The sequence below is a fragment of the Tachysurus fulvidraco genome, chromosome 21 (assembly GCF_022655615.1).
Source record: "Tachysurus fulvidraco isolate hzauxx_2018 chromosome 21, HZAU_PFXX_2.0, whole genome shotgun sequence".
Classification (NCBI taxonomy): domain Eukaryota; kingdom Metazoa; phylum Chordata; class Actinopteri; order Siluriformes; family Bagridae; genus Tachysurus; species Tachysurus fulvidraco.
This window is the reverse complement of record NC_062538.1, coordinates 6,751,074-6,872,969: the sequence shown is the minus strand read 5'-3', so window position 1 is coordinate 6,872,969 and position 121,896 is coordinate 6,751,074. Positions and strand designations below refer to the sequence as shown.

The window sequence follows — 121,896 nt, the reverse complement described above, 5'->3', positions numbered from 1 at the left end:
TGTAGACAATATGTACCAAATAATGAACATCACAATTTTACATTTCTGTAAAACTAAATAAAATATACAAAATGTTTTTTGTAGAATTAACAAAATGTTTGTGATCTCTAATATTTTTACAATCTGTTTTTATTACTGCTCTCTCTCTCTCTCTCTCTCTCTCTCTCTCTCTCTCTCTCTCTCTCTCTCTCTCTCTCTCTCTCTCTCTCTCCTATAATTTGTTATTCTGTGTCCTAATCTGTGTTGTCTTTTGTTAGATGATGCTCCTGACTTGACCCATACTTCCATATCAGTTTTGTCTAATTACAGTGTAAAAAATTATTTAACATAAATTAAGGATTATTAAGGATATAGGTCACGTGATTCACTTGTGGCCTACCTGCAACATACAACATTGCACTATTCAGCTACTGGAGGAGCTGTTGAGTACTGTTCCACCCTCCACCACTTTGGTAGAAAAAGAGGAAAACGAAAAGCCACTGCGGAGAAGTATGTAGGTGCTCACACACGCACACATACACACGCGCGCGCACACTCACACACACACGCGCGCACACACGCACACCTAGCGATATGAGCGTTTTCCTGGCGTTTGGCGTCATTCGCATGATGAACTGGCACCAGCTACCCAGGCTATTGTGAATGTTTATGGGAAGGTGTTGGCAGGAGGACACTACACCTGCTGGAGAGTGCTCTTGGCAAAGGTGGTAAAGAGTGAGCGCTTCTCAACACAGCAGCACCTCTTTATGTCTTGATGCCATGGAGACTGGCGAACCATCATTCCCCATCACTGAACTCCCCGCTGTGGAGTCTGCACACATCAGCCCCAAGAAGGATCTATGAAACCTGCATGGATTTATGAGATGTTTTCTTATTCCCTTCTGACTTTTCTATGATGATATGAGACGACGGCTAGCGGACATTTCCCCTGCATCCTGGGCATCCCGAACGGACTGAGAACTCATCCGCAACAGGACTCAGCCTTCACAGAGGTAAGAGATGTAGTTCATCCTGGCAGCCAGGCTAAAGTGCTCATTGTTACAGTCGTCTCATATTGTCTTTCACCTGTTGTTAATCTTGCTCTGTGTCCATTTAACGCCAGAGGACTTCAAGTCAACTAGACATTTGATCCATTCTGATCAGTTTAATCCGACATTACGCATACTGTGTCTCTGTGCGTCATGGTGACCAGTAACCTATATTAATCCTCAGTCCTCACTGTATAGATTGTAGGACATATTTTGTAGGACGTAATTATTGAGTACAATACACCCCATGCGGTAGATATTAGCAGCTGTAGTTCGTGCACATCCCCGAGAGAGACATTTGACATCCGAAGTTGTTGTTATTTCGTTTTGTCCGCAAGAGAGGGTTTTGTTTGGGGAGATTTGACCCGTACATTTGAAGCTAGTGGGCTCCGTATAAATCAGACTGTATCCTAAGTCACACACCATTCTAATTTCATACACAAAGACGGTGCGCTATTATGTGCGCTCCTTGAGATGGTGTCCAGCTCACATGGGCGCGAAGCAGACGCAGGAATTTAGGAATTTTACAAGTGCCCGAAAGAAAGTAATCCGGTGTCCATGTCTGTTGTCCAAGTTGTCCAGATCGTAGTTGGGGTTGTGGTCACTGGGTCCGGCTCTGTTAAGTGAGAAAATGAGCGCAAGCGGATCTGAAGTCCTGAGCGCGGGGAGATTTGAGCTCTGCAGGTGGCCTGTGAGCGCATGTGCTCTGGAAACCGACCTTCCGTCTGATGTTTCATAAGAAGGTTAAGTACAGCTGTTTTTTCTGCTGTTCTCATATTTTCTGTTTAGATGATTTTAAACGGTTTGAATCCTCTTGATTGCAATTGATTGCAACTGGTGTAAAAAAAAGTCAGGTAATAAGGCCAAGAGGAGAAGAATGGCAGGGGCACCAAATATTTACATAAAATCCAGTAAAATGTAACATTAACATTTAAAAACACAGCAATTTCAAGAATTAGAATTGCTTGAGATCTGTTTTTTGTGTGTGCGTTTGTGTGTTTGTGTGTGTACTTGTCATTTTCATTCTACTAAATAATTTTCAATTACAATCTACAATATAAATGGTTGGAAAGTGTATTGTGATGTGTCACTGGATTTTGTGTTTGTAAAACGTCAAATACATCTACTGCAAAAATATTAAAAATGGTTGACATTGTGGGGTTTTTTCTTGCTTGGTTAGTTGGTCTGTTGTCAGTAATTTAGGATATGTCTGGTAACCAGGTAATAGTTTATTTGCCCAACAATTGTGAATGAACCCTTTAGGTTCATTTTTATAAACATAATGATTTAAATAATCATTTAGTTTATTTGCTAGATAGTGGTGTCTTGACTTGCACACTTTAACCCAAGGTGAAGATGTTGAATATGTATGCTCATTACATTCATGACTTGTTCCACAGAGAGCCCCGATTCATAAACATAGACCCATCACTGGGCCAGAGTTTAATTTGTGAATAAAACATTTGTGACCCTAGTATTATACGATATGGATGAAAAATGGACCTTAAAACATCATACACTGTTATTGGTCAGTTATGATCTGCCCTAATTTGGCTCATTAATGTACATGTTTCTGTCTGATGACTTATGTATGACTGCCCAAAGGTGACTTTTATACTGGTTTACACTCACCGAGCATTTCTACTCATTTGTGCAGTTACCTAAATAGGTAGTGTAATGGTGTGGGTAAAGTTTTCTTGGCACACTTTGGGCCCTTTATTACCAATCAGTCATCGCTTGAATGCCACAGCCTATTTGAATATTGTTTCTGACCATGTGCATTCAGGAACTGGCTACTTATAGCATGATAAAGCACCATGTGAATATAACAATAAGTTCAGTGTTCTTCACTGGCCTTTCTAATCACTAGATCTCAATCCACTAGAGCACATTTGGGATGTGTTAGAAGAAGAGATTCACAAACTGAATGTGCACCTGAAAAGTCTGCAGAAACTGTGTGACACTGTCATGTCAACTTGGACAAGACTCTCAAAGAAAGGTTTCCATCATGTTATGGAAGCACTGCCATGAAGAAGGCTGATTAGTAATGCAATCTGAAATAACTGGATATAGAATAAAAGGTCTGCAACCTTGACTATTTGATTTAGCAGATGATATTACTCTGGCCAATAAGGTATATTGGCACAACAAATCCTTTCTAAAAAAAATTCAGTGTGTACTTTTTAGTGTTATAGTGTAGTGTTACAATCAATACATTACATAATAAACATTGTCCTGTTATTACAATCCACTCTATCCACTCATAAAAACTAGCCCTGCCATTTGAATTGTTTATAGGATGCGAAAAGGTTTAACGTTAATGTATTGACCTCCAGATTTAATGCATATTGTTAAAGTTGTTTATATGAAACAAACATTTGTCATGTACAGGTTGGACTTTTCCAGACGTTCCCATTCCCTCTTATAGGTTTAAAATTATGACGACTCTCTGAACAACAGCCCCGAGCAATAGTTTGCCAGATGTAAGTGCAACCTTTAGTCTTTTGGCAGGACTTCCACTGTCTAAATTTTATTTATATTGCACTTTCCAGACATAAAAGGCAGCTCAAAGTGCTCCACAGAAATAAAACAACATTACAAGGAAGAAAATAAAATGAGGTTTGAAATAAATAGGTTGAGTAAAAGAAATAAGAAGAAGCAGTATTTATCATCATGGGGTAGGTAGAATTGTCACCTCATGGCTTGAAGGTGCCAGGTTCAGTCCCTGTAGCTGGAGAGGGCACTGTCTTGCTGTCTTTGGTAGGGTTTTAAGTGTATTTGCATGGTGTCTTGAAATGTGCGGGGTTCACATCCAGGGTGTAGTCTTTGTCACGTCTAGGGTTCCAAGAACAATCTCCGGATCCGCCAACATCCTAAACAGGATTATCCCTAAACTATATGCCTACATTAAATTATATAATGCCCACAATGCTTTTTGTCATTAGTGCTGGTATTCTCTTGAATCTACTGAATTTTAAAATCCAATGTTTGACATTTCCACTACTTATACTGTATATTGGATTAATTATTAATATGACATTCATTGTCACAGGAAAATGTTCAGTGACAAAAGTAACTCTTTTGTTTTTTGAACTTAACACCCAAAATTATTTTTCCTTATGTTGGTGATCATGAAATTTGTCTTTCCTTTATTAAATGCCTTTGTAACAATACTAGCAATTTCCCCTCTGTGTTGTCAGTGTAGTATGTAACTGCTGATTTCTCATGGGAATAAAGACAATACAGCATCAGTAAACAAGTCGGCACCAGAGTTACTAATCATATCACAAATATTTCAGTATTCAGTAAGCATATGTAAAGCGTCAGGGTGGAGGTTTTCTTTTACATGCAAATTTTCATGTTTCCTTTGGCTGAAACTAATGAGAAGACAACTTACTTGACATTCTAGACTTCAAAAAGTGTTGTATGGGATCCCTTGTGGGGCCACAGAAATGCATGAGTTGAAAAAAATCTGCTAATTGGTACATACTCCAATTTGGTGCTTACTTCATTGCTCCCAAATGCTGCTTTTATGTCACAGGTTGTTGCAACTATGCAAGTTCTGCACAATCTTTTGAGTGAGCAAATGATTTGGCTTTTAAATCCGTATGCCCTGGATGGCTGGCAGAGCATAGATTGCAGAGCTTGAGTCTTTAGATTTCCTATGTAACATTTTACTGCTCTTTTATTTCAGTCCAATGCAAATGGAGATCTATATATAGGTGCATGTACAGTGTAGGTGGGTTTGATATGCATTGCTCTATTATTATATTATAAGTTTGACTGTCTGAAGAATGTTTCAACACACACACACACAAACACACACACACACACACACACACACACACACACACACACACACACACACATATGTAGAAATGCTAAGAGTATTATGGTGAGGGGTGGTCCATGTGTCCCTGAAGCGCCACTGACATTTCTGACAAGCCTACAGCAAAGCTGTGACAAATCACAAAGCATCTTAGAATCTTTCTCTCTCTCTCTCTCTCTCTCTCTCTCTCTCTCTCTCTCTCTCTCTCTCTCTCTCTCTCTCTCTCTCTCTCTCTCTCTCTCTCAGAGCAGTTGCACACATTCTGTATCTTCAATGTTTCCTTCATAGCAGTCATGTCAATGTTTCCATTACATTTTTATTATCATTTCTCTTCATATGTACACTTTTGTCCTCATGACCGTTCTTATTTAATATTCATCTGTGATCTCTTTATAAGCTTGTCAATGTCAGATTTTGCCCTGACTAAATCGGAATCCAATGTACTTGTCAGCATGAGGATTGCAATTAACCTTGTCAAGACGCAAGGCCATTTTTTCAGGATCATTATCAGGGCAAGCACATGTGTGCCTTTTCAGAACCAGTTTAATGACATGCCAGCAGCTGTGGCCAGTAGATGTGGTGACTGTGACCCAAATACCACCTCTGGCTTTGTTACTGATCGTGGAGCAGAGCCAGGAACAGACATGCAGCCCAAAGAGAGTGGGACCTACGACTTTATACTGTATCTACACCAGCTCACTTCTAATATCTCTGCTGACATTTGAAAGTTTCAGTAGCTCTTCCACTTTGAGAGCTGCTTGAAGCTTAAGCCAAATCCATCAGTTTCTGTCTGTGAAAAATGACAGACAATTTGGCACTTTAAACTATCCAGTTTGATGATAGTTCAATGAGATAAGATTAACACACAAATGTTACTTATTTTACAATAAAAACACACCCAAACTGTTTAATTTTTCTTGCACTACAGCAATTTGTGAACCTTTTTTCTGTCATTTATTATTTATTAATTAAGGACATACACACTTTTTCTCCCATTATATTTACAGTATAGTTTCACGTGTATCAACACGTTTCTTCACAAACCTCTCTTTTTTCTCTCCCACACCCTCACACCCTTAATAACACACAACTTAGGTAAGACAATAACACACAACCCTCTGTCCTTAAGCTTTAACACTGATGGTCCTGAAGCTTTACCTCTGATTGTCCTGAAGCTTTCTCTCTGATTGTTAAGTGCTGACACTGTGATCTCCATAAAAAAAACTGACCCTATACTATACTATTATAAGAAAATCTAAAATTGCTATACTATCAAAGTTATGTTTTACTGGTATTTGTAATGATGTCACAATGTGCTTTAAGTTTCTAAAAGACACTACTCTACATTTATAGATCAAATTCTACACTGCATATTGAACTGCAAAGATACAATGTTCTATCCATTTCCTCACTCCTTATTCTCCTTATGGCACCTTGACACCGTCCTCTTTGAAAAGTGTGAAGATGATGTAATAGAAATCATGATGTTGCCTTGTCAAGTTATTACACCATGAAATTATCCAGACTGCCCCATCTTGAGTTCAGATGGCACCTTTGCACCTTAGGCAGGAGGACAGTCATGGTTCTTGAAGCGCAAAAATAGTCATAGATTCAGGCTGAGAAATCAGCAGTGCATTTCTGCTTGTACACTCGGTTAAGAATCCCCACCAGATGCAAAGTGTTTGTGTGGAAAAAGATGATTTTTCCCTAAAGCTTGTATGATATCTTCATGGCAGTTCCAGAATCTGAGATGAACATGTGAGATGCATCCCACACTGGTGGATGTATTTTGATGGTATGTTTACAATAAAGGTTTCAATGTATAGTTTTTAGTTTAATTGTAATATCAATACTAACAGTTGATGGATGAATGGATACAATGAATGGAACATGAAATTGTTTATTAGTGTATGTCATTAAAGAAAAGGAAACATAACATAATAGATGGCTTTTCAGATAAAATCATCATCGAGGCTGTTTGTAAATAGACGTCGAAACAGAAAGAAGAAAGAAAAAATTCTGGAAGTTGCTTGGAAAAAACTTACTAGCTTTTCTTTCATAAAATTGCAAGACAGGGCAGGACTGATACAGTTTTAAAGGCAAAGGATGGTCACTCCATTTATATATCGATTTGACTTAGTTACTGCATACTGTTGTAAATAGTCATTTATTTGATATAAAATATTTTTCTTGTATCACAGATTTATTTACAGGTAAAGACTTTTGCATAGTAGTATACTTATGCATACATATTTATAAAAATTCTTACAAGAAAAAACTTTGCATTAATCCTAACCCCTAACCCTAACCCTAATCCTACAACATACAGATTATTTATCAGAGACGTGTCCATGTAAAACTCTAGAAATTTGCTATACATGAATAACTTGCTATGAATATCTTCTTGCAGGTAACTTAACCCTTCCCTAAAAAACAGCTTAATTGTGGTTTCTGAATTAGACATTACCATGCATGTTACATCATATGATTGATGGAATCAATAAAATGTAAAAATTTGAGTTTGTGTGATTTGAGAACTTATCCGAACTTCTCGGGTCACGGGGAGAAAGTTCATGCAACATTCAAATCAATAGATCAAGTAAAGTACAACAGAAAAACCATCTGGATCTTTATGCATTTCTGTAAAAGTCTCCAGTAAAAATCAAAAATGTGTGAAAGCTGAGTTTTGCTTTTGTTGTCTTGTGCTTTTGGATTGTCTCTATGTGAAGAAAGTCCAAATGTGATCATAACATAAAAGCAATCTTACTGACAACTAGCTGTCTATATTTATATTTCTGGAAGCTCATAGTTAAGACCGCAGCTCAGGTCTGTGTCAGAAACCTGACAGTTGTGTGGTAGCTGACTATTTTCATCATCTGAATTAGGAATGTTATGTCTCACTTTCTTTTCAGGGCATTCTTTGCATCAAAATATTCCAGTGCTTTGTGGTTTGTTTCAGCAGACAATAAGCTAACAATAATGCTTGTTAATTACTCTACAGTATGCCAATTTGGCTGTTATAAATGGTTGACAATGACAGAGGCAAACTATGCATCCGGGTTAATCTTATCAAGCGGATGTTACTGCAATAAGAGATGCTTTTTTGCTCACCCTGGTTGCAAAGAGTGGTTATTTGAGTTAGTGGAGCTTTTCTTTCAGCACAAACCAGTAAACCGTCTTTCATCAACAATGCATTTCCTCTGACAGAGCTAGTACTCAGTGGATACTTTTTGCTTTTCACACTATTCTGTGTAAATCCCAGACTCCAGTCCTGTGAGAACCAAACCAGCCTGTTTTAAATCTGAATACAGACACAGAAATGTAAAGGACTAAATAGATATTGAGTGTAACTGAATAGTAATACAGCATTAGTATTTCTCGCAGGCTCTAACGTGTAAGTGTCTGAGAAGCTCTTTCAAGAAGACAAAAATAATCCAGAGGAGAAATCCCCAAGTTTACCCCTCACACTCTTACAAAGATCTCTAAATCCCCCTGTCAGAAATATTGACATTTGAGGTTGGAGTGTAGAGCAGCTCAATGAAAAGCTTCCCCTCTTTGGCCAATATAAAAGTGCTACGTTAATTATTTATTTCTTTTCTTGTTTTGGCCAGTGTACGAGATACTAAAAGAAGTGTGCGTGTGAGTGTGTGTGTGTGTGTGTGTGTGTGTGTGTGTGTGTGTGTGTGTGTGTGTGTGTGTGTGTGTGTGTGTGTGTGTGTGTGTTATATATCTTTTGTTGCACAGGATTTTAACACTATCTTGGCAGTCTTTTAATCTTCCGTGAGATGCCCAACCACCAGCCAGGCAGATGGCTGTATTAAGCACTGCTGTGGATTTGTGCTGTGGTGTTAGATGGGTTTGAGAGAGACACTGGACCAAAGTCTCTAGAGATTCATGCATGAACGAATTCTGGTTCCAAAACAGTGTATGCACAATGTTACTAAAGGAAGATCAAGATAAAATCCATCCATCCATTTTCTGAACCACTGTGATCCCTGGCCAGGGTCACAGTTCCAAACAGCATTTTATATTTAAAATATTGGAATGCAACTTTTTCATCAAAATGCCAGCAAAAATTCCTATTTCAAAAACCAATATGAGTAGTAACATATAAAACATAAAGATTTTTCAGTAATTTTATTTGAATCAGCAATTTGTCACGGCTCAAGCAGATCTGTAGATTTATTGAGATATTAAGTGGCTTCCATGTTTTGTTCATGGACCCGTGAGAAACTGCTGCACATACACCTGTAGTGGTGTAGATTTAAAACAAAAAAGTATGAGCTAAAATTAATGATTTATAAAATTCTGACATTGAGTATGTTCACACATGCAACTACTTTCTTTCTCAGCAACCAGTAGAGTTGTAATGTTTTGTTTGGAGGTAATGATGGCTGTCTGTGATTTCGGACAGGAACCTAAAACTCCTAATGTCAGTATCTCAACAAAGAAACTATTAGAGTTAAGAATTATACAAAATGATACAAGGCCCAGCTTCACTCCTTTATACCATTCTGTGTGTTTTATTTATAACCATTAGTAATGGTGTTGTGTTAAGTTCCACAAAGCTCCCAAATTTACTTTAGAAGGTTATGTATTATATTATAGTGTGTGATTATGTCACTGCTTTGTGTGTACGTGTGAGGTTTTCATTTGTGTGTACATCATTTGTTTTTTTACTTTGTGTGTTTGTGTGTTTTTCAGGGTGAAGATGCCTTTTCACCATGTGCGAGCAGGGCTGCTGTACACAGACAACTTCCTGACACACTCGCTGTCTGAGATCAGTGAGGAACAGTTAGCTCACATCTCCACCGAAGAGCTCGATGGTAAGTGTGTGTGAGTCTGTCTGTCTGTCTAAAAAGCAAAGCCAGCCATAGCCTTTAATACACTATACATTAATCCATTATATATCAACAGTTTAAATGAAATCACCTGGTTTTAGCTGATCTAGTATTTAATCTTTCTGAATGCTTTGTACTTTAGCTTTTTACTTTGTTGATATTATTATATCAAATACAAGCTCACAGACAGAGAGTTCATTTCTCCAAATACTTCCCTGCTGAATGGAACTTGCTGAGCTAAGCTTTTGGCTTTTGTTGTTTTTTAGTTGCAACTACATACTGGTATGGAAGAATACTTCCTTCAATGCATGTTCTCAATATTTCATTTTATCTTCAAAATATTATTATTATTTATCAAAGTGTGGTGACAAGTCCATCAGTATAATTTTATAAAGACATTCTACAATTTAGCATTTTTGAGATTTAGACTATGCGGAGTATTTGGGTCTTTTTCTGCACTTGATGGATACTGCCACTAGACTGCTATTCATTTGCACCATATGGATAATGACGAAAATTAAATAATAATAACTCTGTGACCAATCTTAATTTTGGTTTATAAAGAGTTATTGACAGTTAGTAAGGTTTTATAGCCCTATAACAAGCGTAGTTAAATAATATTCATAATGTCATTCATAATGTCATTTTGTCTTCTGTAGCCTGTAGGCTCATGTGTATATTGATCTTATCTGCTGTATTCTGACATCATACCATATATTTCACTGGACTGATTCTGATCCATGGATTCATATAGGTGGAAAGAGTAAACAGTAATATTTAAAAGTACATATCTGACATATATGACAACAGAGCACAGAGCAACAACGCTTCACTTCATGCAATATTTTTTGTTTTGAAGAGCACGATTGTTTCACCTGATTAGAGAAGCATGTAGAAAGCTGGAGTAGTAGAAGGAGAGCTGAGATCGCCTCATAGGCCATGTTAATGATGAGATTCTAAGATTCCCTTGGGCTTTGGCAGGAACAGGAAGGGCTCTTATAATCACAGCATACGGCACTGCCACTCCACTCCAATCATGTCACTGGGGTTTTTTAATGGGCTTTAAAAAAAAAAAAAAAAAAGTAATGATGAGAAGTATGAGAGCTGAGTGAAGAGATGGATGGTGTTCTCATTGTTAGTGTGTGTTTGTCAAGCAGAGAACCTGTTCCCAAAAGGGAGCCGTGAAAGAAACAGCACAAAGAGTTAGAACAGTGTTTAAAGTTAGTGTTTATTTGCTGGATGTCAGTGAATTAGTTACAAACATTCTGATTTTGCTGAGTCCCAAAAAGCATGAAATAAGTTAAATTTGTTAATCACTAAAACAGTTTATTAAACAGAATTGCTCACTTCATTGTTCTAATAACAGAGTAAGATATATTAGCTAGCTTGTTAGCAAACTTGACTACTTCATTACACAATACAGTAATTTAAATAACAGTTAATAAGCATAGCTCTGGTTTTAGCTACTCAATGCAATTGTTTAGCTTACATTAGCTAGCTTGCTACTGAACTTAGCTTCGGGGATATTAATCTTAGATAAGTGAAAATAGCTACTGGTTCTAATTACACAAGATGGTTTACTTTACGTTAGCTAGCCTGTTAGCAAACACAGCAATCTTACCTTTACCTAATATTAGCTTGTCAGTTTGCTTCGATACTTGCAGGTGTGGTGTCTTACAGTAGTTTAGGTAAGCTAGCTAGGTTCACACCTTACATAGCTAAAGTCGTCAAATGGTTATACAACAAAAATAAATTATATCTATTTATGCTAATTACAATCTCTTATATGTTAAAGAAATAAGTAATAAGCTTTTTTTAGGCTAACTGTATTAGTTTTGGACAAAAATTTCTTGATGTTTCTTCTTGTGCACAGAGATTCGGGAGGCATTCCAGGTACTGGACAGGGACGGGAACGGCTTCATCTCAAAACAGGAGCTGGGTGTGGCCATGCGCTCCCTGGGCTACATGCCCAGCGAGGTCGAGCTAGCCATCATTATGCAACGTCTGGACATGGATGGTGAGTTTCTGCTCTCCTTAATCTTCTATCAGGCTCTGTCTATTGCTCAGCTTTTGCTTCACCAAAATCTCCCAGTCTGTATTCTTTCCTGTGTATTTCACATTCTATTTTTTCATCACCAATATTGTGATCAGCTTTATTTCTGTGACAAGCAGTCTGCATATAGAAATGCTCCACATGTATGCTATGCAATAAAGTCACAACAGCTTATTCTGGAGAATTCTTTAGATATTTAAGGAATAATTCACAGGAATATTATCAAGGGTGGAATGTTGTGATAGAAAGCAGAGTTAATTCAATTAAATTCAATTCAAGTTTATTTGTATAGCGCTTTTTACAATAGACATTGTCTCAAAGCAGCTTTACAGAACATAAACATAGAGCAGAAGGTAGACATAATTAATGATAAAGGAAATAACGAATAATAAAAGAAATAATAATTTACAGAATAAAAATTCTAGGTTATTATTAGATGTATATAGTTCACAATGTGTATGTATTTATTCCCCTATGAGCAAGTTTGAGGTGACTCAGGCAGCAGTGGCAAGGAAAAACTCCCTTAAATTGGTAAAGGAAGAAACCTTGAGAGGAACCGGACTCAAGGGGGAACATATCCTCATCTGGGTGACACTGGGGGTGTGATTATAATATAGTCATTTAAATGTTGTATTGGTGTAAGGATCATGGACTTTGGATCTCCTGAGTATCACAGAGTCTAACTGGAGATGTCTCAGGATTCTTAGAGTCGGCCTCGGCTCAGTGGACATCCAAAGGCTTCGTCCCACAGAGGACGTTGGGAGCTGGTACAGTGTCTGGATGCCTCGGGATGGGTACAAAGAGAGAAGCAGTGGAAAGGGATTAACATATCTGCTGTTCATAAAAATGTGCCGGTCTGATGTACTAGTGCATGATACTATAGGATGTATTATGTGTACGCCTGACTAAAGAGATGAGTTTTTAATCTAAAACAACAGTTACCGTTACCACATCACCATATTGTTCTCAATATCAGCAGGTGTTTTATTCTTTTTGTATCACCATTCCGAAATGGTTCCTTCCAAAAAAGTTGACATTTTTCACTGCTAAATACCAACATGTTTTTATTTTAATTGACTAATTAATTTGTTTATTGTCAGACATAGTAGATTACAGTATGTAGACAATCTTCTGTACAAGTCCAATACAATAATGTATTAGAATGAGTGCATTATCATAAGATGGGATTTGCTTTGCAGCTGAAACAAATGTCAGAGTTGCTGCTATGGAAAATAAATCAACACCTTATAACCAAAAAAAACAGAATTCGATAGCACTCTGGTATAAATCAATATAGATTCTACCTCTTTGGATCTCACTTCTGCTTTTGGCGAGATCTATCCTGTAATGACAAATAGGATGTGACAGGCAGTGAGTGCATGTCGCTGTAACCTGCTGATTGTACTGCACAGAGATAATGCAGGTTTGTTTAAACATATTGTTTCACATCAGTACCACACACAAAAAACTCTGGACAAGATTTTAACACATTCACACCCAGATAATAGGTAATTTTTTTATTATTCTTATTAATGGTTATTTAATTGAGATAATGTTTGTGTTTCTTTACTGGTCAATGATTCCACAATGATAACAAGTTTGGGTGAAGCCTTTAAGTGCTCATTTATATGCAAAATGACTTTCCTTACCTGTATTAATAACAACATGCCTTTCCTCACCATTGTAAAGCAGGAAATAATGTGACAAGTTCAATGTTCAAGGTTCTTTATCTATTCTATGAGTATTACTTACATGTGATGTAATATATTGAAATGGTTTTCCTTAGTTACTCATACTTTATTATCTCATTACTAAGATAATAATAAAAAAATAAATAAAATAAAAACTTTTTTGTGGTTTGCATATGAAAGACATAATAAAATATCATAGCCATATAGCAAAATATAGTTGTTTATGGATAAATGTAATGAGGATAAATATCCTTGTAAAGAGCCAGTCGTGTTTTTTTAAAGAGCCGGTCGTGTTCATTATGTAGTTTACAGTATATTAATTTCCAGCAAAGCCAAAACAATTATTTTAATGTGGGCTGCAGATCACTTAAGGTTCAGCTTTCACACTCAGCTGAACATAGACAGCTTCAAAACATCTATAAGTCTAAGTGTATAAAACACCTTTATAGCATATGCTGGCTCCATTCAGATCAATGTTGCCATGAATAGGGGACCGGCATAAATTTGTCTCATTGGTCATATAGACAGGTGATCAATCCTGACGGTACAACTGGATAGTCGGGATAAGTGCCCTGTCCAGCTGCTGCACTGGAACACAGCACATGCTAATTTCCTGAAATAATAGCTTAATATCAATGCAATTGGTTTCATGTTAGATATTGCTCCCATATTGCAATTGTGGCAGGGTTTAGTTCCACTCTTCTTGAAGTCTTGAGATCCAAACTCAGTATTTGTACAATTAGCACAATTAGACACAGAAATCAGATGTAGATCTTTTGATCCCTTCCACTACTTTGCATCTTACCTCTGTAATTATTCTTTGTGTGTAAACCGCATCATGGCCGCTAATGAATACGCATTTGGTCAGATTATGCAAACACTATTAGCCTCTAAACTGGAGACAGTATACATATAAACTGGTCTTTATCTGACACCATTATCAGAGTAGTTTTTAACACTATGAAAACTCTGAATGTAACCAATAAGAAAACTCGAATACGCATATTGCAGAGTTCAAGTTGCAGCCATAAAAAATATCCACATAAATATTTAATAGTAAAGCAACACATGGGCCGACTTTTTAGCAGCCAGAAATGTTTTGTCAGTTCTGGATGTAAACCAATCCTAGAGAACTCAGTGTCAGGGCTGAATGTTCTTTATTTCTTTCTTTCTCTCTTTCTCGCTGTCTCTGTCTCTCTATCACATACACAGACACACACACAAGGGAGAGACACAATCAGAGTGTAAAATCTGATTTTTTTTTAGCGGGTATTTTTTTTTTTTTACTTTCCTCTGCCTCATGCCATTCACTTTGCTTCTCTTATGCATTAAAAAAAAATGAAAAGCTGCTCACAACCTTTTGTGCTTTGCATGATTGGCTTACTTCCTGCAATTGTGGGTTGTGTTGTGTTCTTATTCCTACCACTTTTCACCTCGCTTGTTGTGGTTTGCACTTGAGCATGATTGCTGCCACAAGGAGGAAAACACACCAAAGTTCAATTTAAATAGATCAAACGCTACAAATATGAAAGCACCATGAAAGGTAGAAATATCCATTGTTTCTTTAAATATTGCTGATGACTCTACAGTTTTGTTGATGGAGAAACACTGGAGGTTGCAGTGAGATTTTGAGAGGTGTAGACCTTCTAGTGTAACTGTCAGGTTGGGATTTTATAAAGTCATTTGTTCTGGAAGGTGGGGTCATCCTAGATGAGTCTCCCTCCAAAACACAGAGGACTAGAATTTGGCTGAGCTAGAACCTCCAGGTTTAATGAGGTCATGTGGGATATGTATTATTAATAGCAAAATGAAACTTGCCTTTGGGTTACGCTGTGTTTTACGGCAGTTAGAAGTGCACTGTGTAAGCACTTGCAAATGACTGTCGAACATGAGCGATTATTATTATTACACTATAAATGTTGAAGTGTGTGGGTTGCATCATTAGTGGTAAAGAAGTCGGTTTTCAAACATGTTTTTCTTGCTGCAGGTGATGGACAGGTGGATTTTGACGAGTTTGTGACAATACTTGGACCTAAGCTCCTCTCATCTGACACCAGAGAAGGCTTCCTCGGCAGCACTATAGACAGCATCTTCTGGCAGGTATGAAAAATTGACCTTTTCTATTTTTTCTCTTGCATATTTGTTTTATTTTCACTTTTGTGACCTCTGTATCTGTCAGTCTCAATAAAGTAGATGTGATCTCTGAGTTAGTTGTGCAACCTTCACACACGGTCCTACCTTTAGTACGAGGTGATACTGTATGTGTTGCAGTGGTGTCCTATGTGTCTGTAAAAGCTGGTTGAAACAGACATGTCATGTGTGCCTGCCTGTTAATTCCTGTGAAGGAGGCATGGAATTTGTTCCTGTCAGTTCCTGTGAAGGAGGCATGGCCTTTGTACCTGTTAGTCCTAGTAAAAAATGTGTGACCTCTGTGTATGTCAGTCCTAGTAAAAAAACAAAACAAAAAAAAAACCACATAGCTTAAAGTTCGAGAGAATGATTTTGTCCCATTGTAGAGGTGTCATTGTTTGCTCTAAATGTATCCTACATGCTTAGGCTCTTATCTTAGATTCCTTAATCATGTCTTCAGATGCTTCCTGTGGTCCATGGTCAGAGTTGGTGATTTATTCAGTGAAAGTTTTTCATATTCATAGATGGCTTACAGCAGCATTATTTTTCTGGGTGGTTTATCCAGATCATTAAAATTTCCTATCTGCCAGATTATGTTTGAGGAGAAGTGTTGATGATGGGGTTATTCAATAGTGTGTAGAACAAGGCACTTGCTTTCAAGCACATAAACAGGAACATGCATCTGTCTCACTTATGAGTGTAACTCCACCACAGTTATCCAGGTAGCACGTAACTACACACTTCTGAGGTCTGAATACCAATTTGTGCAATTTCAGTCTCAACTCCTCTTTACTCATGCATAACTTAACTGTGAATACAGCCCTGTGTGTAATGTATTTTATTTGAAAATACCTTTACATTCTGGGCACGTGGAATTGTCTACTCCCACATAAAGCCTGTTTTCCATGGATTATAGCTCAGTCACTCCTCTACCTTCATACAGCGTCCCACGATGAGCAGCTTAAATGAATCTTCCCACAAATCCAAGCTCAGAACTAAGGACAGAGTCCAGGACTACAAAGTAAAGCTCATCAATGTAGACATATAGCCGCAATTGTCTTTCCAAGATCTCCTCTGAGGGAATTCCAACAGTGTTACCAACTGCATATTAATTGAATTTTGCACAGTTCATTGATTTAATGTGAATCTTTATTTGGATGTCAGGGCAGCTTGTGAAGTCTTGCTTGGAAACTAATCTAACTACTATTCATGAGCATGCTAAATGCTTTAGTGCAAAATCAATATTGCCTGGATAGAAAATAGTAACATTCCCTGTTTTCACACACAACCAAGTGAGTACATCGATACATATGTGTGTTTGTGAAACAGCAAGGTCACAGACACTGCATGTCTCAGGGGTGATTTAAAGGCTCACCTCAGCACACACCCAGTGGGACACAATGACTCATGAATGGAAGCATAATTCAGGTAATATCTTCACACCTGCTGAGCTGCATACCAATCACCCAGCAGCACCAGCGCACACAAACAATCCCTCTTATTGCAGCTGAAACCCCCATTTGGGTTTAATAATGGCACGGCGACAAGCAATATTGCATTTATGATGGAGGAAATATCATCCCAAACACACTCTAGCATTCATTTATTGCAAGTGAGGTTATCCCTTTTTCTTTGTGGATAAGTAATAAAGATAATAATCATCATTAATGCAAAAAGCTACTGCAAATAATAAACATAATATTTGCTTTCCTGCTATAAACTTTCACTTAGATTATTACCAGGAGTAATTAATGTACCGATAAGTGTGTGTGTGTGTGTGTGTGTGTGTGTGTGTGTGTGTGTGTGTGTGTGTGTGTGTGTGTGTGTGTGTGTGTGTGTGTGTGTGTGTGTGTGTGTGTGTGTGTGTGTGTGTGTGTGTGTGTGTGTGTGTGTGTGTGTGTGTGTGTATCTGTTTTGTTTTGTTTTCTCTGAAGCAGAGCATGCAGACAAAGTCGTACAAGGTGAAGCATGCAATGTATCTGATTCAGACTTTTCTTATACAATTGCTGAATGCTCATGAGCTTTCTACCAAATGAATTACATTACACACTGAGACTCTTTGAGAGATCATCCTGTTATGCCATTGTGGCATAAACAATTTAGTCAGTGTAAAATAGATTCTAGCCAAAATTCTCAAGCTTGCATATTTGAGTCTTTTTGATAAATACAGTATAATCTGTATGTCAATTTCCCTCAGGGATCCAAAAATCGGAGAGAATTTAATGCAACAATTTACATTGCAAATTATATTACTGACAACACCTTGAGTAAAAAGTAGAACCTTTGAATTGTTGAGTTTTAGTATTCAGTCCACTTTTGCTTTAATTACACTGCGCACTCAAGCCGACATGGAATTCACACGTTTATACAAAATCTTATGATGCATTTGAGATTAAATCCATGTCACAATATGATTAATTTGAAATCAAAAGAAGTACATGCTTCAAAAAAAATATTAGGTATGCAGAAAATCTGACCTTTTGTACAAAGCAGTTAAACATCAAAAATTTTCTTACATTTAAATAGGGAACCAGAATATTAAATATTCAATATACTGAACATTTACTTATATATCAGAGACTGAGACTATGTCCTGCTGGAGCAATGGGGGGGCTGACAGGTGTATGGAATGTTGTAGCCTTGTGGTTAAGGTGTTGGGTCACCAAACGGAAGGTTGTGCGTTTGATTCTCACATTAACTCAGTTGTATGAAAATGAGATAAAATGTCTAGATAAAGGGTTTTTGCTAAACGCTGGAAATGTAGAGAGTTGTATGATTTCACCTGTTTCCCATTACTCCTAATGTGTTTTACACTGTTTGTTCAAGTTAAGTCATCTTTTGTTATGTTTTCATCTTATAAACCATGGTTCGTCTTTATCCCTGCATTCGGGTCTGTTAAATCTAGGCCATGTCATTGCCAACACGACATAATATAGATGTTTTTTAAATGTATTAATGTTCTAAGCTCATTTACAGTATATCTTTAAATAGGTGAGCATGTAGATGAATAAGAGTTGCCGGTGTGATTATCACATAGAATAATATCTTTTCTGCTTGAAGTTCCGATAAACCAAGTTGCTCCACCAAATTTCCAAGCGGTTACAAGATGTTTCGATGGCACCAAGCTGGTAGTGAAACTTTTCTTCTGTTTCCGTGCATGCTGTAAATCCACTATCACTATATTGCTTTTATATGTATAAAGAGTGAGAGAATGCATAAGAGAAAAAGAGAGAGAGAGTGAGGAGAGAAAAATAATGTGTAAAAGTGAATGTGTGCTTTATGCATAGAGAAGCCCATGCTCTTATTTATATGCTCAGTCAGGTCTAATGTTTAAATGTTTGTGCTTTAAAGCTATGTTTGATCCTGAGAACATCACAGCACCGGTGGAACATAAAAGACTAAACGCTCATTAGCGGAGCTGTTTCAAAAAGAGAACCTTTACAACTAACAAGCTCATTTAAGAGGAAGCCAGAAAGGAATAAAAAGTGCTAGAGGCAAGAGTTGCATCTTTTTTTTAAGAGCACTTGGACAAACTTTTTTGCACTTCTTACTACTTAGAATTTGCTGTAAAACTGAATTAGTGAGCATATAGAGACATTCATTAAAATAGCAAGCTTTCTAAGATATTCTGAAATAATTTATCTAAGAATGCTTACCTTGTTTAGCTACCATTTCCTTGCAGTTTAGTTAGCTGGCCACAGTGGCCAGTATACAGGTACCTGACATCAGGGACCAGCTCCTGATACCTTAAATGCTTGATAGCAAAACTTACGAACTAGCAGAATCTAGCAAATAAGGCATTTAGGACAGAGTGTTTTTTATTTCTGTACCCGATGAACATGTGCAGTTTAGATGTTTCAGCGGGAGAGATCTTGGTGTTAGATTTGTAAAATTGCAAAGGGGTTTTAATTCAATCAAAACTGACCACAGTCACTACACATGTGTTATTTACAGTTATAGGATCTGCAAGTCGTGTTTGGTCCAACGGCTTTCAAAGCTACTTTGTTAATTGCATTCTCCTCATATATCTTGCACAAGACCAAAACAAAGACAGGTCTGCGTGAGTCAGCTGAGCGTGTTTTCTTTTCATGTCCTTCATTAATATAAAACCCTTCCACTGAAATGTGATGAATCACAGTATGACAGAGCTCACTTGTGTTTATTCATAGTTGATTTTTTTTTTTTTTTTTTTTTTTGAGCTGAATGATGAAGAATAATTTAAAGGAATGGGTTGTTTGAAAGGATGACTGTAAGGTTATAAAAGCTTATTGTGGCATTCACTGCTCCTGAAAACAATTTTAATTTGTTCCCTTCCTAGAAGAGTTTAGGAAATCAGCAAAGTTTGGGACTAAATCTGGAAAAAGGATATTTAACAAGTGTGAGGGTGTACCAGGTTTGGCTATATAATGTATTTCCAAGCAGCAGAATGCAGAAATAATATTCCCTGACCTGGGTAAGAGGTGGGATTCCATGGGATTGTTGATTATTTCCTCATAACAGCATGCCCAGTCATGTTTTATTCTTTAGATGCTGTAATACACCATGAATTCTTAAGACACATGCCTATAATTCTGGCTCTAATAAAAAGACTTGACAGTGGGTGGGTGGAGATTTGAGAATTTTGGTCCTTTAAAATTGAGTCATTGGCCAAAAAAGGGTGAGAATCCCTGGACTAATTCAGAATGCTTCAAGCTATCTGAGTCATAAAACTACCCGCTCTGTTGGTTTAAATACATTTTGTGTGCCAAATTTTGTGCTCAGCTTATTAAACTGTGTTTGGTTGTGCATCCATGCTCTAAATTATCTTCCTTATTTGTGCTTCCAGCCTGATATTACATAGAGCTTAGCACTGATGCTGATCATGAATTATTGTATAGAGATTTGTCATAAACCCACGGATGCTTGTTAAATTATAATGGCCAAAAAAGTCTGCTTTTTTTAGTTACACAGCTTGATAATGGAAACCATTTGCACTGCAGTACATCGGTAAGCATGTACATGTTAATGTCTCAGTGTTAATGGCTGGTTTGATGTCATATTAGCAATGTGTGAGAGTGTCAGATGTCGAGTATTTAGCAGTTAGGAGAAGCCAGAAGTCACATGCAGTAGTAACGATGTGGTTGCCAGTGTGGGTAATGATGATGAGCATATACATGAATGAAAATGGGAATATGCAGTGTTGTTGGTGGGATGATAAACCCCACACTCCATGCTGTAATAGCCCTGCATCCAGCCACACCATGCACTGTGAAACACCATCTGTCCAACTCCCACTTCTCCAAATGACGGTAGAAGCTCAAGGGACTGAATTTCAGGGGTCTACTGCCTTGGAAATTGATTCCTGAAAAATGTGTGTATGTATGTGTGTTTGTGTGTGAGAGATAGCGAGAGAGAGAGAGAGAGAGAGAGAGAGAGAGAGAGAGAGAGAGACAGAGAGAGACAGAGAGAGAGAGAGAGAGAGAGAGAGAGAGAGAGAGAGAGAGAGTCTATTTTATTCAAGGTCAAAGATTAAGTTATTGCCAAAATACAGGTGCAATATCACATGGTGCATAATGAACCGGTGAGTCACTAGGTCTGTACTGATAAGAATTTTTATCTGGTGGCCTCTGATATCTTCATGGAATAATACAGTATTGATTGGATGATGAGATTAAAAGGAGAATTGTGCTGGAACGCAGAGCTTTAAATCATCTCCAGACATTATCTATGAGGTGAGATTAGTTTATCCTAATTCACTTGTATCCATGCACTGAATGGGGGCTGAATGAAAAATATCTTTAAACGGTGTCTACAGTCTTATCACAGAACAGCACCATGACGTTTGGTATTAGTCTATTAGGTGTTATCACACACCCTTGAAATTAAACACTAGATTTTTATACAGTTAACTTCCCTTGGGCAGTCGATCTCAGTTATACGTGTGACCAGATGAGTCACTTATCCCAGGAGAGGAGACATACAGAGGCAATACAAAGGGTGTTTAACAACGTCTTCTAGAAAAATGCTCCCTAGATCATAGTTGCAAGTTGTTTCATTGCGAGGGATAAAACATGATGAGGTGGTAACAGTCAGAATCAACGACAGGGTGGTAACAGTATCTCTGAGCAGCATCACACTACTCTTTGGTTGATTTATTTCCAACAGCAGCACATCAAGAAGTAATTAGTCAATAATATACTTTTTTAATTACTGAAAAAACAAACAAACAGCATATTGATATCTGTTTGTAGTTACATGTAATCTCTGCATAATGTCTGTTAAACATCTTATAACATAAGCAATACACTGTATGCTGGCAAGAGCCTAATTTTAAACAGGGCCCAAAAAAATAGGATCGTATTTCTCCTGTTTGGCATCTCTTGTTTGTCACTGGCTTGATTTTAAGTTCAGAAGACTTATTTATGTACAGTATATAAAACTCTTTTTGGACCCAACTTCTTCTATCGCCTGATTTCATACTAAGACAAAATTTGAGCCGTTTTACATGAGGACTGCACCATATTAACATTTATTAACATTTACATTTATATATTATACATTTACATTAACATTTATAAGCTTGTCTTAAAATCCATTTCTATTCTTTGTCTCGTGATGCTATTTAATGTGATGTTATATGATGTTATGTACAGCATACATAACATCAGGAGAAAGTGCTAGGGTGGGAAGGCTACAAAATACGTGGGTGTTTACGATTCTTAATCAGGATAAAGGTGTTTATTAACCAGTTTCTTACACAGTGTTCGGAGTATCTCTTCATAGCCATGCTTGGTCTTGGCTGCAAGTTATGAGAAGCAGAGACAGGAATGAATGGGATAGACAGTGAGTCGAGTTCCTCTTTCACACATGATAAATGTGTCTGGACACCTTCGACATGCCGCTTTCCGCACTCGTCCCTGCTCTGCAGGTCAGCCAAAGACATCTGCCTCTGACACTTCACTTCACGCTCCATCTCTCTGACGCTCAGATGTGTCATGACTTGTTACATGCTGGGAATACTGTCTTATGGATGGCAGGCTGGTTTAGAGGTCATTGTGCACATTTCCGGCGGAAGAGTTTTGATTCATTCAAAACCGCATGCTACATGATGCCGGACTACAGTTTGTATGACGCTCGTATAAGTGACTAATAAAAATGTACCTAAACGCAAATTAAACTCACTTTCCCTTCCAAACCCTCACCAGGCTCCTAAAAACCACATATAAGCTATAAAGTAATTGATTATACCGTTGGAATGATTTTACGAATAAGAAACAAGAAAAGAGATCTAAATCTTATCAAATTCCCAGAGATTATCTTAAATAACATACCAAATGTAATATACAGTATTGTCAGTTCTGTGAATTATTATTTTACTCATAGTGCTTTTTATCTTTCTCCAAAACCTTCCTCCAAAACATTCAGTTTTTTGTTTTTTTTTAAAGTAAATTTTAGATTTTCAAATATTTGAAAAATATTTTTGATATTTGAACAGCCTGGTGGTAAAAACAATCTGACTATGTCTGAAATCTTCTTATTTAAAGGCTAGGTTGTAGGCTTGAACACTTGATATCAACTACACACAAAGGCTCTTGTCCATATTCACAAGTATAGCATCAGTGACTAAAATAAGTTTGACTTCTGTATTTTCTAGTTCTTAGATAATTGTGTGTAAGGTGAGAACTTTCGATTTGAGACACAGCTCATGACAACAATCATGAAGACAGTGTAACATTTTAAAGAAAATAGAATAGAAGCCTTTATTTTGTCACGTGTACATTACAGCATAGTGAAATTATTTCTTTGAGGTTGAGGTCAGAGTGCAGGGTCAGCCATGATACAGTGCTCCTAGAGCAGTAAGGGTTAAGGGCCTTGCACAAGGGCCCAACAGTGGCAGCTTTGCAGTGCTGGTGTTGAACCCCGATTTTCCAATCAACAACCCAGAGCCCTTATCTGCTTAATAATTGTATTTAAAGGTGCAGCAGGAATAGCTGGTCAGAATAGCATGTAACAGCAGTCTCTTATGACAAATATGCTAAATCCACTGTGCCTGAAATCACTAAATAATTTCTACCATGATTTCTAGTAGATGTCACATTTAACCCTCCATATTTACATTAAATACGCATACCATAATGTGAAACAAACATAAGCGTAAAGAATTTCAATTGTTTCGTTTTTTAATGTGATGACATTCAATTGTGTCCTTTGTATCATATATTAATTGTTCTTTGTGTTACTTTATCTTCATATAGTTTATTGAGTTTTTTTTTTATTTCCACCCTTACCATGCTATCAGGCAGGTTACTGAAGTGTAAATCCACCCATTGCTGAGCATTTACGCCGAATCAATGATCTGCAGTATGCAGTGGCACAACAGGTAAAGAAATATGAATAAAGAGAGGGCTTGTGGCGTGATGTGATGTGATGCATGGACTACAGTCCTGTCTGGTCTCTATGGTATATAGTACAGACACCCTCCTATTATCAAGCTATTGATTTCAATGTGTTATTAAATTTGGTGTGGGAAGCTTGGAGCCTTTAAAATAACTGTGAAAACAAAATGTGTGAAAAGAATACTGAGTCTGAGTTTATGACCGAGTGTTTTGTTTTCTTTCAGCACAGGAGAGCTGTGTCTAATTTAATTTCAACCAGTTCAGCTCTGTTTTGTCTTATGTTTTCAATGCAGTAGGAAATCTATTAAATATCCACACTAATCATAAACAAAAAGCATTGCATGGACTTTTCTTATGCTTATTCTTTATTGCTATTAATAACAATGACATTAAAATCTTGACTCTGATTGTTCAGATTGTTTCATTTTCTATACCAGCACTTGTTCTAATACATTATCGGTTTTATAATAATAACTAATTCACAGGTCATTTATGCCTGTCACTCCACATAATCTAACTCTAATATTAAAAGGCTTAAAATGCCTGCTGTTCTTTGACAAATAAAAATGACTGATCATGTATGCGGAAGTTTTACTTGCGGAGGCGTTTATTTATCCTCAGTGCTTTGTAACAGTTAGAGGTAGAGGTATAACTTTTGTTTTTCCATCACGGGAAAGTCTAAGGACTGTAGATGTTGCAGTCGTGCAGTTTCTTAGTATGAAGCTGCAGTTCTTTCTTTGTTGTTACAGTAACTACAGAGAATATGAAGAACATACTGTTTACAGCTGTTGTTTTGTAAGTGATAACAGGAGCTAACTTGCTTCATGGACATTCCATAAACGGATAAACAGTATGGCAGGGCTATTCAATTAGTTTGTCATGAGGGCAGTTCATGAAAAGCATCTCAAATGATGGGCCAGCGAGATATGGCTTGCAATATGATACAACAACAATATAGGAGACAGTCGAATAAGTTTTTTTCCTACATTTAAACATGCTTGTGTTGTATTTTTAATCTGCATTACAACATCAGTGCACCCAATAATGATACATTCAACTGGGTAAATCAGACAGCCATATCGCACTCATTTAGAATTTAACTCATTTAACTGGCACATAAGTGCACATAATAAAAAAGTTTACAATATGGAAAATAACATTGTTAATTGTTATGTTTAATGGTATTTTTTATAAAAATTTATTATTTTAGTATGACTGTTTAAACTACAAAAGCCATCTAAATAATTGACAAACATTTAGGCTGCCTTCTAATGAGAAAAATTATATTTTTTTAGATTTGGCAACAGCAGTGAAATCAGATGTATATTTTATCAGCGAAAGTGGTGCAGGTGCTGGGATGTGAGGGACGTGTGATTACTCGTTTTAATGGCATTCATGTGTGAGTAGGAATATTCATGTGTAAGCAGAGAAGGGTTAATGTTGTGTGTGTGTGTAAAAAACCGAAGGAAGAAATGAACAGAAGAAATGATACTAACAAAAGTTCTGATCTGATCATCGTTCTGTCAGTCATCAAGTCTCACAGGAGAGGCTCGCACCACTCACCTAATGTCATGTGACTCCTGCTCTGTGCTGCGACTGCGGCTCATGCTGAATGGAACAGACGCGCGTCACTTCATAACTATAGGATCCGTTCTCCCACTGAACTAAATTTATTATAGAGATGTCTTTTTCACACTAGGATACTTGGTGGGCCGGAACAAAGGGCCGCCAACCGAATAGCCTAGCAGTACGGTGTGTTTTTCGTAATAAATCATTTTAATTACTGAAATATTTGCTTTGAAATGAGAGGAATGAAACACAACAGAATGTGCTGTTATGGGAAAGTAATACTACCTATCCTGGATGCATCACACCACCCTGTGACTGATTATTTTATTATAACACCGTGCCGCATTGTGTTTCATTTCTTAAGTGTATATTGTGAAAATTGCACAAGAGCCAGTGTCAGTGCTTTTTGTCTTTTACATTAAAATGAATAAAAAGGACCTTAATTAAGGTATCAGTATGTGGGTTATTATTAATCAAGCTGTGAGCAGTTTGGTGGTGTATGCTGCTTCTTCTGAGATTCAGGGGAAAATATAGGTTACATTTCATTGGGATCACTTATCAGGTAGGGAGTCTTTTTTCCCTTTAATTTTCTTTCAACAGGCAACGCATGTGTCACTTTATTGCTGACTAGCATCTCTAAAAAAACAGCATGAATTGAAACAAATCTACAACTACGCCACATCGTTCCATAATGCAAAGTATCCTAATTCAGCTTTCTGTAAATCTCCATGAAAATGAAGTCAGGCCATGAGGCCAGTCTTGACTTAGAGCACTGAGTCTGTCTGGGAGAGGAAGCGGTGAAGCTGCAGGTGCTTCTAGGTTCATCACTCTACATGTACTTGTTGTATATTCTTCTCTAGATTTCCATAACAATTATCTGAGGCAGATCTTAGTGTTAAGATGAAGGACTTGGTTATGAGTGGGTTACATTTCAATTTTTTTATTTGGCAAGAGAACAGTAATTTATTTGTGGTGGACCCATTACCCAGACGAGGCTTGGAAATATGAGGTGTGTGTTGTAAATACATTTTGGATGGGTTGCCGTTCTGTAGGCTGGTGACACACATCTTATTACAGACTCATTTACACCTAATGGAAGGCCAGTCCATCGACTGGTAGTGTTTTTTTTTTTTTTTTTGGGAAGGTCAGAAGAAACTCTAAAACTTAAAGGAAATCAGCATTGACACAGCAAGAACATGTTAAAATCACAGCACAGGCACACAGAAGACAGACAGACAGACAGACAGACAGACAGACAGGACAGTAGACCGAGATCAGGATCAAAGTTGAATAATATAACAGAAATCATTCTAATATGTTATCTAATATGTGATTGTTTCTATGGTAACAACACCTGCAGGGAATTAATATGTATGCTGCACATAATTTAAGGCAAATAATAAAAGTGTTTTTTAAAAGTGCTTTTTGTAGGGAGGTTTTTTTATTTACCATTTGTAAGAGGCATCTCCATTATCAGCGCTTTAGAACAGTCAGTAGTTTTTCGGCTGTGGGAGAGTCTTATATTTTCCTGTTTCTCTATAACGATATGTTTTCTTTTTTGTTTTTCTTTAATTAAGTTTAAAAGAAGTGAAAAAAGATGAGATTGCTGATGGAATGGAATGCTGCTATAATGGAAGTGATAACAGGAACAAAGTTTTACAACATTAAATATAATCTACATTGTCATTGTTTTTTGTTGTTTGTTTTTTTTAAATAAAACATACAGCATAGCGTTTATTAATTTCTTAGATATTGTGTATTGTGAAGGCCAAAAAAGTCTTATGGGTTTATAATATGATTAAGATAAAATAAAATTTCATTCATTTATGGAATGATATGGGATAAGTGCAGGACTAGGTGTAAGGCTGAAATATGGCAGATTATATAGCAAGGTTCGTCGGTATATTAACTAAATTCTTCCCATAGCTTGTTTTGAGGTAAATGTTCATGGCATGCTAATGGCTTTGATTAATATTTAATACATGTAATCCAGTTTAATTGAAATTTGAAAGCAACATGCGTGCTTAGCAAATTAAAACTGTCTTGATTAACAAATGTATATACAACAGAATAAAAAGCATTGATTTCCCAAGAACAATATAATTCAGCAGATTGTTGCTTTACATTGCTTTGTTTATAATATTTTCTAATTACTGCAGAAATTCTAAGAGCTGCTCTGAGGCCATTCTCTGTGCTTTAGTGTTTGAGGATTCAGAGCATGAGTCTTTTGCATGTTTTATATAAGCTTCAGAAATGTGTGATAAGGGATTAGTCAATGCATTAGTAAAAGCCAGTGGATAATAAAGACCATAGAAAACCCACTCTTTTGACTCTAAACTCAATTGCCTGTGGACAGAACAGCCTAAAATCACTGAAAGGCAGTCTGAAGGATTTTGTGAGATCTTTGGGTAAACCCTAAAATGTTCTGGTCTGTTTTTCTCTGGTAATAAAGTACTGAACCATAGCAACAAAAAAAAACCTTTTCAAATTGTCCCACCATTACGTCTCCTCTCTTCAGAGAGAGAGAAATGCATTTTTTCCATGTTCTAGGTATACACCATGTATGTGTATGTCTTTAATTCATTTTTATGTCTATATTCTGTAATTAAACACCTGCAGTGTTTATTCTTTTGAAAAAGCCAGTTTGTGCCTGATTTTGAAGGAGTGAGGACAGAGCAACGGTTGTGAGGACAGATATCCACAAGAATAGTGTATGTTCCCATAGGTGTAGTGTACTAATGTCTTGTACCTTTCTTGTCAATTTGTTGACTGGCATCATAAATCATTTGGGAAGTAAAGTGAAGAAAATAAAATAGTTGAGGTTCTTCAGTTTGTCCCTTTCTGATAAACCTTTGATTTATATATATAACATCTTTTATTGAGGTATCCCAATGTCTCCACATTGCATTAGGCCATTCTCTGTTTCATCCTTGTCGATTATTTTTGTAATCAGGATACTTCATTTCACGGTATGCACTTTTTTTTTTTTAACTTTTCAGAATGAATTATGGCTAGATAGGATTAAGCCTTTTGGAATACCAAGTACTTCCCTACAGCAAATCAGCGACAATCTGATTCGCATGGTCTGAACCAGCATGATATCGTACATTCTCATAAAACTGTACAATTAATCATATTTAGAACACTATTTCGGTTATTCATGCATTTGTTTATTTTTATTTATATAAATTTGTTTCAAAAAGTGTTTCAACCTAGTCAGGGTTACAGGGGAGCTTTGGGCAACAGCGGGAACACTGGGCAGCAGGTGCCAGTCTATCAAAACTAACATATACACAACCATTTACATCTAGAGGCAAATATAGAGTTGCCTATCGGCATGTTTTTGGGACACATACCATATCACAAGCTCAGGATCAAATCAATGACCTTGAAGGTGTGAAATGACCATGTTGCCCACTGTGCCCACAAGCATAAACAATGACAATATAATTAGGATAAGCTATATATATAGGAATTAGAAGGTACTGTAATGAAGGAGTGATGGAGATTTAAGATCATGGTAATAAAAATGCTATTTTCTTGATTGTAAGAAATCATCACGATTTCAATGGTGATCAAAATAATAATCTTATTTACCTTTTTAGAAATAGTTGTGCAGGCTCCTCACTGAGCGATGCAGTGAAGTTCACCTCTGTGCTCTCTCTCTCTCTCTCTCTCTCTCTCTCTCTCTCTCTCTCTCTCTCTCTCTGTCTCTCTCTCTCTCTCTCTCTCTGTCTCTCTCTCTCTGTCTCTCTCTCTCTCTCTCTCTCTCTCTCTCTGTCTCTCTCTCTCTGTCTCTCTCTCTCTCTCTCTCTCTCTCTCTCTCTCTCTCTCTCTCTCTCTCTCTCTTTCTCTCTCCCTCATTCACTCCCTGCAGTTTGACATGCAGCAGATGTCTCTGGAGGAGCTGAAACAAGTCCTGTTCCATGCCTTTCGGGACCACCTGACAATGAAGGACATTGAAAACATCATAGTGAATGAGGAGGAGAGCATGAAGGACAACTCAGGAAACTGCCAGACTGAATTTGAGGGAGGTGAGTGGTAAAGGATATTTCACTGTTTATTGTGGATCTTCTTTCTCGCCTATGGCTTCACTGGTGAATGGAAAGATGATCATAGCTGTAACTAGCTAGCTTGTTTCAGAAGTATTTGTTCTTGTACCTCTCACTTAGTCTGCTATGTGGAAAAACCTTCATTCCATGGCTAACCATTTTGCAGTAATTACAGCCCTCAAACTGATCTCAGAACATCTGAAAAGGACGTTTTTGATTTTCCTATAGACTCATTGGGTCTTTATGTTTAGCACTACACTATCAGACTTTAATTTCTTTTTAAGAGGTATGCAACACACTTATTATAAGTCTGATCTGAATATTATACAGGGCAAAATGACAAATAGCAGTAATTTATTGTGCTTTTAGAACAATCGTTTTTAAAGGAATCAACATGTATTTTTAATGCTAAATGAAAATAAATGGTCACAGCAACAGATGAGCTTAGTTATAAAGAAGAAGTAATCCAATGTGACTGTCTGTATTTGTATCCCTTTTGGATAAATACCTCTATCAGCTTTCATGTTTAAACCTGAAGTGGGGGTTCGCTAAAGAAGAATTATGCTATTATGTTTATAGCATATTATCTGTACATTCTGAATAAATACTCCATATTTGGTAACATCATCTGAGAACCATTGCACATAAACATTATCTATTTTCAGTTAACATATTTGCACTTTTGGCTAATGATTCTGTTGCCTTTAAATTGCCTTTTTGTTCGCTGGCTAATCAGCAGCCATTCAGAGCTATTCTGACAGACAAGGAAGGAATGTGACTGTTTAAGTCAAAGTGTGTGGAAAGAAATATTGGTAATTAACAGGAGTGTTACAACCCCTAGTCACAAAACATTTACTTAATTTAATGCTGTGTGGTCTCTTCACAAAGTCTGACCCATTGTTTTCACTATCAGGTTCCAGACACACATTTGTTTCTCTTCTGTGTGACTTCTTTAGTGCATTCTAAAGGGAAGAATCGGCAAACGTGTGTCCGCAAGAGCCTCATCTGTGCATTCGCGATGGCCTTCATCATCAGCGTCATGCTTATTGCGGCCAACCAGATGTTGCGTAAGGGTATGGACTAGCTCCGTCCACTGTGACCCCTGAGTGATATTACCTCTGCTCCACTTATCTAGCCAAACAAAACATGACAACAAGAACTAAATCTGTAGTTGACATTTATTGCTCTGTATCTGGGCTTGCAGTGAGCAAGCATCCCACTGTGCTAAAGACACCAGCCCACTCCTCTCTGAATTTAATGCACTCTAAAGACTTCTATGCATCCAGCTTTAAAGCATATAACAAAGTACTTCTTTCTCAGAAGAACTGGAGCCAACACATGGAAGTCACAAACGGACAGGATAAAACACTAATAACAGTTGTTTACCCTCCCTTTATCTCTCTGACAGGAAGACACAAGGGCTCTGTGGTGCCCCATAATGCAATAAGATTTTGGCCCCTTCTTGTATTTGTACGTGTTTCTCTCTCATCTTCTCATCAACTCCAGACTCCATCTGAAATTGGAGTCGTGAGGAGGACGCCACTTCACCAATATCTCCCATCAAGGTCACTTCATTGTCTGTATTTGAGCATGTGCATGTAAACTTGCTTCAGTCTTATAAACAGCATTAGATTTTGCTATTGAGAGACCATTTCCTGATTAAAAATGGAGTCACACAAGCTGTAGCAAAGCACAGTGATTGAAGGATGATACCATATTTTCCAGACAATACGTTATTATTGAGAAAAAGGTACATCTAATGAGTAAAGTGTGGGATTCAAATATATATTTGGTTTTATTTGGTTTAGTATTTGGTGTTCAAGTTAACACCAACACCAAGTATTCTATTTGAATTTAATTCTTTGCAGCTTAGTTGTTAGTTGCATTTAAATCCCCAAAAGCACCAACAGTTCAACAGGAAACTTTCTGTCCGACAAAATGTTTTTGTACAATCATGCTGATTCATATATGAAGAAACATGTTTGACAGACAGGCAGAAATGCCTCCTTATCCTGACCGGTTGGATGTTAGTGGTCCACATACATGATGGATGTTAGTGGCCCATATACATTTGATTGTCTTGATTTATAAATCCCTGAGCCCATTTTTAATGCACAACATCCAGCTGACTGATAGAGGGCATTTTAGAGTCTGGAAAATATGGTAAATATTTTAGTAAAACACCAAATTCCAATACAGGTAGATGGACTGTGTGTAGCTAAAATAAAATGAACAGCTATGTTAGTAATTGCTAGTCATGCTTGGAACAACTTAAAGACATATCAGGGTTAAAGTCATTCTCACTGATTAAAACTATGTATGAGGTCTTTTAAAGGACTGATCAACATTTTGTCTGATTACTAGTACAGCGATTCACTTCTGCAGAAGTGACTATGACAGGTTTTTTGGACTTTTTTGGTCCATTTTTGATTACTTATTCAGTTCAGACTCAGGCACAGTGACTGAAACATTGAAGTGTATCTGAAAACTGGTCTGTCTCTTAACCTTGTCTTTTTATCCCCTGTTCCTGTACGTAACCCTTTCTCTGTAGTACAAATACTATAACTGTTTTAAATATATTTAAATGTGTCAATATTCCTGTTGCCTGTCCACTCTGTTTGTGTGTTTTAGTGTAGCAATGTTATGTTTTCTCATATAGCACTGCATGCATGTCTGTGTATATAATGTATAGTGTCTGTTAGATGCATACCTGAATGTTTAGTCCATGCATGTCAGAACCTGTTTCTACACATATGTGTAAAGCACTGAGTTAAATGTTTTTCTTTCTTTCTTGGAAGCAGTCAGTTGTCTTCCTGTCATCTCTAGAAAAGAATTGATGTGATAATTGAATGAAATGGTCCATTAAATGCCATTTGGGCAAGGAATAAAACACAGCAAGGCATGCTGGTATAAGAAAATAATCAATGGTGGGGTTGATTATATTGAGCTATTTATTTTCCAATAACAGCATGCTCTGTGATATCTTATACCGCTTATGCCACAGCAGTTTGCAAAAATATTCCAAATTTATTTTGTAACAGACAATACACAAATTAGTTTCTGTTATTCCCTCCCTCACAAACCTCTCTGTTTCTATAAGTTAATAAAACTACTGCAAATTGTCCCCACAAGCACTCCCTCCTTTTGGAAAACGTACAGAAAACTTATTGCTTTACCTCTGACTGTTAGAAAAGTGCTGACCCTGGAGACTCCTTCCAAAAATGTTAAATAAACGTCTCCTCACACACTCTTCATCTGTTTATGTGGACTGTCTGCCTTGCAAGTCCCTGTGTAAATTGTTACTATGGAAACAATAAAGTGATAGAAAGGAGTGTGTTAATATAAACCTGTGACTTGGCTTGTGGCCGACAAGCTGACAGTATAGTCAGAGCTGCTGTTAGAGAATACGTATAAATTAGATCAGAGGTAGGAAAATTTAATGGAGCTGTGGTATAAGCTTAAAATAATAACTGTAATGTAAAAAAAAAAGTCGGTACTGAATGTCCAAGACAGGGCTGCAAAGAGTGAGAATCCAGCTAGAGTGATGAAGCAATGGCAAAAAGAATAGGGGAAATTGCCATGCCGCATGTGCTTATCTTTTATTAGTAGCATTCAGATTTTATAGAAATGTTCCAGTTCCAGTGAACAAGGTGTGGCCTCTGTGCTGTCAGTTCCTAGGAAGGAAACCAGGCTATCCAAGTGTTTGTACAATTCTGAACCACAATTCTGAACCATGTGTCATATCAGTTGTATAGTATAATTCTAATTCTAAATTGTATTATTTGGATTTTTTCTTCAGATCTTTCCAAGATTTGATTGTTAATGTGTAGTGGTTCTGAGAAAAGCTGCACTCTTCTGTTAAATGAATACGGTGTCAGTGGCTCCATCTAGTGAGCCCTGTGAATCAGTCTGTGGTTTTCTTTCTTTCTTCCTTCCTTTCTTTTTTTCTTTCTTTCTTTCTTTCTTTCTTTCTTTCTTTCTTTCTTTCTTTCTTTCTTTCTTTCTTTCTTTCTTTCTTTCTCTCTCTCTTTCTTTCTTAAGGAGAAAGCAAATATTTATTGTGTTTGTATATAGTCCATTTAAAATGACCTACATTTAAAAAAGCTATGAAAAACCCCAAAATATATATTTTTCATTTTAATTGATTCTATCATTCCCAGATAAAAATGTAACTGTAAAATGTATGCAATGTTCTGTCTATCTAAAAACGCTAATAATGAGGTGTCTGCTTTTGTTGTGTGCCATTCATGTCGATGCCATGTAGTGGACTGAAAGTGCCAAAACTCCAGGTGCAATAGTTTGTTTATGCCCCAGTCATTCAGTTTAACCCTGACAATGCAGTTACAGACACTCAATAAAAGACTAGTTTTGGCTGTTTTTTTATTATTTTGTTTTGTTTTGTATTTTGTTTTTGACTGTATATGTTTTAGAAATATTTACTACACTTTATTACAGTTTTTATTTTGCGTGTAAATTATTTGTTTTTGTTTCCAAGGTTTTTATTATGCTTTCTGGAATTTTTTATCTGGTTAAGGGGACAGTGGGCTCTTGAATTTAGTTTGCTCTCAATCCAGAATCCTCTCTTTTAGCATGCCAAGTGAAATGTTCGGAAGAAATTTGTATTACGTATTTATTCTTATGTATATGATGCATTTTATTTTTAAGAAGCGCAAAAGGGATTGTGGATATGCATAATGGTGTACACTTTGCATGCAGACTATGGATTGACAGTAAAATTATAGCAATATGATTTTTAAATGAGAAAAACAAATCTTGTAAGAAAATATGAACGGATCATTTGTATATTGAATAAATGACATATACAGTGAATGTGAAAATAAACACCTTGTATCAACTACAGTGCAAAGACTTCTTTATTTACTCTTCCATTCGCTGTTATCTTCCTTCTTTGGTTTCTTATGTTTAATTCTTTATTATTGATTTTATATAGTTATTAGCCTGTTTGTTTGCTCAAATCTAATACAAGTCTATAAAATAACAATAATAATAAACTAGCATGTTCTACGAAACTAGTGGAACATTATAATTCTCTTTCTGTTTATTATTAACTGCATGTTCTGAAAGATACATTAAATAATACCTGGAAGTTAAATCATGTTTTTTTATATACCTTAAGTTGAAGTATTGTAAAGGTTTCGAAAAGTATTTAAAAACTAAAAAACTTTTTGATGTTGTTCTAACAAAATGTTTAGTGAAGTATTAAGACTGATGTAATCACTGTAAGAAAAAAATCCATAAATAATGTTTGTTATTAATTATATTATCAGTAAACATTTCGACACTATGTGCATACATTTCAATTGTAGAATATTGATATATAAGTTGCTGCTATTATTATTAACACACACACACACACACACACACACACACACACACACACACACACACACACACACACACACCCTCCACCCTCCACCCCCCCCCAAACCCCCCCCCCCCCCCAAGGGTTTTATAACGTCCTTGAAAGCGGCTTAGCCAATCAGAAGTGACGCTTTGCTCTGTGGTACTCTGTGGTTGGATGAAAGCACACACTCGCTCACTCAGGATTCCAGAGAAATCCGAATGCGCGATAAGACAACGATTGGGAAACATTATAAGAAGGCGTGTTTTATGTACGGTTGGACTTGTCCTTACAGCCTTATTTGTTTTATTTTACCAAACGGATATATCTAAACGAGGAAGAAGCAAAGCACGAGAGGTTTTAATCTGTATGTATAACGACAGTTTTTTGTTTGTTTGTTTGTTGTTGTTTTTTTACTAATATTTCAAAAGAACATTCAAAACTAATATGTATTTTTTACAAATAAAGTGTTATGTATGCAAGTAGGGGTTGAATTAAAACAAATTACGCCATAATTTATCACATGCGCGTGGTTAGTAAACACGGAAGTGACAGGAAGCTGTGTACAGTCATATATCAACACTGTATGTCAGCTCTGTACTCCTTACAGGCCTGTAGAACTTCATTAATATTCTAAACTATAGCCTAGAGGATATACGTGTAAAAAATATATTGTTTAATATATAGTGTAACGTTTATTAAACGTCGTAAGTGCTGTATGACGCCATCGCTTTCACGACATTTGTCCACCTTAACCTTTTTTAGCTGTGTATGTTTTTATGTCATTTTATTTCATCAACATTGCCTTTTTCGTTGTTGTTTTGTTGTTGTGTGTGTGTTTTTTTTAGACAAACACCAAAGATTCACGTCACCATGTCGTTTCTGTCTAGGGTTGCCAGGTCTGCATGATAAAATCACCTTTTCAATAGCTAATTAAAAATTGTCCAGTACTAAATACTGGTGGGCCAAATTTTGTTCAGTACACTTTGCACTTGCATTACACCATATGGTGTATGCATTTTCGAAGGTTTGTATTGTCTCAGATGGATTTTTTAAAATAACTCTTCCCATTCTATGACATACACACAACAGCTTTAACAGAATCAGAATATGGTCACTTTGGGAGAACATGCAGTACTCTACAGTGTCTACACATACAGTAATCTAAGCTAGGACCAAATTGGAGCCCAGGCAGCAACTAGATCAAAAGTAGGACAGTGTTTTTGAAATTTGTATACCTACACCAGGATAGAATTTGTTTATCTATAAACAGCTGAGAGAGCTTGAGTTTGTCAACCTTGGGAAACCATGTCTCTTTGTCTCGTTTTGTGCACAATGGCATCATCATGGTGAAAAACATCTTGGACGCTTGGTTTCAGATGTTCTATATGAAGTACATTCTATATGAATGTGCACTTTTAGCTTTGTGCTAACAGTTTGGGGAAGGCCCTCATACTGGTGTGATTGTCATGTGTCTGCAAACCTTTGGGAATTTTGAGTATTTATATTTTCTGCTTTATGCTGTTTGCCATTCCTCCTCATCTAACCATCTCCTGCTATGTTGAAGTCATGTCATTTTTCCCAGACAGTGGCATGTTCCAATTAATCTTCAGGGTTGCCAAGCTTGTGTTTTTAAAAGCATTTGAAAGGCCAGATATATAATACCATAATTCAAAATGTCTTTTTTCAGGTGTGAAGTCTGCGTTCTGTTGAGGATATACTGAATTCATTTAAGGGTAGGTTTAAAAAACTGTGTAAAAATATTACAAATAATTAGAAACTAGTCTGATTTCTACTCAAATAATGCAATTTCCTCAGTTTGTTCAGAGTCGACGGGATGAAAATGCAATGTCATTCATGTATGAGTCACAAATTTCAGTTTTTAGAATTTTGCTAAGTAATTGTATAATAAAATAAACTTATGTGATTTCTGGAGAATGTAACAAGGATATTTGAGCTAAAAGCCTAAACATGCATCCAAATGAAACCAAAATGTCTTGCAATGGACATCTCAGTTTCTGAATTTGAATCCTACTTAAAACCTGTCATGACTGAAGATGGACGGCAGCTTGAAATGTTTGGGCTACAATATTTAACATGGCATGTGCTATATTAAATTCCAAGTCAATTCAAGTCACTTTTATTGTCACATCGCCACAGCACATGTGCCTTGGTGAGTGAAATTCTTAGGAGCAAACTCCAGGAATTACAGAACAGTTATGCAGATAAGATATAGAAAATGAGTTGACATGTATGAGCAAATTGCACATTTTCACATATAGTTAGTGCAATATGTGTGTACAATATGTACAATTAACAAACAGATATGGAATCAACCAATGAACATGTGCAATATGCTCATACATATAGTCAGTACACACAGTGTAATATTGGGCATCCTTACAGTAGCACTACACGTTATATGCAATATGTACTTATATAATGTATGTGTTAATATATGTAAATATATTATATATAAAATACTATAAAGTGCAAAACAGATTGCAAAGGTACAGAAGTGACATGGATGTGCATCGGATGGTATCTAGTGGTAACAATCTGACAATAATGTGCTTGCATTGTGTTTTCACAGATCGCAGCATGGCCATGTGACTATTTTATTGGCTCTGCATCAACAAAATACCATTAAGAGCATACTTGTGCAAGGAAAAACAAACATTCAGGTAAATATAGTCTGAGATCCAGCTGTGTTGAACTCTGTAATAATGTATGGCTGTAAAAAGAGTAGACAGGGTGAAATATCTTCTCTGATCTGTTTCTCAGAAAAATGATGGATGTTCCAGACCTTGTGGCAAACAGAGATGTCCACATGATGCTTTTACAGAGGAAGATACAAAATGCAAACACCCCAGAGGAAAGGGAACAATTTGAAAAGCAAAAGTTTGAGCTCCATCAGGTAAGCATGTTACCAATGCTAATAACTGGTCATTATTAAAATGTATTTAAAATACCTCTGTCAGGAAGGGCATCCAGCATAAAACCTGTGCCAAAATCAAACATGTGGACTAGATGATCCGTTGTAGCCATACCAAACAGGGAGCAGTCAAAAAAAAAACAAAATTTAACATGTACCGTTAATCCATTGAAAGTTATCCTCATCCTCATATCCTGGCAGTCTGTTCTTGGGAGTTCTGGTCCTTCCCATTTGTGTAAAGGAAAAACATTTAATTTTTTTACTTTAATATATACTTTGGGATATTTCTTTTCTTAGGGCAGAGACCTGGTTGTACAGTCTATGCAACAGATAGTGGAAAAGTGCACAGACTCCAATGAAGCTTTCCAAGAGGTTTTGCATGGACAAAGCAAAGCCTACTCAACTAAGCAATATAAGGAGGTTGCTGAGCACTACAGAGAAAAGTGTTTTGACTGGCATGATAAAAAGGTGGAAATCTCACATTCTTGCTTTAAGTGTACAAGTGCATAATATCACCATGTTGTTCTGCCTGGTCTCACACTGTGTTTGTTAAATTTTCAGTATCAGACCGTTATGGACCACCTGTACCTTTTTGCTAACCTGCTTGATAAGAAAGTGACAGTGGAACGGTAATATCCTCCATATGTACTCTACATTTTAGACATATTTACACTCATTGGCCACTTGAGCAGATATGAGAATGAGTCCATTGAAAATCTCATTAGAACTGGATCAATTATTTATTTTTTTTACAAGATATTCATCAAACAGTAAGTAGGAACTAAAGACATGAAGGGGAGGAACTGATGTCCTAACCCTGACGTATGCTATAGGATTGGTCTGAGAAATCATTTTGGATTTTTCTGCATCATATTTAATATATATCTCCGTTCAGTTGTCACTTATGATGCAGTCACTTAGGGGGTTTTTACACCTGGTCACTTCATGCTGTATTTTGTAGCAACCGCATGCACCAAAGCGTGTTCCGTTTCAATTACCCCGGAAATGAGGTAAAATATATTTGCATTTTGGGCGGGAGTAAAAAGATCGGTTTCGTATCCGATTCGCCAAGACGCATTTATGCTGCCATTTCAGTCATGGCTCTGTGCCCTAGATTGTATCTGTTGTACCAATACCAACCCCGACCCCCAACACACACACACACGCACACACACAACCATATCAGTGTCATTAATGTACTAAGAGTATTCAAACAGGGTGTGGCAGGGCACCAGACAAATTACACACAACAACAGCTAGTTTAGAGTCATTCCAGGGAAAGTAGGTAAAAGGACGAGGTCAGTAATGAAGTCTGTACCACTTCATCACACATTCTTCATTTCCATCATGTCTCATGATAACTACCTTACAGTGCTTTCTTTTCCCATTAATTCCTTTTTTTTTTTTTTTGTCAGGATTAAGAACGCGATTGAAGAAGTGGGTACTGACATGAGAGCCAAAATGGAAAAAAAGGAGAACGAAGAGGAAAACGAGATGGAACAGTAAAAGGAAACGGAAACTGAAAGCAAGAAGATGAACATAAGATAGCAAGGGGGAGAATGAATGAATTGGTCTCTATTTGCAAAAAAAAATTATACACGTATATATTAAATAATATATTTAAATTATATTTAAAGTCCAGAGACCTTTTCCAGACTGCTATTTCAGTATTAATAAATACCCTTAATAGTTTATTTTATCGCTACAGATAAAAGTGGGCTCTTGTGATTACTTTTTTTTTACTTTTTTACTAAATTTGCTTTTGCTTGAAATTGCACATAATCAGTCTGGATTAATTAAGAGAACAGCAATTGAGACCTTCAAATAATCATGCTGATATTTGCTATACACAATACTAATGAGCTTATTCCTAATCATCTGAGCTACTCAGTAGTCTTCTGCTTCTGACTTCTTGTAGTGACTTCTCAGCAAACGTCTCTAGGTTACGACCGTAACCCTAGTTCCCTTTCGGAACGAGACGCTGCGTCGAAACGCTATGGGAACACCCTCTGCGTTTCGACGCAGCTCGAGTTCCAAAAGGGAACATCTCTAGGTTACGACCGTAACCCTAGTTCCCTGAGGAACGAGATGCTGCGTCGAAACGCACAGGGCGTTCCCATAGCGTTTCGACGCAGCTCGAGTTCCGAAAGGGAACTTTGGTTTACTGAGTTCAAACGAACAAATCTTTTTTTAATGACTCACTGTCATGTGTTTATTTTGGTGTTACAATATCGCACATTTAGTAGTTCAGAACATAGCATATATAGTTGTTTTCATAGAATTCATAGAATATATAGGAAGTGTGAAGGCTTTAAATGAATAAATCATAGTAAAAAAAAAAAAGCTCAATTTAATTTTCAGTGCACTTTTATTGATTGCTGTTTCTCTTCTAGATTTTCTACATTAAATGCACCATTTCACAATGTAAAAGTTTTGTTCAGCTAAATACAGTGGCTATTAAAGCAAGTAACCATTTCATTTTGTAGTTGTTTGAAAAGAAAACACAGCCTGGTCATATTTAGATCTAGATTAGTACATGTCATCCTTTCTGCTTCATCACATTGCTTGTCAGATTTTCCACAAATAATCAAAGACCATTTTTAAACAAAGATGACTTTATTTCAAAACTGTCCTTTAAAATCAGCATGTCTTAATTGTACCATGTGGAAATCAGGTAATACATATAACAATGTAGTACCAGTGTCCTAATACAATCAGCTCCAGAATTAATGGCACTCTTGAAAAGATTGAATTTTAAAAAAAAGACTATAAAATTGTCAGTAAAAATAAAATGTATTTGTTGTCATTTTTTGTGGTTAATCATCACTTCACACTGACATGAGAAAGCTAAAAAAAAAAAGTAAATACATTTTTTATACAAAAAATGTACATTTTTTATACAAAAAATGTTAACACATCTGTAAACAAGTGTGTTAAAATAATTTTAAAACCACATATGGCACTTTTTTCCACGGGTTCATGTTGGAGTAACAGCTTAGAACAGGAAGCAGGTTAATAACCAAGACTGTAAATTGGCTTTTCTCAGTCTATGGTCATGTGAGTAATAAATTCCTTTAAAAAAAAAAAGAGGGGAAAAAATTATGCAGCAAGTTTTTAGTATTTTTTTTTTATTATTAAACAGGATGATAAAGAATTATGGGAAGACTGCAGCAATGCTTTCATACCTTTGTGATGTTGCAATATTTACTCTGCTGGATTTAAAGTTTGATATACTAAGAAGTGTCTAATGAATTAAAAGCAATGCTAACTACATTTCTGGCACTGCTGCATCCCACATAGCTCTCAGAAGACGTTTTTATTTTTCTGATTTATATGTGCAATTCTAATCCAAATAGAAAATGAACATAAATAAATCTCATTAAATAATACACTGTTGAATCATTTTCCATCTTTCAAGTTGTTGGTTGTTTTCTTATTTATTTTCATGTGGTTAACTGACTTGTTACGTGTGGAGTGTTTGCATTATAATACTGAATTGTGTGCACTGGACAAACTGCTAGCCCAATAAATAAAAGTATAAATAGAATTTTAACCATTTTAAAAATACTTGCAAAAAACATTCTGTAATGTTCATGTTAAACTAAATAACACTGTAATGTTAGGATAAGGCAGTTCATGGGTAGTGTTTCTTGTGTGAAAGAAAAAAGGGAACGAAGGGAAAAAATATTCATAATAGTGCTGACAGAACCCAGTGCCTCATAAAATCTAGCACCCAGTTATAAGTTCATAAATGCTAAAAGTTGTCATAGGATGATATATCCACTTGGGTAGAATGTTTAGCACCCCTAAACATAATTTCTAGATGTTTTATGATCAAAATACATTGGAAGAATGGCTTATACTTGCTATGCTATACAGACATGTACACAAGATGGCTGGTGTTTGCATGTGTCCCATAGTCACTTGTTATTTTTGCATGTCCTCAGAAATGAAGGCAACATGTCCGGCATGGTGCGATACAAACAAAACTAGTCCATAAAACACCATGTTACTAATCAAACTAAGACTGTGTCTCATATCACATGAGGATGATTCTAGACTGTACTAACACTTAGTTTAACGATCATGATTAATGTTTGAATTTTAATCTTTCATGAAACACTGCTGGGCCCCTGAGCAAGGCACTTAACCCTCTATTGCTCAGTTGTATAAAGTGAGATAAAAGTCACTCTGGATAAGGGTGCCTGCTAAATACACAGTACGTGAGGGAAAAATAAATCAAGTCAACAGGATTGCTAGCTGCACTACATACTGGTAAACGTTATTACCATGGCAACCTGTATTAGGAAACTTCATAGCACAGCGACTGGCACCTTGCAGCAATATTTTAATAAAATCTTAACGTAACTAAAGGCATGAACAAAACTAGTATTTCAAGGCACAGAAATGTGTGTGCACAGTTTAAATGAAGACCCTGATGGACAGGAAAGTTTTGACTCTGATGAGCCATCTATGCATGTGAACCGTGGAGCTCAGAAGAAACTTTACAAGTCAGATCTCAAGTATAAACCATGCTTTCAACAGGAAAACAATCAATTTGGCCAAAATTTCTATTTTTAGGGGTTTTTGGCAATGATATGTGAGTCACACATCTTCATTGTATTATCCTAAGGGTATGCTAAATTTTGCACTCGATTCTATACATAACACATATGTTCACGTGTGTATCCAGTTCTAAGGTGCTACACACTGTGCTATCATTCATTACAGATGTTGATAAACTTATAGAAAAGTATCAAATACGGTTGAATTAAATCATATTTGTGAATAAAAAAAGGTTTATCATGAAGTCTCTCTGCCCCTCATATCACTGTAAAGTTAAAGTAATGTGATTGGTCACATTTATCTGTGGACGTAAGTTCCTTCTGTATAGGATTTTTGTAACAAACCCGAAGAGAACATGAAATCCGCAGTGTGCTATTAGACAGACTGTTTGCTGGAGTGAAAGCAGTCAGAACTCAGTATGTGCCGGACTGCTGAAATCTTTGGTTCCTGTTTCACTGGGTTTAATAAATACACCCTCCATGGCTTTCCAGTAGCTGTGCTGGCTGTTGCTGGACATCGCGTGCACTTCTCTCTGCCCATGGATAGGCCTGCCGTACTGCTCGCCCGTCACTGACAGCAGCGCTTCTGTGGCAGTATGCTGGAAACGCACCGACTCATCACGCTGCCATACAGACCCACCACATAGTACAGTCCACTCATCCAGATGGTCACCTTCACCATCCTCTCCAAAGGCACTGACTTCCTAAGTGATCAGAGAAATAAGTTAAAGTAACTGTTTAGCAAACTATTCCCTTTCAGCCAAAGGTTTTCCCATAAATACCTGCCCAAATCTTCAGACAGTTCCTTGAAGACTTTACTATGAAACATTTACTATGATATATGTGATGCATCAAAATACATAACTTATTGTTAAAAAAAGACAGCTGACAGGATGGTTATTTACAGAGTTCATAGGATCATGGTCTTACACCATAGTGGGATAATTCAGAGAAAATTTTGGCAGAGGAGATTATGGAGGGGATCGTGTCTGTACTTTAGAAATGTGTGGACACCACAGTGACCTTGTTTCAACTTATTTCTGTCCAAGAGACAGAGTCTGTCTTTAAGAATTAATTTCGATTAGGGAGCAGTGAAATGTCTGCAGTGCTTGGTGCTTATCGACCTGGTTGGACGACAGTGGAGATGCAAAGTAGTGGCTGTGCAGATTTCGGCCTGTGTTCACGTGTGTGAGCCTGATGTTCTGACCACATCTAACTGGAGTCCCCCGGTTACAACCTGCCCCAATGGTGCCCCGCACGCTCCAGTAACTATTGCTGTCTTCCACAGTGGTCACTCCAGTCACCGACTGCTGGCCGCTACCTGATACAAAATATCAGAATCAGGATAAAATAAAAGAATATCAGAATCCAGATAAATCTTTTAAATGGCTTTAAAATGATCATTCAATTGCAATTCAGTTAACAATTCCTGCTATATTAATGTTGCAATAAAGCAAATCAGTTTTAAATCAGAGCACTGTTTAATTCTCACATTCTTAAATCCTATTGCATTGATTCAATTCATTCATTTCAACAGAAGCTCTGATGATTGCAAGACAAACCCCCAAGTCTACAATAACGATAAAATATTTCATATGTATCATTTAATCAACGATAATGATTTTTGTTTACAAATTGCTGAAATATAAGAGAGATTTTCCAAGAACACGTCCCAAGATGTGTGCCTCAAACCTGCCAATAGTGATAGTTTGTAATAGTTTACTATACCATTTGTAATAGTTTATTATATGACAAGATTCCTGTTACCACTTACAGTACGCTATAACTAGTTATAAACAGTCATTACCTCATCTGCCTCTTGTTTCTCTCTCTCTCTCTTTCTCAAAATTAATAAAGCAAAAAATAACAGCTACTCCCTTGTCCTCAAAACTGTCTTGTGTTGGAAAACATACTATTACAAAGTGGAAATAGACATGGATCTCCCTATTAAAAGAAATTTGACATATCAAAAAAATAACAATAGCAATAGCAATGAATGAGCTGATTTTATACGACTGGCAACAGTGCATTAATACAAAGCTGTGATTTGTCTTCCAGCCGGGCCTGTTTCAGAAAGGAGGATCAACCAACTCTGAGTTTAAACTTGAACTCTGCGTCGACAAACCCTGAGATGGGAAACTCTGAGTTTTCGGTTACAGAACAGTTGAAATGAGTTACTTTTATCAACTCTAAATTGACTGACTGAGTTAAGCGCGTGCACCACAACTAAAAAAAGAGCCATTATAAATGAAGCGCAGATATGAGTCACCATGGCAACAGCGTCAGTAAAAAAAAAAAAGTCTGCATATTTCCCACAAGCAGAACTGGAAGTGCTTATGCAAGCATATGGAGAATTTGAACACGTATTAAAAAAGAAAAAAGAAAAAAAAGGAAACTATAAAACAATAGAGGATTTAACATCAAATTGTAAAAGGTGTATTTGAAAAAAAAATATATATATATATATATACACACACGTATATGTGTATATATATACGTATATATACACACATATACGTATATGTGTGTATATATACGTATATATATATATATATATACACACATATGTAAGGCAACGCAAAGCATCTGCTCGGATATAGAGCACGGCCGCGATGGCTGATGTGAGGAGATTATGGATTTTATTTACTGTTAAAAAAAAAAAAAAAAAAAAAAAAAAAAAAAAAAAAAAACGGTACCGCTCAAATAAAAAATACATAAGAATGTGACAAAAATCCACTCTGTGCTCAAACGAATTAATACAGACTTTTCATCAACAGGATCGTCCATAAAAGGACACGCCATTTCATTCATTTTACATTTACGGCATTTAGCAGACCCCCTTACCCAGAGTGACATATTTTGTTTCAATTCATACAACTTAGCAATTATGTCCACAAAAGCTTGGTGGACCTGGGATTTGAACCCATGACCTTCTGATCAGTAGTCCAACACCTTAACCACTGAGATCCCACATTCCCTTTGCTGCTCTCTGCGTAACTGAAATGTGGGCAATTAATGAGGTGTTTAAACTTCGCTTCATCGTGAAAAAGGGGAGGAGACCGACAGAAACTCTGGGTTTACCGAAGAAACCCTGCTCCCGACCTTGTTAGGTTCACAGAGTAAGTTACTATGGTAACTCTGGTTACTATGGACTCTGAGTATAAGTTACCTCTCTTTCAGAAACGGGCTTAACTTAACCTGCTTTCTCGGGTTTAACATACTTCCCTTTCTGAAACGGAAAACCCAGAGTTTCCCTCATTTCAGGGTTAACATACTCCAGAGTTTTCACTTAACCTGTTTTCTGAAACAGGCCCCAGGTCTGTTGTGATCAAAAATGAATCAACATTCGCTGACCAATCAGAAACGAGGAGCGTTATACAACCAACAGCAACCAATTAAAACACATTGTTAGCTGTTGGACCGTGTCCTGAATCAACGGACATAGTGCCTGACACTGCCTTTAAAATACAGTCGCGTGCAGAATCGTGAGCACTCACCGGATCCGTAGCGCACATCATGAGAGTGGAGCCTGACGTTGTGTTCAACGTTCAGCAGCTTTACCACTGAGCCGCACGTGACAAAACTTATTTCCGAGCCAAAGGAAAAACTACACACACAGGATAATGAAGCCGAAACAAATAAAAGCACCAAGAAAATAATACGTTTTCCCATTGCTGTCACTTCTATAGATGTCTAAACGTTCTGAAAGACGAGCTCGAGGCAACGTCATCACCGAAAAATACCGGCGGAGTGCGTGTGCTGCTCGATGTGCGCGTGCTGTTCGATCGCGCGCCTTCGTGCGGTCTGGAGCAGTATGTAAGACATGCATCTGCACCCGGATCAGTGCCCAGTGATAATCATGTTTAAGCTCTATCTTAGGTTAATGTATTTCCTACATGAAGTACGTTATATGAAGTTTGTTTTGATTTTTGACAGTCTGCCATTAAAAGACGAACTTTTATGGTGGAGCAAGATAATGACCCTGTGCCAACACAGCAGATGTTATTCCCTACTTAGTATTCTATACACTTCAGTATTCAGTACTATTCACTATTTCATACACTTGACCCTTCTACCACACTTGCAGGACATGTATTAAATACAAAATGCTGGCAATTTTTATGTAGTAATTTGATCTATAATATCCGTTATAAAGCCACAAATCACCAAACTAGATTTAAGTATATAGTGGTAGGCCGCCTAAGATTAAAAAGGTAATAAACTAATATCTCATTAAAAACTTTTACATTTAAAACATTAATGAGTTGCCCTTTCCAATATGGCGGCGCCGTTGACGTGCCTGCCTTAACCTATCCGTCATTGTTTCATATCTCAGTGGGAAAATGTCTATAATATGTATATATTAGTTAGTCCATTTCACTTTAAATTTGTATGTAATCGCTGTTAATCCGAGTTTCATTCGTGTGGCCATACCGAAAACATCAATTAATCTAACGTGCATTTTACAGTTTTCAGTCTGGACCGGATGTTACATATTGCTGAGCGGAAGCAAAATCACGCAGCGTTTTGTTAGTTCTCTGAAACGTTCAGCTTTTTATCCTAAAGGAATCTTTTCAAGTTTTTAAGGGGCCCACACCGCAGGGGAACGTAAGTAAGTTACAGAATTACATTTTAAAGACGCCGAATCCAGTTTAGTTTGTATATAAATGTTGATTTTATCCTTGTTTAAGTAACTATCTGTGTTAGCTATGCCGCTGAAGGCCTTGTTGTCTTTCTAGCACATGCTAACACAAGCTAGCACATGCTAACACTTCCTCTCTGCTGTCGCACTGCGCTGGGAAATCTATTCTTTGGGTAAATTAGAGCTGATCGGGCGAAAAATTGTTAGTTTCCTAACCAACTCACCAGGATCATCTTGATTTATTTGTCTTTATCCTGCCTATTTTGTCATATTACCCATATACATAGTTCATTATGTAGCCAGCTAACGTCAGTGCCTTTACGTTGTATGTAAAACATTCGTCTGCGTCAAGAAACACAATCTTCAGCTTCTTTGTAATGACATAAGAAATATTGAGAAATATTGAAGTCAGAAATGTCTGAAGCACAGATTTTTCAGTGCGAATGTTTTATGTTAACCGTTAATAGCCCGTTATTAGTAGATAAACGGGGTTTACTCGGTCAGATCGACGCTCTGTTGACAATAATCAAGTAGTGGGAACCTGCTCCGTCCCTGAAACAAACCAGTACTTCTGAGTCAAAACCATAAGGGATCTGCTTCAGGTTTTTAGTGCTGCTGTTTTTAAAATACGTTGTTTTTAAAGGGTTTTGTGTGTAAATCTCTTAATAGCCCTTGCAGACATGTCAGACTTCATTGAAAGCGAGGCGGAGGAGTCTGAGGAGGAGTTTGAGGAGAAGGATCTGAAGCCCAAGAAGACACAGAGGTTTATGGAAGACGATGATGATGGTAAGAGTTCTTTTTTTCTTTCTTTCTTTTTTTTTAGCCTTTTTACATCTAAATGTACTGCTTGAATCTGACATCAGGCTTTTTAGTCATTTTTTTTCTTACACGTACCACGTATCACTTAATAATTTTTAGCCCAGATCTACAAGATATATAAGCTTTTGTGTTGATATTAAAATTCGAAAATGTGTAATTGTTCCACCTGCATCTGTATGTATGTACAATTTTGTGATCTGTATATAATATGCTTTAATATGTGTAACTGTAACCACGTGTCTTTCCCTGTTTTGTTGGGGGTGTTTTGTTTTTTGTTTGTTTGCTTGTTTGTTTTGTTAGAAGAGGAAGATGAGAACACAGAAGATCAAGATGAACATGGAAACCTGAGAGGACTTATTGATGATGACAATGAGGAGGAAGAGGAGGAGGAGGAGAATAGAAGTGGAGGTGGAGACAGTGATTCAGGAGAGGAGGTCCGGCATCGACGCAGGAAACGTGGTAAGTATTAGTTATGATTGTTTTGGGCTTTTCAGAAAAGCTAATACACAAGCTGTATTTTGTTTGGTGTTTTATTTGTAGCTCACTGGTGCAAACTTTTTTTCTCTTCTAGATTATGATGACCTTCTGGACGATGATGATCTGGATCTTATTGAAGAAAACTTGGGGGTTAAAATGAAGAGGGTGGGTCCGCAGAAGCTTTAGTTCCGCTACCATGCTCATGATGCCTATATGTGGTAAAGCTTGTACATAAACATGAAACGGGTTAAGAAAAGAACCCAGAGGTCAATTTGTTTATATGATTAAGTCTTTATTACCATGTCAAAGGCAACGAGTGACGTCATAATTTCCTGTTTTGCATGTGGTGTCATACGTTATATAAATATTTAATATATGACTAAAACTAGAATTTTATCATGATTTTGCATAAAATACATTAACATCATTTACAGTTATGGCATATGGCAGATGCCCTTATCCAGACAGACTGGTTGGTATCTCAACACAGATAAGCAGTTGCAGATGAAAGCTCTAGCTCAAGGCAGCTTGGCGACCCTCCTTGTGCTCTCTATAATACTGTTTGTGTCACTGAAGTGACCTTGATATCATCTTCACCTATACAGAAAAAGAAGTACTCACGTGTGAGAACAATGGATGATGATGGTGAAGATGATGAGAAAGACCAGATTGCAGATGAGATCTTTACCAGGGATGGTGATGGAGACGGGGAAGATGTTGGTGAAGGTGGTGAAGCACTGCACCCTGGGGATGATGAAGAGGAAGAAGACGGAGAGGAATCAGGTTAAGTATTATGAAGTAGTATGTGGCATACATGATTGAATAGCATAATGACAGTTCTGCTGTTTATGCTGGTATTAATGCTGATTATGTTGTGCTTGACCTGTACAGACATTGATGATTTTATTGTGGATGATGATGGACAGCCCATCACCAAAAAGAAGGGAAAGAAGTTTACTGGCTATACTGATGCGTAAGTAATCATACCATGTACATAAGTAAAGTATACTGTTCTTTTTAGAAAATAATAGTTTTCTTTTAAGTGACATTTATAATAGTTTTCTTTTAAGAGACTAATTGACACTTTATTCCACGTTTTTAAGTGCTTTACAAGAGGCCCAAGATATCTTTGGTGGAGACTTCGACTTTGCTGAGTTTGATCCTGACACATACGCTCATGCCGAGGAGGAAGAGGAGGATCAAGATGATGAAGCATGGGAACGACCAAAGAAGCAGACAAAGAGGAGAGTGGGCCGCCGTAGCATCTTCGAGATCTACGAACCCAGTGAGCTGGAGAGCAGTCACATGACTGACCAAGACAATGAAATACGTTCCACAGATATGCCTGAGAGGTTCCAGGTGGGTTTGTACAGTAAAATTAAATGTATATTACCAGCTTGTATCAGCAATTTGAATTCTGTGGTATATTATAGAGATCACAGTTTTAAAGTATACAATTAAGGATGTTTAATTAGATACTTGGCTCAGACATTCAGCTACAACGTGAGACGTCCTTAAGACAGTTGCAAACATGTCTGCATACATTTATGCATAGCTGATGACAAGTCAAAGAAAAACATTCAGTGTAAAAGAAATGAATGATAAATGTCAATCCTATTTTGACATCATTTGCTATAATCATTATGTTTATTTTTTAGATATATGGAAACTTAAGTCAATTAATTATGATGTTTTATTTGCCTAAAGTCAGTAGAAAATGATTGTCTGTGATTGTGGCCTGCAGTTGCGCACTATTCCTGTGAAGCCTGCTGAGGATGAGGAACTAGAGGAAGAGGCTGAATGGATCTACAGAAATGCTTTCTCTACACCCACTATATCCATGCAGGTATTGTAAAGCTCCTTGTTTTTGAATGTATTTAAATCCTGCAGTTGTCTGTGGTAATTATACCTATTTGCCTACATTCTAGGAGAGCACAGACTACCTGGACCGTGGAACCACCACTAACTTTAGCAGGAGAGGCCCCAGTACCATTGCTAAGATCAAGGAGGCGCTCAACTTTATGAGGAACCAGCACTTTGAGGTGCCGTTTTTATGAAACAACAATTTATTGAAATAAATCTATATTTAAAAACAGGTTATGTTTGTTTCCGAGTAGAATCTCCCTAGCCGATATGTGCTTGCTGAATTGTCTGGCGCGTTATTTATAATCCTCTTAATGTCTACTGTCCTTTTCCTCTCTTTTTCATCTTGCAGGTGCCATTTATTGCTTTCTACAGGAAGGAATATGTTGAACCAGAGCTCAACATTAATGATTTGTGGAAGGTGTGGCAATGGGACGAGAAGGTAAGCTTACTGTTCTATTTTACATCACTTATATTGCATGGTTTGTGTTGTTCATGTATAGTAGTATTGTTTTTACTTTGAATTGCGTGTCTTTTTCCTCAGTGGACCCAGCTGAGGACACGTAAGCAGAACCTAACACGACTATTTCAGAGAATGCAGTCGTATCAGTTTGAACAGATCTCAGCTGACCCTGATAAGCCACTGGCTGATGCTATACGTCCACTGGACACAGCTGACATGGAAAGGTACGCGGATGGAGTAAAGGGAATATTTATGAATGAATGTTTTATTAATGTATATGTACAGATGTAACATTTATGCCTTTATATTGCTCTGATGTCAAACCCCCTGTTTTTTATTTTTTAAATTGTAGGCTAAAAGATGTCCAGTCTATAGAAGAGTTGAGTGACGTTTACAACCACTTTTTGCTCTATTATGGACGAGACATCCCCAGGATGCAGAACGCAAACAAAGCCACCAAGAAAAAACTGAAGAAGATCAAGGAAGTGTCTGAGGAAGATGGTACAACCACGTTACGATAGAATATTGCGTTCCTGAAAATATATGGATATCAATGTGATACTGACTTTTGGTTATACCAGGTGAGGAAGCTGAGGTGGAAGAAGAGGAGGAAGAGGAAGCGGAGCAGAAGGGGCCGGATTTGAAGCAAGCCTCCCGTAGAGACATGTACAGCATCTGCCAGGCTGCAGGACTTGGTCTGTGATTATGCCAGATGGGAGGGATTTTTTTTAATCTAATAATATTCTGATTATGCTGATATATTGGAATCTATTATGTGCAGAAATTGTGTAATTTTATGCACACTTTAACACATTGTTTTATGGATAAATTATATTGCATAGCATCAGGATGTCTTTAGAGGCATGTGCATGCTGAAAATGAATGTAAAATAATTATACTGGCTATTTTTGTGGCTTTTCAGATGGACTGGCCAAGAAGTTTGGTCTCACTCCTGAGCAGTTTGGTGAAAATTTGCGTGACAGTTATCAGCGACACGAGACTGAGCAGTTCCCTGCAGAGCCATTGGAGCTGGCTAAGGACTATATATGCAGGTAACAACCAAGAGTCACCTTGACTTACAAAATGAATACTGCTTTTTCATATAGTTGCTTGCAGTTACAGGAACTGTAGCAAAATAATGCATGTTTATTTTGGTGTTTACAGCCAATTTAGCACATCAGAAACTGTTCTTGAGGGCACACGCTACATGGTCGCCATGCAAATTGCCCGTGAACCTCTGGTCAGGCATGTCCTAAGACAGACCTTCCAGGAAAGGGCCAAGATTAACATCAAGCCCACTAAAAAAGGCAAAAAGGTAAAAGCTTTAAGACTTTATCATGTAAATAGGTTTGTCCATATTTGAAACAAACAGTTATGATTGTTTTGTCAAATACTGCACAAGCATTAATAATTAAATTTTCTAACAATACGGGGAAGTTTTTTTTCTTTTATGATCTCATTATAATGCTTTTCAATCAGCAATATGTTTTACTTTTATAAAATTATAAAATTGTATATTTTTTAAAGGACACATTCAATGGTGTATGAATTTCACACAGAAAATTGTAGATTTTGTGATTAAAGATTTAAGGTTTTTTTTTTTGTGTGTTCCAGGATGTAGACGAGGCACATTATGCATATTCCTTCAAATACTTAAAGAACAAGGCTGTGAAAGAGCTAAATGGAGATCAGTTCCTGAAGATGTGCTTAGCAGAAGATGAGGGACTACTCACTATAGACATCAGCATTGACCTAGTTGGAGTTAAAGGGTAAAACCTTTTCTATCTATTCTGTACCTGCTTGATTTAACAGATCATTTAAAATTGTGCAGTATTACAATGAAGTAAAACTGTAATACAGCTAATTATCTTTTTCACCCTTTTTTCTTTGTTGTTCCTTCCATTGCAGCTATGGCGATCAGACCTACTTTGATGAGATAAAGCAGTTCTACTATAGAGATGAGTTCAGTCACCAGGTGCAGGAGTGGAATAAACAGAGAACCCTGGCCATCGAACGGTCCCTCCAGCAGTTCCTTTATCCACAGATGGCCAAGGAGCTGAAAAACAAACTCATTGCTGAGGCCAAGGAAAACATTGTTAAGGTCAGTTTATAGTGCTTATAGATGTTTTACCTTCTGCAAATTCAGATACAAGATATCTCGCACACAAGTTAGTATAATTATACTATATTATTTCTTCATTCATTCATTTTCTACCGCTTATCCGAACTTCTCGGGTCACGGGGAGCCTGTGCCTATCTCAGGCGTCATCGGGCATCAAGGCAGGATACACCCTGGACGGAGTGCCAACCCATCGCAGGGCACACACACATACTCATTCACTCACGCAATCACACTACGGGCAATTTTCCAGAGATGCCAATCACCCTACCATGCATGTCTTTGGACCGGGACGTGCTAACCACTAAGCCACCGTGCCCCCCTATACTATGTATAATACATAGAGGCTGTGATCTCATCAGCACTGCATCATCTCATTGCTCCTCATATAACTTAATTTCCTTCATTTGTGACCCAGAATTATCAGTCCTTTCAGAAAGTCATGAAGCCACTTACCAATGAACAAAGCTATTAGGCTTACCAATGTGTACCATCAAGTGCAGTACATACTAATGCTCATGCCATTTGAAACCATTGTTAGCTCTTTTACTAATGCCAGAGTTTCTTGTGCAGTGATGATTGATCTGCAGACGTAATCAGATGTTTACATTTTGAAACGTTATTCAATTGTAGTGATGTTTCTGCTCTGTGATGCAGTCATGCTGCAGGAAGCTCTATAACTGGCTGAAGGTGGCTCCTTATAGGCCGGACCAGCAGGTGGAGGAGGATGATGACCTAATGGATGACACTCAAGGCAAAGGAATCCGCGTCTTAGGAGTGGCCTTTGCTTCCGGCAGGTACTGTCTGTTTATAGGGTTAAAAAAAAAAGTGTGATTTTCTAGGGGTTTGTTACAAATGTATTCGCTGCCATGCCTATGGACATAATTAAATTTTGTGGACATTCAAATATTTTGCATGTGTGTATTTCTACAGAGACACACCAGTATTCTGTGCTCTGATTAATGGTGAAGGAGAAGTTGTGGACTTCCTCAGACTTCCTTACTTCTTAAAAAGGAGGAATGCATGGAGGGAGGAAGAACGGGAGAAAAAGGTGAAACACTCAAAGGCTATAATCATTTTTTACCACTTTGCAAACTTAATATTCTTAAAATAATTTAACAATATATTACATCTCAACAGCTTCAAGACATTGAAAATCTGAAGAAGTTTCTTCTCAGTAAGAAACCCCATGTGGTGGCTGTTGCTGGTGAAAATCGGTATTTTTGCTTCTTTATTTTTTTACCCTGGAGCTTTAGCAGATTGATATCAATACATATTGCTCTCTTCTTGTGTGAGTGTTAACTGTGCATCAGTCAGCAATGATTCTGCACTGTTTTCCCTGCAGTGATGCACACATGCTGATGGAGGACATCAAGCGTACTGTCAGTGAATTGGAGCAAGATTCGTCACTGCCCGCTGTGGGGGTCGAGTTGGTGGACAACGAGTTAGCCACACTGTATATGAATAGCAGAAAGTCTGAGGTGACTCAAAAGATATACTTAGATTTTCTTTGTAATCACTGTAATCTGCATCAATTTTGTGTGTGTGATAACCACAGGCAAGAATTTCATCACCTTTTCAACTTGCACCATTGAGTTACATTTTTTTATTTTATTTAAAGAAGTCCCATCTCTTTAAAGGAATAATTTCACTGCTTTAACTCTAGCTTTATTTACAAATTTTGTTCGACTGAAGAATTCATAATTACACGTCGTCAGGATAAATAATAAGTAATAAATAATTCTTTGGCTTCAATAACAATAGATATCCGTCAAGTGAATTACAAACATCCAAAAGCCGCTGCTCATGCACTATTTCTCTGGTGTAGGCGGACTTTAGGGACTACCCTCCTCTTCTACGCCAGGCTGTGTCTGTTGCCCGAAAGATTCAGGACCCACTGGTGGAGTTTGCACAGGTGTGCAGCAGTGACGAGGACATCCTGTGCCTTAAAATGCATCCACTACAGGTATTGTACTTCTAAGCGGTAGATAATATATCCACACAAGTTGTAATATAATATATTTTGGACTAATATTTATATTTAGGATTAGTTGTAAACTGATCGTTTGTAAAACATTAATGTGATGGTCACTCTGAGTTGTGTGATATACACAGAGTTCTGTTTAGATTTTTTTAATGACCATTTCTGCTAGGTGAGAAAAAAAATTCTAAAAATTGTTGCAGATGTGAATTTTGTTATTTCCATTTTGAGGCTACAATAACTGGCTTGCTTGATTTTACAGGATTTTTTAAGAGTTGAAATAAATGTAGTATTTTTTGCGAGATAAATATTCTTGTTTGTACTGACTGGGAAAGCTAAACAAACTAGCTCTAATTTGTATTCTGAGAATTGTATGTAAAAAAAAAAAAATTGTGCTACAATTTTATCCATGCAACGTATACATATTTACTTTTATTTTTATTTCTATGAATTATGTGATGGGTGCGATAAAGGGTAGGTGAATGTTGTAATTCAGTTGTTTGTGTTCTCATAACTGGTCACTGTTATAACTTTCAGGAGCATGTGGTGAAGGAGGAGTTACTCAGTGCACTTTACTGTGAGTTTATTAATCGTGTGAACGAAGTTGGTGTAGACGTGAACAGGGCCATTGCTCATCCTTACATGCAGAGCATGGTTCAATATGTCTGTGGCTTAGGACCAAGAAAAGGATCACATCTACTTAAGGCAAGTGTTCTCTCTAAAATGTAGTGCTAAATATATGCTACACTATACGGATTCTCTGGTTTTCAAATTTGGTTAACTTTTATCTTTTCAACAGATTCTTAAACAGAACAACACTCGATTGGAAAACCGGACGCAGTTGGTCACAATGTGCCATATGGGACCTAAAGTCTTTATTAACTGCGCTGGATTTATCAAAATTGACACTGCTTCCCTTGGAGACAGGTAACCTAATTCTAATGTGTTTAGATCTGACCTTCCTTTGGTTTAATTTGGTGTAGATCTGAAAAGTAACCCGAAGTGTCTTTATTTCACTCCGTAGCACCGACTCCTACATTGAGGTTCTGGATGGCTCTCGTGTTCATCCCGAGACTTATGAGTGGGCTCGTAAAATGGCAGTGGATGCCCTGGAGTATGATGAGTCAGCAGAAGATGCAAATCCTGCAGGAGCTTTGGAGGAGATTCTGGAGAACCCAGAGAGACTAAAGGACCTGGACCTGGACGCATTTGCTGAGGAGTTGGAGAGACAGGTGAGTCAGTAACAGATAATACAGCTCTTTCATACAGTAAGATTATATGCATGATTATAAGACTGGGGATTTATGGAGTGTAATGAAATCATTAATATGTTTCTAAATGCATGACCTCGAAGAAAACATTTAGAAACATATTAATGATTTCATTACACTCCATGCTGACCCAGCGATGGACAATTTTTTTATTAAAGTTATTAAAAAGAAAACCATCAATGCATTTATTTAAAAACGTGTAAGCACTAAAGAATTTTTTCCTTCATGTTTCTCAGGGTTACGGCAATAAGGGAATCACACTGTATGATATCCGTGCTGAACTCAGCTGTAGGTATAAAGATTTGCGGGCTCCATACAGACCACCCAACACAGAGGAGGTCTTTAACCTGCTCACTAAGGAGACCCCTGAAACCTTCTATATCGGTAGGCGCTATACCGCTGACCCAGCGATGGACTTGAAAGTCTTGAATTAGAATCAATTATAATCAAAAACCATTTTGGATTTAAATTTTTTGAAGAAATCCATGTTATTTATTTTCCTGTACCCTTCTCATATGTACATAGGTAAGCTAATAACCAGTGTCGTAACTGGCATCGCTCACAGACGGCCTCAAGGGGAAAGTTATGACCAGGCCATTCGTAATGATGAGACTGGTCTGTGGCAATGTCCCTTTTGCCAGCAGGACAACTTCCCTGAGCTCAGTGAGGTGTGGAACATTCTCTTCTGTACTTTTTTTTTCTTCTTCACCTTTTCAAATTTTAATAAGCAATTTAAGTTATGTAAATTGTTTGATTTAAGGAGTGATTAAAGGTATAATATGATGCTCTTTATTTCTTAAATCTGTGCCCTAAAAGGAGCATAAGAAATTGTGTGAAAATGGTCATAAACAAATAAACAAACCTTTTTTTTCCCTCTTCCTCAGGTCTGGAATCACTTTGACAGTGGCTCCTGTCCTGGACAGGCTATCGGTGTGAGAAGTCGTCTAGATAACGGTGTCATGGGTTTCATCCCCACTAAGTTCCTTTCAGACAAGGTTGTTAAGCATCCTGAAGAGAGGGTCAAGGTGAGTATTTTCATTCATTTCTCTTTTAATATATATTAACTGCAATGAGAAATATGTTAAAAGCAGTTAACTGTATTTAAGGAAGTTTCACCAGTTGTGAAGTAGAGTTGGCAGATTGTTAGTAACTACATGTTCATCCTTACTCAACCTACAGTAGCTCACAGTTCTTTGTCTTTAGGTTGGCATGACGGTCCATTGTCGTATCATGAAGATTGACATCGAGAAGTTCAACGTAGACCTCACCTGTAGGACATCTGACCTCAGTGACAAGAACAACGAGTGGAAGCTTCCCAAGGACACCTACTATGATTTTGATGCTGAAGCTGAAGATGTCAAAAAAGATGAAGAGCATAAGAAGAAACAACAAAGGACCAGTAAGACTCTCATCTAATGATTTATTTAAGTGATGCTACAAAAAGCAAGGTGGTTCCTCAGATTCGTAAATATGTGATCGTGTTTGTCTCTTTCTCTTTCATAGCTTATATTAAGCGTGTCATTGCCCACCCTTCGTTCCACAACATTAACTTCAAGCAGGCAGAGAAGATGATGGAGACGATGGATCAGGGTGATGTTGTGATCAGACCGAGCAGTAAAGGGGAGAACCATCTGACTGTCACCTGGAAGGTAGCAGAAGGGATCTACCAGCATGTAGATATACGAGAGGAGGGCAAAGAGAATGCCTTCAGCTTGGGACACACACTGTGGATTAACAATGAGGTGAACTTGTCAGATATTGTGTGGAGGAATCTGCTACAGTTTCTTAACTCATGACATTTTTCTTGTACTGACTAGGAGTATTCTTTGCAGGAGTTTGAAGATCTTGATGAAATCACTGCCCGTTATGTGCAGCCCATGGCTGCTTTTGCTCGGGATCTGCTTAGTCACAAGTACTTCCAAGACTGCAATGGTGGAGATAGGAAGGTGTGATACTGAGTGATAAATGATTAAGCATAATACAATAAATGCATGAACAAACCTTTTTTTAAACATTTATTTATGTTTAATGTTAACATTTATCATTAATGTTAATTATGTTGCAAGAAAGTAACACGTGTTTAAAAATCAAAATGAAAATTTGTACAGACATTGTGTCATGATATACATTTCTTATAATTGTTTACAGTAGTGGTGAGTGAAATGAACTTGGGGTTTACAAAAACATTGGCAACTATAGCTTTGAAAGCATGTGTTAATTTTCGGAAGCTCTAATAGAATTTAGCAAAATATATTGAGTTATACAGTGATAGAAGTGTTCTACACAACACTACTGTATTACAGTTATATCACTGAATTCTATAGACACTAGTCAGGCACGTGTGTGTATACAACCTTGAACCGTCAAAGAAATTAAAACACATCTGTAGTATGTTCTCTATTTGACTGTGTCATGTAACGTTTTTGACTTTTATTTATCCTGTTGTGCAGAAAATGGAGGAGATCCTTATAAAGGCAAAGAAAGAGAAGCCCACGTTCATCCCTTACTATGTTTCGGCCTGCAGAGACCTACCAGGAAAGTTCCTGTTAGGATACCAGCCTAGAGGGAAGCCAAGGTATGTCTAGCTTAAAACATAAAACTTGCTGTTCACTTTTACAAGTTTACAAACGTCAAACCTATGGTTGCTTTGACTGCAGGATAGAGTATGTGACCATCACGCCAGATGGATTCAGGTACCGGTCACAAATATTCCCCACAGTCAATGGACTTTTCCGCTGGTTTAAAGATCACTACCAGGAGCCTGTGCCAGGTCAGTGACGGCTCTTGTGTGACCTTTAATCTGGGCTGATTTTCCAAATTGAGTAACTGTCTGTGGTGTTTATTATTTAGTACACAAATATGTATTTTGTATTTTCACCTGTGTGAATGTGTGTCTGAAGGAGTTACGCCCAGCAGTAGCAGCAGAATGCGCACACCAGCATCTGTGAATGCAACTCCAGCCAACATTAACTTTGCAGGTCAGTGCTACACTTTAAGAATTGTTAGGTCTGTACATTTTTAAACCTCTGGGAACATGTTATACAGACACACACACACACGCGCACACACACACAATCTGTGGGGAAAAGGCACAAATATTACAAGACTTGTATACCAATTAAGTGAGTTTGCACCTGCTACGGTGCTCAGACTTAAAAAGTTTAAGTTAGAATACGGTTTTAATTAAGCCCCCACAGCCTTTATCTAAACCCCGTCCACTTAATATTTAACCTGATTTTCTTTTTGTCTTTCTCTTTTAGACCTAACCCGGGCCGTCAATGCTCTGCCCAGGAATGTGACATCACAGATGTTTAACGCTATAGCAGCGGTAACAGGTCAAGGCCAAAATCCTAACACTACTCCAGCACAGTGGGGCTCAAGCCAGTATGGTTACAGTGGAGGCAGCAGTGCAGGAGGAGGAGGCAGCAGCAGTGCTTATCATGTATGCATATCAAACCCTGTAACAATATTTACCTCACCACAAATGAGCATACAATCTTATAGGCATTAGTCTGTTTCATTTCTTATATTTTAATACACTTTGCTTTTCTTTTTCCTTTTTTGTGGACTTGCAGGTGTTTGCAACACCACAGCAGCCTATTGCGACACCAATGATGACACCCAGCTACTCGTACACTACCCCTGGCCAACAGCAGACCATGAGCACACCACAGTATCCCAGCAGCACACCACAATCTTCCCACAGTCACCACCAACACCCTTCATCAACACCGTCGTCATCCTCTTCTTCATCCAGGGTTCGGACACCACAGCCAAAGTGAGTGACTGACATTTTAGAGCCTTCTATAAAGATCTATAATATTCTGCTGTGTAACTTGATTTAAAACAGTAGTTCAGCTAAAGCTACATCGCATAACCTTGCTTGAGTAAGCAGGTGTGGGTTATGGGAGAAAGATTTAAGAGAATAAGTATTTAAATTTAAAAAAATGACACTGGAGTTTCCTCACTTCTCACTCATGTAATGAATTAGTACACACAAGACAGTGTGTTATTAATGGCACAGACCTAAATGCAGTCAATGGTGTTGCATATTTTTAGTTCCAACTGAGGTATGGTGCTTGTTTCCGAATTTAGCATAGCTTGATTATTGGAAAAAAGCCTACAGTGTGGAGCATTATGGGTAATTTGCAGAGAGTCTGATGGAAAAGCTCAGGTATAAGAATGCATATAGCAGTGCATCATAATACACATTACATGCTTAAATCACAAATCATTATTTGACAAATCATTGTTAGGCCCGTAGCTCGTTGACAGTCATTTAACTGATCCCAGAGACATCCTAATCTTGGAAAATTGTGTGCTGATATCTTTCCAGACCAACTAGTCACACAGCTGTGGATTGGGGTAAAATGGCTGAACAGTGGCTGCAGGAGAAGGAGGCTGAAAGACGAAAGAAGGCATCTCGCGTAACGCCACGGCCTTCACCAAGCCCCATGATCGAGAGCACGCCGATGTCCATTGCCGGAGACGCCACACCACTGCTGGATGAAATGGACCGATAGATCTTTAACACATCCTCATTGCAAAAACAAATCCTCCACATTCATTACATCCTCATGTCTCTTTCTCATCATGTGCTTTGTTAATATTTGCTCAGTTTTTCACTGCTCCAAGTGTTTCATTATGAAAAGCAGTCAGTGAGAACTAGTGAGACAAACTCGACAGAAATGACAAACCGAAATCAGGAAACGGACCTGTGGTGTTTCTCTTTTTTCTTTCCTTTCGAAAGGAGCACAGCTGTGCACGCCCTCTATTCTTGTTTTTGTTGAGGTTTTTTAAGAGACTGAATAAAACAGACACAAAAAAAAAACACATGGTGGACAAGCTCTGTGGAATTGCTGCATGTTGTTGAGTTGAGAGCTGGCTAGTTCAGGTCTACGTCACTAAATGGAGAGCTATTCACTCTTTATATAATGCATCCTAATAAATAAAACGGACCTGTGGTATCAGCCTCAATGCTATGAGACACGTTATGACATTTTAACAGGGAAGTTGGAAATAAGTTACACACCCATATAAAAGTGTGAGGTGCTTGTTACAAGATGCACTTAAATCAGTGTTAATGTTTTATGTTGTCAAAGACAGCATTAAGAAGAGATAAGACCAGATAACGTGTCTTGATTCCAGTTCTCTCTCTCACACAAATCTACAAGTTTCAATGCATAATGTGTATAAAAGCCAGTGTTGGAGTATGTTAAGAAGCTTTACCGATTTATGGCTACTGTGATACTTCCGTACTTAGGAGTATGTGTTAAAGGTTTGCTGTAACACTTACTAAGGAAATATTTGGGGCCAGAAGTCTTGCCTTCTCCCCAATTTGAATTGTATGAGGTAGTTCACTGAATTTATTCATTATTTTTGGCTTGCTGTGCTTCATCTCAGCTAGGTATCGTTTGTTCATGAGCATATTTTGTGACCGTTTTTTTTTCCCTTTAAGAAACCAAACCTTTTGGTTTCCACAGGCACATTTTCTTTATAATTTCTATATCCTCCTTTGTGCAAAACAATTCAGAGAAATCTGCATTAATTTGAACTATTTATCATGAGTAGAATGTGTCCTGGTGTGACAATTTCCTCATATACTGTGACCATTTTTTTTAAATCTTCATTTTAAACCAAGACCTGTTCATTCTAGTTTTATAAGTTCATGACTTTTTTTTTTTTTTTTTTTTTTTAATAAATATTTTGTCGTTATTATTTCCCCTGAAGCTGCCTGTAGTGTAGTCCTTCCTTTATTCCTGTTAATGAATTTTAGGGAACGATATGTCTCCCCCCTCCCCCCCTCCCCCCCTGCCATGTTTTCTGTACAGGGGTTGGTTATGTGAGTTTAGTGTGACCTAAATGGGAAGATGTGAATGTGCTGTTCAGTATATTTCACTGCTGAGATCATGTTCATTTCTTTTCTCTGATAAAATTCTTAAAAGCAATCCACCGAGCTGTCTGACTGCTTTCGTTACAGAGATCATATGGCACAGTGAGTGTAGAGTGTCACTGAAAGGACCTGACATTGTATTGTTAAAGCTCTGGTGTTCTTAGTGTTTGATGCTGTTTAAGGCAAGGTGAAGGGGAAAAGGCTATAAAACCAAACATATGATCGTATCACTATTCTTAACAAACCACCCCACCCCCATAAAAATAAATAAATAAATAAAAGTTTTTTGTTTGGGTTTCATCTCATACGTTTACTATATGAACACAAAAAATATGGCCTTTGGATTATTGTTAGAATTTATTTTGCTGTGAATACACACTGGTTAAATATCTTGTAAGTGTTTAATCAATTAAATACCCTACAATGTTCTCACAACTGTTTTTGGTATTATCATGAATCCAATATTTTGGAGGAAAAGCTTATTTAATACTAGATGTAAGTTTATGTGCTTCTCAGTATTTTTAGTGTGGCTTATAAGAAGTTTTCCACCTTGTTTACTCCGTTTGGTCCCTTGCCATTTCCCACTCATGAGCCAGTCCGTCCCTATCACAGAACAGCTACCAAATAGGTTTTAGTTGGAACCTAAAAGAAATTGATTTAAGTATCATACTGACAACTTTTTTCTCCTTTTAACAGAAACAAGCTTGAAACATGATTGTGTTGTTTTGTCATGTATATTACTACTTCACTATTGTGGTGCATTTCTACCTGTTTTGTCTTAATCATTCACCACTGTATAACAAAGAACCAAAAAAGTTGACCTATACTTTTGTTTAATACTTTTTTCAGCCTACAAAATGTCAAAGTTATGTCTGATTGCATCTGTGACCATGCATATCACGTTCATGTCACAACAATCAAACTTGCAGATTATTTGTTAGACACCTGAAGGAAAATCCTTGTCGCTGTATTTTTGTTATTCCAAGCCCCGAAGAATAATACTTCCATTTTGTTCATGCTGGGAATCCAGTCTGGGGATCTGCCGTTTCTGGTCATGGGTATTAGCGCGTGTCTCATATTAAGAAACACATGATGTGGTGAAGGACACAAATCCTCAGAGGGCCTTTAAGAAGAACAATGCTGTCTAATGCCTACTTACACAGAAGGCTTTCTGTGTGTACACAACTCTGCATTCACATACTCTGATTATAAGATTTCTCTCTTTTTTTTTTGCACTAATAAAACCAGTGTACATAAATGTATCTGTTTATTCCGACAGGAAATCTGGTAAAAAGAAGGACCTGTTTCAAAGCTCATATAAAACAAAGAGAATTCAAATATGAATGCTTAAAAAACAGTGACAAGCAACACATGCACATAGTAAACTGTTTCTATAATATCAAATCAAATGCAACCATAAAGAAAAAAGCAAAAATTTTTGTCTCTGCTCAACAGTGTGGCAAAATTTTTCAGGAGATTTTCTTGGCAATTGTTCTTTATTGTAGAAATGAATGCTTAAAACGTGGCTCATAGTCTGCAATTTTAGGATTAGCAGCTCAACAAGGTCACATGGTTCAGCAGAGCCGGAGATTGCGTCCCGTGCCGCAGTCTGTAGTCACATTGTGTTGATCTTGGTCTCTGTCTCTGAGATGTTCATACACATGAATCCTGCTTCTTAGTTCGCTTAGTTACAGCAGTTTGGCTGCTTCTTTTTGGATGTTTTGTCATCGTGATCCGTGATTTCTGAAATGAGTTAATAAAAGTTAATAATAAGCCCATAGTTTTAATCACAGTAATCAGAGTAGTCTTTAAGACAGTGTGGATGCCCAGACTGGGTACATAGTGTATAAGATTGCTTTTTGTTTTAATCCCACTCTCATTCATTCCCACACAAAGTCTGACCAATCCTGTCTCCTCACATTTATTATTTTTTGTTTGCACCTGCCTTAAGTTTATCTGAATTTAGATGACTCTGTTTCCCAATATATATGTATATTTAACACTTTTTTATGCAAGGTTCCTACATATTGACTTTCGAACACACATATTTACATGAATATTTTATCAAGCACCAGTGATGAATTTAAAAAAAGGCTTATGTCTAAGGCTTGGGCTTAAAGTGTGCAAGATGATAGAGTTTTTATGCGACTTTGCAACTTTACATAAATTGAAGTTTTCACATGTGGACACTTCCTATAATGTTTTAAACATTTTCCAAACTTAGTGCCTGTGAATCATGTGATTCACAGAATCACATGATCATGTGAGACAGGATCATATCTGTATGTACTCTATTGAATAATAATCTTTCTAAACATAAACATAAAAGGAGACAATAAAACAATACAAACTAGCAATAGATATTAGCAAATAAGTTATTAGTATTTTTGAATTTTTATTACTCAATCTTAAATACTTCACAGGGAATTTCAGCACAGTGTGTGCAGTGTTACTGAATGTCAGCTTTCAGGTCGATCCTGAGATCAGGTTACTGTCTGTTTGGAGGTTCACATGTTCTCAGGTTTCTTCCCAACTCGCAAAAACCTGCTCAAAGACTGTTTACGATAAAGGAATGAATCAGTAAGTGAATGCGTATTTGTGTCCCATTCAGAGTGCATTTTCACTTAACAAAAATCCTGGGATAGGCTCTGAATCCACTGAATCTATTGTATTCATGATGAGCAGCAATCTCAATTCTCAATAAGAAGTTGACTATACTCATAGTAATTTAATTAGATGAAAGAAATAACATTTGAGCGGTTTTGGCCATAATGATAAGCACTGCATATTGAAGAAAAAAGGGCGAGGCTTCAGGTCTTTAATTCAAAGATTAAAGGATCCCAAGTGCAAAACATGGAGGCTGCGGCATCATGTAGTGTAAAACTTTAGCTAGAAAACTGACTGATACACTTCAGAAAAGCGAGAAAGGAGAATTATTTAGAAATACTGAAGAAAACCTCCAGACATCTGTCAATATTGGGTCTTCCACAGGAAAGGATACTAAGTGAACCTTAAAGTGCCATAAACAACGTGAACGTACTGGTGTGGCTTCCTGAATGCCAAAGAATATATGTGGACTAAACTGAGCAAGCTTATCCTAGCAAAGAGGCCCACAAACCAGACTGAGTTACACCAATTCTGTCAGGAGGAATAAGCAAAAATCAGCAAAGTATTTATTATTATTTATGAAATAAAATCTTATGGAAATAAAATACATACCCTGAGTACCTTTAACACAGGAAATTTACTGCATAGCAATATAAAGTGTGAAAAATTGAATGTGACGATCTTATACTAGTTATAATTATAAACATTATGTTGGTTGGATCTTTACTGTGGTTTTTTTTTGTTGTTTTTTTTTTATTTTTTTTATCAGAGACTAGAATCCATCTTACAGTTCCAGGCTTGCTCATTGGGGATAAATACAAGTCTAATACTAATCTTGAAATTTTGTTTTATATTAATCATTGTATAATATTAAACTTTTGTATTGTATTATGTTTCTTATGTTCTGTAAAGCTGCTTTGAGACAATGTCCATTGTTAAAAGCACTATACAAATAAATTTGAATTGAATTGAATTGAATTAAAAGATACTTACTAACGATACCGTCTGATTGTTTATTATTGTTCCTCTCCAGTTCAGCTAATACACGGGCCTCAAAGGTCAGCGATGCAACCCGGAAAAAGAAATCCCTTATACTCTCTCCTATATAGAAAAAGACCAAAAAGACTCACTGTGATCTGCAAAAATCACAGAGTGAATGCAGCATTTGGACTTCAAATACAAGCCATTGTCCTGTAGTGACATGTCCTACCTGAGAGAGCGGACACAGCCCAGTACTCGGCTCTTATCTCCTCTGAAAATTTGATGGCTTCTTGCTCCATTTTATCCACCACATCTGGATGCTGGCAGAGAGAGAGGCAGAGAGAGAGGCAGAGAGAGAGAGGCAGAGAGAGAGAGAGAGAGAGAGAGAGAGAGAGAGAGAGAGAGAGAGAGAGAGAGAGAGAGAGAGATCACAGAATCATTCATGCATGTGAAAATAATTTCGTAGTATTTCTCAAATAATGGACTCACACTCAGGTCTTTCTTTGTCCCTACAAGGAAGAGCAGCACACTGGAAGGATCGTTGTCTATCATGGCATCTTCAAGCCACTGCCTAAAGTCAAAACCTTTTTACATCCAACAAACAACTTATACAGCATTTATGTAGTTCTCAGAAAAATGTCTGATGCTGTTTAATGCTACCTTGCGTGGTCCAGGGAATAGTAGTTGCTTAAGTCAAACACCACTATGATGGCTGAAGATCAGAAAAATTGAGGTTTGACCTGTGGTTTAGCTCTAAAGCTCATTATGCATCATAGACAATGTTTTAGATCTGTTCTTACCTTGAGCTCCTCTATAGTAGGTGGAAGCAACACATTTAAACCTCTCCTGACCTGCAGTATCCCACCTACACAGAACACAACAAACCATTTACCATACTGAAAATATATATATAAACACCCTTATCCAGAGCAACTATTTTTCCATCTCATTTTTATACAGCTAAGCAATTAAGGGTTAACACTCTCCAACACTGCAATTACTATGCTTCCACGTCTTTCCTTCTTTTTACTTTTTTATTTATTTATTTTCAAACGATTGTATCTGATAAAATTACATAATTCTAGTAGTACATTTTTTTTTTTAATTCATATATTGTTTTTTTATATATAATTAATAGTGTGTCAATCTCTGGGAAATTGTCCGTAGTGTGTGATTGCATGAGTGAATGAGAGTGTGTGTGTGCCCTGCGATGGGTTGGCACTCCATCCAGGGTGTATCCTGCCTTGACCCCGTGACCCAAGGTAGTTCAGATAAGCGGTAGAAAATGAATGAATGAATGTATAATAGTGTGTCAGAAGTAATAGGACAATTACCGAATTAATCTTCATTACAATTTTAGTTTTATACCCTAAAAGTTTTTCAGATTATTTCTATTTACACTATTCAAATTTCAGAACAATTAATCGACCTGTCAAACTGCTGATATTCATTTTTGCTTATTATACTTCTATACTGGTTTATTCAGCTACAGTGAGATCAGATGTGTGCCACACATTAACATGTACAACACAATAGTAACCCTGTGATTAATGTGTGTGCTTTGTACATTGATAGATTTCTGTGGATGACTCATGACTCACAGCTGTAGACTGAAAGGCACTCCCAGGATTTCAAACCTCTCCATCTCAAAGTCCACTCCGATGGTGGCTTTGTAGCCTTTCTCATAAGTGCCCCTGCAAAACCTGTGAGTAAACAGGACTTAAAATGCTAATCTCACCACACCTTTCAGCTAGCAACATCTGCAAAATATATCTAGCAAACGTACCTTATACTGCACATACTATAGAAAAAAAAATTTTTTCTCATATTATTAATCTCCGTCTCAATTGTTTTTAAATAAATGAATCTATTGCACTGCTTACCTGTTGATCAAACTTGTTTTCCCCACAGAAACATCACCCACAACTATGACCTTGGCTACCATGAATCTGACACAGTGACAAATTTTTCAAAATTATGTGACTATTGCACATCATAGCGAAAAGCTGGTCAGAGAGAGACGTTTGTCATGGGACTTACCTCAGTGAGTCTGACTTCTGACATGCAGTTTGCACAGTAACATGGAAGTCTGTTTTGGTGTGCACTGCAGCATCTCTTGTAAAAAACTAAACAGCAGACCAATTGAAAACAGAAAAGGGTTATTATGTTGAAATGAAATGGGGCAGTCGTGGCCTAATGGTTAAAGAGTCTGACTCTAACCCGAAGGTTGTGGGTTCGAGTCTCGGGCTGGCCCTGACTGAGGTGCCCTTGAGCAAGGCACCGAATCCCCCACCACCACCACCACCCAACTTCTCCATGGGCCACCACAGCATAAATGGCTGCCCACTGCTCTGGATGTGTGTTCACGGTGTGTGTGTGTGTGTCCACTGCTTTGGATGAGTTAAATGCAGAGAACGAATTCTAAGTATGGGTCACCGTACTTATCCACATGTCACGTCACTATTTATCTATCTCAATGTATTTTTTGTTTGTTTGTTTGTTTATGTATAAAACACTGACAGCCTAGTCACATGGTATTGTATAATATGTTATTAGTATTAAATGTCATTTGGTAATTAATTGTCTTTGGTAATTAATATGATATCAAAGCACTGTGAAATCTGTCACCTAATAATTAATTAATTAATTAATTAATTAATATGTTTGAACACATTATTTATCAAATAAAAAAAATCTAATCATTGATAAGGTGAAGTTCTAAATAAAAATTAAAATAGCATTTATTAAACACAAGAAAAAAGTGTGGGTCAATAAATTTTCCACATTGTGGATGTGATTTCATGTACTATATTGGGGTAAAAAATATATAACGTGTTGTATATGTATGTTATATATAAGGAAACTCTGCTGTGGTGTAAGACGAGTAAAATATATAGAATATATTCTAAAAATGCCTATTTTTTAAATTTTAATTAAAATACTAATTAATACTTCCACTTTGTGTCAGACCACATCAAGGCACCCTATTGTAAATTCCCTGTGTTTTATTCCTTACTTAGTTAATGGCAAATTATTATTTTCAAATTACACAAGATGTCATATTCAGCACCCTGTGAAAGCTTGTACAGTGATAATATTCCACAAAGGACCACACATACAGTATGGAGTGTGAAACCGAGTCAGGATTACCAGCGGGAGCTCATGGATGATCCTGTCTTCTCGTATAGGTGGTAAAGAACTCATAATTGAGCTGCTTAGACACACAAGCAAATACAAAAACAAAATACATGTCAAATATCAAGCCAAATGGTGTACAGGATTATGTGTCTATGTAAGTTGATCATGTACAGAAACCAGGTGGATTCTGTTAGGATGTTAAGATTCATCTGTTTCCACCCACAAACACATAACTAATGCTTTTATAATGATGAATCAATCATTAGACTATCAGGAAATACTGAAGGATCCACAGCCAGTGAGTCATAACGGAGTAATATTAATAATGGTAATAATTAAGTATTAACATCTTAACTCATTTTGCTTCATCATTTCCTGAGGCTTTAAGACTGTGCATGCATTAATACATCAGTATCAGAGTATCAGAGTATTAGTTAAACGTTAATATACTATGCCTAACTGTGTTACCATTGATCTCTTAGCACTCTGATAGCCCCCAAAATTCCTCTAGATCAACAAAGAATCAATCATTTGCCACAATCAACTTCATGTCTATTTAAGCCTGAATTAATCTGCAATGTGAAATAAAGAGAAGAGTCCAGAAAATTTTAGAAAAAAATAAAATATTCTACATGGAGAACAAACCTGGAAAATTCTTTCCAAATTCACTGTGCATATGTTTATTTTATCATATTTTTAAGCTTAAGACATCCCTCAACGCATAAATTGTTTATGTGATTTTTTTCTTATTTATCAAAGTGTTCAGTAGGGTGTAATGCTTAGATCAGTTCGCTTCATTACATGTTACAGCTTAACAGACTTCTTTTCTATATTATTATTATTATTGTTATTATTATTATTATTATTATTATTATTATTATTTAGTTAGTTAGTTATATTGTTTGTTTGTTAGTTGATTATTTATTTGTTGCTTAATTATTGCATGTTTTTTTATCTACAAGCAAGATAAGAAAAAAAGAGAAAATGGTTCAGAAATTAAAAATAATTGTACTCTCTAACTCAAAATAGTATTGTACACCCAAAAACGTAATTTTTGAAATTATTTACTACATCTAAAACCAAATTAATATTCCAATAAACTCTCTCTCTCTCTCTCTCTCTCTCTCTCTCTCTCTCTCTCTCTCTCTCTCTCTCTCTCTCTCTCTCTCTCTCTCTCTCTCCGAGAAACTAAGCATTATATATTTCTGCATTTATAAAAAGAAACAAAAATAACACATAATACTTTTTTGTACTAATTGAATAATCTAATTAAAAATACAAGCAAAATGCACAAAAAGCATAAACACATTCTACATTCATTAATCCTGAAACCAAACAGACAGACATAACTGATACATACCAAATAAATGTGCAGTATATTAATCCTACTGAATTTATAACAGCCCAGAGTCCATAACTCTCTCTCTCTGTGTGTGTGTCTCTCTCTCTCTCACTCTCTCGCAGTGAAAGATCCAAGTCAAAATATTCCTTTAACTATTACAGAAACTAATTTAACTAACTTGAACAGCAACATTCACACAACCAGTCTAATCTAAGACAAAATGCGCTCTGTGCTCACCATTAACCCCTGCCCTCTGCTGGTGATTATTAGTACTACCGAATTAAACTACATTACCCATAAAGCATTCATAGCGTCTCGCGATAATGTGTACCTCCGAACCCCTGCAAAATAGACCAGGAAACCCGTCTGTTCTTCCTTTCTCAACATGGCCCCGAAGGCGAAGAAGGAAGGTGCGCTATTTTTAATGAATTATTTTGTAAAAATAAGTATTATTCGTAAGAATCCGATCTTAATATTTAACGGGATGGTTACTGGAGCAGTTATGTTCGTAAATGTTACGGTTTTATGCTATTTACACAGTCGTAATGCTGCTTATAATCTCTTGAAATGTCGGACGGTGAAACGTCTACTACCAGCGGCACACGTTAGCCAAGCTAGCTTGTAGTTAGCCTAGCTGGCTTGTAGTTAGCGTTTTAAAAACTAGCTCTACTCACGTCCTGCTCATGAAAATTTTCTTGTTGTGAAGTTGTTTTCATGCGTTTTGTTTTAATCTAACGTAAAAGTAAATACTCGGGAGTTTTCGATGAAACAGTTAATGTTATTTTGCTTAGCCGGTTGGTACTCTGAGGTAATCACATGTGAACACACCATTAGCCCTCATTCACAAGAGACAAACATTACAAAGTGTTACCAAGCACGCTAACACGTATAGAGTTATCATTTTGGATTATTTCACGATTAAATATTTGATATTTGAAACATTTTAGCTTGTTGGCCCAACTTATTGTAGGCCCTGTTGTAGGTCTTTAAAGGTTGTTTGCTTTTTAGGACGTGATTCTTCCAGAGCTGTAAAAGTGAAATGTCAGAGGTTTGAGATGAATGCTGGATGTTCTGTTGTAAAACACCAAGACAATCTTTAAAGACGTTGTGAGCTGTATTGACACAAATTTTCCCAAACGTATATACACCTTCTTGGGATCTTTGTGTAAATTTTCATTAAATATATGGGGGTGGGTAAATGATTTCTAGTCTCTTGTAACACCTTATAGCACCCAACAGTTGTCTTTGGCCATCACCTTAACCAAATATCTTCATGTACTATATAATGTTTAGATTTCAATTTGTTGGCTTTCCTTGCTTCTTTTCGCAGTTGTCCCAGCCAAGACTGAGGTCAAGTCGAAGGCTCTGAAGGCCAAGAAGGCCGTGCTGAAAGGAGTGCACAGCCACAGGAAGAAGAAGGTCAGGACCAGCCCGACTTTCCGCAGGCCCAAGACTCTGCGCCTAAGGAGGCAGCCCAAGTACCCCAGAAAGAGCGCACCACGCAGGAACAAGTAAGTTTTTGTATTGGTTATTGCATATTGCTTCATCAGTGGGGGGAAAAAATAAATGTATTTGATGGTCTGTGGGTTCATGCCCATGCTCCTAATGCATTTTAATTCCAGTCTAAAATAAGTATGTCAGTTCTTCAGGTACATACATATGTTGCACAATCATATAGCTAGTCTACACCATCAAAACATAAATATACATACAGATAGCAACTTTTTTTCTGTTTATTTCTGGAGCACATGGAAAGTTTAAAAAACAGTGCCAATTCCTCGAGTTATAACAAAACACTTCACTGTTGTATATTTACACAGCATGATTTTTGTTTTAGTAGTGTGATGGGTGTTTTTTGTGTGTAATATCACCTTCTATTTAAAAATTAATTTGTTACAGACTGGTGTCAGTTTTTTACCAAATTAGGATGCAAATGATGGGAATTGCGATCAAAGCATGATATATTGTGATTACAGCTTTTTGAGTACTGATGCATCCTAAAATCTTAATGTGTAGTTTGCTGTTGCTGGTTTAATTCTTACCAACGTGTCTAACGTCTTCGGTTCTGATGCCCTTATGCACATTCAGGTTGGACCACTATGCCATCATTAAATTCCCCCTGACCACAGAGTCAGCCATGAAGAAGATCGAGGACAACAACACTCTGGTCTTCATCGTTGACGTCAAAGCCAATAAGCACCAGATCAAGCATGCCGTCAAGAAACTGTACGACATCGACGTGGCCAAAGTCAACACACTCATCAGGTGCAACTGCTGTTTTTTTTTTGTTGTTGTTTCAAATGTTTGTATAATGTTTAATCCTGTGTAATGATGTAAATTAATAGCTCTGATTTATGATGTTCTCAAAGGAACCACTGAACCACAGGATGTCTTATTTTTATGGATGTGTGGTGATTTACAATGGCTAAAATTTTTGAAAATATATTTCTGCTGTTTAGGCCTGACGGTGAAAAGAAGGCATATGTTCGTCTAGCACCAGATTACGATGCACTGGATGTTGCCAACAAAGTAAGTGATTGTAATTCATTCTGAATATTAAATACAGCAAATTATAAAAAAAATGTAAGTTGCTATTAGTACACGGGTGAAAAGCATTCACTCGGTTTCATCAGATTAGTGACGTGTAGTTCATGAATGATTACTACTGACAAGTGTAATGCAGTTATTTAAAGACTGAAGATTAAGTATTTTGGAAATTTGCATTTCTTTTAATAGTTATGTTTTAAGTTTTTCATAAGTTAAATAGGTTTTGCTAAATATTAATCTCCCAGCATACACAGATCTAATGCGTTCACTCAAGATTTCTTTGCCTAAATGTGTAATAAAATTCCTGGGCAATGCAAGTTTTTTACAATTGTATACTGGAGGGATTTTGTTCTTTGAAGCATTCTTTAATGGAAGGATTTCACTAGCATGTTTGAGCTGAGAAAAGAGGAGTTGCTGCATATTGAGAGTTCAGTGACCGAGCTTATGATGTCATTGCTTGACTGAATGAATTTTGATGCATTCAAAGGAACCACTGATGCTCCTGGCTGTTTCACACTTTTCTGCATGCTGCACTTTCATGCAGTGTTGACTGTTGATGTAATTTTTCCCCTTACAGATTGGCATCATCTAAACTGCTCCTGGTGATGTGTACAGAAGAATAAATGTTTGTAAAAACATATACAGTGTTGTTTTTATTGACTCTTGTGGTATTTTATTTGAATATGGCTATTTAAAATGTATTGAGACTTCATAAAAACAGCCTGTTTACATAGAGAGCACAATTTGAATTCTGTACATTTTTAGAAGTTTTCCATTTACTAATTGTACTTGTTTATGATTTTGTAAAATTGAGACATCAAGAGTAGTAACACTAATATATATAATATGGATGCAACCAGAAAATGCTTTTAACACTGTATACGGCTAGCATGCACTGGTGTTCACTAGAACACGGGGTTTCTTTGGGAGGAAGGTGTTTGGGTCAGTAGCAGGTTTAGCCAGCAGCTCTCAAACTAATTTAGCAGTTAATGTTGGACCAAATTTTAAGAAGTTTGAAAACATGGACATACTAAAATGTTTTTCTAAAGTCTAGAAAAATACCATAAATTCTAAACTGATAATTATTGGGACTTAGTTAAAATAAATTCAGTAGCAGCAAATGAGTTGATACTGTAATAGAAATTTCTCAGTGCATCCACTTTTATAGTACTCATTAAAATAAAGAATAATGCCCAACAAAAATCAGAAATGAAAATGTTCTGTTCTAAATCCACCTATACTTATCTGCAATGGGCAAGTTGCATTCTTTACAGTTTTGTAGGGGTTTTTGGATTCTTCACATGACTAGAATGGGCTTTTTATATTTCACTTATGGTGTAATGCGTTTTCACTGGCGGGAAGCACAATTAAAATGCATTCTCTGTCCATCTTCTGGTCAGAAGCTCTCAGGTCTCCGATTAGATCAATACTTTCAAAATGAGAATGTAACATGAATTTTTAAAAGCTTGATTTCTAACATTTCTAAATCCTTAAGCTGATTTGGTGTTTAAGTCAATTCCATATATATTTTTAAAATTAAACACACTACATAATTATCTTTTGCTGAATTATTAAATACACTCTGGATTTATCAGTGGCATCTAATGGGCTAACACTGTGTAGTTAGAAATGAAGCAGTAGACATGATAGGAACTTGTACTTTAATTCTCACCTCAATTCAGTTGACCCCTTTGGTGCATTTGATCTACTACTTTGCATGTAGTTATGTAAGGAAAATGTTTATGCAAAAATTCTGCAACATGAGTATTTTCATGTTATAGGGTGTTCTAAAGACAAATCAGGTCATTTCACACTTATTGCATTTAAGAGAATGTACTTCTCATTCAGTCTTCTTCAGAAAGTAGAGTATCCTGGTTAGGGACTCCACTGGGCATGAGCCGGGAATCACCCTGATGGGATGATAATTTGCAGCCAGGCATCCTGCATGTGCACACCTAGGCACCTAGGGTCAATTTAGCATAGCCAATCCACATACCAGCAATGGAACCCAGAAGACCCCCACAGACATACGGAGATCAAAATCAAACAGTAAACTCAGCTCATGATCAAAATAATTAAAATGAAAACATGCACTGCATGTAAAAAGCAAATACATGGGGTTGATCTGATATGTCTGTGAGGTCTTTAAGTATAACCAGAAAGTATTGTTAAACCAGACTCCAGCATGAAACTCAGAGGTTCTTGTTTTAACAGATGAATGTTCAATATGCTGAATATTATGTAGTGTTTCAGTCCTGGACAAATTTGCGGACGCCGTTTGATTGGCTGTGCTTGGAGAAGAAATCTGTTCGCAGCAGACGATAGAAATAAATGAGGATCATGATGTTCATGAGCATCATAGATGTCAGAAAATACCCAGCATGGTCCAACCAAGAGTAGTTTACCAGAATGTACCATGTCAGGTAGAACTGCGCTCCCAGGCGAAAGCTGATGTATGTTGTGACATTGATAAACTTGTTAATGGTGTAGAGGACAGAGTCTTTGGTCACTCCAGCTATTTTGAGCATGAGACGTGCATGCAGAAATACACTGTTTACTTCGACAAACAGAGCTACCACAGCACCAGCCACATATTGCCTCGTGAGAACAGCGTACAAGAACGTCCATATCACCTGCAAAGGAATGATTTTGAAAAAATGTAAAATACACTATATGGCCAAAGCATGTGGACACCTGATCATCACACCCAGGTGTGGTTCTTCTCCAAACTACACAATTGCACAGGATGTCTGTATACTGTAACATAATTTTCCATCACTGGAACAAATGGGGCCTGAATGTTCAGCATGACAATGCACAAAGTGGGCTCTATGAAGACATGGTATGCCAATGATGAAGTGAAAGGAACTGAGTGAGCTGCACAGAGTCTTGACCTTAACCCCACTGAACACCTAAGGGATGAACTTGGAATGCAGTCTGCACTCCAGACCTCTTCATTGATTTCAGTGCCTAAGATAATATTCTTATTACTGAATGAGCAAATTCCCACAGCCAATCTCCAAAACCTAGTGGAAAGCTTTCCCAGAAGATAAAAACCTTATTGTACAGTAAAAAAAAAGGGGATTAGATCTGGAATGGGTGTTCAACAGGCATGTGTGGGTGAGATGGTCAGATGTCAACATACATTTGGCCATGAACTGTATGTCTTTAAGTAAAAATATATTCAATATAGTTTTTGATCAGACAGATTAGAGTGGAAGCAATTGATTTACCATAGCATGATGAAGCAGAAACTCCCATGATTCTCGTGCATACCCACTAAAAATGATGTCTCCGGCATCCTGGATAAAATACCCTGTCAGAAAAGTACAGAATTTGTCAGTCTTCTGTGAAATTTGACTGAAATTATCGATAATTTTGTCAGGAAGGTGATGGATATAGAGCTTTCCTTAGAACATTGGGCATGATGTGGGAATACACGTCGGATGTGACTGGACAATAATTAGTAGTGACAAGATTCTGGGTGAATTTTTAATCATGGTTTAATTTAATTAGCATTATTACAATTATGTTTATAAACCTAAGAGATGTTTCCAGTTCAAACCTCAAGCTTTAAGTTCCAAATACAAATATCCAAATAGTATATTTTATATTACAGGTTCAAATTAAAAACAGGAATTTTTTTTTTTTATTTTTTTTATTTTTTTTTTTTTGTACTTGGGAACTGGAATACGGAATAATAATGACTGAAGTCTTTCAGAGGTTTTCTGTCAACCTGTTATATCTCCTGTGGCCATACAGTGGAGCAGCATGTGGCGTCACAGTTTGATCCTGAATACAGGTTCGGGTTCTGAACTGGCATCTCATCCAGAGTGTATCCCCAACTAGCACCAGCCCGTTTTCTTGGGAAACGCTCTGGATTCACCATGATTATAAGTGTTTGGTGTAACTGACAGAGGGAGGTCTTTTGTCAAAGAAACCACAGGTTTTGTTTTGAACAATGGATTTATAAACATTCTGTTATAGTTATCAAATGGACCACTTAATGGTTTCAGCTCATTCATAAACAGCCGTTCAAGTTTTATTCATGGTCAAGCTTTTCAATTAACAATAAGTATTTTATCTTTGTAACATTGTACACATAATGCATAATCCTACTTTCAAAAATGCTAAATGGCAATCTATATGGTAGATATTTACATAAGCTTCTCATTATCAGTATCTTTCTGACATGAAATGACCAAGGTTTGATTCACAAATGTCTCATTTCATGTATTTGATAAAATTCTAAATTACACCTGAAATAATTTAGTAACACATTTTAGCTGACACAGACAGGACAGAGTTTAAATACAGTTTACATTTATCATCGTCTTGTATCAGCAGATTCAGATTCATTCCACCAAGCTAGATTTTCAGGATGTAATAGTTAAAAGAAATTTGAGATACTGTAAATGGTACACTGAAGGTAGGCAAAACAGACAAAACCTTGTTTTCTTCGGACAGGAAGTAAGTCAAATATTTGTTCAAAATCACTTAGAAGTGTCTAGCACAATAGTCCACTCTTTGGACTTTGAAAGGTTGTATTGTGAGAAATGGTTTTGTAGTCACGTAAAAATCACAAAGCATGGTGTGATAACCAGATATCCAGGAAGTTTTATGACTTTGCCACTAGGTAGTGGAGACATTATGATTTCAGGTTGTCTGTGCATCTGTCCATGTGCTTGTCCATGATAATGCGATATATGAAGAACGGACTTAGATCGGTGAAACCAACAAATGAACTTGTTCGATTTAGCAATAGTATAGTTTTAATCCAAGGTCCTTATTGTTAATTGTTTGATGTATAACTGTTTAATATAATGTACAATGTATTAAAGAAAGAGATGACTGACCTGTTGAGATGATGACAAGCAGATATGAGACAGGAGTGAAGGACGAGTGCAGATCATACACCATCACGGGGTACTGAAAAACACTGAGCACAACAAATGCTGATGAGAAATGATCTACAGGCTTCACTTTTTTGAGTAACAAAACATCTTTACAAATATGTAGGTGTTCACATTTGTTTTGATTTCCATTTCCAAAGTATACGGTTAATAAATATATTTTATCCCAGAAATACATGACATGACCAAAAATTGGTAGATACCTGGACACGCCCATATGTGTTCTTTGAATATGATATTTAACATTTAGTAGACTCATGCTGTTATAATTGCGTGAGTGAATGAGAGTGTGTGTGTGCCCTGCGATGGGTTTGCACTCCGTCCAGGGTGTATCCTGCCTTGATGCCCGATGACGCCTGAGATAGGCACAAGCTCCCCGTGACCCGAGAAGTTCGGATAAGTGGTAGAAAATGAATGAATGAATGCTGTTATAATAACCGCCACTCTTCTGGGAAGGCTTTCCACTATACTTTGGGTAGTGGCTCTGGGGATTTGTGCCCAGGCAGGTCTAAGAGCATTAGTAGAGCATCACACATTGATCAGGCAAGGAGGCCTGGGGTTTAGTTGTTGTTTCAGTTCATCCTAAAGCTGTTTAGTATGGTTGAGTTCATGGACATTCGAGATCTTCCACTCTCACCTGGGCAAACAATGTCTTCATGAATCATGGGTTGATTAATTCCAGTGAAAGGATACTGTACTACAACAGCATACAAAGACTCTCTATACAATTGTGTATTTTTTTAAGTTTGTGGCAACAGTTTAGCAAAGAACTACATATGGGTGTGATGGTCATGTGTCCACAAACATTTGGACATATGATATACATTCTATTCTAAAAATATATTAATCTAATGAAATGAGACTTAGTAAAAGAGAGAAAGAATCCTGTAATCACTTCAATTGTGTTCAAGCTGCTTGACTTTGCAATGACAATTAGTTTCACCTTCGTGTTTCCAAAATATACGTTACAAAACATCTGAATTTGCACATCTATACTTTAATTTGCACATTTATATTTCAATTTGCACGTTCTTTTTTCCACTGCACATACAACTGTCTATTATATATGTGTTCATTTCTTATCATTGCCATTCTGTTTACACTGTGGAGTTTCTGTACTAGAAAAAAATCCTCGTGTGAAAACATACTTGGCAATAAATACCTTTCTGATTCTGATTTTAGTTCACTATTTGTAAACTAAAAGCATCGATGTACGGGTCTACAGAATTCAGTAATTGCAAAGTGTCCTTTTAAAATATTTTTCTTAGAAAGGTGCATGACAATATCTCTATTTTGGATCAATATAATGTTTAAAACATTGCTGTGCTACCTGAGGCAAACAGCACAAGTGATCCAGTTTCTCCATTCTTCTCACGAAATGTTCCAAGCTGCTGCCTGTCTGACACGTTTTTCTGGTTTTTGTATTTTGTGAAATCATCAACTGCATATCTTCAACAGACGTAATTAACTGTACAGTCACTTACTGTATACTTCATGTATGGAGCATTTACCATTTTAAACCCTTTATTACTGTTTCATTCAGAAGTTATCTGTATGACTTTAGTCCAGTATGCATAAGTTGAGAGTTGATGATGAAATCTGTTCATGTCTAGGTGTGTCCAATTGTTATTTCTCACTCAGGCAAATATTGTAACATATTTACTATAGTAACAGCCAAAATGTTGTATTTAGCAGAATATCACTTACCAGGAAACTGCCCAGGTGCCGGTCAGGAGTGAGTGGACGAGTGACACAGAGAGATTCTTCCATTTATAGCTCTTCCATTGATCATAGTTAACAACGTGGGGTCTGGGCAGAAACTTCAGCAATGCATGGAGTAGTCTGAAGGCCAGTGAACTGCAGAATACACAGAGGAGGGGTCGACGCTGCACCTCCTTCAACCAACCATCCATCCTCCACTTCTGCTCTAACACTTACCCTGCCTCACAAACTATTTGCTGCCTTTCCCTTTTGTCTAACTGCTTTCCCTTACTTGTGGCTTTTGTGTGTCTCTGTCTCCTATTCTCCTAGGTAAGGTGATTGTCTATTAAGTGCAGGTTTACTCTTTCATTCCCTGAAAACTTGGAAGAGTCTGGAATTCTTCTGCGCCTCTTTTCTTCTTCTCTCTCACTCACATGCTGTGGCTTAACAATGGGTGTGTGTCTGTCTCAATCTCTGTTTGCTGAGCAGTGATTGGCTGAGAAGAAATGCGCCAGAAAGATTGCCACTACAGGAAATGTCGGTCATACCATAAATTCACACCCACACCCCACAAACACCCACACCTCCCCAATGTGATTCTACTTGTGCCATTTATCAATACAGCAAAACTTGTTTGAGTTCTACAGCATGAGAGAGGAAAGCATGCTGTGTTGTGTGCATGTATGTGTGTCTGTGTGTGATTGTGAGTGAGAGAGAGAGAGCAACAGAATACAGTATATAAGAAATTTATGATTCATCTGGAACAAAATTCTGACCATACAGCCTGGCTCTCCCACACATGCTTACTTTTCTGCTAATACACATTGATTCAATCCATATGTTCTGAGGCATAATATATTGGCTTAACCTATAACAGCTGGGTGCGAAGGCAAAATTCCTGTTTGGGTGTGCATTTTATTTTCCTTGTTTACATTTGAGGGGTAAGTCAGAACTTGTTCCACCCGCACCCTCTGAAAGAGGTCACTGCCATTCATTACCTCTTCTGTGGGATGGGGCCATATGGCTAGCCTTTACTCACTCAGTCAGCCGTAGTCGCCCATGATCCTGTTGCTGGGAAACTGGTTGTACTTCCTTGGATCACTTTGGTAGGTACTAACCCCTGCATACCACGAACACCCAACAAGACCTGTTTTTTGTTTTTTGTTTTTTTTGCAAACACTCTGATCCGGTTGCCTAGATCTGTCACTCTGATCCGTCACAATTTGGCCCAACAAATTCGAACAGATTTTTTCCTGCTTCCAACACATCAACTCCAAGAACTGATTGCTCACATGCTGCCTAATACATCCCACCCTTTGAAAGTTGTCAGTGTAGCTTAAATTGAAATTTCTTTTCATTAATAAAGAATGTTGTCCTATGTGGCCAGATTCTATCATGCCTCTAATGGCTGGGGAAAAAATAGCAGTCCCAGTACATGGGAAAAGCTCAGCAGGGGGCAGAATTTCCATGTCAATAAAGAGAAAAAGCAAAAGGAGACAATCTATATGGATGCAATGCAAAACCAGATAGCAAAAAAAATAAAATACAAGAGAATCATAATATACTCAATATGTCACACTTGCCTGTCTTCAGAACTTGAGAGCCCTGATGATGGTGTGGTGTGATACATTATTACATTAAATGTGGTTGTTTTCTAATAATAGCACATCAATACCTGTGGTAAAAAAAAAAAAAAAACTTATTTAATATTTGAAACCATCTATAAAAACAAATGACAACAATTATCCTTTTTCGACACCATGGAAGGAGTGGCAACCCATCACAGGGAACAATCATACATACACAATTTTAGAGAGACCACAACTAAAGTCTTTGGACTGGGAAAGGGGACTGCCAAAGCACGGAGAGAACATACAAACACACACACACACAGCAGAGAGTGGAATTAAAACCCTGTTGCTGAAGGTGCAAGGCATGCATGCTAACCACTGAGTCACCGTGTCCAGCTAACAACAATCAATTCAAGAAAATAATATTTTTTATTCCACAAATTGAGGCATCTTTCCCCCATTTCTCTTCATTCATCCCTGAAATCTCTATCATATATCTGGCTATCTTGTTGCTATCTGTAGCAGAAACAAGTTGTCATCAGTGAACCTTGGTTTGATTCATGGAACAAGGAGATCTATTATAGCACATTTGCGGAGTAATGATCTCTCTATCCGGTGTTACCTAGAAAAAAATGGGTTATGTTTTGAGTCTGGTGTCTTCCTCATGCTGCAATTTTCTTTGTTACCTCTGGATTGTTCATTACACCTCAAAATCCACATTTAGAAAAATGTTTTGTGACTATCTACTGATGAATAAAATATATTATATTAGATTGTATAGCTTGTATAAATATAACATAAGATTATATTGTGAGTGTTAAAGATCTACACTTCCCTGGACTTTATTAACTTTACCATAATAAGCCGTTAACAGCTAGACACAATGAAATGTGTGGGGACAAAAAAAAAAAAATCTTTCACTTTTTCACTTTCTCTCTCTCTCTCTCTCTCTCTCTCTCTCTCTCTCTCTCTCTCTCTCTCACACACACACACACACAATCTCTCTCTCTCTCTCTCTCTCTCTCTCTCTCTCTCTCTCTCTCTCTCTCTCTCTCTCTCTCTCTTTCTCTCCTTCCCTCATATACCATCCATACAGGTGCTCTTCGGTCCTTCGAATCCTGAAGCTCATTCGGAGTTTGTTGCTATTGAAGTCATGTTGTCCACTCTCCTTGTGCCATGTCTTCTGCTTGCTCCATGCATTCACTCTGGTAAGACTACCACACGATTAGATGACTTTTAAAAGTAATTATGTCATAACAATATGTTTATATATTGTTATGACATAAATAACAATATTGACTGTGTGAGAAGTAAGACTGATTTAAAACAAACAAAAAAAAAACAGAGTATTGTAGTGGTGCTGATGAGAACTTGCTGCTGCTGCTGTTTTTTTTTTTATTTTATTTTTTTTTTTTTACTAAAGTAGTTGCTTATTACAGTATTTATTGATTGGAAAATGAAATTATTATTGTCTTGAATTTCAGTTGTGTGTTTGCAACCTCAGGAAGCAATTAAGATACATTTATATATGCACGCTGAGAAATCCATCCTAGATTATGTATTTATGTGGCTTTCATTACTGTTGATGTTTTTTTACTGTTGATGCTATTCATTGCTTTAGTTTTCTAAAATAATTTGCATAAACTAATGCCGTGATTAAATTGTTAATAAATAACTGCAGAAATGATTTTTAAATGTATCATTGTCTAAAACTGACAGAAAGCATGATAGCTTCAGGATACACATTGTTTAACAAGGCAAGTAATATCTGTGTGAAAAGTCTGTGAAAGATATTTATTGTGAGACTTAATCATCACCTTTGGATTTCCCCATACACCCTTAATAACCTGTTTTTACCTGAGCCATTATTTAAGTTCTATTTGATTTGACTTGCTTTCAAATCAAATCAGTTCACTGTGCTATTGTATAAGGGATTATACAGTACCTTTCTGAACTGTACAAAACGTATTTAATCTGTACTAACACTTGTGCTATTGTATTGCTTACAAATACCCTACATTCCCACTGACCTTTTATTTGATGATTTACTCCCTTCTTTTCCCTCTTTTATGCCTTTCATTGACTGTTTTTAAGGTGCTTATTAGAGCATATTCAGTTAAAGTTCAGTTAATGTACCACCACTGAGATTATTAATTTCAACCCTTGGCTAGAAGTTAAAGCATGGACAAAGAATAGGGTAGGGCGTATTTTTCTGCCCCTCATTCAAAATCAAAAACAATTTCATAGTAATTATATGATATTCTTGAACCTGATTCATTTCCTGAAAACAGAGATTGCTGCAAGACAAATCACTGGCGTAGACAATATTACCAAATGTGTGTTTCTTCTCCAAACTGTTGTCACAAAGCTGAAAGCACACAATTGTCTACAATATTTTTGATGCTGCAGCATTTTGATTTCTCTTCACTGGAACTAAGAGACCCAAAAATTTTCCCTGTGAAGACATGCTTTGTCCTGCACAGAACACTGACCTCAAGCCCATTGAAAAATTGTGGGATGAACTGAAACGGTGTGTACAAACTTTCTCATCCAACATCAGTGCCCAACCTTGCAAATACTCTTGTATCTGAATATCCAGAAATTTCCACAGCCGCATATCAAAATCTAGAGGTTATAACAGAGGGGAACAACTTTGGAAAGCGATGAACAGGTGTCCACATAGGTATATTAACATGCTTGTTCGAATTCATTATTGTTTCTATAGTAAAATCTCATTCAAATAAGACTTGGCTGGTGCTCTAATCTAAACCTTATAATAAATAGAATATAGCATGTTAAACAAAGAAATAAATCTAACATTTATGATGAAATATTCTGTGATGATACATCAATTCAACATTTGTGTCAGCGCTTTTTAACAGTCTAAAAGTTTTCTGACACAGGAGAATCTTCAGGACAGAGTACTTTGCACTTTGCAGTATCATGGTAACACGAGAAGCTTGTCTTATTAACTTCAAGTCAGAGTTAAAAAAGAGGCTGTTGAGGTGTTATACCTGCTATTATGTAAGTCACAATTACTCTGGTCCTGCAAAACCTCTTGTCTTGCATATTTAGTGCTATCTCTACTACCAACATACCTGATTCAACAAATCAGCTAATTAAAAGTTCATCCTGGGAGAAGGTGGGTATGTATAAACAGGAAGAAATACTCAAATGTGGAGAACATGAGGTACTTCAATAGCTTGGTTAACTTAAGGTTGGAGAACTTAATTTCCAAAATAAATATTAAATGAATTTCTTTTTAAAGGACACTGACTTCAGCTTTACAGTAAAAAAATGAATAAAAGGAAAACAGAACTAGTGTCTCCAGTGCAAGCACAATTTGATCTTGTTGTTGTAAATTGTGAGCAGGTGCCAAATATTATACAACTATTACCATTATTCTTAAAGAATCCTTGAAGATCCCAATGTAAACATTTCCTCTGTTTCAGCTCAGTGGTGCTACGAGAGCCAGTATTCATGTGATGATAATTGCATAAGTAAGTTCAGTCAACTTTAAACATTCAAACATTTATTTTTTGGTTAGGGTGGCATGGTGGGTCCTCAATTCAATCTTGGGTTATAAACTGTGGATATAATCTCTTAATGAGTTTCTTCCAGGTTCATGATGGTATGTTTATTGGCTACAATAAATTTCCCTGACCTGGGAACGTGTGAATACATGAATACGTACCCTGCACTGGACAGAATTCCATCCAGAATTTATTCTCGCCTTACCCTCAGTGCTCCCAAGATAGAATCCTGACCCACCACATCCCTAACCAAGATAAAGCTCTTATTAAAGATGAACGAATTAATAATAATAAATAAATAAATCACTTTTCAGAGCCCAGTGAGTGGGCAAAAGACTTTCTAGATTGTGGAGGCCAGAACCAGTCACCCATTAACATTGTCACACAAAAGGCGAGGCTTGACCCCTGTCTAACCCCGATCATCTTTGAAGGTTACACACAAACTCTGAACGTTACTGTGCAGAACCTCGGAAATACTGGTGACTCTTCAAATTCATTCAACTTTCTTCTTTTAATTCAGAAAAATCTGTCTCAGCTGACTTGGTTTCAGTTCAGTTCTAACATCACAGTACTATGTTAGCCTACTGTATTTTGGTTTTCTTGCAGTTAATTAGGTTTTGATTAGAATCATAAAGCACTTAAATCATATGTAGCATATGAATTCTGCTTTCTTGTTGGTAAAATTTTGCACTTCCATAGCTATGCTTACACTACCTCCATCTATGCGGATCCGAGGTGGGGCTCTGCCTGCCACCTACAAGGCCATTCAGCTGCATCTACACTGGGGAGTGTATGACGGGCCAGGCTCAGAGCACACTGTAGATGGGGAGCAGTATCCTATGGAAGTGAGATCATAGATCACCTTCCCATATTAAGTTTAATATAGAGCAGAAACATGAATTTTTCATTCTTTCATTCTTTGTTAAACCCGTGACTGCTATTTTTTTCCGGTGTTTCATCTCTCCCAAAGCTCCATATTGTTCATATAAAAGAGCAATACAATACACTGAAGGAAGCCATTAATGATACAGTAGGAGTAGCAGCTCTTGCCTTCTTTTATGAGGTAACAAATCTCCGGGTTGATGTAATGTCTCTATATAAAAACAGAATTATGCAGTATATAGTTATCCCATTAATGATTTTATGATCTTATTTTTGCCTTAGGTGTCCACAGAAGAAAACCAGAAATTCAATCGACTGATTCAGGCTTTGGGAGAAATTCCATATAACGGTGAGCTCATATAGACATTGTGAGATGCTAAATTGTCTGGACACGTCATCCAAAGGAGACCATCAACAAGGGTTTGAAATAGCATTATATGTTGAGCTTTTTATGTTGGAAGATTTCAGTTTTATTCACCTATCTAGCATCAGCCTAGGCAATCTAGTTTGTTACTATTTGGTTAGCCCTTTACCTTTGGCAATAACATTTACAAACTTTGAGGAAAAGTTAATAAACGAAATATGTGCTATATGATTATTATTGTATTCATAAAGAGAACAGCAGTACTGTCACAGAATTCCGGTTGACCGATATCTTGCCTTCGTTGGACAAGCTTTCCAGTTACTATCGTTACCCAGGTTCTCTGACCACACCAAGCTGTTATGAAAGCATCCTCTGGACGATCTTCCAGCAGCCTTTTTACATCAGCCAACAACAGGTAGATTGATGATTTTCTCACCATTTCACTTGATCTTACCACTTATTCCTTTAAGCAAGTTTCATTGTACAATTGATATTATGATACAGGAAGCACCATTTTAAGCTTTTTTTTTTGTCATAAAATGTTTCTATCTTAGCTTTTAAAATGAGCACAGACAGCACATGGGTCCTCTAAACTATTGTTTCTGTATTTTGATTAAAGTAAAATCCTGTGTCACTTCTGAAGGTAGATAAAGTCAATTAAATTTGCCAACCCTTCAGAGATGAGTTGCATTATTTGTAGTCCATTCTGAAGAGATAAACCCCAACAAGGGCACTTTGAATTGGGTCTATCCAGCAGCCATTTGTTGGCGCTTGTCAAACTGATGTGATGAGAATTTTATTTTGTGGGCTCTTAAAATGACTTTTCAAAAGGAACAACCAATGGACACTTTGATTCTGAATTTTTTTTAACTGAATTACAGTGGCTGTGACAGACAAACAAGCTTACATTTAAGTGTGGGTCCAATACAAATGCTGGTTGTAAGACTGGAATATAAACTAGATGGGACTTTAGTCCATTACAGGTCTCCATGCACTCTTTATTATAAGCGTTCCAACTCTAGAATGTGTGATGAAAGCAGGGAACTCTGAGAAAACCCACAGACACTGACAATATATGAAACTCCACACAGACCTGTGCTGTGATGTCGCAAGGCTACACACTGAAACTACGTTATTGTGCCTATATTTTCTCATGGTGTAGGGTGTAGCCTTAGGGGGCAAGACTGCTTACTCATGAAACCATTACTTGATCACAAAATGGACCGCAGCCATTTATAGCCATTGGGATCATGGTTTTGAGCTTTCTCTCATGGATGGTATATTTTCATATATGATCATGCATCAGTGTTTAACCAGAAAGCATCATCAGCATTGTAAGGTTCCTCTAACCACTATGAGGAGACCTCATTACCATTATTCTTGTTTGTTTGTGTTCCACAGCTGGTGAACCTAACCAAGCAGATGTGGTTCGAGAGGGGAAAGCCCATGATTGAAAACTTCCGCCCAGTGCAGAAGCTAAATGGGCGCATAGTGTACAAATCCACAGCATGTGCCTGTACGTCGTCAGGACCAGTCTTTCTGTGTCTGTGTGTCCTCTGTATATTCGAGCTGATACAGGGTATATTCACATCATCTATCATTTCAGGATAAAAATCCAAAAGAATCACAATACATTTACATTTAGTAAAATATAGTGATAGTCTACTACAAGACTGAAAAAGGATGAGCACATTTAATATATATTTCAACTGTTTATTAATTTGTTTGCAATATGATTAAAAACCTGCACCAAAATTCCACAAAGAAAGCCCCAGTGAATTATAGCTAATAAGTATCAGAGTGCTTGGATTTATAATGAATGTATAAAGAAAGGAGCTGGCAAGAGAAGCCATAACTTTAAGCCATATAAACATGACTTACATATGACATTATGCAACATATCTTGGGTAAGGCTCTTGGGGGAAAAATAAAGATATCCTCATTTGTAACATAATGGTTGCAATTTGTTGAGGCAATTATTTGTACTTCACTGTGTTGACATCAACAGTGCTTGAACCACAAATGGCAACATTAAATGTAACAGGTTAATATATATATAATCAATCTAAAAACACTGTCAAACATTCAAACTCCAAAACTACTCCGAATATTTACTTTGTTTCTTTGTTTATCTATAATAAGAATAATAATATTTACAGGTAACATAATCCTGAAAGTCACAGCAGCAATTTATAAACATATACAGCAGCAATTTATAAACATATACTGTAGGATTTTGACAAAGCCTGTAGAATGTTATACTTGATGTTACCTTTAAATGATCTTACAATAAAAAATTTGCTAACGTTGGTTATTGTAGGTTTGTGACTGTGTACATTATGGTTGCAAGAGTAGTTATTTGTTGTGTACTTTCAGCCAGGCTCTCATGTGTTTTATCTGGGCAGTAACGCTACTCTGTGCGGTGCCTCCAGGCGCGCTGTATTGCTCCACACTGCTTGTGTAGTCCCACACGGTGGACACGTCACTGTCAAACAAAGGACTAAATAAAAGAAGAGGGAAGAGAGTCAAGATTCAGATTTTCTAATAAACAAATGCTGAATTATTTTATTGCAGTGATGGAAATCATAACTCATTTTTTATTAATTTATTGACCCTCAGTAACATTTTTTTACCCGTTATTATGTTTGTAAATTTGTACTTAGGGGTGGGAGGTAAACATTAAATAGTCTTTAGGACTATTATATCCACATATTTCACCAAGAAAATTTGTGATAGTCATTTTGGAGTCAGCACCTTCTACATGGTTACCCTGATGAAGCTAAGAACAACACCAAACATCATAAGGGTCTCTTAATGAGTAAAAGCAGCTGAGTGAAAGAGCAGGTGTGCAGTGGGAGAGAGGTACTTGATCATAAGAAAAACAACACAATATACTTGTGAAAGCATTCTTTAAAAATACTCTGCTGATTTTAATATTGGAGTATTATATTTAGTATGGAGAATGAAAGACTATGACAAATCAGGAAAACTATTAACTTATAGAGAATATGACAGGATGGATATTGAAGTTAAATAATGTGAGCATGTATGCATGGAATAAGTTTAATTAAAATTCCACCAATCTGCGGGTGTGTGATTGAATCCTGACCTGGCAGTATGGAGGTCTTCCACAGTAAGCTGGTTCAGTGGGACACCTTTAGACTCAGCTTGATAGACAGCTTTTCCTGAGCAGCTATGAGCTTCTCTAAAAGGCATCTACAACACACACATGGATAATTAAATTTGAATTAATACCTCAACATTACACCAGCACAGCTGTGAGATGATTTACTTACTCCTTTCCTGACAAGGTAATAGGCCAGATCAGTAGCCAGCATGTCTGGACTGAGCGCTGCCTTCATGACTTTCTGATTTACCTGCATTAGGTGTCAAAAAAAAATGAAGTAGTTTTACTTTTACAGCAAATCAACATTTTTCCTTATGAAACCGGTTAAAACTGGTGTTTGCTTAACTTATTTACCCAACAGCCAATAACATTTGTGGGACACACAACACAATTAATTGTATTTTCTTCTTTATATTTTCATTTTTTTATGTCCCATGACAAGCTTATTGGTGCCATTGTTCAGTGTCCAATATTTTTGAATTGGAAATAAACTCAGGTAAAAACTAAAATTATTAGTTGGACTCTCACCTGCAGTGTAGACATGACACCTGTAGCCACCTGCAGTACAGCATGCAATGAATCATAAGTGTCAAACATGGCCTCTTTATCCTCCTATAATACAAATCCACATGTGATTATTGCCTAAGCAAGCTTTACCACACAATATTACTCTGTTCTCTCTACAAAACCAATGTCACTTTACCTGTAGATCTTTGTTGTATGTGCTGGGGAGGCCCTTTAGTACCATCATAAACCCTGCACACTGAACCACAGTTATGGGTTAAACATCTGAACATGCTTTATAGAATACTTTGCTATATAAATTGCTTGAGAATATGTTTGGGCTGATTTTTCCGCAGTGTCTTCAGTTTTAGGTCTTACTCTGCCGAAAACTCGTCCTGCTTTGCTGCGGATGAGCTCCAGGCTGTCAGCATTTTTCTTCTGTGGCATCAGACTGCTCCCAGTGCTGTTCATGCCAAATACACAAACAGAAATTTAACTAACACAGCATGTCTAACAACTCTTTTTATCAACACACGGAAAATAAGAGCATGATCACAAATGAACAAAATAGATTCGGATTTGTATTGTTGCTTAAAAAATTCTCTGCTATGGGAGTTTTATAAACATGAGAAAGAATAAAACTAACAAAACAGTACAAAGTGCCATCAAGTACACTGTGGCAGGCTGGTGGTCCTCAGATTTGATCTCCGATCAGTATCAGTACCTTAACCACTGAGCTACCATTTCCCTCTGAACAGTGTTTTAGTAAATAGGCATGCTTACCTGTATGCATCAGATAGCGTGACAAAGGAGAACTCTTTAGTGCTGTACAGCATCAAATCCTCTGCCAGCTTACTGAGGTGCATGACACACATCGATCCCCAGAAAAGGAACTCAGCTGCCAAAACATACAAAAATCACACAAACCAACTATATAAAGATATCTACATTGAATATTATCATAATATTAGTGAAATATTTCAATGTCTGCATGTACTTTTCCACTTTCAATGTATAGTGTTCAGAGTCAACTGGACAAAATAGGATAATAGGGTTAACCAGGGCTGTCCAAGTGTTCCTTGCTGGGGAATCATTAAATAAAGCATTAGGAGCCTCAGACTCTCTGTAATAATATATTATAACACTCTGCTGAATGCTGAACAGTATTGTGTATATTAAAATTTTGCAGACACACACAGTTAATGGGCCAACTGTTTGGGCATGTGGTAGCCTAGTGGTTACGGTGTTGGGCTACCAATCGAAAGGTTTTTGGTTCGATCCCAGGTCCACCATGATGCCACTGTTGGGCCCCTGGGCAAGGCCCTTAACAATCAGTTGTATAAAAATAAGATAATTAAGTCGCTCTGGATGAGGGCATCTGCTAAATGCTGGAAATATAAATGTTTCAATGTGCTAGAAGGCTGAATTTTGGATTCTTTTTCACTTTTTGCACAAGCACTCAAAAGTAAAAATACTAGTACGCTGTAAAACAGGCCAGGGCTGATCACTGGGAGTCCCTCATTAAATATCTTCACTTGTTGTGGTGTGCAATTGGCCTACTTTAATTATGCCTGCAATTTAAGACTCCATAATGCATGTTAAACATTAAGTGAAAAGGTTCATGTGAACTACTATAGTGTGTATAATAAACACGTACAAAAAATAAACTATAACTAAACAGACTGAACAAATATTGTCCAATCAATGTACAAATTCGACACAGCTAAAAACACTGAATCATATGTGAGAGTTGTACCTGTAGCTTGCTTAAAAAAGAATAATATTCCTATTTATATTTCAATGAATGTCTGGTACTTCTGCTGGGTTCATAATTGTAACCCAAAACTACTGAGAGGTGTTTTTATTTGTATTTTATATTATTTTTATTAGATATTATGACCATCACTGTGTGGAGTGAATACTGGGTTTACATTTCTATGGGACTTAAAGTCAAAAAACATACCGACAAAATCTCTCTGTCCGGTTGCATCCATACTGTTGATGCTGATCCCGTCAAAGTCGAGTTCTGGAGAATTTCAAGCCACGGAGTAAACGATAACAAAATATATATTTGAAAATATTTAAAAACACTAATTTGAAATATGTAGAAACCCACATGATTATGCACAAGAAATATATCTCAGAAATTAAAGTAATATAGCAGGTAACTTTTTTATGAGTCTAAACTACAAGACACAGTAATGCAAGAAAACAAATACAAACGAAACAAACAACAAAATAAAAAACCTTTTCGAAGAAGTTCCCTATCAATATTGAAGGGGTTCCCAGCTATGGCTCCACTGTAAAACAACATTTAAAATAATTAGACAGTTTATTCAGAATAATAATCACCAGATACCCATATTATACACACTTTTGTTTGTCAAGAGTGCAAACATTTTGTCCCTTTGAAAGAAGACTTTGTCATCATATAGGCTTGAAAGCATGCACTTAATCTTTATTAGCACAGACCTTCCCAAAGGCAGAATGTTGACCCGCTTCCTGATTTCCTCCAGTTGTTCCACGTCTCTGCTCAGTGCCACTGAATGACTGAAACCACAGCAGCACAGTGTTTATTGTCCACAGTTTATCTGGGCAAAATTACACTATTGATGACAATGTCCTTAAACATATTCACATCAAACAGACTAGGTTCTGTCTCTTTTAGACCTAAAATGCATCAGTGAAGCTTTAAATCAGATTCCATCAACTGACATTATTTATTACATTAGTTAACATTTATTATTAACAAACCACAAAAGATATTTGTAACAGGAAACTCACACAGACACATAGACAATTGAAAAATGCCACCACCTAGTGGTAGAAGCATAAAAAATATGTGCTCTTGTTTTTTGTTTCTGGTGTATTGATTCGGAAACTCGTGTTTTATTCACATGAACTAAAGCATGCAATAACATATATTAGGTCAACTTTAATGTATTAATTAAATAAATTCATTCAGTGTTAATTTTTAATGCGTAATGTTTAAAGCATTAAATGTTTAATCAAGTATCATGTCACACGTTTTCTTTAAACGTTCTTTTATCTGTAATGGCTTTTGCATATCAAATTCTTGCTGCAAATATATATTTATTCCCATTAAAAAATATTTTAAAAAAAATGCACATTTTGAAACGCCTCCAGAAATGTGTGCTTTTAGACTAATCAGGTCACCTGCAACATTCTGCAGAATATGTGCTTTAATGCAATCGTGCATGAACAGAACAGAACATGAGCTTAAAAACAAACTCAGTGTAAACACTAAGACATCATCATCGCATAAGATGTGCATAGTTTCTTACATGTGTAAAAAAGTGTACCTGAGAATCCAGTGGCTCCACCTGATTGGCTGCGCTCTCTGCATGTGTGTATATCCAGGAAAAAGAATGTTGATTTCTCTACAGGACAGAGAAAACCATGGAAAGATGGGGAATAATGACAAGACAACCACATGTATCAAAAATTAGATCCAATAAGAATTTATGATATGTTCTTACACGGCTGCCCTTTCCACCATGGTAGTTATAAGTTGGATGGTGTTTCCCTTCAGAGTGGTAATAGCATCCCGTAACCACAGCCTCATATCTGTCACAACCTATTCAAGCAACATATAAAACGAAACAACATTACAAAATACACAAAAATTAGTTTACATAAGTAACAAGTAATGACAGGAGTGTTATAGGAAAATGAATCAATAGTTTGTTGAAGTGACATACGGCTAATTATGGTGACCCATACTCAGAATTTGTTGAATAGTGTTACTCCCTCACCAGCCTCCTTTTCTCAAGCTCCCTCTCTGTCTCTTTTGAGGTTAATTAGAAAAACAAACTAATTCTCAGTCCTGAAGCCTCTCCCATGGAGGAAACTTACTGACCACTCCAATTTGTCCTGAGACTGGTTCCATAAATGTTGATTAGTATCTCCTTTCAGTAATCTGCATCGCATCAACTACATTTATTTGTTGTTTAAAAGCTGAAAAAATGTTTTTGCTACATGTATTATGTCCCTGTGAATGAGCTATTACTACAGGTATACGAGAACATATCATAATGTGTGCCTTAATATAAACCTTTAAATTGAATCAGCAATGCTGATAGAAAATTAATCAATGCTTTCTGACCAAACAGCTTTGAGAAATCAACACTGATGTGGTTTAAATGTTAGTAAAATCAGTGAGACCCACTTGATCATTCCTGCTCCTGCCAGTATGAAGCTTTCCAGCTGCCTCTCCAATCAGTTCCTATAACCCAGTCACAAAGCATTAATAATGATTAGTACTACTGTTTAATGACACCTCTGTGCAATTCCGCAGCCTGTCTGAAGCATGAAGTTTGGGGTTCATTTAACTGAACCGTCAACACTGACAATTTATACAGCAGTTATTTCACACAGAAATACATCAGAGATCAATGGATCTTTATTTAAATTCTATACATTGCAGTCAATTGCCCGATAAGCACTTGTATGTCATGTAATGATGTATTTAAAAAAAAAATACTTATACACTCATTATACTTATAAATAATTATACAATCAATGCAACTTCCTTTTGTCCATTCAATACAAAGCAGTGTGTCATGCAGTGCCATTAAACCACATATGCAAGTATATTATTTCAGCTCCATGATTAAAGTTCTGTTGACAGAAAGGCTGTGAGTTCTGAGCTCCTGATCTGGAAAAACCCTCAACTGCTGATTTCAGCTATGCCTGTATCAAATTCTGCCTCATACTCTGCCTGGGGTAAAAGCAACTGCCAGATTAATTCAAACAAATTGTGGTTTGACAGTAAAATGCAGCTCACCTTTAGTCTACGTTCATTGGCTGTGTGAATATCCTCATCTCCTGGCTTGATCTGGAACGTACCACTGGACCATTCACCCAAAACCTGATTTAGCACAGTTAGAGGCAGACATTTCTACACTGTGCTCAACAGGTTTTGTAATGCAACACAACAGTGAAACAGTACAGATACATTTTTGCCTTCTTCACTCATGTCATGTGACTCAGGGTCTATTGTTGTTGTGAGCAAATAAACATAACTGTGAGTTTATTATGTCCACCTACTATACCACTGTTCATGACCGGGTAAAACAACTAAAATAAGGATCAGTTACAGAAAATGTTGTATTTATTATCATTATAACTAAACAAAAACATGAATGAATGTTAACAACAGTTATATTTCATGCTTAACTATTAGTTAGCTATTAACTATTACTAGCCACTTTATCACAAAATCCACCTAAACTGGTGACTCAACATCATTTGCACCTACAACACCAATGATTTCTAAACCTTTCGAATAAATAAAAGAACTCAGTGTAGGTCAGTGATGTATTAAGCTCTAACATGAATATGAAATTGAACTCCAGGAAAACGTTCAATTCAGTTCATTGCAATTCGATTTCTTATATGCGGACTCATTCCCACTCACAAATCTCACCATTCTTGTTAGGCCAGAAACATTGAAAGGGTTTCAAAGAAGGAAGCAAAAATTCAAGCCAGCTAACCCGATCAAGGCCGTCCTGAATCTGCACCATTTCCTCCTGCGTGACCAGATTGGCTTTGTGTAGTGCCTTCACATAGGCTTTACTGCCCTTGATGTCTGCATCCCACATCCGCTGATCATATGATATTGATGCATTAAACTTCTCCATGATAGGATCAGTTTTCCCTACAAATCTACCACCCCACAACTTGTTTCCCTGCATTGCAGAAAAATATAAACAAAGCTGAACAAAGTACAAACAAGCAAACAAACAAACCAAACATCATTTTTCATCGTGTACCACACCACATCAATCTGATTATAGTCTTCAATTTATTAATGAAAAGCACATTGTACTATTAAACACTAAATTATTACATTTAACGTTGTGTAAAATCTGAAAAGGTAGTTCCTGTTATATTCCTTGTTATAGCATAATTTATAACCAGTTGTTCCTTCACAAGCCTTTGTTAATGTTTATTCTCTTGAAGTTAATAGAGAAGCGCACAGCTTGTCATGTTACAGAAAACATTACTCTTGTAATTTAGTTCTAGTGAAAAAGTAAACAAGCTAAAGTTTGTACACAGTCGTTCATTTAAATAGGCTGAATAAGTACTTTTAAGATTAAGAATAAAGGTGGATATATTTTAGATTTTCAAGACTACTATCACTGTCGCTTTAAGTTCTCCACAAGACGAGAAAGCTTTACCTCAGCAGCTGCCATGGTTACTTCTTCAGGCTCCTTCGACTTCCGTACTTCAGTCTCTATAACCAACCGAACGTGATAAAATATTCCTTCAGTTAGAATATACAAAAATTAGCAAATCTCTCAATAATCTCGCGAGAGCTCAAGCAGTCTCACGTAAGCAAAACGAGTATTGCCTGAGGGGGAAACGGTTTCCTAGCTGTTGCATGAACGATTCATTCATTCAGCAAGGGAGTCGATGTAAAATAAGAGGAAGAATCGATTCTTCAACGTCATTTAAAATCAAGAGTCGACTCCCAAACGTTGCACCCGTCGCTCACTAAATTACCGTCATCATGAATGTTCAATAAATGGAATATGAAGTCATGTATTCTTCTTCTTTTTATTATTATTATTATTATTATTATTATTATTATTATTATTATTATTATTATTATTGTTGTTGTTATTGTTGTTGTTATTGTTGTTGTTATTGTTGTTGTTGTTGTTGTTGTTGTTGTTGTGTAGTTGAATCTCCTTATCTGTACTGATTTACTTTTGTGGAATCGACTCAAAACGTCTGGAACCGTTATCAGTAATCAAATCATTTATAATGCGGCCCAATAATATAATAAAAATAATTACATAATCGTTCAGTTTAACATTTACTGTGTAAGAAATGTAATGAATACTAAATATGAACAATGCATGTTAAATAAAAGAAATACATGAAATAAAATATTTTTAAATGAAGCATTACAAAATAAAGTTGATAAATAGTGATAAACACAACTTGCTGTAGGAACGTACCGTTTTAAGGTAATGTTTCCACCGGATTATTTTACAGAGGTGGACCAGTGAAGAAACCAAGGATGGAGGTGTAAGAAACGGCTTTAGCAATAATTAAACATATTTATCTTTCTTTTTTATTACGTAAATAGTTAAATATGTTGGTGTGTTGACAATATTTTAAAGCATGCTAGGTGATGAAAAAGGTAGAAGAAATCCAGATGTTTCCAGCTTTGTAAAACTCACCACGTGCAGTTTTCGCTCAGTGAATATGTAATGTTTTTTTGTAATGTAATCTTTGCATGACAGTGAAGCTCTATAGTGGCCACCCACTATCTGGACTCTTTAATTGTCTCACGTGTCGTTGAAAATCTCAAATATTCGAGTGTTATTTGCTAGTTCTCTTTTAGTTTTAGCTTGTAGCAAATACATAGCCCATGTATACAGTTGTTTGTAACCCTGCAAATGTTGGATACATTTATATTGCTCACCTTTCAGTATGATAAACGGACTTGATCTGTTCATATTTCACAAAGTGGTAAATCATTTGGAGAATAAATGTAATATTCTGTCATGGCTGCTTTGCAGGAGGGACCCTAACGCTGCGATGCTCAGCAATTATGAGGTCAGTAAAGAGTCACTGAAGCATATTTACAATGTATAAATGTATATGCTACTCGAGCATGCTGGCTAACGGTATGTATGTAATTTGTATTTTGATCATACTAGGTGCATCAGCTGCTGATGGAGCTTAAAGAGAAGAGGAAAGAGAGTGTTAAAAACAAACACAGCACTGGGCAGCAGAACCTAAACACTATAATGTATGAGGTTAGTGATGTAATGATTAGTGTTGTGAGTCAAATTAATATATTACATCCTTACATTCTATAATCTCATACAAATAAAAATGATTAAAATAACAGATGTGGTTTGTATTTATAATGTATGACCATCCACAATGTTACATACATTAAAACCTGGATGAGCTTTGAGGCATACACCAAACAGTCACATTATTAGGAACATGCTATGAGATGTTTCATGGCAAGGATTCCACAAGTTGCTGGAAACATTCCTGTGAAACTTTGGTCCATATTGATGTGGTGATATTGCATTCAGCTGCATGTTCATGTTCTACCCTATCCCAAAGTTGCTTTATTGGATTCAGATCTGGTGATTGGGAAGGTAACTGAAGTGCGATGAACTCATTGTCATGTTCATGAAGCCAATTTGAGAGTTTGAAAGAAATATTTCTTGTGATGGAGCTCAGTGGTAGTGTGCATGCTTTGTATGTATGAGGTCCTGGGTTCAATCCCTGGCATTAGCCATTTCAGTGCCATAGCAGCACAAAGGTTAAGGTTTTGGGCTACAGGTTGGATTAGAAGGTTAGGGTTTCAAGGTCCAGCACTGACAACTTGTTGGGCCCTTGAGCAATGCCCTGAACACTCTGCTCCAGGGCAACTGTATCATGGGTTAGAAGTTAAATGATGCAAATGGAAATGGGTAGTAATGAGAGACTTCTGATATTTTCCTTTATATTATTTATCTTTGTTGCCAAAATTGAGTTAACCAAGGTGACATTGCCTATTACAGACTGTGTATACTAAATATAAAAGAAACTTCAGCATCTTTGTTCAATGACTTTGTTTTTCATCTCTATATTTCTGAATAGACTCTTAAGTATCTTTCCAAGACGCCATGTGCTCACCAGGGTCCTGAGACAGTGAAAGACTTTCTTAAAGCGATGCTTCCACACAAACTCACCAAGTGAGTACTGTGTCTTATGTTGTTTACACCTCATGTAATCTTGTCACTGTATTCCACACACTATTGTGGTTTAAATAGCAATATGTAGTTTTAAAGCAGCTGTGTGATTTAATTTCATGTCATAAACTAATCACTGAGTGGTTTGTCTGCCCTCTGCTGAGGAGTTCTGTAGTTTGCACTACCTGATATGGGATAAGTCTTGCACTCGTCTAGCTCATGTTTTCTGGATGTCACATGAGTATTAATTAGTTTTATTATTTTAGGCTTCCAAGACAAAAAAATTAATTTAAATATAAATGGTTTTATGGTAGTAGACATAATTATGTTTATATTGTTGTATACAACTGTTCTTTTTTTAGTGAATGAAAATATAGAAATATATCCCATAATGTTGGCCTTCAGTATGTGAGGTACAAGGTATGCACAATGATATAAGAATAATTCAAAATATTATATATTTAATATTACTATCTAAATCCCTATATTTTGCTATGTTTGATCATTGTAAGGTTTAAGTTTCATCGCTTTCACAGAGGTTCTATCAGTTAGAGCTGTGGAATTTATTTTTTTGACCTTTTCACACCAAAGGCTTTGCATTTCCACTTTATCAGCTGTCTGATCATTTTAGAAAATTTACCTGTAAGAAAAGCCAGTTCACTGAAGGAAAAAGGATGTAGGGTGTGTTTCCGTAGCAGTTACTTTCTCTTCATGCTGATTTTATCTGACTTTATCTTGTTGAATTGAGAGTCCACAAGCCTGGTTTTGTAAATAGAAATCATGGTGAACTGTGGTATGTGGACTTTTGTCTTTCTGTATCCTTACTGTTCCTTGGCACAGCTCTTGAAAGCAAACAAAAAAAAATCTCTTCCACAGATATAAATTAGGGTTTTTATAAGCAAGAGTCTGCCTCTCTGCCTTCTAGCATTTTCTGGTTAACAAATATTTTTTGATAGTTTTCATATCTTTGACTCTGTAAACTGTGTATTTGTATTCTACAAACACACACTGCTTTTGTATTGTGTTCATGAATCTGGAATATCTAAAATGTCTTACTTTTAATTGTTTATTTATATATTCTATTGTCTGTTTAGTCCTTTGTGTTGTTTGTGTATTGATGTGGCACAGCATTAAACAACTGACACAAATGGGTGCAAACCCCCCCACCCCCCGACCTGAGATACAGGTTTGTCTCCCCACATAACTAACTGTAATGCTTTGCCCTACATTTTCTTTCTTTATAGAGCTGAGAAACTGCAACTGCTGAACCACAGACCACAGACGGCTGTTGAGATCCAGCTGGTCAGGCTTTGATTTATTCTTTGCCTTGTAATTTGTGCCTTTTCTGACTCAGCCTGTCTCTCGTAAGGATTGGAAGTCATATTTCATGAGCTTTATTTTTTAGACTATAAAACTTACTTTATTTATTACTTCCTTTACTTGCAAGGTATACAACAAAAAACCTGCAAGGTATACAACAAAGTGATGGTTTTTGCAGTAACCGTAATTTGCACAGAGTCTTGTATGTATAAACAGATTAACCAACATACACTTAGTCAGCGGTTAAGCTGCAAGATTTATTTACATTTTCTGACTCCGGCAACGAGGACTTTGTGCTTAATGGTTTCTCAGTGATTTGTTTGGTATGGGGAACTGATTGTTTTATAATTAGAATGCAATTAATTAACTTTGGGGTTGTATTAGTGACTCCTTTTGCGCCACATCCCGCTTTGGTGATTATTTTCCTATAATAATATACTACCAAGTGTTTTTTTTGTTTGTTTTTTCTTTACATGACCTAATTTAAATCAACAGGTAAATAATTTGCTCAGGCAGAATTGTAGTGTTTTGTCATTACATGTAATGCACCTGATTGAAAGTAGTTTTAAAAACTTACTTTTCTGGGTTGTTCTATTTGAGCTACAAAAATGTCTACCTTTTTCTGCTCAGATGGTAGAAGAAAGTGAAGAACGGTTGACAGAAGAACAAATCGATGAGCTTATTCAGACTGTTACAGACATCCTCCCTGGAGATCCTCAGCAAGAAGGTGGTGCCACAGAAGACACTGAAATGGGCACCAGCACAGATCAGTGATTAAATAAAAGATCCAGGAATCAGCATCAGCTGATCTGATCTTTAAAAACAGCATCTGGATGTTTAAAACAACCACTCAGATATGTATGAGATATTGGGTATCTGAAGTTTTTCAAATAAGGAGAACTTCTAAAAAGACATAATTTGGTTTAATAATGTCATCTGTACATAAACCTGTTGTAACTAAATCAGCACAGAACCGGTCGAGGCGTATTGCCTTCACACCTGCAACATTTTACGTTCACTCTTTGCATAACATTTTGAAACTGGAGCTTGCAGCATGTTTGCATGTTTACTAGGAGCAGGTTGGTATCAAATCAGTGTTGACTGAGATACAGAGCTTTAACATTGGTTTCATATTACAATGAAAATCAAAAAATTCTTAGTAGTTTGAACTTCTTAGACATGCATTGTTAAACCATATAAACCATCGTGTGTGAGATTACCCAAAACAAAGGCATGGACTGAGACAAGTATGCAGGTTTACGCAATGCTAAAGTGTTGGCTGTAAGCTTCCTTTTAATTAGATCCACTGCGTTACAGATGTACACATGCTTTAAGGAAATTGTGTAAAGCTGAGCTGTTGAAGCATTTTGATCTTCATTCCATTAATAAAAGTTTGAATTATTTATACACGTTGTGATTTAATTAAAGCTGGATCATGACATGCTGAGAACCATTTATTTGCTTTATTACATTAGAAGTGTCTCTGAGCAATGCATTTGGAGGTTGAACTTGCTAGATGTGCGTAGGGTTTTGTTTTTTTTTTGCTGTGGTTTTGTCAGTTTTCTCAGCAGCACATTGGTTGAAAAAGCGGGTCAGGGGCAAAAAGTGTTCTCTGAGCTGCAAAGGTATACTTCCTCCCCTATATATCTCCTACAATTTATGTTTATATATATGTGTGTGTACATATACATGCAAATTATATGAATCTTTGCACTTAAACATTCTGTTTAGTTGCAACTATAAGCAGAAAGACTTGTGTTCAGGTTCATGATATTTTTGTAGTGCTTGACTCATCTTTCTATATACAGCTTTTTACACAGGAAGGGTTTGTGTGTGTGTGTGTGTGTGTGTGTGTGTGTGTGTGTGTGTGTGTGTGTGTGTGTGTGTGTGTGTGTGTGCAAGCTTGTAGTGCTAAGCTTGCTTTTATTGCTAAGTTTGTTTCACTACCGGCTTGCATATTCTTTTAAACATGCTTCTACTGTTTAAGATTTTGACATTTAGATTCATTGACTTGAGAACTGAGAGTCTTGTCTAGACTCACAAATCACTAACTCACAACATTAAACGTTAAGTTGAAACAAATAAGACGTGCCTTTCAAAAAAAGATTTTAGATTTAATCCACAATTTTTATATTTTTAATGCTGAAATGCAGGTTCGGATTGACTAACAACTTTTATTGTAGATCATATTTACTATAGTTAGCTTGATTTGGAAGGGTTTAAACTAGGCCAGTCACAGAAATTAAGTACCTTGTTGCTCATTTTTTAATCTAAAATAAATAAATGTTTTGAAAAATACAATATGGAATCGGTGTTTCATTAGTTAAAACATATTACAAACCACAAAAGAAACTAGACAAAAGTGATTTGGAAAATCCTCAGACATGTATTGATCAATTTAATAGAGCATTATGGAACTGAAAAATCTAAACACATACAAAATCAGGAAACAACTTAATGTGGCTTACACAATTAGGAATCTTAGTGGTAATTATTCAGGATAGGAGTAAGGGGACTGTTCTATAGGGGTGTGGTAGCCTAGTGTTTAAGGTGTTGAACTACTGATCGGAAGGTCATGCGTTCCAATCCCAGGTCCTCCAAGCTGCTAGTACCGATCGTAAGGTTAAGAGTTCGAATCCCGTGTCCACCAAACTGCCACTGCTAGGGCCCTACCTAGTCTCTTTTGTGGAAAAATCTTTGGATTTTAAGGTTAGGGTTAGACTGGACATGGCATTAATAATTCAACGGAAGAGTCTCAAAAGGAAGGTAAGACACGCGCGCGCGCGCGTGCGTGTGTGTGTCAGAGAGAGAGAGGGAGACAGAGAGAAAGAGAAGGACAGAACGAATGAAGGCGAATCGCCTCAGCTTGAAGCGGGGACGGACGTTTCAGCTCTCCAGGGTTTTGCATGTTTGATAATACTGCTGCTAATGTAGTTATGAACAGACGAGGACATGATGATTAGTGAAACTGTTTCGTTTCGCAGCCAGATAACGTCCTCATTCCCACGCGAGCACTTCGGATTACTACAGTCGTCTCGCTCCAAAAACAAAACGCACATCTCGGACATGAAGGACTGAAGGATGGAGCCGTTTTTCTGTGGTAAAAAGACACGAATTGCTGATTTTTTATAGTGAAGCTTCCTGTGATAAATACATTAGGAAACATTGCTGTTTTCTCTGTGATTCCTGACGTTGTAGGTTAGCAGTTTTTTCTGCTGCTGCTGCGCATGTCGCTGTGCTAAAACTTAACCATATAATTGTCTCCCATGTTAGAAACTATGGAAGCTAAAGGCTAAAATTTATACCTCAGACTGTTGGACGTTTACACGAGCTAAACTAATGTTTTAGCTTGTGTATGCAGATGTGTTTTTTTTTTTTTTTTAAATTACATTGGCATTGAAGCGTATGTTTAGATGGTGATTTGTATGATCCGTCCGTACCTTTTTTCGTGGGTATTTTAATTTGATGATTATGAACGTGCTGAACTTTGTGTTCTGTACTGCAACTCTGTCACGTGCGGTTTTCTTGCAGCGCGTGACCAACGCTTAGTAGAGTAAGTTGAGCGATGACGCAATATGTTTAGGACCATAAAGTAAAGATTAAATTATATATACATGGTTCTCGCAGTTTATAAAACAAGCTGTATTTTTGGTTTTCCTTGTGATGTTTCACATCTGCAGATATTTCAACCTCTAACGCCCCCTTTCTGAGACACACACACACACACACACACACACAAACACACGTACGTATTAATTTCCTCTGTTAAATTTGTATTTTTTTCCCTTAGAATGTTTCACATCTCTAACGCCCCCTTTCTGACACCCACACCACACACACCCTCACACCCCCCTCCACACACACCCTCACCCCCCCCCCCCCCAACATCTATTAAGTTCCTCTGTTAAATTTGAGAAGAATATGGAAGTGAACTTTACATTCAAACACACATTTGTCTGACTTTCCACTGCCATCATTTTAATGCTTATAATTCCTCACATGCTACAGGTAAGTCTAGTCTTAACTTTAACCTCAGTAACTAATCTAAGTAAAATCTTGCCTTTTTATTTTTTAGTAGAACAATTTGGTTCCCTCCGAGACAGAAAAAAGTTCTCTTGGTTACGTCACTGTGGATGATAGACATGGGTTCACTCACACACATGAGGACAATTTTTTTTAGGGGGTGGAAGGGAACTCGAACAGTTTGATGATTAAATTGAAATGAATTAAAACCTACCATAAAGTACAAGGTAGAATAAAAACAAAGAACAGTTGATTCCCATAAGCGCTACTTTTTGTGTTGGTCTCTTCACCCCATCTTCATTACCAACCAGATTCGGTGCGTTACGTATTTAAAATTAGGTACCAGACATACTCCACTGGGTGGTGGTGTCTATAAAAGAAAAGCTGGTCTTTAAATTTCTGTGCTTCCAAGAAGTGTCTGCACAGTGCTATAAGTTACATCCATATAAGAAATAATTTTGGTTCTTGAGTTTTAAAATTGCCACTGTTACATTTCAGATCATTATTTTACACTGTTTAACTTTAATCAATGCATAAAACCAGGCTTGAACTGACCAGAATAATGTTTGTTTTTGTCTCTCAGTGCAAATTTAAATGCAAATACCATCAATATATCAATGCTCAATGCAAATGCATGTATATGTGTTCCCAAACAAATTTCAGGATATTTAATAGCTGCATACAGCTCTGTTGATAAGTAAACATATTGTACCAAGTATGGAAGTTCAACCTTCCTGAAACTGAATAAAAGGGTATTTGTGTTTAAAACAGGAAATGAAATATGCAAATGGTAAAGAAGTTTAGCAGATTTTGTTTGGGGAATTTTGTATGGCTTATGATATCAGGGTATAATAATCTACACAGAAACATATCTTAATATAAATAAGATACAATTTGTCTTTCTTCAAACTATTTGCCTGAAAATTATAGTTTACAGTTGGAGTATAGTAACATTAATATATCAGAAATAATTCAAAACTTTTATATAGATATATTTTACTTCTATTTCATCTTTTTTTAACTGTCTGCCTTTTTTGTTCCCATTTTCCAGAGATAATGACACAGATCAACAGCCAGAGGCTTGATTCAGCTATCAGCCCTTAAGCAAGGTTATAAGAGCCTTTTATTTCCAGATAAAATCTGCTTTTTTCTCCCCTACCTTTGCAGTACCCCTACATTCTTCTCCATCTCTCTAATCTGTATCCTTGACATTTTGTCTCTAACTTATCTTCATTTCATTGAGGTGTTCTATACTTTACTACACACTGTGCTATACTATATCACTTTTTTCTTTTTTCTCTATATGTCACACAAACCTTTTTCAGTTTCTGGATTTTCACCATGAGGAAACAGTCTCGACACATCCTGCTGGCCTGTGTGGTCTTCAGCTCCATCACGATCTTTTATCTCAGCCTTAGTGCCATGGAATGCCCAAACTCCCAATCTAGGAGCAGTGCTTGGGCTGCATGGGCAGCTAGCCAGCGTCTGGGCAAGAATCTCAGTTCCTCTCTGCCTGTTCCTATAGAATACAGTGAAGACACTCCTCTAATTTTTGTTGGCGGTGTCCCCCGTAGTGGCACAACTTTAATGCGGGCCATGCTGGATGCCCACTCTGAGGTGCGATGTGGAGAGGAAACGCGTGTCATCCCCCGTTTGTTGGCCATGCAGGCAAGCTGGAGCCGTTCAAGTCGTGAGAGGACTCGCTTGATTGAGGCTGGTGTCACTGACGAGGTCTTAGACTCCGCTGTCCGGTCCTTCCTCTTGGAGATCATTGTGGGTCACGGCGAACCTGCACCCCGTCTCTGTAACAAGGACCCTTTTGCTCTGAAGTCTCTCGTGTACCTCTCCAGACTCTTTCCACGTGCCAAATTTGTGCTGATGCTCCGTGATGGCAGGGCCACGGTTCATTCCATGATATCACGCAAAGTGACCATCACAGGATTTGACCTGACAAGTTACCGGGACTGTATGGTGAAATGGAACCGAGCAGTGGAGGTCATGTATGAACAATGCCAAGCTGCAGCAGAAGGGAGCTGCCTGCCTGTGTACTATGAACAGCTAGTGTTAAATCCAGAGGAAGTCATGAGAAAGCTCCTTCAGTTTCTGGAGCTGCCCTGGGACCAGGCTGTGCTGCACCATGAGCAGCTGATTGGGAAAGCTGGAGGAGTGTCTCTGTCTAAGTGAGTAATGTTTTAGCGTTTTAATGCAAAAGTTACAGTCACAGAATTTTCTCCCTGCTCAGTGGAAACACCGATATCACAGAATTAATTTTTCTGGTCCGACCTGCCCATGCCATCTCAGTAAAACAGGAGCAGTGGTTACCTATTAAAATACATTTACTATTGCTGAACTTTCCTCTGATAGATTAGGGCTGAGTCGTCTTTGGTGCTTGAGCCCCTTAATTTAATATAATAAAATATCAATCAATCATGAACTTTACAGCCCTTTGAGGTCCCTGGGCCCCACTTTGAAAACCACTGCATTAGAAGACTTAAAACAGACAACCTTATTCTCTTGTTTAGACAATAGATAAATAAAATAAAACTATGTTCTACATTTTGACAGAAGATGCCTTCGGGTGGTTTAAAAAACCTGCAGTAGAAAGTGAGTTTAGATACAAACTTTGTCAATGGTTCATGATTGTTCCTAAGAAATTAATTATTTAAATTTTGTTTAAAAGGACAATGGGTCTGTGAGTTGATTGGCAGGTTCTTCCTATCAACTCACAGACCCATTGTCCTTTTAAACAAAATTTAGAACTGTCAGAACTGTCAGTCATTACATCATCAGTATATGTTACACACAACTACTGCTGTGTAATGCACAAAAGCATAATATTGCACATTATTGTTATTTGTACTACCGTGCACTTCTCACACTTTATGTACATAACTGATCAGTCATATATTCTGTATTCATCTGTATCCTCTGTATTGTCTTGTATAGTCTTGTATAGACCAAGCTAAATATAGTATAGTGTTGTTTATTTCTGTACTTCTGAGAGTCACAAACAGCTAGAACCAAATTCCTTGTGTGTCAACACACTTCTTGGCCAATAAACCTGATTCCGATTCTGATGGACGTGTAAAGTGGACAGAATTGCAAATCCAGTTGATGGACTTAGCAATCTACTTTCATAAACAACAGCTATACAGTTTTGTTGTTTTAAAGAAATTCTGTGTTTTAATCTCATGTAGTTCATTTTAAACTCACTTATATTGAAAGTCTATGAACAGTTCTCTTTGCAGTGAAACATGATCACTGTGGTCTGAGTCTGATTTTGCGATGTGTAAATATCTCCACTCTTTTGCTACAGATTGGAACGGTCAACTGACCAAGTATTCAACCCAGTGAACACACAAGCGCTGTCTAACTGGGTGGGACACATTCCTGATGATGTAGTGAAGGACATGGATAGCATAGCACCCATGCTGAAGCGCTTAGGTTACGACCCTCTGGCTAACCCTCCAGACTATGGCAAGTCTGGGATTTTTTCCCTGCACAACACACATCAGGTAATAAGGATTGCTAGTTAAAAGAAGAGTTAAAGGCAGCTTTCACATTTGCAGCGCCTTTTTCAATATCAGCAAAGAAAATATAAAAAAATCACTCTGGCTATTTTTTTTTAAAGGTGGACAGAACTAAGTGTGAAAGTATTCTGTATAGTTAAATATAATAATCTGAAGGGTTTTGAATAATTCTATTATATTATTTATGTTGAACATGCAAGCCGCATGTTAAAATAAATGTAGGTACTGTTGATTGTGTATGAGTGACCAAATGTAAAAGTGGTCTCAGGAGCATTGTCTGATATAAAATAGGTTCTCTATGTACATTCTAACCCCATTGTTTAATTATTTTCACAGAATAAAGGTGCTGAAGAAAAGACAGATGTTTATCATCCTAGTTAATTCATGATGGAGCATCTTTATTTGTGTTTCACACAAGCTGTCCTCAAGCTTTATATGTTGGTGAAATTTACAGAGTGTTTGAACACATTGTTTGACTAAACTTTTTTTGAATTACACCTCACAACCACCAGCATTCTAATATCTGATGTGGTCTGTTGTATCTATGAAAAGCATCACTATTCAATTGTTAAAGTGTCTGTCAAAGAAAATAAATATTTATTTTAAAAATATCCTTTGAGCTGCTTTCACTGACTTTCATCAACAATGTTAGTCTCCTTAGCGCCCCACACTCACACACTGCAAGCTAGCATATACATTTGAATTCAAAAGTTTGTATACCCTTAGAACAAAATATAGAAACAACAATGTAATTTCCTCAATGTCTGTAGTTTGTCTTTATACCTCCATGATCTTCAAAACATTGATGAATTATAGGGGTATATCAAATAATGTAGGGACCTTCTACGTACGTCACCTAGAAATCATGGGAAACATTTGGATGGGTAAAATGGAAGACAACAGCAAAATGATAAACTTTTAAAAGTTAATGTTTATTGTTGACCCCGACGTGATTTGAACACGCAACCTTCTGATCTGGAGTCAGACGCGCTACCGTTGCGCCACGAGGTCTGCACAATGGTAGTTCAATCTTTTGCTTTTTAATGTCTTTATAACGGTTCAGTACTCTCATATGCGACTGTTTAAGAAGTGCTTCATATCTTCCCTGGTGGTCTAGTGGTTAGGATTCGGCGCTCTCACCGCCGCGGCCCGGGTTCGATTCCCGGTCAGGGAACTTACATTTTCGTGCTTCTATATAAAATTTGACGAACAAGAGGCCCACACGAGCCGGCTTTTCCACAATCAACGAAAATGTAGGCGATCCTAATAGGTTCGGTCCGGGCCATTTTTTTCAAAGATATCACATTTCGATATTTAAATAGGCTTTGTGATAAATCTTCTAGTCGAGAGTATCAACGCGAACTGCAAATGAAACTATAATTAAAACGAACTGACCCCGACGTGATTTGAACACGCAACCTTCTGATCTGGAGTCAGACGCGCTACCGTTGCGCCACGAGGTCTACCGCGGTTATGCTTTCCCATCAATATTTGTAGACCACCAGGGAAGGTTAAATGATGTTATCTAGTCGACTATACGCCACACAAGTTTCTAGTCTGCTTTTGTTTGCTGTTTGTTTTTTGTTAGATTTCTTTTTTTCTTTAGTTTTTCTGTTTTTCCGTTTGGCAGGATGTGGCAGGATGGTTACCAAATATATATATGTATAACATATGTACATACATATATATATATATATATATATATATATATATATATATAAATATATATATATATACAATATATGTCAGACGTGCTACCGTTGCTTTTGGTAACCATCCTGCCACGTTTCATGATCCAAACGGAAAAACAGAAAAACTAAAGAAAAAAAAGAAATCTAACAAAAAACAAACAGCAAACAAAAACAAAAGCAGACTAGAAACCTGTGTGGCGTATAGTCGACTAGATAACATCATTTAACCTTCCCTGGTGGTCTAGTGGTTAGGATTCGGCGCTCTCACCGCCGCGGCCCGGGTTCGATTCCCGGTCAGGGAACGTATCGTTTTACCTACATCCTGTCCGTAATAGATAGATAGCAGCTACATTTTCGGAAATTATATTTCCATAAAGGTCGCTCAACTTATAACAAAGGAAGCATTAATCTTATCTGCAACCCACGCACTCTGCATAACTGAATATCTAGGAAGCACACAGAACATCCGCATTGTGTTTCTCTGCGCATACAGACAAGGTAGGTTACCGTCATTTATCATGCGTAAATTCAATAGTTTAAGTAGTCCAATTTTTAAAGTAGTCTACCATAAGAGGTTAAAAGTGAAAGATAATGATATATTTTCGGTGGCTAAGGATTACTATGAAATAAGGTTAATGCCAAAATCAAACTAAAGAGCAGCATAGTTTGTGTGCAAGCTATAAAGTTTTATCAGTAAGGTTTTGCTGATCAGTCAGTATACTAGTTTTCATGAAGCAGCATGAACCATAGATCAGTGTGGATGTCAAATTTGGGTTTACAAACATTTCACACTGTAGTACACTTTATGTTGTGTAGTACTGCTGGGACTACATAATATACAAATACTGATACATTTTCTACCTTTGACTTTTTTTCATTTGCATTTTATATGTAGTTTAAATGAAATCATGCATCTATGGTAATTATGCCTGCTTGTTATTTGCAATTCAAATGTAGATGTAGTTCGTTGGTGCTATATGTAAATATTAGCACTAGGAATTATTTAGGTGGAAACAGTCTGAAAAAAGTCTACCTTGTATTGTTATTGTTGTTGTTGTATTTTAAAATGTTTTACAGTATATGTGATTTGTACACTCCATGTTAAGTCAGGCAAATGGAGGGCATTTACGTGACAATTCGAACATCATTGGCCCCTCTATCAGGATCATACAACATTCTGTGGGTCTCTCTGATCGGTTCTCAATGTGAGTGTCCACCAGTTAGGCCTTTTACAGATGATCAGTGTCTCCTTCCTGGTTCGGTAAGGTCTTCATTTATTTTTTTTTAACTTGAGTTAGAAAATTTAAGATCATCAATCATCTAAGTATGTGGTTCTGCATTTTTTTTGGTAGAGCTGCACTGTTCTGGTGAAGCCTGATGGGGAAATAGGCTCAGTGGTTCTTGTGCGTTTGCGGCTTGAGGCTCGGCCTGGATTTCCCAATCTCGATTGGCACTGTCTAGATGTTAAACTAAAGATGAGCTCTGATGACACAGAAGTGGAGTGCTTCCCCTGCAACAGGTGGATCACAACTGCAGATGGTGATGTGGAGCTTCGCAGCAATAAAGGCAAGCTGTGCAATCATGTTGCTTTTTTCAAACTTAAGCTCTTTGCTGCAACATACAAAAACAAAATATGCATTTTGCTAGCTAACATGCTGCAGATGTGGTATTAAAAACAGGTAGTAAACATGATGTCAACAACAAAGTTGTCTTTTTGTGCTTTTTTTATTATCCTTAGTGTGCCTGCTGAATAGTGAGTCACTGCAGATACTTCGAGAGCAAAGGGTCAGGGATCTCCAGAATAAGCAAAAACATATCAGGTATTGCATTAATGTAGAAATAATGTCTCACATTCACACCTCTGATGTCGGACTGATGGAATTCCTTAAACAAAACCAAGGAATCATTAGTGTCACTTTGAAAGAAGACAGAAACTTTATTTATCCTTGTAGATGGAGGACTTTTGCTGAAGGTGGTCTCCGTTGCATTGACACGTCCAATGTGCAGGCCCTGGGTCCCAATTTGATTTTTACCCGACAAAGGTACAATCTCACCTACATAAACAAATGTCATGTTTTTCAGATAAGTCGTTTATGGACAGATTTTTCAGCAAGTTTCCAATTCGCTTGGCATATAGTGGTGGATGATTTTTTTTAACCTGTTTAGGCTCATTCAACATGGATCTTGTTTGATAGACTTACATTGCCTCATTGTACAAGGTGCCCCAAAAGTCTTAATGTTTTAAGTTTCATTATTCCATCTGTACAGTTTCCTGTTACAAGGAAAGGGTTGCAATGCGATGTTGAACTCATTAAACCTACTTTTATATCTCGTATATCTCTGTTTCTCAGCCCAGGCAACAGTGTGCACTATCTTAAGGGCTTTCATGATAGAATTGAACCATGGAGTAGCATGAAAGAATTGGAGATGCTACTCATCCTCAGTGGAAAAGATAACACAGTTGCAAGTATGCCAGTGCTATATTTTCTAACATTCTAAATTTATATTTTCTAAATTTCTAAAACTTACTAAACAATGCAAATAATATGACACTTCATGTTATTTGAAAACATCTTTAGTATTTTTCCTCTATGGGATTATTGTTTGCTTTCTTTTTCCTTGTTTTTTTAGAATATGTTCAGGCTCACTGGAAAGAAGATGCCTTTTTTGGATATCAGTGTCTGAATGGATGTAATCCTCTAACCATCAGACGGATCCATTGTCTTCCACCTAATCTAGCTATCACATCCCAGATGATCAAGGATTTTCTGCCAGAGGGTTCGTCTCTGGAGCAGGAGTTAGAGGTTTGTCTATGTGTATAAGAGACTTAATGAATATATGAACATGTACAAAATAACATGATGACTGTAAATTATGATATAATATAATATGAATCTATGATATCTAAATTTGAGAGTGTATATAATCTGAATGCAAGCACAGAATGCTGTTTACAAAACAATAAAATATTCTAATAGCTATTACTTAAGAACAATGCCTTTATTTGATGCATATACTGCATATTATTGTAAAGTGAAAAGCTAGTCAGGATTTGGGGATCAGAGCTCAGAGTCCATCATGATGCATGGTGCCTGAAACAGAGAGGATCAAGAGCCAACAATGGCAGCTTGGGCTGTAACCCAGACAGAGAAAAGCTCATGGTTCCACTGGGGATTGAACCCAGGACCTTCTGCATGATATGATAACCACTACACTATGGAACCAGTCAAAAGCTTCTGTCTTACTATTGGCTAAAAGGCAAATCACATCTTTAAACAATATGTTCTTTTTTTTATACAATCTATCTTATCATTTCTTCAGTATTAATTAATTCACAGGGACCTTTATGGTCCCTGCGACCCGGCCCCGGATAAGCGGTAGAAAATGGATGGATGGATGGACCTTTATGGTGAAGGCCCGACAATAATCTGAGCCAATAATACATACAATTAGAAAAATCCATGTTATTTTTTAAAAATATTTGTATTTGTTAATATGGAGAAGCATCCTGTTAAGAGACAGAACTTTGTATGAACTAATGTGAACTCATACGAACTTATGTGTTCACAACTGTACATGTATTTACTCATTAGAAGTAGCTAAATCATATTTATAAACGCTGACCTGCCATTCTTTAAATAAAAGTAAATAAAAAATACATTAATAAATCAATTGTCAGTCAATAAAATCTTTTGGGATATTACTCAAAGCCATTCTTCATTCTTTTCTTCATTCCTTGCTGTGTTTTTTTCCTTAAATAACACATACTTTGAATTAATGTTTTTTAATGCACCATAGAGAGGAACTATATTTCTCCTGGATTATGAGGTACTTGATCAGATATCTGCCAATGTTATCAATGGTAAACAGTCATACCTAGCTGCGCCGCTGTGCCTCCTGCATTATAACCAACATGGAGAACTGAAGCCTATTGCTATCCAGGTGTGTTTAATATTTAATTTAAATGTTATTACTGAAATATTACTGCAAAAAAGTGCTGTCATGTACCTTGGTATATTGATGTCTTTTACGTCAGGCAGATCAATATTTTAAGAATGATTAATTTGATACCCAGGAATAAAGCAGCTTTCTGAATATTTGATGCTAGCTGCAGAAAATTGCTGGGCCTCAAAATCCGGTCTTCCTGCCTTCTGACTCTGCATCTGACTGGTTGTTAGCAAAGATATGGGTCCGCAACGCAGATTTCCAGGTTCATCAGCTGCTCTCCCACTTCCTTCGCACTCATTTGATAGGAGAAGTGTGCTGCATCGCCACGCTTCGGAACCTGCCAGAAATACACCCTCTGCATCAGGTAAGTATAAACAAATACTGAAATGAAAAGCTGTTATCCTATAAAACATTCAATTTAAAGCTACTAAAACTAATGTTCAAGGTTTTGCTAACTTCTGGCTATATAATGCCGCCTACCTCTCTTCAAAGAGGAAACATGAGCATGGATAGTGCCATGATGCAGAATCATGAGGAAAAGCCTAATCTTCCAGCAAGTGCCATAGTGGGTTAAAGCTTTTGTTCCATTTATCTAAAGACATCCTTTTGCATGTTTTATAATCTGTGTTCTCCCTGTACATTGGGGTACTCCGGTGTTGTAGGGGAAGGGTGACTGGCAGTGGGTTGGCACACTGTGTAGGATAAGAGTTGGATGTACAGACTGTTGAACGGATGTGTCTTATTATTTAATTCTACTGAATTTAATCGGATTTATCTTTTTTCAAATATTTACAGCTTCTGATGCCTCATTTAAAGAATTCTCTTCAGATCAATATCCAGGCTCGAGCTTCTCTTCTGGGTCCTGATGGTGTATTTGATAAGGTTGGTATGATGAGCTTCAGTTACGATTAAATGTGTGTACAGTTTGTTGCTAATTTTAAGTGATGACTGTCAAACACTACATTAAAACAGTGACTACTGTGGCACTGCTGATTCAGATTTTATTTGGAAAAAATAAATGGTTGTTGTGTAGTGTAACTCAATTTGCAATTGCCTATTTACCAAGGAAGATAATATTTGGTTTTGGACCTCTTCCCATCAGGCTATAGGATGTGGCCTTGACGCATTGCCTCTTCTGCTTGCTCGAGGCAGTGCCCGACTACACTACACTTCACTATGTGTCCCGGATGACCTGAAAGACAGAGGACTGGATAAACTGCCCAACTGTTACTATGCACAGGATGCTCTGAGGGTGTGGAATGCACTTCACAGGTGCTTTAAAAAAGACATACTACAAATCTATATATATATATATATAATGGTTTCAGATGACTGTTAAAGCAGAAAAAGAAGGGTGTGTTGTTATTGGATAATATGCATAATACAAAAAAATTATTTTCCCTGAAGTGATACAGACAAAAAGCTCAGAAACACAAAATTAGTTTTTATGGGTGCTTTCTTTAAAGACCTGCATGTGGTTATTGTTAGGATTAATTGATACAGTATACGAGAGCAACATGTTGATGTTTGGTGTAGGTTTGTGGCAGCCTGGGTTGAACTGTATTACCACGATGACCAGGAGGTCCAACGTGACTCAGAACTTCAGAGCTGGATCCAAGAAATCCACTTTGAGGGGTTTCCACGTTTTACCCACACAGGTGAAAGTTTGAATCTCACTACAGTTATTTTTACAATCTGAGCACAATTTGCCATAATTACCAGAAAAACTACTAATCAAAAGAAGAGAAGAATAAGAATAATACACTAAATTGTACTATAACACACTAAATTCTAGCACATTCAGACTGTAGATTCATGCAGATTTTTTCAGTGACAGTCGTTTACGTTTACATTTACAGCATTTGGCAGATGCCCTTATCCACAGCGATGTACAGAAGTGCTTAAGTCTCTGTCATTGGATATATTAACTCTGGGTCACTAGGTTGCATACTTAAGATACCATGAGTCTAAAACATTGTTCAAGATTTTTTTTAAAACATATACTGTATGCAACAAACAAGGAAGGAAGTGCTAGTTGAAGTGTTTCATAAATAAGTTGGTCTTCACCCGCCGTTTTAAAATAGCCAGTGGGGAAGTTCCACCCCTAGGGGAAGTTCATTCCACCACCTTGGTGCCAGAATAGAAAAGAGTCTTGTTGTATACTTGCCTCTTACCCTGAGAGATGGTGGAACCAGTCAAGCAGTGCTGGTAGATCGGAGGGTGCGAGGTGCAGTGCGAGGAGTGATGAGGGCTTTAAAGTAAGAGGGAGTTGGTCCGTTTTTGGCTTTGTAGGCAAGCATCAGTGTTTTGAATCTGATGCGTGCAGCTACCGTCACCAGTGGAGGGATTGCAGCAGCGGGGTGGTATGTGAGAACTTAGGCAGGTTGAAAACAAGTTGTGCAGCTGCATTTTGGATCATTTTCAGAGGACGAATTGTGTTCATAGGTGAACCTGCCAGCAGTGCGTTGCAGTAGTCTAGTCTTGACAAGAGATTGATTAAGTACCTGAGCAGCCTTTGTGGACAAAAATGGCTGAATCCTTCTAATGTTGTAAAGAAGGAACCGACATGAGCGAGTCACATTAGCAACATGAGAGGAAAAGGACAGATTGTCCATGGTTACCCCAAGGTTGAGAGCTGTGGCTGAAGGGGAGAGCAGATCGTTATGCAGGGATATTGAAAAATCATGACCTGGGGATGAATCACCTGGGATGAACAGCAGTTCAGTTTTGTCAGGATTGAGCTTTAACTGATGAGCCGTCATCCATGATGATATTTCTGCCAGACATGCTGAGATTCAATCAGAAGCTGTTGTATCTGTGGGTGGGAAAGAGAAGATAAGTTGTGTATCATCAGCATAGCAGTGGTAAGAGAACTCATGTGAGGAAATAACTTCACCAAGAGAGTGAGTATACAGTCATATTTGAAGAATACAAAGGATAAAATCCCTTTTAAATTTGAGCAGTATCTGACCTCTAGTCTGTTTTGCTAACACTTTCATAACTGTGAAGGTGCATGTGAAATACACTGGCAAGTGACTCAGGCACGAATTATTGGATTATTTACAATATTGTCCTTTATTTGCCAAAATACCTTTGTAGGAAAAACTAGAAGTTGATTGCAAGTTAGCAATAGACAGATATTTGATATTTGTCCTTTTATCTTTCACCACCAGGTTTCACATGCAATTACCTTAATTGTTTTTGATTCAATATTTTTTTTACTAAAACTTTATGATATTTCCCCAGGCTTCCCACAGACGTTTCAGACCAAGGCAGAACTGACTAAGTACATCACAATGGTGATCTTCACAAGTTCAGCACTGCATTCAGCTGTCAACTTTTCTCAGGTGAGTTTATTCTTTTCTGTGCAGATTTATAAACTTTTGCTTTGAAACATACATTTATAAATAAATAAGTAAATGCTTTTTTAAAGCTACTTCATAGTTGCTAACTAATAAAAAAGGTCCAACCGGGCTGAGTTTAGTAGCCTTGCAAAATAAAATTGACAACTTAAGTAACAGATAATGACCTGAACATTTTCACACTTGGATTGTTTACCACTGTGTGCATTTTTCCCTGGGGTTAGATATTTCACCTGGTGATGAATCACACTCAGGAGGAGGTTTTGCTGTATTATCTTTAGATGATACATTTTCATTCAGATCTTGATATTTAATACCAACAGTCTAACATTCAGATCGGTCCTGTTAAATTTAAATTCAGTTGGACTTCAACTTATGGATGCCAAACTGCCCGGCTGCCATGTTACGTCCTCCTCCTGAAGTGAAAGGCTCAGTGACAGAAGAAGATATTTTGGCATTCCTCCCTGATGTGAACTCCACCTGCAGAGTGCTCATTGTGCTGTTCCTGCTGTCACAACCGTCTGTTGACTATGTGAGTACAGTCATCCCTAACAACAAAACAAGACTAACAACAAAAAGCCCTGGGCCAAAATAGAGGTTCTTGTTTTGCCAAAGCCCTTGCTTGGTCAGAAACAAATCTCAGTTTTTCAATGAAATTCCTGTCAGCAATCATCCTGGAACTAAAATAAAGAAAAGGTACAAATAGGGGGTAGCAAATTAAGCTAATTAATTAACCCTTGTTCCTGTGTCCATGTATTGTTGTACTGTAGGTGCCCTTGTGCCATTACAGAGAGTGGTACTTCAGCAGTGGTGCTCCTAACAAGCTTGTCGAAATGGTGCAGAAAGACCTGAGGGACATCGCTCATGACATCCGTAAGAGGAACAGCAAACTGGAGCTTGCTTACCCCTATCTCCAACCTGATAATATTGAAAATAGTGTGGCTATCTAAAAATCTAATCAGCATCATTCAGTATATAACAAACCAAATTACACAATAAGCATAATGAGATTATGGTTGTTTTTTGTTTTTGTTTTGTTTTTGTTTTGTTTTTACAATAGATCATTTGACAGCTTTATGAATATTTAAAAGATTAAAGATTTTGCATAGGTGATTGTGTCATGTTAATTATTATGGCAGTTGTGCACTTTGTACTTATGTACTTTGTAAGTTTGATTCCTGGCTTTTGGAAAACATTTTAGGCAAAGTTTAGGAAAGGATCACTTAGGGTTTTCCATAATTGTGAAAATATTCAAAGTATTTAGAGCCAGTCAGCAGATGCACAAATACACACACTATTATCACTTAACTCTGTATCACATGGACCTGGTAAAGACCAAATTCAATTTAGGGACTAGTTTGTTGCCAGTTTGTTGCCAGTCAGGGTAAATAAAAAGAGTTGCATACAGTACATGTCATAGTGGCCTAGTGCTAGGGCCTAACGTGGACACATTTTAATGAACAGCTCACACTTGGACTATTGAACAAAATATGTTACTGACAACACTGAGCTGCTAATATGTACAGTACACTTCACCTGAACAATCTCCTGAACTTCATTCCTCAGATTAGGGCCCATGATGCAGCAATGGCCTTTGTATGTTTAACTCGTATGCTCAAACTCTTATGCCACTGGTTTCTACAACAATTTGCTGGTTGCTCTGTCCAAGTGCACACAGAAGGTTAACATTATAAGGCCATGTACTCACATCTAAACACCGTCTGATCTTCCGTGAATGTGAAGGTATCCTACAAAGATTATCCTAAAAGTAGGAAGTCACACTTATAGACTGCATATATTTGAGAGACATTCTTTCCATATTAGGGTAAATAATGTATTGAATTAAGGACAAATAGAGAGCATATGTTTAACAGTGAATACACAGCTGACTTCAGACTGCAATCCATGCAAGCCATTATTCCACAGAAGCATATGTGAGTCTGTCTACTGCTCCTTACAGTTTTATACAAGTTAATTTGTTTATTGCTAGTCAATTTTAAAACAGATAAAGCAAAGGTTCTGTAGGAAAATCACTTCCCAAAATGAAAAAAATGTTAATGAGTGGAGCCCTGTTTCACACTTAGCTGTCTACTAGAACGAACACATTCCCTGGTTTAGACATTTTAACTGTTTATGCATAGATGAGTCACACACTAAGATGACAAAGCCAATGTGAATATCTGTTTCTCATATGAAAGAGTAATCTACTACTAAACCATTAGCAAAAATATTTGTAGTTTTCCAATTAAATCAAATACAGTCAACCAATCAAACATGGTGTTTGAGGTTTGATTATTTCAGTTTGAACTGAATCTAAATGGTCAGTCTAGCCACAGGGGTTGCAAGCTAGTGATTTCTGTGCTGGTCCTAAGCACAGATAAAATAAAGTGGGTTGCGTCAGGAAGGGCATCCGGCTTAAAACATGCCAAACATGCAAGTTGTCACTGGATAAAGTTAGGTGGAGCCAGATGATTCGCTGTGGTGTCCCATAACAGGAAAAGCTCAAAGTAGATGATCTGAGGCTAAATGGTCATATAGCTAACAATAAAGTTCATAGCCTACAGTTTAGCCTTCACCTTCACCTTGACCAACACTTTATGGCCAAAATTATGTGGACACCTATGTTTTGAAGATCTGATTCCAAAACAATGGGTGTCCATGAAGGACACTTCAAAAAAAAAAAAAAAATCACTACTCTTACTAATTATTATTATTATTATTATTATTATTATTATTATTATTATTATTATTACATTTTCCTTCCAGGCATGTATGTGTTTTTCCTAGCATATATACAAACTAGTGTATTTGCATAAAATGCTTGCATAACACGTATCATGCTTCTTGGATACGTGCTGCTGCATAGATGATTTACTGTGGTCAATTGTGTGCATCATGTTTAAGCATGCAAACAATCGGCCCTACCTACTGCTTCCCTAGTAGGCAGGGACACTTCATGTAGTTAGAGAGGCTGTTAAACATGTGGCCAATTTGTGGGGAAATTTTAGCCCGCAACTGTTCATTTTTAGCTTGAGACAGTACTAGTGAAATTTACACTGTCATTTAGATACACCGAAGGAAACACAGAATGTTTGATATGGCTCTGGTGTGTGCTGATTTTGGCTACATTAAAGAACCAGTAACATCTCAGATGAAGAGGTTAATGTGCTTCATGTTAGTTGATACTGAGAGTGCCACATGAAGTTATTACCGGTATAGCTTCCCCAAAATAAATAAATGTAAAAAGTGAAGTGACATACGGCTGAGTATGTTAACCCATACTCAAAATTTGTTCTCTGCATTAAACCCATCCAAAATGCACACACACCTGGAGCAGTGGGCAGCCATTTATGCTGTGGTCCCGGGAAGCAGTTGAGGGTGTTTGGTGCCTTGCACAAGGGAACCTCAGTTGTGGCTGGCCCAAGACTTGAACCCCCGACCTTAAGGTTAGGAGTCAGACTCTCTAACCATTAGGCCACTGCTTCCCCCAGAAGATTGAAGGGTAAACAGGGTAATTATTGCATAAGTTGACATTCTTAAAGAAGACATTTAAAAATCCATAAACACTGATCAACACATAATTTATATTTATTAATTTATACATACACAGTAGTACATCATTATACAGTGATACGTGGCAAAATTGTCATGCTTAATGGCAGCAGTATAAGACTTGACCAAAAATATTTTAATTGCATTGTAAGAGTACAGAAATGGCCTGGAATGTTAAGAGATTTAACTGTACATGTCTTGGTTATCAGACTCAGATACAAAAGGCATTTTTGCCTAAATGAGGCAGTGAGATTTAAAAAAAAATGCCTAAAATGGGCTTGGTGGCAGAGATGGAAGTGTCAGTCCTCCCCTGTATTTAAAGACTACAAATTTACATGTACACTGGGTTAATGTGTGTTTTTAGTAGATGGTAAGAATAATTTCCTAACCGATCATGTCTGTTTTGCCATTACAAATGTTTCCATGATCTACAGTATTGCATCTGAAAAGGCAAGCAGAATTCTGAATACAATAAATATGAGGACAAAGAGGACAGAGGCCAGAGGACAAAGAGAAAATAGTGTGATCAGTAGAAATGTAATTATGCTTATTGGGTCTAGATTATTTTCACACATTCACAATTGCAGGTGAACAAAAGGCTCTAAAAAGTGTCTTGATAAACATCTCTAAAACTCTCTTGCAGTTTTACTTCTGGTTTGCATGCTGATATTTTCTCTCTACACTGTGTCCACACTTTGGTATCAGAATGTCTACTGTGTCTGCTGAGTGAATATTTATATAACGTATAACTTATACAGAGAAAGCATTATACAGAGGAAGAAAACTCATGGTTCTAATTCTAAACATATGAGGAAATGTACTTAATATACATAAACATACTGTTGCCATAGTCTTAAATGGGAATGAAATGTGCATAGCGGTCTTTTATATTGATCTTGCAGCGTAATTTTCCCCTCAGATTCCTCGGACACATCTGGTGTAGATTGATCAGTACGTAAAAATCAGGCTTATAAACAACAGACTCTTTATGGCAACAAAACCAAACTTTCATGCAAACATATATATATATATATTTCTTTAAAAAATAATAACACAAAGAATGAAACAGATGTTTGTCAAAGCTCAAAGCTAGAGTGCAGTGCAATTTAAGCTATGCATGCAGTAACATTCTGTAAAGAATGAAGTTGAACAGTATTTCTGTTGGTATAAAGCCTCACAGTGCAATAAACAAATGCATATATACATTAAATACTTGCCTCAACTTGGGTCTTAAAAGAGACATCCTCAAAGATTGTATGCATATTAACAAATTACTGTTAATAGGTGCTCCATTTATACTGACAGGATTTTTAAACATAAGTGATCTCTAATTATGAAAGGTTCCTCCACTGGAGATGACTTATTTACAGTCAAATTACATGCTAGATTGTTATATACAGTACGGTGCAAAGGTAATTTGTGTCAAACGGCAAACTTTTGTTTTCAATAAAATGGCTGCTAAGTTCTTTGTAATTATCTGATGGCAAACAATAAGGCTGCCATTTGCTTAATAATAACAATATTGAACAATAATAATCATGTGGAAAAGTATTTAGCAGAAAAAAACCCACAGATCATCAACATTTTATTTTTAATATCAAACTTGAATATCGACCTGCATAAATATACTACAGTATATGGAAAAATGTTTTTGGACACGTAACCATTATACCCATATCTGCTTGTTGAATGGGATGTTCAAGATTATTTACTCGTCTCTTCTGGAAAGGTTTCCACTAACATTTGGTGCATGGCTGTGGAGATTTGGGTCCATTCAGCCAGAGGAGTTTTACTGAGGTCAGGCACTGATGTTGCGTGAGAAGTTCTGAGGCAAAGCCAGGAATTAATTTCATCCCAGTGGTGTTCAGCTGGATTGAGTTCTTCCACTTCGACCTTTACTAATCACTTTATAGGTCAAATGAAGGGAAACTTCATTACACTTCATGTACACAATATTTGCAGCAGTAGTTTGAAGAAGAACTACACATGATGGTCAGGCATCTGCAAACTTTTGGCCAGGCTGTTTGGCTGTTTGAGTGAAAATGAACTGTAAATTGATATACTGTGTATTTTCTCATCATTATTGTTCACAACCAATTAATTGAAAATTAAGTGCTAAAAGGCCATTTGATTAAAAACAAGAGGGGTTTTTATGCATAGTACTGCATATCCAGATTGTTTAGCCATTTTGTGGAGTTTCGTGAGCATAATGTATTATTACCTTTTTGACCAACACAATTCCCCTCGGATCCCTGCACCAAAGACATAAAACATACTTAACGAAGGAGTAGGTTAAATAATTGTACATGCGCTGACTTGCTTCTACTTTGCATTTCATGATCATTTTTTCTAATGAATCTAATTACCTCATGTTTATATTCTATTCCTCATTTTGGCAATGTTTTCAGGTAAACCCACCATATATTGCCTTACTACAGTAAAGGCTGTAGGACCACTTAAAAGGGTGATTTTGTTGTTTTAAAGAAGATGTAGAAGAAGATGATGAAGATGAAGATGAGGATGATGAGGAAAAAGAAAAATACACATGCCATCACTCAATAATTTGTCAG

At 37.0% G+C, this 121,896-nt stretch overlaps 12 protein-coding genes and 5 non-coding genes across 26 annotated transcripts; 11 read left to right on the top strand and 6 right to left on the bottom strand.

The window, feature by feature from the left end:
- The first annotated feature begins 449 nt into the window (after nt 1-449).
- caln2 (calneuron 2) lies at nt 450-34,411 on the top strand. 2 transcript variants are annotated; one of them, XM_027148616.2, is made up of 7 exons: nt 450-992; nt 1,603-1,771; nt 9,562-9,683; nt 11,572-11,715; nt 15,430-15,542; nt 29,394-29,550; nt 30,525-34,411. In XM_027148616.2, the coding sequence occupies exons 3-7, from the start codon at nt 9,569-9,571 to the stop codon at nt 30,650-30,652; spliced, it is 657 nt and encodes a 218-aa protein (XP_027004417.1). In that variant the 5' UTR covers nt 450-992; nt 1,603-1,771; nt 9,562-9,568; the 3' UTR covers nt 30,653-34,411. The 2 variants fall into 2 exon arrangements, with proteins under 2 accessions (XP_027004417.1, XP_027004407.1); XM_027148606.2 differs by lacking the exon at nt 1,603-1,771 and having other exon boundaries at nt 452-992.
- A 686-nt stretch (nt 34,412-35,097) lies between these two features.
- LOC113649342 (legumain-like) lies at nt 35,098-40,671 on the top strand. 2 transcript variants are annotated; one of them, XM_027157087.2, is made up of 7 exons: nt 35,099-35,297; nt 36,621-36,666; nt 37,524-37,614; nt 37,715-37,847; nt 38,163-38,333; nt 38,427-38,494; nt 39,281-40,671. In XM_027157087.2, exons 4-7 carry the CDS (start codon nt 37,719-37,721, stop codon nt 39,369-39,371), a joined length of 459 nt encoding a protein of 152 aa, XP_027012888.1. In that variant the 5' UTR covers nt 35,099-35,297; nt 36,621-36,666; nt 37,524-37,614; nt 37,715-37,718; the 3' UTR covers nt 39,372-40,671. The 2 variants fall into 2 exon arrangements, with proteins under 2 accessions (XP_027012895.1, XP_027012888.1); XM_027157094.2 differs by lacking the exon at nt 36,621-36,666 and having other exon boundaries at nt 35,098-35,297.
- A 311-nt stretch (nt 40,672-40,982) lies between these two features.
- On the bottom strand, nt 40,983-46,220 carry sdf2 (stromal cell-derived factor 2). Its single transcript, XM_027157058.2, has 3 exons — nt 45,928-46,220; nt 43,555-43,751; nt 40,983-43,134 (listed from the first exon to the last, which is right to left on the bottom strand). The coding sequence occupies exons 1-3, from the start codon at nt 46,100-46,102 to the stop codon at nt 42,838-42,840; spliced, it is 669 nt and encodes a 222-aa protein (XP_027012859.2). The 5' UTR covers nt 46,103-46,220; the 3' UTR covers nt 40,983-42,837.
- Nucleotides 46,221-46,885: 665 nt separating this feature from the next.
- Nucleotides 46,886-62,393, top strand: supt6h (SPT6 homolog, histone chaperone and transcription elongation factor). Of its 2 annotated transcripts, none has more exons than XM_047805691.1 (37): nt 46,886-47,038; nt 47,742-47,858; nt 48,192-48,350; nt 48,463-48,533; nt 48,974-49,151; nt 49,260-49,341; nt 49,472-49,727; nt 50,113-50,214; nt 50,297-50,410; nt 50,584-50,673; nt 50,776-50,918; nt 51,047-51,195; nt 51,276-51,389; nt 51,617-51,746; nt 51,859-52,009; nt 52,309-52,463; nt 52,603-52,795; nt 53,471-53,610; nt 53,747-53,864; nt 53,954-54,030; nt 54,159-54,294; nt 54,642-54,779; nt 55,332-55,499; nt 55,594-55,721; nt 55,819-56,026; nt 56,302-56,449; nt 56,591-56,733; nt 56,950-57,090; nt 57,269-57,464; nt 57,569-57,807; nt 57,898-58,011; nt 58,516-58,640; nt 58,723-58,835; nt 58,966-59,043; nt 59,326-59,507; nt 59,641-59,843; nt 60,402-62,393. In XM_047805691.1, the coding sequence occupies exons 2-37, from the start codon at nt 47,753-47,755 to the stop codon at nt 60,586-60,588; spliced, it is 5,175 nt and encodes a 1,724-aa protein (XP_047661647.1). In that variant the 5' UTR covers nt 46,886-47,038; nt 47,742-47,752; the 3' UTR covers nt 60,589-62,393. The 2 variants fall into 2 exon arrangements, with proteins under 2 accessions (XP_047661647.1, XP_027012804.1); XM_027157003.2 differs by having other exon boundaries at nt 46,894-47,042.
- A 941-nt stretch (nt 62,394-63,334) lies between these two features.
- rab34b (RAB34, member RAS oncogene family b) lies at nt 63,335-70,269 on the bottom strand. 3 transcript variants are annotated; one of them, XM_027157025.2, is made up of 11 exons: nt 70,045-70,269; nt 68,697-68,760; nt 67,587-67,672; nt 67,430-67,495; nt 67,148-67,249; nt 66,347-66,411; nt 66,207-66,258; nt 66,036-66,117; nt 65,776-65,866; nt 65,559-65,666; nt 63,335-63,701 (listed from the first exon to the last, which is right to left on the bottom strand). In XM_027157025.2, exons 2-11 carry the CDS (start codon nt 68,748-68,750, stop codon nt 63,643-63,645), a joined length of 765 nt encoding a protein of 254 aa, XP_027012826.2. In that variant the 5' UTR covers nt 68,751-68,760; nt 70,045-70,269; the 3' UTR covers nt 63,335-63,642. The 3 variants fall into 3 exon arrangements, with proteins under 3 accessions (XP_027012826.2, XP_027012815.2, XP_027012835.2); XM_027157014.2 differs by having other exon boundaries at nt 68,697-68,757; XM_027157034.2 differs by lacking the exon at nt 67,430-67,495 and having other exon boundaries at nt 68,697-68,757.
- A 27-nt stretch (nt 70,270-70,296) lies between these two features.
- On the top strand, nt 70,297-73,213 carry rpl23a (ribosomal protein L23a). Its single transcript, XM_027157074.2, has 5 exons — nt 70,297-70,436; nt 71,357-71,537; nt 72,115-72,291; nt 72,486-72,555; nt 73,151-73,213. The coding sequence occupies exons 1-5, from the start codon at nt 70,412-70,414 to the stop codon at nt 73,163-73,165; spliced, it is 468 nt and encodes a 155-aa protein (XP_027012875.1). The 5' UTR covers nt 70,297-70,411; the 3' UTR covers nt 73,166-73,213.
- Nucleotides 71,953-72,023, top strand: LOC113652085. Its single transcript, XR_003442807.1, has one exon. It is a non-coding gene; the product is annotated as a small nucleolar RNA Z17 (small nucleolar RNA).
- Nucleotides 73,214-74,217: 1,004 nt separating the features above from the next.
- On the bottom strand, nt 74,218-79,751 carry tlcd1 (TLC domain containing 1). Its single transcript, XM_027157045.2, has 4 exons — nt 79,194-79,751; nt 77,430-77,512; nt 75,807-75,889; nt 74,218-75,206 (listed from the first exon to the last, which is right to left on the bottom strand). Exons 1-4 carry the CDS (start codon nt 79,397-79,399, stop codon nt 74,823-74,825), a joined length of 756 nt encoding a protein of 251 aa, XP_027012846.1. The 5' UTR covers nt 79,400-79,751; the 3' UTR covers nt 74,218-74,822.
- A 1,890-nt stretch (nt 79,752-81,641) lies between these two features.
- On the top strand, nt 81,642-87,491 carry ca4c (carbonic anhydrase IV c). Its single transcript, XM_047805885.1, has 9 exons — nt 81,642-81,648; nt 81,763-81,966; nt 84,211-84,258; nt 84,606-84,770; nt 84,991-85,136; nt 85,262-85,354; nt 85,456-85,522; nt 85,789-85,952; nt 86,939-87,491. Exons 1-9 carry the CDS (start codon nt 81,642-81,644, stop codon nt 87,146-87,148), a joined length of 1,104 nt encoding a protein of 367 aa, XP_047661841.1. The 3' UTR covers nt 87,149-87,491.
- Nucleotides 87,237-96,676, bottom strand: asl (argininosuccinate lyase). The gene is made up of 17 exons (XM_027156981.2): nt 96,628-96,676; nt 95,372-95,427; nt 94,685-94,879; nt 93,976-94,059; nt 93,358-93,414; nt 92,669-92,766; nt 92,492-92,569; nt 91,641-91,718; nt 91,416-91,468; nt 91,132-91,194; nt 89,952-90,066; nt 89,547-89,631; nt 89,368-89,427; nt 89,193-89,276; nt 88,834-88,914; nt 88,647-88,753; nt 87,237-88,037 (listed from the first exon to the last, which is right to left on the bottom strand). Exons 1-17 carry the CDS (start codon nt 96,659-96,661, stop codon nt 87,893-87,895), a joined length of 1,473 nt encoding a protein of 490 aa, XP_027012782.2. The 5' UTR covers nt 96,662-96,676; the 3' UTR covers nt 87,237-87,892.
- Nucleotides 96,106-100,627, top strand: LOC113649284 (calcitonin gene-related peptide-receptor component protein). 2 transcript variants are annotated; one of them, XM_027156989.2, is made up of 6 exons: nt 96,106-96,227; nt 96,725-96,761; nt 96,866-96,964; nt 97,809-97,903; nt 99,145-99,202; nt 99,851-100,627. In XM_027156989.2, the coding sequence occupies exons 1-6, from the start codon at nt 96,220-96,222 to the stop codon at nt 99,992-99,994; spliced, it is 441 nt and encodes a 146-aa protein (XP_027012790.1). In that variant the 5' UTR covers nt 96,106-96,219; the 3' UTR covers nt 99,995-100,627. The 2 variants fall into 2 exon arrangements, with proteins under 2 accessions (XP_027012790.1, XP_047661500.1); XM_047805544.1 differs by lacking the exon at nt 96,106-96,227 and adding an exon at nt 96,258-96,342.
- A 1,381-nt stretch (nt 100,628-102,008) lies between these two features.
- tpst1l (tyrosylprotein sulfotransferase 1, like) lies at nt 102,009-107,384 on the top strand. 2 transcript variants are annotated; one of them, XM_027156970.2, is made up of 5 exons: nt 102,010-102,320; nt 104,295-104,352; nt 104,569-105,423; nt 106,560-106,758; nt 107,110-107,384. In XM_027156970.2, the coding sequence occupies exons 3-5, from the start codon at nt 104,585-104,587 to the stop codon at nt 107,152-107,154; spliced, it is 1,083 nt and encodes a 360-aa protein (XP_027012771.1). In that variant the 5' UTR covers nt 102,010-102,320; nt 104,295-104,352; nt 104,569-104,584; the 3' UTR covers nt 107,155-107,384. The 2 variants fall into 2 exon arrangements, with proteins under 2 accessions (XP_047661499.1, XP_027012771.1); XM_047805543.1 differs by lacking the exon at nt 104,295-104,352 and having other exon boundaries at nt 102,009-102,320.
- Nucleotides 107,385-107,712: 328 nt separating this feature from the next.
- On the bottom strand, nt 107,713-107,784 carry trnaw-cca. Its single transcript has one exon. It is a non-coding gene; the product is annotated as a tRNA-Trp (tRNA).
- Nucleotides 107,785-107,875: 91 nt separating this feature from the next.
- Nucleotides 107,876-107,947, top strand: trnae-cuc. Its single transcript has one exon. It is a non-coding gene; the product is annotated as a tRNA-Glu (tRNA).
- Nucleotides 107,948-108,164: 217 nt separating this feature from the next.
- trnaw-cca lies at nt 108,165-108,236 on the bottom strand. The gene has a single exon. It is a non-coding gene; the product is annotated as a tRNA-Trp (tRNA).
- Nucleotides 108,237-108,653: 417 nt separating this feature from the next.
- On the top strand, nt 108,654-116,885 carry zgc:152891 (uncharacterized protein LOC767741 homolog). 3 transcript variants are annotated; one of them, XM_027148102.2, is made up of 15 exons: nt 108,662-108,962; nt 109,575-109,725; nt 109,817-110,030; nt 110,203-110,284; nt 110,417-110,506; nt 110,816-110,931; nt 111,096-111,268; nt 112,263-112,406; nt 112,573-112,776; nt 113,208-113,294; nt 113,515-113,684; nt 113,949-114,070; nt 115,659-115,759; nt 116,136-116,306; nt 116,545-116,885. In XM_027148102.2, exons 2-15 carry the CDS (start codon nt 109,579-109,581, stop codon nt 116,722-116,724), a joined length of 2,001 nt encoding a protein of 666 aa, XP_027003903.1. In that variant the 5' UTR covers nt 108,662-108,962; nt 109,575-109,578; the 3' UTR covers nt 116,725-116,885. The 3 variants fall into 3 exon arrangements, with proteins under 3 accessions (XP_027003912.1, XP_027003903.1, XP_027003893.1); XM_027148092.2 differs by having other exon boundaries at nt 109,571-109,725; XM_027148111.2 differs by lacking the exon at nt 116,545-116,885 and having other exon boundaries at nt 108,654-108,962; nt 109,571-109,725; nt 115,999-116,138.
- Nucleotides 108,695-108,766, top strand: trnae-cuc. Its single transcript has one exon. It is a non-coding gene; the product is annotated as a tRNA-Glu (tRNA).
- Nucleotides 116,886-121,896: the final 5,011 nt, after the last annotated feature.

What these genes read in the sequence shown, in the direction of transcription:
- ca4c (XM_047805885.1), top strand. An exon ending in GCAGAACCTCGGAAATACTG is followed by an intron (nt 84,771 to 84,990) that starts GTGACTCTTCAA and finishes GCACTTCCATAG; the next exon opens with CTATGCTTACACTACCTCCA. An exon ending in GGGAGCAGTATCCTATGGAA is followed by an intron (nt 85,137 to 85,261) that starts GTGAGATCATAG and finishes TCTCTCCCAAAG; the next exon opens with CTCCATATTGTTCATATAAA.
- LOC113649284 (XM_027156989.2), top strand. An exon ending in TAAACACTATAATGTATGAG is followed by an intron (nt 96,965 to 97,808) that starts GTTAGTGATGTA and finishes ATTTCTGAATAG; the next exon opens with ACTCTTAAGTATCTTTCCAA. An exon ending in CGGCTGTTGAGATCCAGCTG is followed by an intron (nt 99,203 to 99,850) that starts GTCAGGCTTTGA and finishes TTTTCTGCTCAG; the next exon opens with ATGGTAGAAGAAAGTGAAGA.
- tpst1l (XM_047805543.1), top strand. Translation starts at nt 104,585, where the DNA reads ATGAGGAAACAGTCTCGACACATCCTGCTGGCCTGTGTGGTCTTCAGC. An exon ending in GGAGGAGTGTCTCTGTCTAA is followed by an intron (nt 105,424 to 106,559) that starts GTGAGTAATGTT and finishes CTTTTGCTACAG; the next exon opens with ATTGGAACGGTCAACTGACC. An exon ending in CCCTGCACAACACACATCAG is followed by an intron (nt 106,759 to 107,109) that starts GTAATAAGGATT and finishes TTATTTTCACAG; the next exon opens with AATAAAGGTGCTGAAGAAAA.
- LOC113649342 (XM_027157094.2), top strand. Translation starts at nt 37,719, where the DNA reads ATGATGGATGTTCCAGACCTTGTGGCAAACAGAGATGTCCACATGATG. An exon ending in TTGACTGGCATGATAAAAAG is followed by an intron (nt 38,334 to 38,426) that starts GTGGAAATCTCA and finishes TTAAATTTTCAG; the next exon opens with TATCAGACCGTTATGGACCA. An exon ending in AAGAAAGTGACAGTGGAACG is followed by an intron (nt 38,495 to 39,280) that starts GTAATATCCTCC and finishes TTTTTTTGTCAG; the next exon opens with GATTAAGAACGCGATTGAAG.
- rpl23a (XM_027157074.2), top strand. Translation starts at nt 70,412, where the DNA reads ATGGCCCCGAAGGCGAAGAAGGAAG. An exon ending in CCCGAAGGCGAAGAAGGAAG is followed by an intron (nt 70,437 to 71,356) that starts GTGCGCTATTTT and finishes TTCTTTTCGCAG; the next exon opens with TTGTCCCAGCCAAGACTGAG. An exon ending in AGCGCACCACGCAGGAACAA is followed by an intron (nt 71,538 to 72,114) that starts GTAAGTTTTTGT and finishes ATGCACATTCAG; the next exon opens with GTTGGACCACTATGCCATCA.
- tlcd1 (XM_027157045.2), bottom strand. Translation starts at nt 79,399, where the DNA reads ATGGATGGTTGGTTGAAGGAGGTGCAGCGTCGACCCCTCCTCTGTGTA. An exon ending in GCTTGTCATCATCTCAACAG is followed by an intron (nt 75,890 to 77,429) that starts GTCAGTCATCTC and finishes CTTTTCTGACAG; the next exon opens with GGTATTTTATCCAGGATGCC. An exon ending in TTCTGCTTCATCATGCTATG is followed by an intron (nt 75,207 to 75,806) that starts GTAAATCAATTG and finishes ATTCCTTTGCAG; the next exon opens with GTGATATGGACGTTCTTGTA.
- caln2 (XM_027148616.2), top strand. Translation starts at nt 9,569, where the DNA reads ATGCCTTTTCACCATGTGCGAGCAGGGCTGCTGTACACAGACAACTTC. An exon ending in GCAACGTCTGGACATGGATG is followed by an intron (nt 11,716 to 15,429) that starts GTGAGTTTCTGC and finishes TTCTTGCTGCAG; the next exon opens with GTGATGGACAGGTGGATTTT. An exon ending in CCAGACTGAATTTGAGGGAG is followed by an intron (nt 29,551 to 30,524) that starts GTGAGTGGTAAA and finishes TGACTTCTTTAG; the next exon opens with TGCATTCTAAAGGGAAGAAT.
- sdf2 (XM_027157058.2), bottom strand. Translation starts at nt 46,102, where the DNA reads ATGGGAAAACGTATTATTTTCTTGGTGCTTTTATTTGTTTCGGCTTCA. An exon ending in TGATGTGCGCTACGGATCCG is followed by an intron (nt 43,752 to 45,927) that starts GTGAGTGCTCAC and finishes ATTTTGTATCAG; the next exon opens with GTAGCGGCCAGCAGTCGGTG. An exon ending in CTCCACTGTCGTCCAACCAG is followed by an intron (nt 43,135 to 43,554) that starts GTCGATAAGCAC and finishes CTGATCACTTAG; the next exon opens with GAAGTCAGTGCCTTTGGAGA.
- asl (XM_027156981.2), bottom strand. Translation starts at nt 96,661, where the DNA reads ATGAACAGATCAAGTCCGTTTATCATACTGAAAG. An exon ending in CCAATGAACGTAGACTAAAG is followed by an intron (nt 93,415 to 93,975) that starts GTGAGCTGCATT and finishes ACTGGGTTATAG; the next exon opens with GAACTGATTGGAGAGGCAGC. An exon ending in GAAGACCTCCATACTGCCAG is followed by an intron (nt 88,038 to 88,646) that starts GTCAGGATTCAA and finishes TCTTTTATTTAG; the next exon opens with TCCTTTGTTTGACAGTGACG.
- supt6h (XM_047805691.1), top strand. Translation starts at nt 47,753, where the DNA reads ATGTCAGACTTCATTGAAAGCGAGGCGGAGGAGTCTGAGGAGGAGTTT. An exon ending in GACCTAGTTGGAGTTAAAGG is followed by an intron (nt 52,464 to 52,602) that starts GTAAAACCTTTT and finishes CTTCCATTGCAG; the next exon opens with CTATGGCGATCAGACCTACT. An exon ending in GAAGAAACAACAAAGGACCA is followed by an intron (nt 57,465 to 57,568) that starts GTAAGACTCTCA and finishes TCTCTTTCATAG; the next exon opens with CTTATATTAAGCGTGTCATT.
- rab34b (XM_027157025.2), bottom strand. Translation starts at nt 68,750, where the DNA reads ATGAGTTCTTTACCACCTATACGAGAAGACAGGATCATCCATGAGCTC. An exon ending in AAAACAAGTTTGATCAACAG is followed by an intron (nt 67,250 to 67,429) that starts GTAAGCAGTGCA and finishes GTTTACTCACAG; the next exon opens with GTTTTGCAGGGGCACTTATG. An exon ending in GGCTGTGTCCGCTCTCTCAG is followed by an intron (nt 65,667 to 65,775) that starts GTAGGACATGTC and finishes TTTTCTATATAG; the next exon opens with GAGAGAGTATAAGGGATTTC.
- zgc:152891 (XM_027148102.2), top strand. Translation starts at nt 109,579, where the DNA reads ATGGAGGGCATTTACGTGACAATTCGAACATCATTGGCCCCTCTATCA. An exon ending in AATAAGCAAAAACATATCAG is followed by an intron (nt 110,285 to 110,416) that starts GTATTGCATTAA and finishes TTATCCTTGTAG; the next exon opens with ATGGAGGACTTTTGCTGAAG. An exon ending in CTCTGGAGCAGGAGTTAGAG is followed by an intron (nt 111,269 to 112,262) that starts GTTTGTCTATGT and finishes AATGCACCATAG; the next exon opens with AGAGGAACTATATTTCTCCT.